Raw genomic sequence first — 144,179 nt, 5'->3', positions numbered from 1 at the left:
TGTTGATATTTAATTTGTTGAAATGAATTGTCAGAAATAATGATCTAGTAATCTATTAAAAACTTACCAAGCAGTCTAAATGGGTAGGAATTAAGCTTACTTATCAGGAGTTTCAGTGGCTTATATCTCAAGTGGAGTAGCCAGATATTATTGACGGGTAATTTATAAAGCATATCTCTTACATTTGTTCATGGTTCAAATAAATTTTGTTTATGTATACTATTGCATCTGTTATGTCGATTTACGCACAAAGAAATAATCATTTTACTAGTTGCTTGTTCTGTATTGTTTAGAGTACGAGTCGATAATTTTGTTTTAGTAAGTAATTAACATGCTACCATCGATTATCATGAATCCAAAAAAAGGTGGATAGAACACAAACATTAATTGTTCCCATATAGATATCCACATACTACATAAAAGACATTATAACCAAACACTTAACCTTATGCAAGACATTTACTATATTGTCACTCTTATTTCGATTATTCTTACAAGTGTGTGTATTGTTAATTCCTAGTACGAAACAGTTGCTTCCGTACTTTCACCATAGGGTTGTGAAAATTGTTGATTTTTTACTAAAGTCATGAATCGACCAATATTAGACCAACATCGGAAACTTGAAAATTATAGACAACCACCTCATTCTACTATGAGACTTATCAGCAATTCACATTCATAACATCGCATGTGCCACTCAAAATCGGCATATTCAGTCTCACACGAATCCTCAACCACAAAACCACTGAACTCGCATCCATTGGTGTTAATGTCTAACTTCAATCATTCCACGATATTGCACAACCATATTCCACTGCGTTTTTTTTGTGGATAACTGCCTCACACCTGTCACAGATTAACCAAACTGGTCACGGATTCACACTACAACTCCGAGAATTACTATTCCACACCAATCACTTGTGGGCTCATGATAACTATCCGTATAGGGTTGTGAAGATTGTCAAGTTTTTATCGAGATCAATGTTAGACGACTATTTCGCGCAATACAGTGGACTCATTGAAGTCAGACATTAACACCACTTGATGCCGTTTTTAGTGATTGACAGCTTAAGTGCTCGTGTGCGAGACTGAGTGTTTTGGTTTCGAGTCCCTCCAATTGTATATTGGATGCACACTTATGAGTGGTTCCATACTATGAGGAATCAGCTGTCCAATGCCTTCAGGTATTCGGTGGTTATCTGACTTACGTTATTTCGTGATCTCAATACAACCTCCTACACTACCCATACTTATCAGTATTTATTCAGAAGTAATAAGGATATGTATTTCTATTGTTATTGTTACTAGTATTATTATTAATTGTAATAAACTGAATAAAATTCTCAAATAATGAGATATGTATTCTAAACCTCATAAACAATAACATTGTTTAACCCTATGAAATTACTTTGATAATACGAATGAATTTCACTATTCAATTGGTTTTATAACAAATTTACAATTCAAATGTATGAAACTATGTTGAATAATATGAAACATAGTCAATACTGTATTAATCTTTATAATTATGAAATAAATCTTATTATATTCAATATTCATTTATATAATTAATGTAATAACATATCACAGTGTTGATCTTGTTTTTTTAAATTAAAGTAGCATTATGTATAGTACCGGAATTAAATTAATTTGTTCAAAGATTGATAAGATGAAATAACGATAATATTGTCAATTTAATTGTCTTACAAACAAATGAGTGAGGGCAAACAAACCAGATCCTAGCGGAGGAAGAAAGCAGGAAAAGGCGTTGGAAGTGGATAGGAAACGCATTGAGGAAAGCGACCAACTACGTCACAAGGCAATCTCTTACTTAGAATCTTCAAGGCCAAAGGAGAAAATGAGCAAAGAACACATTACGCCGAGAAATGAAGAGAAACATGAGAAAAATGAACAACAATTGTATAGAACTAGAAAGGAAATCGCAGGAAATAGTGGGTTGGAGAATGCTGGTTGGCGGCCTATACTCTATTGGGAGTAATAGGGATAAGTAAGTAAGTACAAACAAATTAATTGATAATATTCATACAGTTACTGCTTATATGTATTTAACCACTGTGATGTTTCTTTTTTTAATGGGATAGTGATGATGTTGATGATAAAATACATTCAATACTGAATGGTGAATCAGTAGATTTACTTAAATTTATGTTATTATTATTAGTAGTAGTATTAAAACAAATGTTTAAGGTTTTGTTTTGGGTTTTGTGGATTTTATTAACATTTTGCTGAAAAAGAGATTGTCTTGGAAAATTTGCACAGTGATCGGTAATCGAATTATCAGTTTGTAGTTGACTGTTCCGCAAGTTAACATCTTCTGTTGAATAGTTAGATTGTATGTTAGACCAAATTGAATGAGGATGTACAGGGATACTATTATTAGATCTTATATTGGACTGTCTGTAAAGGGGTTGAAATTCAGAAGATAAATTCAAGCAGTTTTCTGAAGTAGTGATGTTCGGAAATATTAGATTTTGCTTGAATTCTTCGATATGTTTTGCAGACGGTGTCAAATTCAATTGTAGCTTATTATTTGAGACGGGATTTTCGCAATCATTGTGTTGAAAATTTAAGGATTTGGGATTTTTCTGCGCTGTTCTAGATGAAACAAGTTTAGAGGTGTGATTTTGTCTAATTACTGTTTGCTTCCTTTTTAGAGATTGTATTCGTTTCTCCATCATTTTTCGTCTTCTTGTTTCCAGGCGACTTGCTTCCCGTTTAAGCAATTCATTTGGATCGATTGGTTCACCTGAACATGTAAGAAGTTGAGCATTATGAGCTGGCCTTCCAGGTCCTGTGTTAAATTTAGAAGGAAATTCTTAGCAAACATATAAATAAAATTTAATTGTAACATATTAAAAAACTAAATCATTTTCGATTAATTTTGTTAGATGATTGATCGTCGGTTTGCTAGACCGCATTATACTTTACCTGTGGTTTTATGTAGGATGAAAAATTTACAGTTATCTGTTTGTAGGGTAATAGTGGTTTGAGTCATTATGTCAGTAAGGGATAATTGATTCAGTTGTTTCCTTTATTCTGAAGTTTGTCGAATATGCATTTATGGGAAAGTTAAGATTGGTATATTCACAACTTCGATAAGATCTCACTAACCACCGTTTTCTACACTAAAAGATGACATGCCATTGATTTGGTTAGATCCGTTTTTGACTGACCACACCTAATACTCTCGCTTTGTTCACTTGTACTATTTAAACTTAGCTTGATTTGATTTGGTTATTTATTCTTTGAAGAAGTGGCCTACACTCATTGGGATATTAAAAATATATTATTTTTATTTATAACAATCTACCTAATGCTCAGTTTATTTGAAGTTACCAAGTCAAACCTCCGTAATGACACCTAAACCGTTTCCCGTTCCTATACTCTAAATGATAAACGATATATCCTTAGAGAATACTAAATCATATAAAAGATTCTTAGTTTTAGGGAAACGAGAAATCTATCTAGAACAAAACCTTTCTGGAATCCCAGTGATTTAAAAAGACTGTTTTATGACTGGAGGGAGTTGGCTTGCTTAACCTTGATTAGCATAAGTTTCGTGCTAGTTAGGGTTCATCAGTAAGGCATGCCTGGAATCTTGAGAAAACCGATGTTTTCTAATGGATTCGAACCCTCACCACCCAGTTTCATAGTTTGAGACATTCTTTGAGCTATTCAAGTCGTAACTGACCTACTGTGGAACTGAGATATTTACAAATGGTTAATCACTGACTAGTGACCAGTGTTGGTTAGGTTAGTGGCCATATAACCACTTAATCGATAGAAACTCATCAGCTCTAAAGGATAAGACAAATACGAAATTAGTCATAACTCAGTGATCAATCTACCATAGATTTTAGACAGTTTTATAATGGTTGAGTGAAATATGCTTCTATCAAAAATCTGATTATCATTTAATAAAATATTTATTACAGTTTTTAAGGAAATTAATCCCCATTAAAATAGTGCCATTCTTCGAATACTCTATAGATCATGAATTACTCACCAGTTCGTTAAACCAGTGGCAATTAGAATTAATATTAAAGAACTAATTATTGTACTACTATCAGTTTGTCAAAAGTAATAACACTCTGATATTTAACCTGTACATCATAACTGTATAATAACAAGTTTTCAAACATTATAGGTAGAATAAAGAATGAAAGGTTATTCAAAGATATATAGCTTTTAACTTGTAACATCTTATTAATTGTTTAAATGTATAATTCATATTTAGGTTCATTTAATTCATTAATTAAACACTTAATAAGGATAATATTTTATTCAAACTAGTAATCTACCTTTTCGTGTATGTTCTCTTTTGCGCCATTTAGCCCTTCTATTTTGAAACCAAACCTTTGAAAACAAAGAAAAAAGAAAGATATGGAAGACTATTTATGACATATAATGTATGGGTTTGGAATAAGAAGATATAATTAGTTGTTAGAAATGCATATATAAGTATCCTATAAGTCATTATTGAATTTGCGATAATGAGTCTAGTGTAAAACTAAGTACTTTTTGAATGTAAACTTAACTTGGATTATTTATCTTACATGAAATCCTTGATAATAGGTGAAAAAAAGTGAAAAAAAATACTGAAAATTATGTCAAATTAAATTAACCCTAATTAGTGATAAGCAAACTATCCATACATGTTAATAAATCAGTTCTTGTCATTAATCAAATGGATCTCCAAAGCTGTTTGGAGAATGAGGATAACTGATGTTTCCTTTTTATTGAGGGTTATTTCTTTTTGAGGGGTCTGAAGTGGAAGTTGAGTTAGAGGTGGTTATAGAAACCTGTAAGTGTGGCCGCAGGACCCAAGGGTAGCTGCATGAGGCTAGCCAGGCATGAAATTTTGAGAGAAGTTTTAAATACAGTTGTTCCATACTTTAAAGTCCTTAGTGACGGAGATGAAAATTTTTAGGGTAAGATGTGACCTTTTAGACCCGACCTTTTCTAACCTCTCTCTTCCTGTTGTGAGAAGGTAGAATCCTTGTAGACGATGGTTGTCCGATGGAACACCTTACATCCGTCACACTCTGGTAAAGACAGCAGTACAGCTTTTGTTTTATACCCTGAGTTGATGCCTTCAGTCTTGTCGCTTTTCAACGTATTTGCATAACAAAGTGAAACCTAAAGCAACGAATTTTCTAGACAACGTAGCTCGACAAAATCATCACCAAAGTCATGACTAGCTACCACATCAGATGTATATAAATATGTATAAATATACATAAAGTTTCTGATAAATAATAATCTCAAAGAGTTGTAAAGGCCTTTGATTTTAATGTTTATCGCTGTATAAAGTCATGGCAACATTAATTATAATATAAAATGTATCTTTCACGGAATAACATGTTGATTGAAGTTATTCTACTTTAAAGAAGGTGACCTGCATATTATATAACATAACTTGATAAAATAACGACAAAAGACAATCAATTTATAATTTATAGCGAAACAAATATCGTGTTAATTTTGGAAGAATATCAGGTGAATTGCATAAATTTCGATAATGTTTATTATGTTCAGTTACCTTAAACTGCAAGACAGTTCAGAGAAATAAATTTCAACATAATGTTGCTCACTATTCAAGGAAATGAAATGTCTATTTGTTAAACCGCAAAATATATAACGAATGGGGACATTAAAAAACTGTTCAAGATAAAGTTAGTTGGTTAATTCATAACTAAATATAATTCCTCTTTTTAAATCAATAACTTTCTTTGATCATAATGGCTAACCTTTACATGGGGATATGTGTGCTACTATCTGATGGTCGGGACGAACTGGTTGAGATTCACTCAATAACCGTGATCAGTGGTTGAAGTCATCGCATAACATTCTTTAGAATCGATATCAGTAGCCCAAATGCATTACTTCCTTATGTTCCGCTAGATCTTGAGTTCCAGTGTTTCTTCATAAATATTTTATTTTTATTTCGTTTACGTGAACCAAATTGTCACATTGTTAATGGTTCTGCAATTATTGTAACTGCTTTTTTACTAATTGTGATGATCTGATATAGGCCCTTAGACTAAAGCACATTTGTCCCTAGCATAATCATATAGCCTTTGAATAAATATGTCGATAAAACGCAAGAACCAAAACAATTCAACTGGATCAGCTTACTTGAATACGGGATTCTGGTAAACCTAAACGTTGTGCCAACTCTTCTCGCACAATCATACTTGGATAGTGACTAACACGGAAGACTAATTCTAATTCAGTCAACTGTTGTCCTGAAAAATTAGTTCGTGTTCGCCGTCGGCGTTTATTACCGTCATTTTCATTACTATCATTCCCATCCTCTTCTTCATCATCATCATCGTCATCGGTATCCTCAACTTCATCGTCATTATCATAGTGATTATCACTATCATCTATGTCATTTACATAAATGTTTGATTGAGTTCCAGATATGGAAACATTAATCTTTTCATTACACAATTTATCAGAAACAATCTTATTTCCTCCAACATATCCATCACTTTCAATATTATTATTAATATTATTCTTTACTTGATAATTATAATGTTCTGAATGTTGTAATTCATTATTTAATAAAGATGTTTGACAGGAGTGTTTTTCTACTTCTGCTACTACTTCTTCTTCTTCTTCCTCCTTCTGTTTCACTCTTTTATCCGCAGTCATTTCATTGAATTTGTATAAAATTTCTTTTGTTTTATGTTTATGCTTTATTGATTTAGGATTTAATTTTGTGCATGAACTTGTTACGAAATTTGTTGATAAGTCTTTAGTGTTATTACAACTATTTGTTAGATTCTTCTGTAAGTTTAATTTTAAATGATCTGATAAACAGATGTTTCCCTGTTCACCTATATTAGAGAAATAAAAAAAAAAGAAGGGAATTTAATGTAAAAATTAACTTTATTAGAAATCAATGTGTGGGGACAACATTTCGTTTACTGATATTATAAATGGTAAGACATTTAAAATTGATCGATCACTGGGTGGTGATCAACGTCATATATGTCAGGTCCTTCTTAGTGCCGATCGAATCCTATCAACCAAGTAAATACATTTCAGTCCTACAGGAGGTCAGTCAAGGCCCGGATAGCTCAGTAGTAACGTCTGTGAAGCTGGGTGACACGAAATTGAATCCGTTAGGGAGCATCGGTTTCCTCAAGATTACAGGTACACCTTGCTGACGAGTGCCAAGTAGCACGAAACTTAGGTCCAAGGTTTACTGTTGACTACCTCTAACCACCATCTTATGGCAACATTTCAAATCCAAAAATTTATAACACAATAACATGTGGCTGTCGTGAAATCTGAGCAAATTTTTTTAAATATATAACATCAACTAACCGGAAATGTAAAATGTCTGACCACACAAAGTTTATAAAGGTAGGAATAAGATAAATGATTGAATTTGAATATTAGGTGTTCAATAAGATAGTTGACTCATATAACAAGATAAAACTCGGTTAGGATTTTATGTCACTACAATCATTTTATTTTTACTCAAAATAGTGTAGAATAGCTTGAATATAACTATAATGAGGTATAAATCCTTTATTTCCGAGATAGTTTGTAGTATCTGGGGATGGTTTTCATTATAAGAAGAAAAAATTGAAGAATCATTAAAAACTAATAAGTACTAGGTAGCTGTATCGTTCTAATTTGAGAATCGTCAGAATTTGACCCACACTGGATTGTGTTCAGGACTTCTTGATTATCATTGGTTCAGTTTTCTGAAATTCGGGACTTGTGAGTTCGACTTTGAGACTGAACCGTCTTGGGAACAGAATAATTAACTACCATATTGGTTGGTAAGTGAAGAGAAATGATTATAACAGAAAGCCCTTTATATAATTCATTCGAACGAAACTCACAAAGAATGGGAAAAGTACAATCATACCAAACTAGAGCATTGAAGTAAAACAAATGAAAATCGAGGAACATGTTAAAATCACAATAATTTTTGAGTAGAAGAGATGACAGTAATCTATAGATTAATCAAAAGCTTATGATTCATAGGATAAAGCAGATATATAATTAAATGTTAGTAATTTACTGATTTCGAATTAAGTAAAATAATGTCTCAAAAAAATAGCTCTCATCTCTTCTTAATGAGTATAATATCTTCTGAGAGTAACTAGTTATATGTTTTTAAATTGAAATACGAGATTTCAAGATGGCTCTTGTCATTACTAGATATCGAATGAGAGATGTAAAGATTATTTTATTTCAAGTCAATAAATTTGTAATCACTTTAATGGATTGTATTGATGAGTTCCAGCATAAAACAGAAAACATAAAGTGTTTAAGTTTAATGTGAATTTTACCATAAAAAATTACAATTAAAATGAAAGTAAACCTATTGACACCAAAACTATTTGACAATTACATGGATACAATTTGGATTAATACATTGTAATATGATTCCATCATTTTATTTAATAAACATAACTCTTTTTGATTGAGATCATGTACCGATTGATGTTAAATCTGATCTTACATCAATTAATTCATGATTTCAATCAAAAACTAAACAATCTCCACAACCTCATACTGATAAACATAACTCTGTTATCTCTTTCTCAAACTTTATAAAACTATAGAATTCATACTTCTTTGAAGATCAGAACAAAGTTAACGCAGTCAATGATTGGAATTTATCATATCTGAGCTGTTTACATTGGTATTTTCTGCTTTATTTAAACTCAATTAGTAACTAGCTAGTACTAATCAGTTACGTTTTTTTAAATTTAAGTAGTAAATAAAATATGTTGGCATCTATATAGAAGCATAAGAATCACAAATACATTTTCTTAAAATGTATTAGAAAGCATAAAATACATTCGTAAACTTTTTGGTTGAGATCATGAATTAATTGATGTTAGACCACCGTTGGAAACCTGGAAGCACTGGACGGCCGTTTCGTCCTAGTATGGGACTCCCCAGCAGTGCGCATCCACGACCCCGCACCCCGCGGGACTCGAACCCAGGACCTACTGGCTTCGCGCCTGAGCACTTAACCATTAGACCACTGAGCCAGCACCCAATGGTGTTAGTGTCTAACATCAACCAATCCACGAAATTGCGCGACAACCTTCCATTGTACTGAGGTAGATACCTGTCTCTACCCGACATTCGTAAACGAATGATATTCATCTAGCTCAGTAATCCTATTGAATTTATTAATTGATAGATTATATATTCTGTGAGTCATTTCCACAAAAATGATTGAAATAATTCAAGTAGCAATTTTAGCAATACCATCTTTGTGTTTCACTTAAGAGGAATGAAATATGTACTGATATTCCGTTTGCATTTCAATTTGACTACCATAAATAAGAACTTGTCCAACGTTTTTCACCTGGTCATCAAAATTTCCTTAAACTAGGAATGAATCTCTCAGATATAGTGTCTTCAAAGAAGATTATTTCAAATTTGCTCACTCAATCTTACGCTGTACATATACAATCCTACTTACCTTCAATTAATCTCATTGTTATATGTGAGCATTATTTTCTACTCTTCTTTTATGGTATGTAATTATAAAAATCACACCTATTTACAAATGTGATAACCTAGTAACACAATCAATTGCCTTCATTTAGTCATACATTTCAATCTACTGCTTACATTTATAATATGAGTAGGTTCCGTTGACAGATTTAAGTTAGTAATTTCATTTAAATAAATAACGCCTGGGGGATATAGTATTGTATGTATGTGAAATAAATATGTATAAATTTATATTTCCGTCTGTCAGTTATTCGAAAATTACGCAATCACCGGCTTGGTAGCAAAATCTGATTGGAAAGTTGACAGGCAAATATCCCGTGAAGTCAAATAAATTAATATTTACACAGGAAATTATTTTATTTCTTAATTTTTAAAATTCTTCCTTTCTTTATCATGTTATACGTGAACATGGTATATAAGTGTGATAAGACATGTTCCTGTGTATGCTATACTCTAAACATAAACACACACATACATACTAATAAGCAAACAAATTCTTAATATTTCCATCTGTCATGATAGATTCATTTGTTCACCAAACTCCCTTCTCACATTGTTGTTGTGCATGCATGTCAAATCTTGATGAGTGATATGTGAAGAGTACAGAAAATTGAAGAAATATGGGTATGACAATTTAAATTATATGTTTGTTGATAAGTTCTTAACAATAAATTCTCTTTTTATCATCTAAGTATATCAACAGACTACTGAAATACTTAATATAGTGTTAAATAAATATGAAACAATATTTATGTTAATACGTTCAATAAAAGAATTACTTACCTGGAATTCAATGAGATATGTTTATTTTTATTAAATAAAATAAAAAACCTTATCAACAAAACGAAAACTTTCCTTCAAACAGGAAAACAAGACCCCTGGGGTATATACAACCAATTGTAAACTATTATTTGATTACATAATACAAAATCAGTTTGAAATACTACTGAAAAAACTTAAATAATTATATTTTAAGTCCATTAAAATTTTATAGCCATAGCATTCAAGTATAATAAAAAAAGATAATTATTCCATCATTTAAATATTAATCTCTTTAGTAAACTTGTATCACAGGAAATTTGAATGCAATACAAACAGAGTTTCTAGTAACCATTATGGTAACGAGAAATATATTGTTTCTTTTCTACCATAATCTTAAGTGAAAAAAAATAGTCACTGTTCTTATTCGAAATGAATCCTTATAATTGAACCGACTGGTAAACATAGATTGCGAATGAACTATGTAGCAAATCAAACTCTAATAAGAAAGTATACCAACTACGCAATTTTTTACTATTACAATTATATTACCCAAAACATGAAAATTCATTTTTGAAAAAGTGGTAAATAGGTTCAAGTCTCAGTGAGATCAACACTTTCTGAGTTGAAGGTAGTTGGTCATTTAAATTATTTTACCAAGTTTAAATTTCCTTATATGATCTAGAATATTTAACCTTATTGATAGATCAGAATTAAGTTTGAGTCTTCGGAGAGAAGGGAACAAATAAGTTAAGCAGGGTCACTCAAAGCTCAATAACTTTAGAATATTTAGTAGGGAATTTCGGGTTCAAACTTTTGTACGTTTACAACTGTAATCCAGTTATGCTTTTTTTACTGTCACTTGAGTAGTTAACAGAATTCCAAAGATAATTTATTCAATTATATCTGAATAGATCGTATAGTTTCGATTTACCAGTCGTTTGTTAATCAATGCGATAGCAATTATGATTTAGGTATATTCACTAAGTTTTTTTAATGATTAATGAATATATAATGTAAATACTTATTTATTCTTAACCCTTAACTAATTTGATTAAATTTTTAAGGAAAGTATGTATTTAAAGCCTAGCAACAGTTCATTATAATTTTGAAAAATTGATCTAGCGTAAATTTTCAAAAGCTGACATCTTTTTTCTGCTCAAAAATACTTTTATTTTCCAGTTGAATTGTTAGATCGGATAATTTTTTTTCAAATTATTATTCAAAAGAAGAAAAAAACCATAAAATAAAGGAAATCAGTCAGGAGAAACATTATTTTCTTTCCATTCTCTTCCCGTTTCAGCCTCCCCCGCTCCAAAGTAATTAGAGAAAAAAAAACAGAAAAGTGTATACAGTTTAGATCATTTTTAATTATTTCCATTTTTCAAAACAGAGGGGTGAGGGTTTATAGAACAGAAAACAGAAGAAATAACAGGATAGAAAACATTCTGATGACATTGTTGATAGTCAAACCAATTCGTATTCTCTTTAAATTTTGACGCGTCATGGTTACAATCCGTTTAGCCTACCAGTTTTTGTTATCAATTGAAGATATTTTCTTTGCGTCCTAGTAAAAAGGTACTAGATCCTAGTTTGTTCTGAGTTCAGATTACCACATATCATTTGATGTACTCACATTAATTGTATATACGATAGTAACAAAATATTATGCTTGATATGTGAATGAATACTTTAAGTTGTACAGTGTAACCGATTCATTAAAGGATTACACATTATATTCTATTAATATATGGTGAGGGCGGACCCTCAGGTAGAATATCATAGAGCAAGAGTCTATTTTATTAGCATTAACCTTTAAAATGTTTGTATATAAATGAAATGTAAATGGTTTTTTCATGGGATCTAGGCAATACAAGAAATATTTTGCTACGGAACCACTGCAATTAATACTGATTTACTGAAGTAATGAACTGTCATATCGTCGCCGTTACTGTCACCAGAAATTTACAAACCCAGAAATAAAGTTATAATTACTATCCTTTACTGAAGCGTTGGAAGTTTGAATTTCAATGAGTTTGAAATTTTTTAATGACACAAATACATCATATTCATTATTTGGAAAAGCTACTTGCTAAATAGCCATTGATTAAGATGGTTAGTATATGTAACACGCCTACCTCTATGTGCAATGATAAAAGATGTAGGAGATGTTGGGGAAAAACTAGTAATGGTTAACTCGAGACGTGGTATAAATCCACGAAAACAATAATTGTTGAACTGAACCATGAAAGTAGGTTCAAGCTATCTAGTTGGAGCCTCTGTGATAGTAGTAACCAAACCATTAAGATTTTAAATAACATGGCTCAGAATCAGTCTTTATGACGTAAGTACATTGACTTTTTTTCTCCCATTCGATCCAAAGTTTCTAAAGTCTTTTCATCCCATTAACCTATGCTTTTTTCTCTGATCTTGTCTCCTATGATTAATCTTTACTATTAGGGCTAATACTGTTACTGTCTCTAGCACTCCGTGATTTGTTGTTATAATTTCCTCTAGCTGTGCGAATGGGGTGTAGCAACTTTAACTAACATACACATGTTACAGATTCTACGTTAGGCACGACTGCACCAATAAATGTCACATATTTTCGCTGAATATATATATTGTTGTTGGTTTTGAGAAAATCATTAAATCATTTTATATCTTATTTAATTTAGATGATATGTACCTATATCTGCAGTGTGTTTGATTTACAATTTTGTAAATATTAAGCTGTAAAAGTTCATTCAGTTGTTGTAATTTTCCAATTTTATGTGTGTGGATATGTGTGTTTAAGAAAATGATCAGTATCTTCAAAATTTCCAATTATCAAGTTATTTCATGAAGTTCGAACGAATTCAAAACGAGAATTTATGACAATGCACTTCTCAAAATCATAAACACTTAGAGTTTAGTCTTAATACTTTAAATACAATATTGAGCCCGAAATTATCAGGTCTTATTAACGATCCAATAGACTTGTATTTGATGTTTACCATCCCAATGTTTATTTACTTGATACGATTTATTAATGGAATAAGTTTTTGAATTTCATTTGTCATTTTTTATACTATTCAGTAAAGTGTTTCAAGTGAGATTATTTCGAACTTATAGTTTCTGCTTTATAACCTCACAAACAATCTGAAATTTAACCGTAATTCAACAGAGGGAGTTTTATCTACTTCCATCACTGAATTTCTATTAGAAGTGCTATTGTGGTATGGCAACTCGAATTGATGCACGTACATACGAAGTTCTACGTTGTTACTGACTGACTGACTGAGAAGTACGAAAACTGCAAATAAAGGTGACATTTAAAGTGACTGTGAAAATTGTCCTCATGGTAATACACAGTTATGTAAACAATAAAATCAATTTTCATAGATTTTTAATTCATGAACTAAACTTAGATCACTATTTAAAAACCTGGAAGCATTAGACGGTTGTTTCATTCTAATATGAGAATCCTTTGCAGCACACATCCATCGAAAGTTCTGGTTTGAACTGCAGGATGCGAAGTCATGAGCGGACATTCCTGAGTAGTCACATACTAGGACGAAGTCACAGTTCAGTGTATCTAGGTTTTTAATTAGTGATCTAAGTAAGATGAGTTCGTTAATAAAAAAACCTATGAGAATTATAACCTCTACACCACCCTATATTGATAAAATAAATTGTAGAAAATTATCTTATCTATTTTAGATTATTAAATTTAATATTAATGTTCCAATCTGCCTGTTTACACATTAAAATGTAACAAAAATTACATGACTTTTCAACTTAATCATTTAGTATTATTATTGACCTTATCCATTTTTTTTAAAAGGTTAATTATATTGCAGTTAGAAGTCCAGATAATATACATGTGAGGAATTGATTTGAAGTCGAGCTATTTATACTTAGTATCATATCTGTTCATTATAGAGTCACACAGTTCACTATGATAGTAAATAAAAAAAAATTTCATACAATTAAAGGCTTGTACAGCCATAACATTTAAATGAAATAAATCCACTTATTAGACTGAGTGAAACTGGCTTGTAATTAAGGCTTATTTTATTTTAAACGGTACTCACTGATTATTTTATGAAATATAATCAAGTTAGTTTGTTTTTTTGTTACTGTGCTCTTTTCATATTATTTGTAATCAATATATCCTTATTGTTATGCTACAATATACAGAAGTACATTTAATATAATCACAATTACCTAGTAATATTAACCTGAACATTAGAATTTCGCCTATTGACCGTCATTTAATATTGTTATCCTTGTTGATTATAATAAGTAACAATCATAATAAACTAAATATCATATATCTTATATTATAGAATATAATAGTTAAAAATAATTATTACTTACCTGTTTGAGCTTGCTCTAAACTTATATGATTCAATATACTTTGACAGGTTTCTAATTGATGATTATTAACTGAATTATTTTTCATTTCATTTATTATTGATAATATCCAAGTATTGTTCTGTAAATATAATGTAATTGATAGGATTAAATATAAACTATTAATAATATAAAAGAAATAAACAAAATATTCTAATTTTTGTAAGCAATGATGGATAGTGGCTAGCAATGAAATGCAAGGCGCGCGTTTCATCCTACTTGGGACTCGTCAGCTGGATGTACCTGCATCTCAGAGTTGATATTCACTCTGGGATTCGAACCCAGTACCATTCGCTTCAAACGCCATCGCGTTATCCACCCAGCTACTGAGTCCTGATAGCCACTTGACTGTGCAATAGGGTGAATTAAAATTCACTTGGTATTGTTTTGGTTTGTATCTTCCCATTGAGGTTTAAGACTGCAATTGATCAGTCTGTTATTGGCATATGTGCATACTGTGAGTGTGCCTCGATATTGCCTTAATTCTTAAGCTTTTTATAAGCAATGATGGATAGTGGCTAGCAGTGGAATCCAGGGCGCGCGTTTCGTCCTATTTGGGACTCGTCAGCTGAATGTACCTTCATCTCAGAGTTGATGTTCAGTCTTAGACCTCAATGGGAAGATACAAGCCAAAACAATACCAAGCGAAAATATTCTAATTATTATTGACACTTACAAACCGAATAGACATATATACACTTACATTTAGATTTCAGAATAGAGTATGGTTGAAAAGATTGTTGGATTATACATATACTTTATTAATTGAATTCATGAGTCAATTGAAGCTAGATCATCACGGAAAACCCGTGGAGTGGGATCGTGGATGCTTACTGTTGAAGAGTCCCATAATAGGATGAAACGGACGTCCAGTGCTTCCATGTTTTCCATAGTGGTCTAGTTTCAACTGACTCATAAATTCTATTATTAAATGACTATAATATTCACAAAACCCCTCTCTGAATATGTATTTTAATTGCTCAATTATTAATTAATAGTATTTGTATACTCTATTAACGACTAATTTGGAAATGGACAGTTGAAATACATCATAGATACTATGATTATTGAAGTTCAATAATATCTGAAGTAAAATAATTGTCTTCGATTACACTAAATAATAATCATCATACGTATTATGAATTGACTGGGATTGGAAAAATTAACTCAATTGTATAAAGGTATTGTATTATAAAAGAAATCTAAAGAGAACGGGCTCAAACCTGTTTGACATTATGAGTGTACACTGAAGTGGAATGCTAAATGAGGATGGATGGATGTCCAACGCTTCTCTGTTTCCAGTGATACTGATGATTATCAGTTACAAATTATCTTCATAAATCGCCCAAATATCATAAATATACTAAGCAGAATTGGATAATAGTTGGCAGTGAAGTTCAGGATGTGCGTTTTGTTCAACTTGGGATTTGTTAGCTAGGTGTACTTGAACCTATCTGTTAATGTCCATGCTGAGACTCGAACCTAGTATTTTTCGCCTAGAATTATACACTTTGTACTGTTAATATAGAAACAATAGGAATACAAGTAGAATAGTTTCGTTGTAGGGATTAAAAACCATATTCCTGAGGATGGGTATAGTGGTCAAACTGCTGAAAATAAAATTTGTGAATTTACATTTTATACTTCTTCCTAGATAGTATTCTATTTCCGTTGATCTTAGGACTTTTAAATCGCACTATCTCCAAAAGACTAGAATGTCGAATGAAAGCCTGATTCGTCATCAGATTCAAAGCAGAGATTCTGGAAATCTTTAAATCGTCATCAAAAGTTATTATGAATCAACTTGGCTAAGAATAATGGTCCCCAAATAAGAAAAAGGAGCAATATAACGAATTGACTAAGGTTAGACATGTAAATAATTAGATTTTAATTCTGCAGTTTGAATGTATTACATCCACTATAAAGACTGAAGGTATCTGGACCAATCTTTGATCAGTTTGTGAGTGCTAACCGATGGGAAGATATACTAACAGTTCAGTGGTCACCTAATGTTTGGCTTAAGTTAGTCAACGGTGCAAAACAATCTTCATATTGCTAAATCTTCATAACTAATTAGAAATATTTGTGTTATTTGAAAAAAAGTATTATGATCAACATCAAACTTTAGTCCTGAAATCACTATGTAAGTAAGATATTACTATTTCGTGAATATAAAAAATGACTTTTCTAAACACTCCAAGATGAATGCAATTCATTTTCGGGTGCAACAATGTTTACAATTTCGTTATTTGAAGAGATCTGTCAAAAATAATTGATTATATTTAATAGTGACTTAACAGAATAATTTACTTAAAAACGTAGTGGAAGCCAAGATCTATTGTAATTCTTCTTCAAGTTTTAGTTGAATATTTACCTCTTGAATGAAAGTATACACAATGTAATGATTTACGTATGAGTTGGAGAACAATGAGTTAAGCAGTTCACAGGAAATAATGTTCAATATGTCTCTTCACATTAATTTCCAGATTATTTGTCCCCACTTATTGTTATTTACAGCAAAGAATATTAGATGACAACCTCTTATGTGAGTTTTCAGGTCAATACTTATATATAACAAGCAGTCGTGTGTGTTAGGATGGCAATTTTTACTAAAGGTAAATTTTAGATGATGCTCGGGCAGACAATTCAAATGTACCAACCTGTCAAAATAATATTTAAAATAACATTCTACCATCCCATATTCTAGAATAAACCTATTAGCAGAGTAAATGACAGTAAACTTAGGGGTTGATCATTTTAAATGCTTTTAGTTCCATAGCCTAGAGGTATATTTTATTGTAACCACTGAAAAATATGGTATAAAGAGAAATATGACAATTCTTCTCAAATCTTTCTGAAAATAGCTGTTGCCAAACTTTTAATTTCATTCATCATTCAGTGAAAATAAGGTTTCAGTAAATGATATGGGTTCTTCTGTTTACTTAACACTACTAACCAGTATTTTATTTCATCCATAATTTTGAAATCACATTGTCACCACGATTGTAGATCAGTGAATTTAAATGATATGCCTCTAAAAAGATGAGTATATTCGTTTTGTTTTCCTTCTGGTGTTTTTGCTCGTTTTCTATTATTTATTTTACTCTTGTATCACTTCTGAAATCATTAATTTTACCGTAATCTATAATCCATAGTTGAGTTACATTGGTCACCCTCAATAATGTAATTAAAACCGTCATACATTTATGCCCAATTCAACCTTCTTCCAATCTTTCCTTATATTCTTTGATGTATAATTAAATTGTACCATTTTTCTTGTTAAAATCCAATTCCTTAAGTCATAATTAAAATATGAATCTAGGAACTATATTTTCGAAATAAGTTTAATGATCAATACATAATTAACTAGCGTACATATTTTTTATTGTTCGGTTGAGATATTTTTAAAGTCTGATCATCGATAAAAGTATTTTATTCATTTTTTTTCCAGGTATGGTACAATAATGAAACCAACAAGGAGGCCCCACACAAATCATTCAATTTGTAGGATATTGAGGCTGGGATATTTCCCGGGTGCCCAAACCGAAGCAGGATGCCACACCCCGAGCCTTTGGTCTAAAGGTCTAATCCACGAGGCAGTGAAGCAACGTCAGGAGATGCAGTCCCATGGTAGCCGGTGATCAACAATAGGTTCATACGCCACTTGTTTCCTTAGGATCCAGGAGCCTATGTACACCATCGGTTTGGAATCAGGGTTTATCAACTACCCTAGGTGGATCTTTCATATTCACCAACCCGGTTAAAGCGCCGGACATTCGCTTTTCGTCCTCTCAGTTTCGTAAACAACAGTAATGCCACGAGAATGCAGTAAGTAGGACTTCCTTGGTAGTGGTTGTATGCACTTGGCCATGTGAGAGCAGTTCGAGAGGGAAAGCTGACTCTCCCCACTGTCGGCCGTACCAAAGCATATATATTATCTTAAGTCTCTAACCCATAATTTTAATTATGATATAAATCAGACTCAAAGTATCATATGAATTTTAAAAGTAAAAATGAAGTAAAACATTGACTAACAATTGTAGATTACTAAAAGGACTTTCATCCCTTACAGAAGATTTATTTTCATCAAATCAAAAGTTTAATAATAAAAATTTTCACAAAAAAGAAATTGAGTAGAATTAGATTCAAGCTTTTGTATTCAAAGAACAATCAGAAAATATTTTTTTATTTTTGAAAATCACTACTGATTTATTGAAGGATAAATATAAACGGAAATGAATCATTTATGAATGGTATTTCATTTCAGATTGATACAAGTTGAGTAATGTATGAAAATTCTGTGACCTCATTCAATGATCAGTGTAAGGATTTTTTTGGGTCATGTTAGTTAGCTCATTTACTTTATACTACTGTATTGTAATCGAGCGGTAAGCTATATTCAGCTTTTAATTAAATGAAAAACAATTGCATTGAATGTTCATTGAATGTCACAAATGAAAATTGTTTCATTTTATTTTTTTAGCTGATTGAATAGATTGGATATTTTATTCAATAGTCTAGTTTATTAAGAGACTAATATTTGGACATCCCCATCATATTAAAAGACTGGTGATGAGGATATTTAAACAATGTAGTTTGAAGTTGGACGCCGGCTCAGTGGTTTAGGGTTCGAATCGCACGGGTGAGGTCGTGGATATGCATTGCTGAGGAATCCCACACTAGAACGAAACAGCCGTCCAGTGCCTCCGGGCTTCCTATGGTGGTCTAGCTTCGATTGACTCATGAATTCAACTATTAAATCTAGTTTATGCTTATCTAATTGTGATTTTAGCAATAAAAAAACAATTTGGACCAAACTGATAGTTGAAAAGCTTTAATTATTTATTATTACAAATTTTCGTACGGAAATATTTATTTAAATTTAGATCAGATTTCCCATGTTTCATTTTTTAAAATTCTTATGAAAGTTTAGTATGTTTTAGTATCATCCTATCAATATATCAACTGATACTTCACTACAAATGAACTTAAACTATTAAAGGTCAGACCACTAACATTTGATATTTTGTTTATTAAATAAACTATAGATATACCACTTACTACTAATTATTAGAATAAACCCAAAAATAATCACTCTAGTAAGAGAAATAAGGTTGAATTCACGAGTCAATCTAAGGTAGACCAACATTGAAAACATGGGAGTAGTAGACGGTTGTTTCGTCCTAGCATGAAACTCCTCAGCAGTACGCGTCCACGATCCCAGTCGCGGGACTTGAACCTAGGACCTTCGGTCTCGCGAATAAACGCTTAAACTCTAGACCATTGAGCTGGGATCTCATACTAGAATGAAACGGCTGTCCAGTGCTTCCAAATTTTCAGTGATGATCTCCACAAATCTTCAAAATTCATAAGAAATAAGATTATTTCATGGCATTTTTGTGTAAACATTGACAAAATGTTGTTTAAAACACACCTTAACATAATGGTTATATGTAACTCATTATAAATAGATATCAGATAACATTAATAATAATTTTTATATAAACAAAGAAATTATCATCAATAATCAAAAGAAGAATTGAATAACTTACATTTGTAAATTGATTAAAGTATTGCTCTTGAAATATTTTCATGACATTATCCAAATCTATTGTACCATAAGTTTTATGTTCATAAGCTTTATCACATATGTATCTATTATTAGTAGAATGATTTTCTAACGGTGAATGATTGAATATTGTTGTCACTTTATTTAATTGTTCTGTTGTAATCAATTTCTTATAATTATTATCTAAATAAGTATTTAAACAAATAGCATCTGAACTAAGTATATTATTTTCATTAAATGTCTTATTCATTATTCTAATTAATGTTAAGATGTGTATACGTTACTTTTTAAATAATTTAAGAATTATTCACACAATAAATTTCCCTTTTATTTTACAACAACTTTCCAAATGTGATGATTTCACTAATCGTTCAAACTATCCATTCATCTATCCATTCTCATCCAACCAACCACCCCACCCCACCCACCAACTTAATTTATCTTAACACAATCCTTAACTTCAAAAGTTCCCATTCTACTTCATCCCTTAACATCCAACTTATTTGTTTACTATTAATAGATTGTTTTCACTTAATGTAAATCATTAAATGTGTTAGATTTAATTTCTATTTTCAATCAAATAATTTTAACAGGTTGAAATTATAAATAAACCAATCAAAAATATTCTAGAAGATGAAATTTATTTTCTTTCTTCTAACTACCTTATTGGTTGTCATACCGATGTATACAAATATTTCTTAAAATAATCATAGGGATAGACTCAATATAAATAATGCCTTACTTTCTTCTCCCTTTAACTTAATCTAAATGAATTTTTTTATCTCATTGATTAAATGTTTGAATATAATTTTATATAAAATAATTCTATCAAGCTTAGTAATCTACTTCAATAGTACATTTATTTTTGTACAGGTTGTTTGTATCCTTCCATTGATGGTTAAAGACTGTAACTGACCAGTCTCTTATTGGTGTATATATATATTGCCTTAAGTCAAAAACATCTTCTCTGATTATGATATCTCATTATCGTAGTTTGAATCTGTAGATATCAATATCGGATGCTCTGAGTTGCGTTTACTAGTTCAACTGGTTTTATATTTCAAATGCATTATGAATTAGTTGTTTAGCAAGTAATCAGTAATCAATTACTATGTATTTATCGGCACTTTTTTATTAAGGAATTCTGCACGAGGAAACCTTGTTTTTATTCTCTCTTTTTACATTTTTATATTATTCGTGAGAATAACTTATGACTTCGTGAAATATATTTTTCGGTAGAAGTAATTCAGATTCTGAACTACTTATCTGTGTAATGTAAAGTTGATTTAAAGCCCAGAACATTAAGGTATGGAAGATTTCTGAATCACTACAAATTCTGTTATTAAGAAGAACCTTGAAAACGCTTTCTGAGGAGAGGTGAGAATGGACGCAGCAAATAAAGGAAGGAATTGGTTTTGTTTTAGGGACAGATTGTTGTAAATTATTTCATAATCTGGAAAAGTTGCTGGTTAAATAATTCACGTTTGAGAAAATTTAGAATGAGATTGTTTCACTAGTGAATAAAAAATTACGGATGTTGCAACTAAGAGTTTCTACATAATGAATTGCTTCATTGAATGTAAAAGACAGTTTATTAAGTATTCTGAAGAAAAAGATTAGATCTGGTTTGAGTTTCCTCTTCCACAAAGGGTCGATTCCAAGTGTATTATATCTGGAATTATAATTTAAGGTACAATCAATCCCAAGAATGTGAAATGTAAGTCGTCTATGAACGGATACCAGTCTTAATTTATCCTTGATCCAAACACCTCTAAGTATAAACGTGCAGTGTTCTAGGAGTGGTCGAACACACTTTGTCAACGAAAATATGTGACTTGTTGTCATAGAAGTTATGAATTATGCAACCCATATGACGTTGGGACTTGGAGTTCCTTTTCGAGACCTGTTCTGTGAAGGATAAATTGTAGGAATACATGAGTCCTAAGTCTACTACTGTGTATAACTTGGATAACAGGTCATACAAGATTGATTCTTGAGGAAGCCATGTTGAGAATCAATGATACTTTTCTCAGTGAGCAAATAATTATAGCGTCTGTCGCCAAAAATTATTTTCCTAATCCTAGAGATAACTGGAGTAATATTTATGGGCTAACAATTGTTTATGTCAGTCTCATCTCCAGATTTGTAACGTGTTATGATATGTGGGGTTTTCCAACAGTAAGGGTATGCGCCTGTCTCCAGAGAGAGAGAGAGAGTAAAGAGCTTTAGAAGAGGTAGTGGAATATCAGATGCAATATATTTGTAGATAAGGGATAAAATATCGCCTACTCTATAGCTGTTTAAAATCTAAAGAGAGTTTGTAGCTTAACTAATTTTTAGGTAAGTGAAAGAAATAGATTTTATTGAGTTACTAGTCACATACATGACTTTTGAAATGTTGTCATTTAGGAATATATTATTATTCGCAAAACTGCCACTGAAAAGTTTTGCAATGGTTTCAGAGTCGTTTATAAATGTGCCACTGTGTAAGATGCATGGTATATCAACATTTTGAGTTGCTCTAACGTATTTGTCAAAAAGGAAAATTAAGTTTTGCACTTTCGAGTTATTATTAAGTGTTAACAACTCTTCATTAATGGCTTTTAACCTATCCTTTTCTTGAATTTGATTAAAAATTACAGTTACTTATGTAAATGCAGTGAAATCATCTGAATTAAAGTAACATTTCTGTAGGCGTCTTAATTTATTACGATATTCAATTAGTTTGAATAATTCGTTAGGCTTACTAAACCTTTTAAATGTTTTAAAATACACCAGTCAATTCTATCTGATAAATAATTGGTCTTTTTAATTTACGTTCATACAGAACTAGAATGATGTTTCCACAATAACTAGGGTAATGAATACTTTAACCAGTAGGTTGTGATTATAAATATGATAAGCACATAGTTAGAATTTTTCCAATTCAAATTTGTTGATGTTTGCCGGGAACTTCAACCAGGACCATCGGTCTCACGCGTGACCCCCGCCTACGATGACGTGGATGTGCGCTGTTGAAGAGTCCCAAACTAGGATGAGACGGCCTTACAGCGCTAACAGGTTTTCAGTGATGGTCTAACTAAGCTAGCTTCATGATTTCAATGAAACAAAAGTTACTATGATACGTTCGCCGTTATCTAAGAGCTCAGTCTTTTAACGTCCTACTTATTTGGATAGATATTATTAGATTAGTTTAATCGACAAGGGACAATGTTAGTTTAAAATATCTGTAGGAAGGAAAGTTTATTCTTCTTACATTTTCACTAGTAAAGTGGGATATAGCTACGTGTTTAAGCGCTTTCAAGACAGATGATGGGTAAACATCGATTTAACGAACAAATTGCGGGAAACCATTCCATAGTCTGGAAAATTTACCGGTAAAGTAATTCATACAGAGAGATGTGGAATGAGATTGTTTCACCAATGGAATAGAGTTATAAACGATAAAACTAGGTATTTCTGTACATTAGATTGCGTTAGTGAATGTAAAAGATAGTCAGTTTAGTACTTTGAAGAAAAATATTAGATTGGGTTACGGTCCCTGATACAATAAACGGTCGAGTCAAAGTTCAATGAACCTGGATTTGTTGTTACGGTAAGATTGAGAAGTGCCCATTGCTGCTGGAGATATTCCAACCTAATTTATTCTTTGTGCAAACATCAATCAGAATAAAAGTGAAGTATTCTGGGGTGATGGGATATTGAGGTACTTGAGTCATTCTAATAGAGGTAACTAGAAATTTGTTTTAAAACCCGTTCTGAGAATGGCAAATTGTGGGAATACCCGAGTCCCAAGTCTACTACTTCATGAAACCTAAATACCACCTTAACAGCTACAGCAAAGTCGAAATTGAGAAAGTGATCATGAAAGTAAATCCGTCCATATTTAACCGTGCTATGTTCGAAATTCTAGTTTGAACACCACTAGGTAACCTTATTGAACTCTATACAGATACAGTTTTCTGTATGGTTTGACTCATGTGGCAAAAGTTATTGTACTAATTCAAGATTGTTTGTATACAGAAAAGATTTACCCACGCAAAAATAATTGAAGAAATCGTTCATATAAGCTAAAGTAAGTTAAAATATCATTTCACAATGAAAATAACCTTCATGAAGAGTAAATGTAGTAATTATTTCTATATTCTTGAATCTAGTTTTTAATAATATTTTTTATGGTTCCACTAAATGATTTTAATCAGGACAAGAAGAATGTAAATAAATGGCTAATAACATCGAAAATTTAGTTACGTTATTTTCCCCTACTTTCAAACTATATATTTACTAAATTATTCATTCAGGAACAATATACTATTCATTAGAATTCAGTAGTAACTAAATGATTCCCTTTTGATAAAAAATAACACAAATAATATTATCAGAAGGAGTTTTGTGGAGATTTTAGAAATTTCACTGATTGAAATCATGAGTCAATTGAAGCTGAACCACCAACGGTGTTAATGTCCCATACTAGGATGAAACGGTCGTCCAATGCTTTCAGGTTTTCCATGATGGTCTAGCTTCAATTGACTCATGATTTCAATCAGTGAAATTTCTAAAATCTCCACAAAACCCCTTCTGATAATAATCATCTGCTCACTAGTGACTGACTTCAAGAGATACTCCTGAACTTCTAGTGAGAAGCCGTTACCAGTGCAGTTCAACCAGGTCTGTTGTGAGATATCAGCTCACTGAAGACAATGGTGTACGGTGGTGCAACTTCGTGGATTGGATGAAGTTAAACATTAACACCGTTGGATGCCGGCCAGCTCAGTGGTCTAGTTGGTTAAGCACCCGGCGCGAAACAAATGCGTCCTAGGTTTGAATCTCGTGGTGTGCGGGATCGTGGATGCGTACTGCTGAGGAGTCCCGTACTAGGACGAAAACGCCGTCCAGTGCTTCCAGGTTTTCCATGGTGGTCTAGCTTCAATTGACTCATGATTTCAATCAGACAAATAATATTAATAAATTACTCGTTAATTTAATAGATGAGATCACGAGTCAGTTAAAGCTAGACCACCATAGGAAACCTTGAAGCACTGGACGGCTGTTTCGTCTTATTGTGGGACTCCTTAGAATTACTCATTAGTTTGTATTAGAGAAAACTATCTATTTTCCATTTTCATACAATAATTAACAATAAGTTACAATTCTATAAAATCTTAAAACGAAATTCTCTCAAAGTATAATCCCCCCCCAAAAAAAATATAATGAAAAAAAAACATAAAATAAACACAATACGTTGGGATGAATTAAAAGGGATAAGAAGATCTAATTAAATTGCTTAAAATAATCTCTCCTTTTGAATATATCTTATTGAATCATTTTCAAAAGGAAAAAAATAGGAAACGAAAAAAAATAAGAAAAAAATTGAGGCATCTTTTTTTCTGTCCATCCAACTAAACTAATTTTTAATTAACTAGTCCAATTTTTCTGGAAAAAGAGGGAAAAAAATTGAACAAAATTCAATGTGAAATCAGTCAAAATGTCAATTGTAATGAATTCATTTTATAGAAAAAAATAACAATAATTTACATTGCTTCATTATTCTCATATTTGTCTTCTTAAATAACAATCACTCACCAATCTATCTATCTCTCTATCCATCTATATTTATTTAACTAAGATAATTTATGGCATTTACTTAACGATAAACTAATTTATTTTTTTTTATTTTTATTTTTTCAGAAGGAGAATATATTGTGTCATATTGACAACCAATTAATTTTTACGCTTCAATTATTTAAAATAGTGAAAAACAATTTGTCTTGTTAAATTTATCTTGTATATTATTCTATTTAATTTTTTTTAGTTAAACTATAAACATTCTATAGATTGTATTATTTTAAACGATTTGATTGAGGAAAGATTGAATATAAATTGTGTAAGTAACTATCTTAATGATTTGAGCAAGACTATTTGATGAATAAAGAACAGACTGAGTTGGGAATTTTCATATAGATGGGTATTTGTTTGTTTGTGTGTGTGTGTGTGTTACAAGATATTTCATTAGAGTGACATTAAAATGAATTCATTCAATTACAACTATACTGCTAGTTTGATTAGGTATGCATGCATAAGAACATACGTATAATCCAAATTACTCTTAAGATTAGTCAAACCAATCATAAAATTATCCTCACTTGCAAGGTAGAATTCTATTTGAAGTTATGAATAAGTCAAAATTGAAGTGAAATGGAATACATTTTACAATAATATCTCAGTGTATTTTACAAAATTACTGTAAATAAAACGATATCAACAAGATAAACATATGTGGCAAAAATATTGACTAACAAGTTGGGTGGTGTTTAATTCATTATATGATCTGGATTCAATGTCACTAGATGTCAACAATATATATATATATATATATATATATATATATATATATATATATGAGAGAGAGCTCTGGGATCAGACGTAGTGTTTGTTAACTGCAGCTTAGATCTCAACAGTTTGATTGCTTACGCTTGACCAAGTTTCTCAGTTTGTGATGTAAGAAATGTTCTTGTAATATAGTTGTTCTTTTTAAAATCTAGCCGTCACTAAAGTATATATTTCATCTCAGTTTTCATTGAGGAGTTAAATAATCGGCTTCAATTAATTTAGTAAACTAGTTCAGACTACTCAAAGTAGACAAATGTGTTAGACGAAATTTATTGCCGTTGGCACAACGATGTTTTGAAAAGAACAAGAACAAACATTCTTGCAGAATAGCATAAATTCATTTTTATTTCGTTGGTTCTCGTCAGCTGCTTACAACCTGTGATATTTAAACATCATAACTGCATAATGGGTTTAAAATACATGAGAGGGTTTAGTTGGAAGTTATTATTGAAGATATATTAGTATAGTATAGCAAGGGTATAAATAAATTTAAGACTGAATATTGTAAATATATACCTTATGTGAAAGAATATTCTACAACATTGATTGTGACAACAGTTCAAACGGCTAGAAACAAGTGATTGTATAATGAGTAAACATTGATAAGAATAAAATGAGTAGAGTTCAGTTGATAAAATAAGATTATTAATTATGTAATTATGGTGTTTAAATATCACAGGTTGTAAGCAGATGACGAGAACCAACGAAATAAAATGAATTCATGTTATTCTGCTAGAATGTTTGTTCTTGCTCTTTTCAAAATGATAAAGGGAACTATGTGTATGAAATTTCACGACAATATTTGATAGAGAAAACGATTTTACTCATTATTATGACAAACATATACAATGAAGTGTCTTTAATTAAATTCACTGCCTCCTTACAATCGGAGCGTGAATTTACATAAAATCGGTAAAAATATAAAGAAACTCAATGTAATTTATCTAATTGTCCATCAGTCATAACTAAAATTTATAATGAGGCAAATAAAAATCGGTATAAACCATTGGTGAGTGAATTTCATCATGTTCATCTTACTTTAAATTCTAGTGTATTTTAGAAACTTTATTGATCCACAATTTTCTGATTTTTAATGACATAGTTCTTCTAAGAGAAGTTTGATTTCATGCATTTCTACTAAACAGTCTTTTTTAAAGAAATTTCATGAGTAGTTAGGGGTTCATATTTATTAAGATGGTTTTAAATTGTTAAAATATGTATCTGTGAGTTTATTCCCCTTTATGGAGCAGGCTATATTGAGAACACAATGTCAGTGCTTTGTAAATACACCTCCATGCATCACTATGAATGGATATCAAAAGACTGTGAAACAAGCAACCGCTTAATACTCAGAACACATCACCAATTCTAGTCACAATGAAAGTCTTTCAAAATTATTGATACTGAAAAATAATATAGATCAAACAGGGTACAAATAAAAAAATCCAATATCCCATAAAGTGTTCATCAATCGAGTGGCACAAACCTAAACTCATTGTGCAAAGTAAGATCTAAGATTTCTCATACTACTATCGCCTTAACAATTTTAACTTTTCATACTCGATAATTGATTGTTAGTGGCATTTTATAGTTTCGCATTTATTGTTATCACATCAACATTTTCATTTTCTTGGTCGTTTTCTTCATATTCTTCAAGTGGTTAGGTATCTTGCGTACCGCTGTTTTCATTCTAATGTATGTTTTCGATATTTAAGTGAACGCTCAACCATATGTGACACTTGAAATTTCTTAACATTATGAGGAAATCACTTACTATTTTCAGCAGTCTACCATAATTGTTAAATTACTGTAAATACAGTTGTGTTATAAGCTTGGATGTCTGGTTTTTCTATCGCACGATTTATCTACCAATCCGAATACGACTTATACGAATCTTCACACTAGGCCAACCAATGACGTTCAACCGGTGTGGGCAGTTTAGCGTCCTTATTGGTCCTATGTCCTACGAGCCCTTCCACTTGAGTCCAGAACACAATACCAGCTTCCGAATCAGAGCAGATCGTTTATTTCAGGCATACTTGGTTTATATATCAACCAGACAGACCGCAACGTACCATAAAATAGGAAATAATATTTGTACACAAATAAGCCAAAAAGTGGCTGTGAATGTGGGAGGCATTAGTTAATAAACTGAACATAACTTAAGAACCGTAAATCGTACAATGATAAGTTATGGGTCAAAATAAAGCTTATCATAAAAGGAATATAAATATACATAATGTAATTGTTGAATAGTTATACAATAAGAATATTTATAGAATATTAGTCCATGAATAGCCCTCGGAAGTTACCTGTAACTTAATCTTCACCGGATATAACACCTCCCCTTTTTTTTTGAAGCATTAGAGATAATAATGATCTTTAGGATTTATTTTTATTCGATTGGGTTTTCGTCTGATGCGCTGCGACCTCCTTGGGAGTGTTTCACACGTCTTGTTATTATTCGGATCATTTTTAATTTCATTATTCGACTCAGTTAATATATTTATTGGTACATTCGACTTTGTAGCATTTTCTGTCTCTCTTTCTTGTCTGGTTGGCTGTATCTGGTTTGCATGTCTCACCCATATCTTTTGTCCAACTTTTACTTCGTAGATAACTTTCCCTTTTTTTGTATTATTATGCCAAACTTCCAAGTTGGCTTTACTCCCGTGAGATCTCTTGTTATTACCGCTTGTCCCACCTTAAACCTTCTGAGCAATGCACCGTGCCGCTTGTTGAATTGCTGTTCCATTCGTTTGTTCTTTCGGAGGTTGGCTCTAAGCTTTGGTTTCATTTGCTCCATAGGTATTCTAATCTTTCTCCCAAAAATTGCTTCTGCTGGGCTTTCTTGATTATTTGTTGCTGGGTTTGGTGTTGCTCTGTAGCTTTGTAGAAATCTTTGAATCATCTCGTCTATTTCACCTTCTCCCTCGGCTTTAAGTAGTGCTCTTTTAAATGTATCTACGAACCTCTCAACTAGACCGTTTGACTGTGGATGATATGGGGGTGTCTTTATATGCCTAACAGCGTTGGCGACGCAGAACTTCGAGAATTCAGCGGAGGTGAACTGTGGTCCATTATCGGATACTAATACATCTGGACACCCAAAGCAGCTAAATACTTGTCTCAGTTTTTCAATAGTAGCTTTTGTAGAAAGAGACTTAACGTAGTGGATTTCTGGCCATTTTGAGAAAGCATAAACCATCACTAAGTACTGTTTTCCGTTTATGGGACCGGCGAAATCTACGTGTACTCTTGACCATGGATTTGTTGGTGTCCCCCAACTCTGCATTTCTGTCTTGCGAGGGGCTTTGATAGCTTTTGCACACGCGGAACATCTCTCAACATATTCTTTGATCTGAGCGTCAATATTCGGCCAATATACATATCCACGTGCAAGTGCCTTCATCCTTGCTACCCCTGGGTGTGCGGCATGCAGTTATGACATCACCTTACGGCGTAAGTTTATGGGTACGATTACTCGATTCCCAAACATCAAGCACTCATCCACAAGTGATAGGGAATTCCGACGGTGGGAATACTGTTCAATATTTTTGTCGTCTATATGGGCAGGCCAACCATGTTCGAGGTAACTAATAATCTGCTTCAATTCATCATCTTCTTGAGTATAGCGTTTAATGTCTTCACAGGATAACGGTGTTGCTTTTATGGCAACTTGTAGTATATGGTGAACATCATTCTCCAACGATATCGTTGCGATAATAGAATCCTCACTTTTCTGCTTCTGATTAGCAATTAATCGAGATAAAGCATCAGCTTGTCCAAACTTTTCAGTTGATTTATATAGGATTTGGAAAGCATAAGCAAGCAACGTAATAGCCCAGCGTTGTAACCGATTCGCTGTATAAGCAGGAATACCTGACTTTGATCCAAATATAGATATAAGCGGCTTGTGGTCTGTTAAAAGCGTAAATCGACGACCATAAATCATTTTATGAAATTTCTTTACTGCAAAAACTAAAGCTAATCCTTCCTTCTCAATCTGACTATATTTTCGCTCGGCTGAGTTAAGAGTTCGGGATGCATGGGCAATTGGTTTTTCTTTACCATCAGGAAAACGATGGCTGATAACGGCTCCAATTCCATAGTTTGAAGCATCGGCGGCTACAATTATTTCAAGCTTTGGATTATAATGAGTCAGCAACAGTTTAGAAGATAAAATCCTTTTTATTTCATCGAAAGAATCTTGGCATTCTTTTGTCCAGTGCCATGTTGTATTAGCTATCAAGAGTTGATTTAATGGGTGTCGCAATTTATACATCTGGGGTACGAACATACTATAATAACCAATCATCCCCAAGAATGAACGAAGGGTTGTTACCTCAGTCGGTCTGGGCATATTTTTGATAGCATTTATATTGTCTGGATCCGGTCGACGACCATCTTTATCAAATATATATCCCAGGTATTTAACAGACTCGAGCAGAAATTCACACTTTTCTTTTTGTAACTGAAACCCAGCTTGTGATATTTTAGTGAGCACCACATCTAACCGACGCATTAATTCCTGCGCGGAAGAGCCAACAACTATAATATCATCCAAATAAACTGCTACACCTTCGATGTTAGACACCATAGTATCCATTATCTGCTGGAAAATTTCTGGAGCTGGCTTAACAACAAACGGTAATCGGTTAAATCGATAAAGTCCACGGTGGGTATTAATGGTTAATAACTCCTTTGAATCTTCGTCAACTTCCACCTGTAAGTAAGCTTCAGACAAATCAAGTTTAGAAAAATAACGTCCACCGTTCAGTTTAATAAATAAATCCTCTGACAAAGGTAATGGATATGAATGATTTTGTAAAACGTCATTTAATCCTGTTGAAAAGTCTGCACAAAGGCGAATAGCTCCGCTCGCTTTCTGAACTACTACAATTGGTGCTGCCCATGCCGAATAATTAACAGGTTGTATAACACCGAGTTTCTCTAGTCGGTCTAATTCTTTGTCGACTTTGTCAATAGCTGCATATGGAACTTGACGCTTTGGACGGAAAACAGGTTTTACATCCTGTCGTAGGTATAATTTTGCCTTCTCAATTGTGCAGCATCCCAATTTATTCTGGAACAAGTTTTTATGTTTCTGCAAAAGATCTTCTATCGTTACGACTTTCTTAGTTACATGAACTGTGGGTGGATCTCTAGGATTACTTGCGCTTTTCATTGTGCATATTTCATTTAATGGTACATCCCATAAATTTAGTTTATCTATCCAGTCTATACCAATAAGGTCTAACTCATGTCTGTTCGTTAAGTAACAATTTCCTGTAAAGTAATTACCTCGGAATTTAACAGAGCATTTTATCATTCCCACAAGTTTCAATATATCTCCGGACGCATTCCGTGCAGTGTGCTCTGTTGGTAATACTTTCGGACACCCAATTAAATACCACGTTCGTTTCGAGATTAGTGTGATATCTGACGCTGTGTCCAATTGCAATCGAATATAAACACCATTAACAATTAATTCCACATATCTTCTTTTATTCGCTACGCTTAGAGCCAGTGTAGAATATACGCTGTTTATATACTTATTTTCGTACTGGTGCGAACGTCTGGTTCGTTTTGATCTTAAACTTTCTCTAGTTCGGCAGACTAATTCTTTGTGGCCAACTTTATTGCATATAGTGCATCTATGATTTCTAAACCGGCAAAATCTTGAGAAATGCCATGCACCACAATACCAACACTTAGTTGCAGGTTTAGGAGTTTTCGAGTGATATTTACGACTTCTGGTACTATTTTGTTTTTGACCTGTCTTAACAGCATGAACCGAATTCGATGGCGCAGCACTTTTGGTTTCCAGCATAGCTGTATCTTGTTTTAGGTTTATTAATCGTTGACATTCAGTGGTGATAGTTTGTAACGTCATTTCATCATCATGTTCCATACGGGATAACAACTTCATGCGAAAGTCAGCATCAACAGGAGAGTTCAGACCAGAAATGAATAATAAGCATTTAAATTGATCACTGGTTAATACATTTAATTTAAATCGTTCTGCTTGTAAATTTACTCTTCCGGCGTACGTAGTATAATCTTCATCAGCCTTTTTAGTCAGCTGTAGACAGTTATACCGGATACGGAATAAAGACGACTGTTCACAGAACATTCTATTTAGGATGTTAACAGTTTCATCGAAATTAACTTCTCGCGGATGTTTAGGCAGAATATGGTTTTTATACTTTTGATGCTCATTAGGACCAAGTTTCTGTAATAGCAGCCGAACTTTCTTTGCATCATCTATAGCAGCAAATTCAACTCGGAAAATATCTTCAATTCTGCCAAACCATGCTTCAAAAGTGTGACCATTGTCTGCATCAAATATAAATTCTGAAACTGGATTAAGGTATGACTCAATACTTTTATGTTCTGGAATCTCTTGTTGGATAGATAGTTTCCCCAAAAGTGTTTCCAAGAGTTTCTGTTGAGAAGCTAACATCTGCTGCTGCTGTTGTTGAAGTTGTTGCTGCTGTTGTTGATATTGTTGCTGCTGTTGTTGTAATAATAACTGCAACTGTTCTAAGGAAATCGACATTTTTTTTTTCTGCCAATAATATTAGCTCCAAAAATCACCGGCAACTATAACAGCTAATTTATTTCCAAAATCTGAGTCACCACTTGTTGTATTATTATTATTATTATTATTATTTTGTTGCCAAAATCCCCGTCGCCAATTGTTATGACCTTGGATGTCTGGTTTTTCTATCGCACGATTTATCTACCAATCCGAATACGACTTATACGAATCTTCACACTAGGCCAACCAATGACGTTCAACCGGTGTGGGCAGTTTAGCGTCCTTATTGGTCCTATGTCCTACGAGCCCTTCCACTTGAGTCCAGAACACAATACCAGCTTCCGAATCAGAGCAGATCGTTTATTTCAGGCATACTTGGTTTATATATCAACCAGACAGACCGCAACGTACCATAAAATAGGAAATAATATTTGTACACAAATAAGCCAAAAAGTGGCTGTGAATGTGGGAGGCATTAGTTAATAAACTGAACATAACTTAAGAACCGTAAATCGTACAATGATAAGTTATGGGTCAAAATAAAGCTTATCATAAAAGGAATATAAATATACATAATGTAATTGTTGAATAGTTATACAATAAGAATATTTATAGAGTATTAGTCCATGAATAGCCCTCGGAAGTTACCTGTAACTTAATCTTCACCGGATATAACAAGTTGTACAGCTTTAAAAAACGATATTATCGAGAAGGAAATTTTATCATTTGAATTGTTATTATTTCTTCAATGATATATTGGGTCTCATTTGTTAATCTACTTGTCTCTTTCCATTAAAAATGTAATAAGAATAAAAAGTACACTTTCTCATACCCCACTAAAAAGGGGGGGATAAAGAATAATATATGAATTATGACAATCAGTATTAGTAGATATGTGTTCGTAAGAACTGTATTGTTAAGAAGGGATCATAAATCTGTAATGACTGGATACCAGAAAAGAAAACAAATAATCAGGAATTTATGTTATCTTTGATAAATAACACAAAATTATCAGGTGAAATACAGAATATTCATAAATCACCAATATTGAGATAAGAATGGGTGGCCACTGGTTATTTAATTGATTTCAGAGCAAAATTTCTAAATAATCTTACATGAAAGGTTTCAATATAAAATAAATTTGATGTTTCATTTACAAGCATTGAAATGTAATGTAATGATATTGGTTTATTCACCATAAAAATGTGAAATCAGATTTTTTAAGATAGCAACAGTTTGGAGGTTTGTGTTCATTTTATTTGTTAATTAAAACAAAATCTCATATGATTCTCGATGGATTCCTGGTAGTTTATTATATGAATTTTTACTTATTTCATCATTATACTTTCATGAATTCTACGCTCTACACGCTGTGTATCGGACTAACTTGTATCAACAGATACAACGGGAATTCACAAGATCAACGTCATATATTACTGACAAGAGAACATATATCATCAATAAAATCTAAGTTTACAATTTGAAGCAAAACTATACGTCTATTTCGAAGGAATGAATTTGTCAATTGAACACGAATCTGTTTCAGTACAAATATGATTTCCGTTATAAACCATAATTACATACTGTACACTCTTGGACATACTCACATGGTGTAAGGTCAACTCATTTCCTCTTCGTGACCGGAGTAGAGAAGTATCTCTCCCTAATCTGTCCTTTTCTGTCCAGCTTCAGTCTAATGTGTCTCACCGATTCCGAGCACCGTCAAGTTGTATTGTAGTGATCAGAACACGAGTGGGACGATCGAATGTATGTGAGTACAAAATTACAAAGCATCTCACTAAAATCTGAGAACCATATAGTAAGTCGTTAATTTGCAAAATATCAATCCATCATCTCAAACTTGACGTTTCCTGTTGCACACATCAATACATTGTCTCAGATTTCATTGTTCATGCGTTTTCATACCAATTGCATTCCGTTCCCGTCCTTTCCTCATCGACCTTCTACTGAAATACATTCTATGCCTGACTACTACTTGTGTGGATATAAGTAACCCACACCACAGTATCTTCTCATTTCCGTAGCTCGTTAATTGGTCCTCCTGGTCTCCCACATTGTTCGAACATTCCATGTACCTGTACTGATTATTGCTCTTGTTGTTAGAAGTGGTATGGGCTTAGTGACTCCTGGTGAATCTCGTGTTTCACCACGAATCGTCATAATTCTTTTAAATGACGATCCTTCAATTCGAAAAGCAGAGTTAAATGGTTTGAATTGTTCATTCTGGTTAGCGTTACTTTACCAAGGCTGTTTTCTATGAGAGTGGGTTGTTGACCATATACCCAACCAACCTCGTTTGTCCGGTCTCGGGAACGGCAGCAAACCTGTAATAAGTCCAGGAGGAGTTATACTGATGGTAAACGCGTTAAAATCTTTCTTTAAATCGAACATTATGCGAGAAACACATTTGACAGTTGTACAGATGACATATTGATTCATCTGCATATTTCCTCATCAAGAATGCATAGGGTTTTTTTATTTCGGTGATCTTTTAAGATATTTCATGTACATATGAATATTGTGTGAATATGTAGTAAGCCCATTGAACCGTTTTATTATGTTATAGCAACTATCCTACGACCAATTTCGATTATGATTAATTTTGGTTATGCCCTTTTATTAACCTACTTGACAGACAATGTTATTCGAACAGTAACAATTCACATTTCTTTGTACCCTTATGATCACCAGATCACATGACAAACTTTAACTTGAATATCACTCGATGATTCATCCTCCTCCCCATGTATGTATGTACTTAAATCGTATTATTAGTCTTTGCTTTACCTTGCTGCGTCCTTTTGCAATTTGACTATAAATTTGCCCATGTAATTGCTCACATATACTTATTCGCCTCTCCGCTTCAAATTCTCTCGACGTGCTTATAGCTTTGTGATCTGCGCTATCCGCTAATAAAATGTAGTAGTCACTTCTCATTACCTTCTGATTTTAAACACCATTGAGATTTATATTATAACGGTTATCGAGGTGATCGATTAACGAAGCAAAGCCACTACAATCACCTTTAATCATTGTAAGAAAATCATTTTAATCATTTAAATTGTCTTATCACATTCACTGCAATTTGTCTGCTCGTAATTTAGACATTTAATCCACTATGTAAAATTACGCGTGAGTTTGACTGGGCGCATGCCTGCACATCAATCTTTATCAACTCTCCCATTGGTTCCCGATCTCCCAATTTTGGGGAAAATTTGACCCATTTTGGGGAAATGGCACAAAAACCCCAAAATTTCCCCAGACCTGGGGAAATTCCCCTTTAACCTTGGTCAAGGTCATTTGACTTCGGGAGTTTCCCCAAAATCTCCCCAAACTTGAGAGCTCAGGTTGTAAACACAGAAAATTAACAACACCCAGGACCGATTAACGCTCATAAATATATATGGATTTTTATACACTCACACACACTCTCACTGCTTTGCCTGTGTGCTTGTTTTCTGCGCGCTTGTGGATTTTACTAATCATCAACAATAAACACTCTACAACTGGTGTTCAGGCTCTTGAATAATCTTGAGTAAATTTATGACACTTCTAGGAGATTTAGTCTGCGTAAATACCCAGTTAACGGTATACTACTTAATGGAGTCAGATACAGAGGAAACTAAACTCTACAGATACATAATAAGTAAGTGAATTTAGAAACTTACTAAACATTTTGTTATCAACCATCTACTAAAACTAGTCAATTGTTTCTCTAAAATAACTTGTGTACTTTTTCAGTGATGTAACCTTAATCTTTAGTCATGTTTAGGTGTAAAATGTCGACAGTGAATAGTTTGATAGAAAACAAAATGATTTGCTTAATTTACAGTGTTTATTCTCTACTGGTTTAAAAAAATTCTACGGATATAACATGTAGCAAATTAAGCACACATCAGTGAATAAATAAGACGTTTAAAGATTGCAAAGTGTATATTATTTCATCCGGAATGTATAACCCAGTCAAATTTTGAACTGTCCATTGAATAGTTTCTTAACCAGATAGCCAGATACATAATAGGATTCTTTGGTCTAATGATAAGTAATTCGGTTAGTGCTAGACACAATGGTTGAGCTAAAAACGATGAGAAAATATGAAGAATGAGTAATTTAGTTAAATTTAGTTGATCAATAATCAAATGAATCAATTTGAACCTTGACTCAGATAATTAAACTTCTTTCATTCTCGCGTGTCTGCCGTACTGTTACTTGGGTGGGTGAAATAGATAGCTACTGAAGATGTATGAATGACACCTCTAGTTTGGATGCTGGAACAATCTTGAATACGCTTCTTCCAATCACTGCTTCCTAGAAGATAATTCTAGGAAATGTTGAATTATCCGTTATATTCTGATTGGATACTTGCTGATTTGATTGATTTTAGCATGTTTTCGTAGGTTTCGGCAGTCTCAACGTCACACCTATAGGCCCCTTAGTTTCCTGTACCTCTTTCATATTTTCTAATTTATTGTGAGAAAGAAATGACAGTTGTTCTCCTGTATAGTGGTTCGAAATCATTTTAACGAATCACTTTGTTTCAAATAATGATCTACAAGGACATTCTAATATCAGGCTACAAGATAGTGAAACATTAACATATAACATAGTTGAAATGAATAATCACTGCAGATGTGTGAATGACACTTTTTTTACTGGGAACACTGGATTATTCCTAGAAGAGTCTTCAGAAGTTGGAGGATGCTGACTATATTTTGTTTATTCAGTATTCCCTAGAGCTATTAGAGAGTATTAAAAAAAAGCGTTGTGTCATCATTCTGATTGGATACTTACTGATTTTGTTACTAACGTTTCCGGAAACTTCCAGAACCGTAATGTCACATCTAAAAATACCCTAGTTTCCTGCATACTAACCCAACGTCGAAGTAGAGCTTCATTCACACTTTCTGCTAAGATTTCGATAGTTGAAGAGTGTTGTGGACTAGGATGTAGTTTAGATTGTTCGGATTAATTAATTCTTCAAATAAAGTACACATCAATGGTATTTTGTGGTATAAGAGAATCAGTAAGGAAAACCTAGTACTGACTAAGTCTGACGAAGTCTTCTATATTTCACACTGTTCATTTAACAACGTACAACCTTCACCTCATGTTCTATCATGCTGATATTTAACGGACAACTCAGATAAAGCGATCACCAGTGCGTTTTCGTTAACATAGTATGAATATGTACTTAACTGAATATCAAGTAGTTTCATTCCCTGAACTAAGCAACGTCTCTAGTCAGGGATACACGTCTTCCAAGATGTAAATATGGTCATCGGGCGATTTCCTAGAGAAGTGATACATTGTAAATCCATTTACTCAGTAACCAACAAATAAAGTACAATTTTTTCTGAGCAAATGGGATATTGATAAGTTTCATACGATATGCATTAAACATACAAATGAATGAGTCCCCCAAAGTAAATGACCAAGTTTCAAATATGAGCAACCGTTAGTCTCGAGGAGTTAAATAACCGTGCAAAATAAGGGGACAAACATTAGTTCTTTTTAATACGTTCTATGAAATTCAATTATCACTACAGTGAGTGGCACTATTCATCGAACTGATGTTGTTTTAAGAACCGATGAAGGAAAGTGAACATACTGAATTGTAAGCGGCTGCTTATTTATGTCCATTAGCTGACATTCATATGAAAATGTCTCGCGAAACTTACCACTACTTCATATCTTCAGTTGTCTCGCACTTTAGTCTCCCAACACGATCGGTTTTCAGGGTAACTGATTAGTTATCACTAGATCTGGCAGAAATATCTTACAGTAGTAACACTGGAAATGAACTTTAGTAACTTAAAAAATCGACTATGTGAGGTCAATATACACAAAAATTTCAAATTCGTTTACTCTGAACCAACTTACATTAGAAAGTGCACTGTCATTGGTATAACGTTGGAGTTAACACCCTAAATCTTTCAGTTTTCGCAGTTTTTCTTCCCAAAACTCTGTAAAGTTTTCATCGATTCTCCTCATAAAATTTGAAGCTGAAGATTAGAAACAGATTTCATTCAACCTACTTCGGATTGTTTACTTACAAAATGAAAACTACTACTACTAATACTGATAATAATACTACCACTACTAATACTACTACTACTACTAATACTGATACTAATACTACCACTACTACTACTACTACTACTACTACTACTACTACTACTACTACTACTACTACTACTACTACTACTACTACTACTACTACTACTACTACTACTACTACTACTACTACTACTACTACTACTACTACTACTACTACTACTTCTACTACTACTACTCATAATCATAATAATAACACTATTATTGTTACTTGGGGCTAGCGACCCCATCCCGTAGAAAACTAACTCGCTAAAAAAACGCTAACCAGAAAAAATTATTCAAACCTTTTAAACTCTGCCCTGAAAGTCAGAAGGTTTTTATTTAGAAGAGTTATGACGCCTCATGATGAAAGCCGAGTTCCTTCGGAAGTCACGAGGCCGATGCCCCTTCTGAAAACCAGAGCAACCATTTTTTTAGGTGCATGGAATGCTCATACAATGTGAGAGACCGGGCGAGTCTTTCAAATTGCTGCAGAAATGAGAAGATACAACCTAGAGGTACTTGGGATCAGTGAAACACATTGGACGCAAGTTGGACAACAACGACTAGCTTCAGGGGAGCTTCTGTTATACTCCGGTTATGAAGAAGAAAATGCCCCAGATGCACAAGGAGTCGCATTGATGCTGTCCAAACAAGCACAAAATGCACTCATAGGATGGGAATCTCATGGACTAAGGATCATCAAAGCCTCCTCCAAAACAAAGAAATAGGGCATTTCAATGAGCATCATCCAATGCCATGCGCCTACCAACGACTACAATGAGGACGTTAAAGATCAACTCTACAATAGGCTGCAGTCAATCGTCGGGAAGTGCCCAACAAGGGACCTGACCATTCTGATGGGAGATTTAAATGCTAAGGTTGGAATGGACAACACCGGATATGAAGACATCATGTGACGGCACGGACTGGGAGAAAGGAACGAAAATGGTGAGAGATTTGCAAACCTATGTGCCTCTAATAAACTGGTCTCAGGCTGTACTATATTCCCACACAAACGCATCCACAAAAACACATGGACTTCACCGGATCACACCACGCAAAACCAAATCGACCGTATCTGTATCAACAAAAAGTCCAGGAGGACGATGGAGGATGTGAGAACCAGGAGAGGAGCTGATATAGCATCAGATCATCACTTAGTGGTCGCCAAGATGAAATTGAAACTCAAGAAGCACTGCACAACGGGGCGGACAACATCACAAAAGTTCAATACGGCCTTTCTTCAGGATACTGACAAACCCAACAAATTCAAGATAGTCCTCAGCAATAGGTTCCAGGCCTTTCATGATCTACTCAATGGAGAAGGAACTACTATGGAGAGCAACTGGAAGGAGATCAAAGAAGCAATCACTTCAACATGTCATGAGGTTCTGGGCCACAAGAAGCATCATCACAAGGAATGGATCACTGTTGATACACTGGATAAGATTCAAGAAAGGAGGAGCAAGAAGGCAGCAATCAATACCAGCCGAACAAGAGCAGAGAAAGCCAAGGCACAAGCTGAATACACAGAAATAAACAAGCGCGTGAAGTGGAGCATCAGAATAGACAAACGTAAACATTTGGAGGATTTAGCATTGACTGTGGAAAAGGCTGCAAGTGAAGGAAACATGAGACAACTGTATGACACAACAAAGAAACTTGCTGGAAATTATCGTAAACCAGAACGACCAGTGAATAGCAAGGAAGGCAATGTGGTCACCAACACTGAAGAACAGCGAAACAGATGGGTGGAACACTTCAAAGAACTGTTGAATCGACCAGCTCCACTGAACCCACCCAACATCGAAGCAGCACCCACGGACCTCACAATCAATGTTGGCCCACCAACAATTGAAGTAATCAGCATGGCCATTAGACAAATCAAGAGTGGCAAAGCAGAAGGACCAGACAACATTCCAGAAGAGGCACTGAAAGCAGACGTGGCGGTAGCTGCAAAGATACTCAACATTCTCTTCGGCAAGATTTGGGATGAAGAACAAGTACCAACAGACTGGAAAGAACGACACCTGATCAATATACCATAGAAAGACGATCTCAGCAAGTGTAATAACTACTGAGGCATCACTATTCTCTCAATACCAGTAAAAGTCTTCAACAGGGTGTTGTTAAACAGGATGAAGGACTCCGCAGACGCTCAACTTCGAGATCAACAGGCTGGATTCCGTAAGGATAGGTCGTGAACAGACCAAATCGCAACACTACGGATCATTGTGGAACAATCAATTGAATGGAATTCATCACTCTACATCAACTTCATTGACTACGAAAAAGCATTTGATAGTGTGGACAGAACAACACTATACAGGCTTCTTTGACACCACGGAGTGCCTCAGGAGATAGTCAATATCATACAGAGTTCATATGATGGATTAAACTGCAAAATCGTCCATGGAGGACAGTTGAAAAACTAGTTCGAGGTAAAGACCGGTTTCAGACAAGGTTGCTTACTCTCACCCTTGCACCTTCTCCTGGTGATCGACTAGATCATGAAGAGGTCAACATCTGAAGGGAGACATAGGATACAGTAGACATCTAGGATGCAGCTGGACGGTTTAGACTTCACAGATGATCTGGCCCTTCCATCTCACACGCAACAACAAATGGAGGAGAAGACGACCAATGTAGCAGCAGCCTCAGCAGCAGTAGGTCTCAACATACACAAAGGGAAAAGCAGGATTCTTCGATACAACACAGAATGCACCAGTCCAATCACAATTGACAGATAAGATTTGGAAGATGTAAAAACCTTTACGTATTTGGGCAGCATCATTGATGAACAGGGTGGATCTGATTCAGATATGAAAGCGCGGATTGGTAAAGCAAGAGCAGCATATCTACAAATGAAGAACATCTGAAACTCAAAACAATTGGCAACCGACACCAAGGTCAGAATTTTCAATACAAATGTCAAGACAGTTCTACTGTATGGGGCGGAAACTTGGGGAACTACGAAAGCCATCATCCAGAAGATACAAGTGTTTAATTACAGTTGTCTACGCAAAATACTTCGGATCCGTTGGCCAGACATTGCTAACATCAACCTACTGTGGGAGAGAACAAAACAGATCCCAGCGGAGGAAGAAATTAGGAAGAAGCGCTGGAAGTGGATAGGACACACATTGAGGAAAGCACCCAACTGAGTCACAAGACAAGCCCTCACATAGAATCCTCAAGGTCAAAGGAGGAGAAGAGGAAGACCAAAGAACACATTAAGCCGGGAACTGGAGATAGACATGAGAAAAATGAACAGGAATAGGATGAAACTAGAAAAGAAGGCCGAGGACAGAGTGGGTTGGAGGATTCTGGTCGGCGCCTTATGCTCCATTAGGAATAACAGGCGTAATTAAGTAAGTGATTATTATTACTGTTTCTACTACTATTACTACTGATCTCTTCTGCATATTGAATTCTTTTCAACAGTAAATCATTCAAATTGTAGTGACGAGAAATACTAATCATGTAATAGTATAATGAAATCAATTCAGAATATTCATTTTGTAATATATGTTTGTATTTTCCTATTGATGTTTAGGACTGAAATTGGTCAGTTTCTTATTGACATATATGCATCCTGTGTGGATTACATCAATATTGCCTTAAGTCACAAGCATTATAAGCAAAGACGGATGGTGTCTATAAGGACTCATTAACTATGTAGATAATGCGATGGAGTTTGAAGCGAACGGTACAAGGTTCGAGTCCCAGAGCGAACATCAACTCTGTGGTGCAGGTGCATCCAACTGACAAGTCCCAAATAGGAAGAAACGTGCGTCCTGGATTCCGATGCTAGCCACCATTCATCTTTGCTTATAATTCAGAATATAGTTTTATTTCGACTAACTGACAAATTCTGCAATCATGGATATGACCGACTACGTTTATCAATAAATGAGAGCGATGTAACCAGACATTGTAATATCTACAGACTTTAACGAGCACGATGACTATCACTTGGAAATGAAATGGAAAACATAGTAGACTAATAAATAGAGTCACTTTGATTTCGATACTCAGTCACGTATAAGTGAAGTGTTTTGCCTAATTGAAAACATGAAGGACATGACTTCGCATGTATCATGTATTCAGTTTGTTACTGTTACATGTATAAGCATTCTGAAATAGATGACCTTTCTAAGAGATTCTGTTGGATTGCAATAGAACATATCACGTGATTGCATTAAGATATGAAGGAAACAGTCATTGATCACGTCTCAAACCATCTATCTAATTTTGTTGCAACTAAGTAGCTATGCCACAAGCCAATTTCACGTTCAGTGAAATTTTCACTGGAAATGACTAGACTGAATGTTTAAATCTGTGGAGTAAGGTGGCGAAATTTGTTACTGAAAAATAGAGAAAATGAAGATTTCAAAACTGGATTGAAAGTAACCAAGTCATCGAACGGTCATTTTGTCAGTGTTAACTGGGTACATGATCTGGAAAATTTAGTTGTAGTGATTATCACTGATCAACCAGAACGATGATTATGAGAAATCTAGTAGTCCTTAACCTGTTTATGGTTGTACAGACAACATTTACTGTTAATTGGGATAGTAATTACTTAAACATTGGATAAAATTTATAAGATGCAAACTAAGACTAAAGATCTTCAATCAGATTGCTGTGATAAACTTTCACAAATCATGGATAAGAGAGGCACTGAAGCACTAATAATGAGTGTATATGCAAATCGAAACCTTCAAAAGAAATATGATACCCTTCAAATGTGATAATGAATTGTATTAGCGAGTGTGGGCATTTACTAAATTGCGATTCAGAACTTCATAATAAATTTGTGCAGCAAACAATATCTCTGTTTTCGATGAATAGGATGTGAAAACAAGGAAACAGTATGTCGTATAATCTAGGTCAACGAATATTTACATAACTAATATAGTAGACATGTAAACGAAATGAGTGACTCACCTAAATCTTTGAATATAGCTGCCTGAGGTGAACAGAATGGCAAATCTTGTACTGGATCAAAACGGCCCTGTTTCACCATTTCACGGTATTGTTGGACGGCTTCAAATGAAAAGAAACATATTGATAAGAAATTAAGATGTGAATTTATAAAACTGTAAACATGTATATCGAGAAAATTATCACAGTAACTTTTGAGTAATAATAGAAATTAGTGAGAAATGATGAAACGCGTTGCAAAAAGTTACTTAGTTTGGGTGGTTTCAGGAGTTCACTGATCATGCAATTTCAAACAGTTGTTTGCAGTGTATGAAGCTAAACAGTCTCCTTAATAAAGAACTTTAAAGATGATCCAGTGAATGGTCGGCTTTATAACCAAAATCACATTATTCCGAGTTTCGTTCTAGTTAACTGATTATTATGGTTTTCTTATAGCGGCATTTGTAACCTGGTATTTTATGGTTTAGAGAAAAGTGAATGATAAAACAATGTATGTCTGACGAAATATAAATGCACATTGCTTGAAATCGTAATGTAATGTAATAACATAACCGTAATTCCCTGGAAACTGGAAATTCACTTACTGTCTTCCTGATTGCCAATCTCTTGAGTAACTTGATCGTTATCATCATTTGGTGCATTTTCAGTAGTATCCGTACTCACATTGTTCACAGCAACTTCATCAGGAGTAGGTTGGATGGGTTTGCTGGAAATAGAAACACTGGAGACTTTGTTTGCTGGATTGAGTTTAATCAATCTAGAGCGTTCAGGTGCCTTTGGTTTCGACTTGAACAAAGTCGCTTCGTCAGCATTGTTGTCTACTGCTTGCAAATCCGCTTCGCTGGGAGCCTCTTTCAAGATTTCTTTGGGATTATCAAGACTGAATGTAATATCCTGTTTCTTCTTCTGTTCATTCTTTACATCTTTTATTTTCGTTTCGACCAGACGCCGTGCAGCTTCATTTAGGACCTCAGTTGTGTTTTGGTTGTTCACAAAACCTGAGCTGCTCTGTTGGTTCTCGACATCAGGATTCTCGTTCATTGGTGAAGTTGTATTAGAGAGTGGCTGAGATTGACGGCGTTTCTGACCGCTTTTACTTGAGCGTCTACTCCCACCTCTACTGGATTTTCTGTCTTTTTTCTCAGATATCTTCTTATTCATTTCTAGTTCTCCATCATCCTTTGGAGATGCAGGAGCAGACTCTTCCTCGGTAGTCCCACTTGCGTCGGACAAATTGATGGAGAATTTCGCAGAGTCATCCGAATTCTCCGATGGTATATCATCGTCTTTGAGCATGTCTTCCTTGAGAACTTCAGCAAAATTGCGACTCACCCCATCAGTCGTGTCTTGTAAGACGAATTCTGGTTTCCGACCTGTGACGAAGTATGTCTTCATGTTCCCTTTACCCTACCAACGTAAAAAAATGTTTTGAGAGTGGTTCAGGATCTTCAAGCTGTGTATAAATTTATGAAACGTATGGTTAAGATACACGATACATGTATGGTGACAGTTAAAGAGAAATATTTCTGACTTGAAACTTTAGAACTTCACTTCCGAATACTTATTTTGACCGATTTCCCATAAAATTTCATCCATGAAATTGCTCTTCTGACTGGGTGAATATGGTGAGAACCTTTTCACATCTTAACACTCTATGTTATTAGTCAGAAATTAGTTAAACATTACCAAGTTTATATTACAATTGGTGAATTGATTCAATCTCTTGAGTGTTGAACCAAGGAAATTAGGCGAATAGTACTTATGGTGTGTTATTAAATTCCACATTCAGAAATAATTTTAAATTTCTATTCAAAACTGTTATTCACAATTGTAATTGTTTGTAATTTTCATTTTCTGTTGACTTACAAACTCCTCGAATGAATATACAGTTAGTAAATGTCTTATTTCCTGAAAAACCTAGTGACTATCATGACTCAGTTGCTGTACGGTTTAGAACCCTGTGTTCAAAGTATTAGGAGTTGGGTTTGAGTTTCGGCATGACATCACGAAGGATTCAGGTACATTGCAACAACTAGTCGCAACCGGGAGGGAACAATTATTTTCGATTACTCCGTTTACCATGATCCAAAATATGATTCACTCTTAGTCATATGAGGTCCGAAATAATATCAGAGAATAGAAGATCTCTGATGAAAATATTCTCACAAATGAACGTTCATAAATACATAGTTCGAAATATAAACACTTCATAATACTTTACAAGTAGATGTATATGTGAGTCATGCTACGAAGAAGAGCTCAGAAATGAGTTGATAAATTTTCAGATTACAGTGAATAGATGTTATAAGTGAACTTGCTAGAAAAATTTATTTAAATTTTAAAAAGTGAAAAGACTCAGAATAAACCTCGTCTATCTTAAACTTAGAAGTTGTTGAATAACAAGCATGATAAATGATTCATCATATTTATCGTTACCTTTCTCACTAAACTCTTAAACATGTTTATCAAATAAACCCTGAGTTTATCGTTGTAGTTATCTGTTGATTTATAGATTAGAACACTGAATACTTTGCTCAGTTATGTCAGAAGCCGTAAACAGATATCTGTTGTTTCATCACACTTGAATTCATAGTTTATTGGTAGGTCTAGTGGGGTTATATGAAGTTTGTGTCATTTATGCAGTAGTAGGTGATGGGTCACTGTTCATCAATAGGATCGCTCAGAGAGCTTCAACTTCTTATCCGATAGCATAATCCACTCCTATATTTATGGAACTTCAGAAGGATGAGTAAATGAGACAGTTACGCTAAGTAAACTTTTGTAAATTAACCAATTGTCTACACTAAGAGATCTCTTAATTAATGAATCCTTTAATAGAGTTGTCTCGAACATACTGGTAAATCTCACCTAAATAATTGACTTCATGAATCGGTTAGTCTCAAGCTATACAATAGTTTGTCGTATCTAAATCGGTATCAACCACCATGTTGCGACATAGATCCACGAAAAATCTGATTTCAGTCAACCATAATCGAATGTGAATTCATGATCGACTCACAACCCAACACTTGTACGATAACGCTCTTTTTTTAAAAATATGTACATATATAATTACTTCAATCAGAATATAGATTAATGATAAGCAAATTCGCAGCATAAAATACCTTGATTGGAATTTCTCCTCGACATTCTATTTCATATGGATAAGGTGATAAAGACTGAGCACAAGATTCGCTAATATGCACTTTGTCTGGCTGGTAATGTGAGAAATGTACATGAAAGTGAAGAATAAATGTTGAATAAAAAGCAATAGTGTAGCATATGATGATGATTTTATTTTCGGAATAAAAAGCTATGGAAAAATGACTTGAATAGAATTTACCGATTTACATAACACTGATTGAACCAGTGAGGAAATTTTGCATTTATCGTTTGATCACTCTAGATCTATTTGAGAAATGAAAGAATTTGTTTAACTTGATTTGAAACTAAATTCAAAGTTTAGGGTTTCAACATTCCGAATACAATATTTCCTAGACAGATTTGTCAGCATTTATGACTAGTTTTTTTCTAATAATGATTGAAATACTGTCTCACTATGAGAATTGCGTCTGTGGAAAGTCTAATCGATGAAACTGTTGGTTCATCAATTTTCGAAGATGATTAACCTTGAATCAGTGTTTCAGTGATTAGAACTGCATGTAAAATATATTGAGATAGATTGGTAAAACAAAGATCATTGGAAACTTTTCAATCTATGTTCTAACAATTGCTGTCTTACAGATCTTATGTATCTGTATGTGTATTGTTTCAAGTAACAATGAAAATATTCACAACACAGTCATAATTTCTTCACAAATGGAAGCTCAATTGTATGTACGTCAAAAACAATGAGCATTCATTGACGAGCAAATAATGACTTTCTCTCCTAATATGAGTTTTCACAACAAGTTACTTATCTGTTAGGTCGACTTCACTCACTCTGATCACAGAATTTCCAGACGAAAAACTAAAACAATCTGAAAATCTTGTCCACGTTTTAGTAGTGACGATAGTAATTATATTGTGGGATTCTCATTTTGATTCGGAAATGAACTTATCCAGTAAGTCAGTGCGAACCACCATTGAGAACCTGATTCATTCATGATATCATTCCAAACTCAACAATCTCAACAACCCTATTCTGATAAATTATTTGCCGGATACATGATAACCCTTATTAGGAGTTCTTCAGTCTCAACCAACATACACATACTCATCATTTGTGGCGGTGTGCTTGCCCTGTCTCCGTTTCATATTGTTCATAGAATGCCAACGGGTAATGACAAGTTAGGTTCTGGTGGTCAGACAATGTTACAGAATTCAGTTAGTCATGGATTATCCGGAGAGTGAACGGGCTGTTGAAACGCATAAAGGACTGTATACGTCCAATGTTTATGTCAACATTGGAAGTCGATTGTTGTCCTAGAAACAATCATCTTCGGAACATTCATAATCCTCATTAAACCACCGGAAACTTGTTGTCTTCTTCACTGTGTTATCAGTATAAGCAGCATCTCACACTTGAGGAACTACCTATGCATTTTCATATCTTTCACCAACAACATAAATATCTCAGTCCTCCGATATATTCCACAGATTATGTAGCTCAATAACAAATAACATGAACCGATCATTATGTCCAAACTTTAAAGATGCAAAAAGTGATTGTAATCATTATTTTATCGACTACATTGTCTCAACGTGAGTAGATAAGTTAACTTACTGAACCATGACTCATCATTCTACTTGAAGTATTCACTGTATCACCAAATAAACAATATCGTGGTGTTTTATAACCGACTACACCAGCAACAATTGGACCAGTATGACATCCAATGTAAAGATGTAAGTTTTCATTTGTATAAACAGTTTTATTCTTATTATTAGCTGGGATATTTCCAATTGACTCTGGCCAGTAGAGACTGAGTAGAGTTACTTCTATGATTTCTAATGCTGTGTCGACTATATGTGCAGCATGTAATGGGGTCCTGTGTGGTGCTCCAGAAACCAACATATAACTGTCATTGACTGTTTCAACCTTCCCAAATATAAATGAGTAAAGTGGAAATTATTTGTTAACAGAAATCAAACTTGTAGTCGGATTTTCATCGCAAAATATAATTCAAATCAAACAGAAACTACATGATTGTTTTTTCTTGTCTTTGGATACAACAACATGAAATTTTGGAGTGGGTTCTTGTTGATTCATCAATAAAAGTACTAATTTCGAATTACGAGACTAATAAGATGAAATGATTGTTAGTGTTTACAGGTCACTGTGATATAGAAATACAGAAGAACCGGACTATATGGTAGTTATTACTGATTCCTTAAGTGGTATATTCAGTAAACAAGTAGAAATATCAGTGTGCTTATTCGTCAGGTGATAAATTTTAAACTCAGGATGTGAAAGTGAGATAGTATTTATCATGTTAGAATGAGTGAAATTAGTTGGATGAAAACATTAGCCCAAGTGCGAGCTGTGCGAGTACATGTATCTTTCTCACCAAACCTCACTTATTATGAGAAGTAACAATCTGGCAATATTGGCCCCTTTACTGCATCTTATCAAAGATAAGATCAAGTGTTTTGAAAAGTACTGAGCTAAGCTCTACTTATAAATCTTGTCAGCGAACCCTCACCAATTAAATGTTGCTGTACATGTATTTGTTAGACGGTTGATTTGAAATCTACAGTTGTTTCAATAAAATAAAAATGACTAGATTTTATTGGAGAATCCCGCTGATAGTTTTCCTCATGATATTCAGTCTTTATGATGAGATAAAAATTCAGACATACATCTGTTATAGGTATACCGAGCTGACTTCGATGTTTAGTAAACTACACAGTGTTTTATTTTGTGAAAATAAACTATTTGGTTTGATGTTCAATTTCTAACTCACATACTGTCTTATGAACATGTTTTCAATGATCGGCTTGTCTACCAATCCATTTAGTTACCAGTAAGTACAGTAGTGTTGTTACCAGCTTATCACATTACTGTCTCTCAGGTTTGATCAGAAGTAAACATGAGATAGATGTTGGTTAAGCCATCTCCTAGGTAGGTAGGTAGGCATCAGAGTTATTTTGAAGTTACATTGACTGTGTCTTACATTTTAGAAGTACAGTAATATTACAGACCTGTTGTTGTTTGACTGTTTTATCTTCACAGTAGTAATCCACTCGGAGAGACTATCAGACTGACATTATCCACTCTAAAATGTTGATCTGAATAGAATGGTGGATCATATTCCCTACTGAAAACATATCATCGTCCGAAGTGGTTGGGTTTACTGGTTTTCTATACATGTCGGTCTTCCGGTTGAATTTGTGAATCTGATCAAAGCTCTTAAGTCCGTTAAATGTGTTGGTAAATTCTAGTCATATATGATGACCTGACTGGTGTTTTGAAGCAATGAATGAACGCATCTGGAGATAATCTCAAGTATTCTATTTGAACCAGCTTCATTTATAAAGAGAAAGTTTGTGCTTAAACGACTATTGTTTATTTGTTTCTGTCAGCTACACTGCATTTGTGGTTTCAATTTGGATACATGCTGAAGTTCTAGATCAACATACTCCTCAAAAGCCTTCTTATTTGACAGTAATGAGTTGAGTGCACCGAAAACACTCAGTGTATTCAAATACACTCACTAGATCTTGTTTTGCATTCTCTACCTAGTTTAACAAATTGTATAATACTAAATCCACACTATACGTCAACTCTGTTACAAATGTCCTTTCAATAGTTTACAACCTTCTTTCAAACTCTGTATAAGCTTCGGAACTAATATCAGTTTAAGTATTGAAAAGTTGGTTTTAACTGTGAAGTATTCGATTACAATGGAGAAACATGTACATCAGACATGTGATCTGTGATGAACCAATGTTGATTATTTTTGATGAATACGGTTTGAGTAATGCATGGATTATATTACTAAAAACATCTAGATACTTGAATAGTATGGTTGGATAAAAATATATTTACCTTGTAGACTTTATGATTTTCAGTCAAAGCGTCGTAGAGAGAATACATTCTGTTCAACAACTCTATCACTTGTTCAACACCTATGTGCATACATTTTGCAGCGAAGTTCACCACTTTCGTAAAACATATTGTCACTTCATCAAATGTCTAAGAGGGAATGAGAGATTGGTTGGATGACAAAAATTCGTTAGATTTTGTCAGTTTATGAACATAGATACTAGTCGATAAGCAAATGCGTTAGTTAGTACAAGCTGGGAAACGAACATGCCACCATTGTCGACGTTAGAATGGAATGTTCAGACGTGAGATGTTTGGATGTTTTGAAGAATAATTTTACTACATAGTTAGATGACATTTCTAATGGGAGAATGCTTCAATCTAGAACTGTTCTAGTGTGGACATTCTAGTCAAAATCCCGACTGGCACTTCTGAATTGGTGAAAATTATAGCTGTCGTCGATGTTATCATTATCGAGGTCAGGCTCGAACATTTTAGAGAAATTGAGCATTGGGTAGAATGTTATAAGTATTGTAGTGCTATAATTGTGATATATCCATCAGTAGAAAGTGAAATTTCTGACGTTTGGTGCAAGCAAATTTCTCAGAGTAAATTTACATATGACCGAATAAATGACCGGCCGTCGTTTAAGTGAGCTAATTTTTCACAACAGACACTGTTGGTAGTGTATAAACAAAGTATCAACTTGAAGAAGTGTTTCCATGAGTGTCCTAAAATTGATATAATTTACTGACATATATACATACATAATCGGTGTTAATCAGTCAGATAGTTACTTGACATGTTTTTACATTGGAAATATCAAATGCATACAGGAAATTCATTTCCAATACACACAACAGTATCTTGAGTTCGGTGTTGAGATTTCTATCAAATATCTGCACACTTATCAACCAGTGATTAGAAGTACAATAAGTCTAAGAAAGTACCTATCTAAAATCGAGAGAATAGGATCACATGTTGGAGGTTACACGTGCACTCATGAATTTGCAACGAGGAGGTTTCCTCGGCATATCGTTGAGTATCATCTATTTCCCAAAATCAATGAAATGTGACTAATGTTGTAAAAATAAGGTGATGTTTAGGCATAAATGTTGAATATCAGAAATAGACTGTTTAAGTATTTCGTTACATGAAGTATTTGATTCCAACCAAAGTGTTCATGTCTGAACATCATCAATATAACCGTTTCTATAGCATGGATAGCTTTGGAATAATATAATTACAAGCTAAAATGATGTTAACGAACCTGAATGGTATCGATTGCTGGAGTGCCGTTTCGAATTTTCCTGGCCACCGTACTAGGAATACATTGATACAACAATTCATCAGTAACTTTCCTAATCTTTTCTAATTGCATCATACTCTTCTCCATTTGCTTAGCCTTGTGACGTTGCTTTGAAAACAAACAGTAATGAAACGAAGTTAATGCATCAGTTCAGCTCAGTTAATACATGAATAATATTTATATCTGAAAAAAATGTTGTCGATATATTTACTCGTGGTGATTTGCTATTCATACGATTAAAAAAACGGGACATTTGTGATAGGAGATGTTAGCTAGTTCGTGCCGCAGTTTCAGTTACTAAATGTTTCATTGGTAACTGTTACATTGCTATTTGGAAGTAGACACTATGTGGTGGTTGGAGGTGGTCAACAGGAAACCCTTAACCCGGGTTTCGTGCTACTTGGCACTCGTCAGCAAGGTGTACCTGTAATCTTGAGAGGACTGGTGTTCCCTGACGGATTCGATCCCGTGTCACCCAGCCCCACAGTCAGAGACGTTACCACTGGGATATCCTGGCCGCGACGGCCTCTTGTAGGACTGAGATGTAATCACAATTGATTGATCACTGGGCGGTGATCAATGTCATGTGTGTCAAGTCCTTCTTAGTGCACATCGAATGCTATCGAACACGTTGCAATGTGGCCACTAGTCTAGGTGACTCGACATTGCGTGAGATACCTTGCTGACTAGTGCCAAGTAGCACGAAACTCGGGTCCAGGGTTTCCTGTTAACTACCTCCAACCACCATCTAATCTCAACATAGTGCACGCAATGTCGAGTCACCCAGACTGGTGTCTACATTGTGACGTAATCAACGGCATTCGATCTGCACTAAGAAGGACTTGATACACGTGATAGTGATCACCATCAAGTGATCAATCAATTGTGAAGTAGACACTGCAATCTACCTCTTGATAATCTGGGTATTTAAATGAACGAAATTTCTCAAAATGAACACTCTTTCAAGGAAACTGTTTTGTTTCGGCCTAGAATTGGTGACAAAGTGAACATTCGTTTAAATAATCAAAGTCACTATTTCTGATTGTAAGTAAGCTAATAATTTTAAGGAATTTAAATATATCCTACAATAATTCATTGATTGTTGATTGTATCGTTGACATTGTTATGCTTCATATTATCATTCTGTTATAGACAGATATAACTGTAATTCACTTGGTATTGTTTTACTTTAATCTTCCCATTGATGTTTTAGGACTGAAATTGAACATCAATGGGAAGATTCAAGTAAAACAATACTAAGTGAATTAAACTTCACCCCATTTCACAAGCAAGTGACTATCAGGACTCAGTAGCTAAGTGGATAACGCGATGGCGTTTGAAGCGAACGGTACTGAGTTTGAGTCTCAGAGTGAACATCAACTCTGAGATGCAGGTACACCCAGCTGACGAGTCCCAAACAGGACGAAACGCGCGTCCTGGATTCCACTGCTAGCCACTATCCATCTTTGCTTATCGACATAACTGTGTTTAAAGTCAGGTTACAAGTCCTCATTTTTTATTAATCATTATAACCTGTTTCAAAGAAATGAAATAAAACATTAAATTAGGAGTACAAATCTTTGGTTTATTGACACAGAATTACCTAATGGGTGGTAAAATATCCGAACATTACTCAAACTACTGACAAATATCAAGTAGTAAAGTGAATTAGAGAAGATAAGAAATGAGTGTGTTAGAAGGAAAATAGATCTAACACATGAAACTCAAATGCATGAACAGTTTTCTTTAATTACAACCATACATTTCTAACTTAATGAACCAGATATTTGAATTTCAAATCAAATGGGATTAGTTGTATATTTTATTCAGAATGAAATATTTGAAAGGTACATTTGTCGTCGAGATGACCTGATTAACATCGGCTAATGTCAACGTTGCTTTTTGACCAAATCCATCATGCGTTCGGGAGAATATAAGGATTTTGATGTTCATTAAAAACCTTTGTTCGTGATTATAGAATTTTAGTTATCCTGAAATGAATTAACAGTTAGAATATAAATCTTTTCTGAATAATGCAGGTAAATATTACTATTTTGAACGATGAAGAGTATAATTTGATTACTTTCAAGTATCACCATAAATTATTCATAGATCGCTTGTGTGTCTGTTACTGAGAAATATTTTCCATATTTATTTACGTTAACCGAAGTATTAGTAATTTACTACGTCATTTTTTGTCGTCAATACTGGAAAATCTGGCTTTGTTGTTGGCTGACAGTTGTTTTGATTTTTAGAATTGCCTCATTTGTGAGAATATTCTTTCTTGGCAATCCATGACTTCACATCTGCATCAGATCTCATTTATTTATCATTGATACTGCTCAAGTACTTAAAAGCTTACAGCTCTTACAGATATTCTCAATCAAGTTGAATTTGATTTGTGTGCTCATTGTTGTACTTTGGGATCTTGGTTTTTAACTTTTTGGATGTTGAAACCTACTTCTCCTGAGGTTCTGTTACAATGGCTGCCTTCGTCTATATTTGTTGTTTTGTATATGAGAATTTGGACTGGATCATCTGTGAAGTCTAAGTCATCTGACTGGATCCAGGCAGCAACCGTTGGAAAAAGAAAACTTAAGACTATGAAGCCTTGTCTGACACCAGTCTTCACTTGAAATCTGTCTATCAACTACCTTCCATGGATATGGTGGTGATGATGTTCTCACGTATCCCATATTGTCGAAGTAGGTTATACTCTGTCAGATGCCTTCCCAAAATCAGGGAAGTGCATCTGCAGTAACGAGTTCCATTCAAATGATTGTCCAACAGCTATCCATAGTGTCACGATTTGGTCGACACATGGTCTATCGTTACGAAATCCAGCTTGCTGATCTCGAAAATGTGTGTCCACTAAGCCTTTTGTTCGACTCAACAACACTGTGTTGAAAACTTTCCCTATCATTGATAGTAATGTGTTGTCTCCTCAGTTTTCCCACTAAGGTCTCCTCTCTTCAGAATCTTGATGTGGCATTCCTGATTCCAGCCTGTTAGTACGTGTTCTGTCCACCATGTGTTTGTGAAGAAAAAGTGAACCATCTTTACAGTTACCTTTATGTCGAACTTTAGTGCTTCGATGGTATACTTTCTGATTCAAATGTTTTGTCACTATTGATTTATCTGATGGCTACGCTGATTTTATCTATTATTGGAAGGTCTGTGTGTTCTGGTTCGATATCCACTGGACTCAGTGAAGTTTGCCTATTCGGGAGCATTTCAAAGTGTTCTGTCCACCCGTTCCACCGCCCTTGGATCCCGGTTATTGGTTAGCATCCGTTGTTATTGACTGATTGCTTTGGTCTAAAACAAGTGCCTAGAAGGTCCTTCTTTTTATCATATAGTTGTCTCATATTTCCTTGTATTACAGCTTTCTCCATTCCAGTTATCTACTTACTTTGTATATTCGGCCTCTTCTTTGACTTTCTTTGTTTTCCCCAGTTGTTGTTCACTGTTATCTCTTGTCTTTCCTTTTCTGGATCTTGTCCAGCGTATGAAAAAAGATCACCTGTTTATTCTGGTGTTTCTTGTAATCCAGCATCTCCTTGGATGTTAACGTTATAGCTTCTTTAATTACTTTCCAGCTCTTCTCAATAGTAGTTCCCACTTTGTTTAGATCTTATATGGTTTGGAACCTGTTGTTGAGAGCAAACTTGAATTTTCTGAACTCCCTAGCATATCAAAGGAAAACTACATCGAACTTTGTAATGCTGTTTTTTTCAGCTGTTCAGTGCTTCTTTAGCTTCGGTTTCACCCTAGCTACCCTCAAGTGGTGATCTGAGGCTAAATCAGCTCTTCTATTTGTTCTTACTTTTCAATGGGCCTTCTGAAGTTTTCATTGATGAAGTGTCAAAGATATGGTTTGATATAATGTTGTTCGGTAGGACCTATGTAGCTTTGTGTATGTATTGGTGATGAGAAATGGTGTTACATATAATCCTGTCCGTGAGAGTACTTAAATTTACCAGTCTTTCACCATTCTCATTCTTTTCTTCAAGACCATGTCGTCTCATGATGTCTTCACGCACGATATTTCCATATTGACCTTGGTATTCAGATCTATCATCACGACGGTCAAGTTTTTCCTTGGACAGGTCTCTACAATGAACTGTAGCCCGTCATAAAACTGGTTTTTATCGTCTTCATTGCTAGCATTTTTTGAGGGGGCGGATAGCACTAGGTGAAATTGATTGTAACCCTCTTCTTCTTTGTTTTAGAGGATACTTTGATGATGCTAGAGCGGTGAGATTCCCATCCTATAAGTGTTTTTTCGTGCTTCCTTGAGTAGAATTAGTGGAATTTCATGTGTCCGAGACATTTTCTTCTTGTTTGTGACCAGAATACAACGGAATCTGACCCGAAGCTAATCTTTTCCGTTCAGCTTGTGTCCAGTGGGTCTCACATATTCTAATCAAAGCAAGGTTGAATCTTCTCATATCCTCAGCTACTTGAACCGTCCTTCTGGTCACCAACATTGCGCGGATATTCCGTTTATTTATTTTAGTTGTTGATATGGTTGTCAGAAAGGGCAACAGCTTCGTGACTTTCCGAATAACCTGAGCTATCGTCATGAGCCGTCATAACTCTTCTGAATGAAGACCCTTCAACTCCTAGGAAAGACTTTAAATGACGAAAATTATTTATTCTGGTTAGTGTTTTTCAGAAAGATTATATTTTATTGAATATGGTGAATAAATCCATGCCTAACTCCACCCCATAACCTGAGCTTCGAATAGTCAGCAGCACTAGAAGGGCTCAGGTGAAATTACTTTCAGATATAAATATTCGTGTATCTGTCATATGTTTATTATTTCAACTTATTCACACTTATTTACGTCAATTATTGCTCTAATATATGTATTAACCGTCAACCAATATCATTTTACAGTTTAATGGATTATTTAATATATATTTATCGACAAGGCAGTCACTTATTCCGACAGATATATATATTCTAATATTTATTAATATGATGAGAAACTCACTTTTTCGTAAAGTTTCATAACTTCGTCCGACTGTTGATTTCCTTGAATTATTATATCACGACTACTATCGAATGTATTCAGATCAGAAATCCGTAGTTTTTTCTCGTATAATTGTTTCGTGTCTCTAATTCTGCAGTCAGAAGTAAATAATATGGAAATAGAATTAAGTATATTGAGGAGCTTACAAGCTTCTGGAATAAATTTGAAATAAACACAAATAAATTGAGTATACTCTAGAAGTTCGTGTCCAACTGTTTCTCAAACCTCCAGATATAAAATCAAATTAAATAAAACACTACAAATTATGACAACAATGTAATATTCCCAAGTTTTGAAAGTGAATAACATGGACATGGTATTGACAATTTGAGGTCTCTGAATATTATACAACAAAGTGAAGAATTATTGCATAACTTCATTTTGGACATCACCTGGAATTCTTTTGTTTGTATAGAGAAAATAATGATGGTACTGGGAATTCGAGTTAGAAACACAGAGTTTGGGAACAAGACCCCTTCACTTCGAGGTTCATTCTACTTATACATGATCATATAAAACACTAACTTAATTACAATGATTTATTTGACAATGACTACAAAAGTGTAGTTTAAGCAACAAACCGTAGCAGTTGTAGTGATGAAGCACTGAATATTTTAGGGATAGAAATCGAGATGATTCAGCATTCAGATTGGTTTAGAACTTGTAAGGGAAATCAAGAATTTTGTAATATTGATGTATTAGAGGTTGATGTACAGAAATGGTAGCAGGTAGTAACAGAAATAAACAATGATTGACTTCTCTTGTATAGGAAGGAATCAATAAGTCTTAATGTTAATTCTTGCATAATGCAAGTTGTGCTTCATATGGATTTAGTTGAAATGACACGTACCACTTTATACTATCTTTGAAGTCGACTTCAATGTTGAAAGCAAATGTGAATAATCAATAAAATCTTTCTGGTTGCTTGTAAACATAGATTATTTAAATTGTGCACTCACATCGACTTTAGAACCGTTACGATCTAAAAAGGAATTAAAATACTGTTTTGTCTCAAAATATGACCATTAAACGACTACCAACTTGTGGTTCCCAATATACCACTGGATGATTGGATTCAGTGATACAGTGTGCTAATAATAACTCAGATTCAAACAATTTGTCTACGGGTAACACTTCTTTTTGTGAATTCATGAGATATCTACGATAAATCGTATTGGCGAAGTTCCATATCAGGTAGTTATTGAATACTCCTGATTTGAGTAAAATACATGTATTTCCTCTTCTCAACTAATTGTGTTGCTTAAACCTTTACAGTTAGAGTCTGATGAATGATGAATGAAGATCACCCTGGGAACCATCAGAAACTCAACAGCTCTAGACAATTAATGTTTTTTCGTTTGAGATCAACGGCTGTGCACACTTACAGGTCCATAACAAATCGAACAAAAAGGTTTCAGGTTTTGTACCGAAATGAGTTCCCACATTTCTAGTGACAAGTTGAAACCTGTGGAGTGTACAAGTTCGAGTTATATATACCCGCTGATAACTCCAGATAATAATTGTGGTACTTTGCCAATTGGCTTAGGTTGAAAGTAATCAGCAGTAAAATTTCAAATGAGAAAGTGGATGGTGCAGTTTTATTTTGAGGTTTAGATTTGTTGGACTTCATCGCATTCCGTGTCGATGATGAACACAGCTAAGTAGTCAAGATAGAGGACAGAACAATTGTTCATTGTCGTCAGGTTTTCTATAGTCCTCCAGTTGTTGATTATCAACAATACGAACTATGGTGAACTTTATTTCATGGACTGTTATCATGATGTTACTTAAATATGAAGAACAAAATTCAGCAACTCGTTCGAATCACTTAGTCTGGTAACCACGAAGTGATCTACAGAGATCTTCTCCCAGTGCTTTAAAACAACTCACTGACTGTCACGTACAGAGAATAAACTACTTTAATGGAAGCCATCAGTGATTGGAAATGTCATGACACAAACAAATGGTGAGGTTTGTTTGGAAAAATGCAAAATAATATGGTGAGCAGTTGGAGCTGTCAAATCGTCATTACTCTAGTTAAGAAACTGAAAAACAATTTCTTGTCATCTTGAAACACAAAATAATCATCATAAAAGTGAAACAAATAAACAATGTGATTTATTTGTAATTATTTACACAGGTGTGCCTATGAATAACAGCATTAACCATTCTTCAACATAGATCATTGCTCCTTTGAAGCGGCAATTCTCATCAACCCTCGAAGCATTTTTAGAAGATCTACCTGAAACATATGAAATGAAAGTGATTGAATAATTTTAGCCAGTAGATAGATGAAGTGAGGTATCTATTGTTTGATCGTCATTTTTAATAGAAATAATCGAGAGAAGAGAATAGTTAGTTTTCCGTAATCGTTATGTGTGGTACAAATCTAGGGTGGATACAATGCCATGTAACATTTAAATTACAATAGTTGCACTATATCAGATCCTTTAATTTATCAAAAACAAAGTTAACTAACACATGAATCATCTCACTCATTACGGTAGGAAAGGAATATCAGTTTCTAACAGACTGAAGCTTTAACACTGTTGTCCTCTCAAGATCCTACGGTTTATATGTGTTAAGTGATAATATGAGTCGGTAAATTTTTCAAATAACACTGAGTAAATTCTTTGTTCAATATGTAGATTTGTGTCTAATTCATTCCTAATATTCTGAGAACAAAACTCCACTTGTATATATATCATATACGTTTATTTTCTTGATATATGAGTAACGTTTACTTCATAAATGTCGTGACTAAAACCACCCGACTTTACATCATGTACATTGAGTTACGTCGAGGGAAACAATATAAAATAGAATATCACTTGTTTTACCTAATATACAAATGAAACGTCATACTTAACTGTGTTTTGTATTTGACTGTTTGAATGCAGTGTAAGAGTGTAAGTTATTGATCTTGTATTTTATAATTTACAAGAGTTTTCAATAAATGAAACTCTTATGGAAGAATATCTGTAGACTGTACAGTGGTATTTATTGGATACATTATCAGTATATCTTCAAGTTGACAAAAAATTAAATGAAAATGGTAACTCACTTTTTGACGAAGGTTTGTTTAAGAGAATTAGTTCAAAAGTGCTGAACCTGTTTAAATATATCTAAAATAAATAATAGAAGTTTAGTCGGAAATGTGAACTTCAATAACAAATCAATACATCGTCACATTCCTATAGGTTTCCATTTTGATGATAGATCATGAACACGCGAATGTTACGTGATTGTTTTTCTATAAGATTTTAAACTTATTCTTTATGGTGATAAGAAGTTTTAAATGAAGTAATACATCATATTATCTACAAAATTGGACGATTGTAATTGTGAGGAGTGTTTTCAAATTACTTTAGGAATGTTGAATGCTCTCCATTTATCCCACTCCTAAGGTCAATAAGGAGTTTTCAACAAACAGAATGTGTTAGATTTGAGCAGGAATTTCCGGAGATTATTTTGTTTATATGAAGGCATGACTGGCTAGAACTACTAATATCTTATGAAACAACTGAAATCTTAGTAACTGAGACGATTATTTGACCGTATGCATTGAATACGACTCAATAGGCGAGTTAGGCAGATGACAGTGACATAAACCATAAAATTTGTTGTGAACACGGTTATAATGCAAATCCTATAAATGATAGTAAGTGAAGTAAAGATATATTGATAAAGGAATGGAGATCATTTTAAGTGGTTGTGAAAGTATGCAAGTAAATACTGGTACATAACTCTCAGAAATCTTACGTTTGCTTTTTCATGTATTTATCTTATATTATGAATTCATTTGGTTGGTAAATAACAAACAATTCGCAAAGTTTATTCAACAATCTAATCTGACGAGTTAGTGGTTAAAATTTTCATATGCCTTTTATTTCAGTCTTTCCATACAATAATAGGTTGATTCATTTTTTGACATCTGATCCTGTTTTTATTATATCAACATCACTACAGACTGAACGCTAACGATAGTAATTATGCAAATTCTCAGTAAAAGAAAGCGATTTTTACTGGAGTCAAATATTCAAATGAATTTAATCTCTCCTTAAACTGACATTTCCATTGAGAAAAGATCCAATCGGTCAGTTTTATGCACTGGTTTATGGATTACTGTAGGTACTTCGATTTCATCAAACACTAGTATTTTATAAAATTCAATGTTGAGAATGAGTATTTCAGTTTGATAAGTAGACGAAACGTCGTAACAGTTGGTATCTTGAGGGAAGCTGGAACTAAAATTTAATCAGAATAACTTGGGTGTATTTTATTCGATTGAGTGTTCGTCAACTGTTCACTACTTGTAATATTAAGATATCATAATTACAAAATTGGTCGAAATTACTGTTATAAATGGGTTTAGTTGGAAGCTGTTTTGAACGCATATGACCACAGTATAAGAAGATGTAGAAGATAAATTTGAGAGACTGAGTAAGATATTGTGAATGAATATCTTATATGGAAAAACATTTTACAACAGTGATAACAACAATTTGTCAGTATCCTGGTCTCCTATCTTGGCCAGTATCCGGATACAAATGACTGATACTTATGTTTATAAAAATGTTCAGTTTGAATTCTACTATACCGTAAACTGTCAAATCGGTAGTGAAGCTCATTAAATTGAATTACAACGATTATTTTTATGAATGATCTTGAAAACACAAAGCTTCAACAAAGAATTGACGAAATGATGTAATACTCCAGGTATGTTGACAACACTTTATTGTCTTCAACATTAACCAACATGCAATTTTCATATTAAAGCTCTCCAGCAAGGCTCATCATGATGTACAGTTTATTACGGGGTATGAAAAGACCGACATGTTCTACTTTCTTGAGATTGTTATACAACGGAGAGTAGACGGTGCAGTTCAACATTCGGCTAATAGAGAAAAGTTCTTAAGATGGTCTACACTCGAACTTCAATAGTTTTTCAACCGATTACAAAAAAGCATCGGTCGAAACACTATTTTGTAGATTAGCAAGGATATATACCATTGACTAGCTGTAAGATGAGCTAGCTAGTGTTGAAAAATGTCCAAGAGAAAACTACTATCCACAGAAATTTATTGAGAATTATACAAAAACTGAAGACACCAAGCTGGATGTGGCTACGGCAAACAAGTAACCAAAATTTATTTACCTCAATTCCAAAAGTGATGACGTTGCAAGGACAATCATCATCCAGCACCTGCTGTGAAACTGAATTACTATTCCTATGTAAAATATGTTCAACAACTCAAACAAAGGTTGACAAGTACCATTTTCATGTTGCCACTAAATATGTCCACAAACTTACATGTATCTGCAAAGCAACTTCGCTGATCGGACAGAAAGGAATATACATCTCAGACATTTTGAACATATTTCAAAAAGCCTTTAATGAAGAAGCGTTATAAAGAGGACAATTACTATACATCTCTTGAATACAGAACATCAGGTTTATACGTTGGATGGTTAGTAAACGGTAAAGCTCCAGTTTCCTGAAGTTTGTTAAGGCCGTCTCAATCAGGCGTCAGAAGCCGAATTTCTGCGCCCGAAAGGAAATTGTTGATAATCTTTCTCTGACTCGATAGAACAAACGTTCCCTTGTTATATCATAAAATTCTGTTCAACTATTTCTTTCACATGATTACATCCTCACGTGTTTTGGGAGTTTACTCATTAGGTAATTGCTTGTTTGTAGACACTTGGTCCTTTGTTACTATCACTGTTGTGAAATGTTCTTCCACATAAGATATTCATTCACAATATCTTACTCAGTCTCTCAGATTTATTTCCTGAATTCTCCTCATACTGTGGTCACATGTGATCAAAACAGCTTCCAACTAAACTCATTTATAACAGTAATTTCGACCAATTTTGTAATTATTATATCTAAACATTACGTTCAGTAAACAGTTGATGGGAACCCAGAAGAATAAAGTGAATCCGTAGAATAGATGAAATGTAGCCGGCGGCGGGATTCAGAATACACGGTTTACAATATCTGGGACTCGTTGTGTGGAAGTAGCTCCAACTAAGAGTTAGTATTTACCGTGAAACTCGAACCCAGTACATTTCGTTTTGAGTACTTTATGTGCTATCCACCTAGCTATTGAGTGCAGATAGCCATTTACTTACGTAATGCACACAGGATGTACGGATGTCTATCAAGACAGATCAAAGTTCAGTCAAAAATGATCAACAACGGAATCATTATAAACTAAATTTTAATAAATTCGCGTTCTCCTGCTTCAATATTTGTTCATGAGCTCTTCGAGATTATGACAGGAACCACGTGTATGCAATTAATATTTTTTGCTATTTGTGCGTGATAACATTGTGAACTTCCTTTGAATGGAGTAAATACTTGTAATGCACCGTTCGATTACTTTGATAAGTAAACATATACAAACAAATATAACACAAATTGTTAATAGAAATCTACAGAATAGATCACGTCACATTACTTACCTCATCGAAATTTGGATTTGTTTTCGGCTTTGAAATTAGAAAGCATGTTACAAACTCCTTTCCCGATATATCATTTCTTAAACATGAAAATCCCTTACCTACACGTTTGATTGTCATATCCTTGGTCAGTACCAAATGAAAAGGTAGTATGCCTAAAAATTCCTTCTCTGGTAATGAGACTGTTAAATCCAATAGAGATATATACTTATTGAGTTGATTATCTTTCTCTAATAATTCAATCCATGATAAACCTTTATTGTATAGCTTAAATGTGTATATGTGTGAAGCTACTTGCTTCCTTTTATCAACTAACTTTGCACTAACATCCAATTGAAAATATAATTTTGCAATATATATTAGTTGACTTCTCAGATAATGCGCAAATTCTTCACGTGCGGAAGAATAGACCAAAGTGATGACATTGTGATTGATTGAAGTGACTTGTATATTAGGCGGTTTAATTTTTGGATAAGAATAATGTAAATACTCGTGCATTTCATTGATATTATGTACGAAGTCAATGTAATTTTTACCCAGTACTTGTAATAAACTCTGGAAACCATTATTACTCAGATAATCGACAGATTTAATACCGAATTCGTAATAAATATCTTCTTCAGGTAGACCAATAAACTCACATAATGTACTGATTATTCGTGTTAGTAATCGTGTAGAATAGTTCCGATTAGTTTGTATTTCCAGTTGTTGTCCGTTGACTATTTGTACAGCAGCCTCCCATGTTGATGGACCGAATGTCTCATCAATATAATTTCGTAGAATTTCAAATAATATACCATACATTTATTTCTATGTCTTAATGAGTGAGCTAGGAGAGATTTATTCTCTCATTTGTATTTATATCATTTAAATACTCTTCGATGTACATATAGTGACCTCAAAACCAATCCGAATGAATAGAGAATTTTGGAAACAGATTTTGTTTACTCAAACAAAAAGTTTCAAATCATTATCACAATTAAAATTATTAATTGTTCTCCACTATGCTCCAACATATTTTGCCTCATTATACTTGTTAATTAAGGTCGAATTTCAAAATGAAACACTCACTTGAATGGTTGGAGATAGAGAATAATTAGACTTAGAATTCAATTTAAGCAAAGTACTTTCCTCAGATTTTACGAGCTAAATTTATTTTAATTGATGCATTGGGACTCCATCAAAATTATTGAACCTGTACTTTTCCTAAATATTATTCAACAGTGTTATGTGGTGGTTGAAAGTGGTCTATGGGAAACCTTAAACCTAACTTTCGTACTAATGGTCACATTTCATCAAGGTGTATTTGTAATCTTGACAGAACTGTGTTTAACTGGTGGATTGGAAGCGCGTCGCTTAGCTTCACAATTTGAGATGTCTTTAATGAAATATTCCTACCACGAATGATGTCCTGCAGGGATGAGATACTTATGAATAATCTACCACCGATTGATGCCCATGCAAGTGAACATATTCAACATATGCGAGTCAACAGCGACATGCAACTTGATCAAGCAGTTTATATTTTACAGACACATGAAACAATTGAGTAAATCATAGTTACAATTTATACATTATTCCAATTTAACTAATTCAACTAACTGAGTAGAAACAAAGTAAAACAAGTTAGTTATGAGGCATAATAAAAATTCAAGCTACCAATGGAGCAACAACTCGATTGTTTTGATAGAAGCTCATTCAGCAAATCACACCGACACTACATACTTTTACCCATTGATTACTATAAACGACTGAGTGACCGTTATCAATCAAATGCCATTCGATAACACCGTTTACAAATTTGAGATCATTCAGTAGCAAATCCAAAAGTAGTTGTTAATTTTGATTAATTAGGAAAGACTACGTGATTACATTGTTTCAACTAAACACACACGCCTATAACCATTGTGTTGTATGAAATGATATAGAGAAAAAAATTGAGAAATTATTCAGGGCGTTACTTTTTGTTTTTTATAAGGAAATGAAACAAAGAAAATAACGCCAATTAAGTTTACAATCAGAAGTTCCAATCGCTTATCCTTTTTGAAAATTTCAAGGAGCTCACACTCTGTCATTTCTACGACAAGATAAAATAAGTTTGTAATGTCTCCTGTCAAAATATATGAGAGACCCCCAATCAACAATTATCAAAATCGCTTACTAAACGAATTGCAGATTGCATAACTAGATAAGTGTAGATGAAAACTAAATGCATCTGATTGAGTGAACAACTATTCTGTAACAGATTGCATTTATTCTGCCATAATTCGTTATGTTTTTATGGTGTTCTATCCTTAACATTTTGAAGTTTTCTACAATCACCCATGAGAATCTGTGAGTATCTTGGATGGTCAGATCACTCCAGTCACACAAATTCTTGTGGATATAAAAGGATAAATGATGGTAAGATGGTGATTCTACATGAAATGAAAAATTCATTCATGTTACGAAATCTAGATTTCATGAAAGAAATAAAGAAATATTGATTAGTCGATGAGAGGGGTGTCACCACTCACACAAGTGTATAGTCTTCAAATCAGTTGAAACCACTCTCTTTATGTCTTTTAAGAGCTCCTCAACTCGGAAGACAAAAATACCAAGAAATTCAAAGGAACTCTAATAGGACACCACTAATCTCGAGAATTCCTTGAAGAGACCGAGACAAACGTTGAAATATGCGATCATGAATACTCAGGAAAACAGAACAAGTACAGTGAACATCAATCCACAACGTTAAATACAGATTCATATCATTGTATCATGTGTTCAGATGTTGTCGAATCAGACGGTCAAATTATAAAATGTGGATGCATTATTTCCATTGACGATATGACACAAAACGTCTGGCAAGCATTTCAATAAAAATCTCAAATCACTAACTCTATGATAAAGTGGGGCATCAATTGAAACAGTGATTCCCGTTGGGTTGTAAAGACCTGTTATTTCCTTGTTAAACCACAAAATGATGAAGATAATTATAATTCATCTACAAGCTAGTGTAGGAGTAGCGAGCTGGGGGTAAAGATGCTTGAGAATGAACGCAAAAATTAATCTTAGAGAGGAAGAAAACGTAATCATCTATCGAATAGTAGTGAAAGAAAATAATTTTAGGAGGCACCAGTTGATATTGTTTCTTAACATACTGTCGAATCAGTCAGAAAATCAAGACCAGGTTTAAACTGTCTTCCTTGCGCGTTTGCCGATTCCAATTACTTACTGTTTGAAGTGGTCATTTTCGAAGCACTAAACAAGTGTGTGTTAATAAAAAGGAGTTTTATGGAAATACAATTTTCGTGAGCCGACTGTGTGGATTATGTCCAAGACAGCTTTATCTTGAGGAGACCGAAGAGTTCATAATATTGTAACCAATGTGAATCGATGGTCACCGTTACTTTAAATGAATGATGTAAAATGGGTTAGGTACTTATCGCTGGTCTGAAGGAATTATTGTACCACCTTTTCTAGTAATGTAAAGTCGAATGTAAACCAAGTGTCGAGAAAAAAACGAATATATTCTGATTTTTGAGTGGAATATGTTAAAAATGTAGCCAAGTTTACCACAAGTTTTATGATGATTATTATTACAACGTATTTTCACCCGATCGAGTGGTTTAACTCTTGAGTGAGAAGTAACCGAGGTCTAAGAGTTGTCTAATGATCATTTATTAGTCTGTGAACAATAAATTCACAGAAATATCATCAAGCTCGATTAATGTGTCGAATTTGGAAGAATTTTAGAATATTTTCTAGTGAATACAATTCCATCCAACATCCTGACCGACATTTTATCATATGAAGTGGTTTCAATGACGTAGTCTTGAACAAGTATGATGTGTGTTAGTTAGCGAAAGTGAAATATGATTAGTTGTTAAGTGTGTGAAAACAGCCGCAGCCTACGGACTTTTAAATATTCGGTTTCCCTTTCTATCATTGATTTTACTGAGGACTGGCTGAATGGGACTGCTTGTAATTGTTTTGAATAAAGTATTCACCTGATTCTCCATTTTCAGTCGTGAATCCTAGTTCCAACATAGCATGATTAGTCTTACTGTCGTATTTACATGTTACAGTAATATATATGAGAGAGAGAAAATATTTTAAACATCCATTATATCGGAGTCAGTGTATTTGCAATGTATTGATCAGTCTGGTGATCCGTACCTATTAATTACATGATTAGGTCATTACCTTTATTATGTGGTTTGTAGTGTCGGTTGCTACATCAAGCCGATATAGCTTATCCTACATTCCAAACAGGAAAATCTATTCATTCTTCTTCAGTTACATGTTAAACTTGTTAATTATTCACTTATCAACCTTGACTGTTTTCATATGAGTGCATGTGCGTGCATTTCTTATCTCACTCATCACATGTATGTAACTTATTTTTAACTGACTACAATTGTCGATTAACGCTTGGTTAAATCGAATTGGCTCACACGCATTCTACACCGCGCGTCATTTTGCTTCGCTTGGTTTCTCCGATCGTTTATCTGGATTACTGATTGTATGAAACACACGAATTCGACGTCCATTCTCGTATTCGATTTATTTAATTCCGTAATTCACTAACACGATTTAAGTCGACAATTATATATGAGGATTGACGATATGTATATTTCAATAGCAATCATTTACAGGATCAATCTGGAGTCAGATATAGGACCACTAAAGTTTCGAATAAAATTTATTGACTTAAATCTGACACCGTTTTGAGCATAATTTTGAAAATTCAATCTACTACACCACACATTTAATGTAACTGTAAAATGAAACCATTTCATTGTGAATTGATAAATTGTTTAATAGTTGATTACTTAATATGACGATAATGACCAGACATTATGACTTTGAACTAGTTTGTCTGTAATAGTGGAGTTGTTAAACCTGATTGTATTGGAAATATAAACTCTTCGTAACTAGAATTAATCTAAATGTCATTTACGTTTGTAGGAAAGAGATCACCCGTAAGATGCGGCAACGTTAATCTACATTAATTCAGTGAACAATCTAACCGTATTCTCACTATTTCAGTTATACATGATATTCAGTTATGAATATATTTGTTTGAAAATCTGTTGTTGTGTTCTGAACAGTAAAATACATCATCATTTACCGCTAGTGTTAGTTTCTCTAATTTTGTCGAGTAATATTTCAATTTTCTCAGTCATTTGGAATATAACTTCAAGTATGATAGATATTTAATGAATAAGTATTATCTTGTAACTGTCTTCTGAGAAAGATAAAAATTAAGGTGAATTTATTTTGTTTTTCTGTTAGGAAGAAATGGTGAATGAGCACTGCTGAGGAGTCCCATACTAGGACAAAATGGTCGTCCACTGCTCCCTGGTTTTCATTTGTCTTCTGACATTTATCGGTTCATGATCTCGACTTAAACATAACAATCTCCACAATCCCATGCTGATGAGAATTGGAATAATTATACTTCATCATGTTTTTAGCACAATATCAGAGGGTTTTTTCATAAACAACTAAGTACGTGTAAATGAAACAAGTTAGGAACAAAAAATATCGAATCCAACCATTAATAAGTAGAAATAGGAACTAAAAGTGTGCAGTATCTTCCTTTTAGAGATATGTGGATAATATTAATTTGAGGACAGATAAATATACCAAGAATTCACTATGTTTAGTTGTGAAATACCAACCAAATTTAAGTTTGTCACAAAGAATGATATGAAATTTTACTTATGTCTATTTTCAAGTGACACAGAAATTCAATGTAAAAGTAAATATATTGTTATTATAACATTGATTACATAGACTAATACTCTACAACACATAAAAAATGTAACACTTCATTTTTTCAAAAATATTGTCCCACTTTTAGCACCTTCATGAGTCTTCACTCATAGACTTTTGTGAAAATTTGCACAACCAGTTGCCTAGATATTGAAGTGGATTTTCAGGTTGAACAATACCGATTTCTGTTAATCCTAACGTTAATGGGTTTACTATTAAGTAAAAAAAGAACACAATGAGAACTACCGTAACATTACATTGTTTGTTGTGGTCACCAACGACAAAAACAATAGTAATTTAATCAACAGCTGAGTTTTCTAACACCTAGTAAAATCTGTTCATATAACATTGATCTGATTGAAATTGCGAAATGATCGACGGTTGATTGAACAGTTTAAGAGTGTAGTTTAAAAACCTCAGAGACTTTAGCAAAAAATCATTTCAAGATGAAAATATATACTTAATCTCAACGTGGCCATTTCCACATTTCACTGACGTTCCATCTACCTAAGACCACGAAATAAAAATTCCACTTGAACATTTCTTCTTTTTCATATTTATGGGTTATATTCACCACAGATTTACTTCATCATGTGCACCTTTGAAAGTCAAAGAGCGCTAAATATCTGTTTTATTCTAGTATTCACCAATAACTTTGCTTGTGGTCGAACTAAGGGCCTTATGGTGTTACTGATTAGGTTAGAACTTCGGACCTTTGGATCGTCATCAAGTGATATATATACTGATTTCAATGAATTCATGATCATTAATTATCAGTAATGACTAGACTTGCTCTCTTTAAGTTTGAACTTCACTGACAATAAGTTCTTACTAAAACATCAGTAACTCAGCTTGAAATAATCGTTTGAGAATACGACATAGTGTTGATGAGATGTTTTCATCTTTGTCAAGTGTGGAGTTAACTTTCGTACCTCTTTTATTAACTTACTGTATCTTAATATCCTTTAGACTATTGAGTGATTTCAGTCAGATACTTGAATTTTTTGACCACTTTTTTAATGAAGTGACATTTATACATCGTGCTACACTGTTATAGAAATATGATTAAGATTGTACAGTTCTAGAAAATGGCACCAGTATAAACAGAAAAATTCCGCATCAAAATGATTTTATTTTTCCAAATGATAGAGACTAGTTATTTGATGAGGCACTTCGATCTAACAACTTCATTTAAATATGATTTATTCTTAACTAAAGTATATCTAGGTTTCAAAAAATTTAGCCAGTCTATAAATTAAAATGCATTTAGATTTGAAGGATTCATAAAATAAGACGTTTATACACATTTTTAAATAAACCGGAACAACAAATTCTGGAATATCATCATAATACCAATATGAAACTCTCAACTAACCAAATTTCGAACTAAGAATGACCATCTCAGTTACCTTGTTGATATTTGAAACAAGAAATTCAGTAATTCTGTCCCGAAGATGTAACTTTTTTATAAATTTTTAATTCAAAGATCCTCAAAAATTAATTATACTTAAGGATCAGTTGTTTGAAGCGATTTGGAGATCATTCATTTAGCTAATCCTTAACTAACTTATTTAATACACAAACTAATATTCATATGTTTGAAAGCCAAACTTTCTGATCTTTTTGCCTTTACTCTCATCTACCAGTCTACTTTTTCCTTCCTCCAACTAAATTGACCCCAATCGTCCAACATAACTACATGAAAGTTGTTTGAAATACTAGGTCAAAAATATCATAGATTATTTGTACCCCACTCTTTGATAAAGCAGAAGCTTTAGGTATTCCTGGGATGAAGCCTGAAAAATGAATATTTATTTTAACTATGATGTATACTTCGTCACATAATTGTTATTATGATTTTCATTTCACTTACTTCGTCACAGACAGATATACCTATTGCTATAATACAAATGAAGCACTAAATGTCTAAATTCAAGAGACTAAAATAATTTATTTATTCGTTTCACTTTCATGAATTTCCATGTAAGAGTATAAAAAATGAAGATATTTCTCATGGCGACATTATAATTTATGGGCGAACCAACCGGAATGAAGACAGCACGATCTTGGACTTGGGTGCGAACTCCATTTACTCATTTGGCTAGGTACCGTTTTGTTATTATAGCTGATGTCATTTCGTAATGCAGACATTAAATCTAACTCCTAACCCTAATGTTCAACTGTAGATCCTAAATCTAATTCACTACACTAATGAAAAACCCTCACTTGATTCTAGAGGGTTGGTGGACATTCCAAGGTCACTTTGGCGTTGCTAAAACGTCATCCATAAATTAGCCTCACTTTTCCCATTTATAATATCCTTAAACTAATCTCTTTCTCTTTATTTACATTTATATTACGTAATGATGTGTTGAAATATTCTTGCATGTTAAGAAAATAAAAACCAAAATTCAGTGGCCCGTTATTTTGATGCCAATTAGGTCGGAAGTTATTGTCGACTGGTTCACCACTTTAGTGGTCCTATATCTGACTCCAGATTGATCCTGTAAATGATTGCTATTGAAATATACATATCGTCAATCCTCATATATAATTGTCGACTTAAATCGTGTTAGTGAATTACGGAATTAAATAAATCGAATACGAGAATGGACGTCGAATTTGTGTGTTTCATACAATCAGTAATCCAGATAAACGATCGGAGAAACCAAGCGAAGCAAAATGACGCGCGGTGTAGAATGCGTGTGAGCCAATTCGATTTAACCAAGCGTTAATCGACAATTGTAGTCAGTTAAAAATAAGTTACATACATGTGATGAGTGAGATAAGAAATGCACGCACATGCACTCATATGAAAACAGTCAAGGTTGATAAGTGAATAATTAACAAGTTTAACATGTAACTGAAGAAGAATGAATAGATTTTCCTGTTTGGAATGTAGGATAAGCTATATCGGCTTGACGTAACAACTAACACCACGAAACATTATCTACAGTAATTTTATGAAGTTTTAACTTTTTCCTATTATGAATTTCCAACAATAGTTCAGAGAAATACAAATTTTTACAATTTTGTTGATTAAGCAATTAAAATAAGATAAAATAGTTTTTCTTACCAATATCTTCAAATATTACCGATTTAGACGATTTAAAAGACTTCATTAAATCTACATGTTCATCTTCATTCATTAGTTTGTTTGTATATTTCAAATCTAAAATTTTGAATGAAGTCAGGAATTTTGTTGATGATATAAAAACACTATAAACACTTTGATGGAGTTTTGTTCTCTGAACTGGATGGTTTGGTCGTGGAGCTGATGATGTCGTTCAGAAGAACGATGAAAGCTCCAAGACCAAACCATTCAGATCAGAGAACAAAACTTCATCAAAATCATACACCTGAGCTACAAATCTTCTTCACCATCTCACAGTATAAACATTTTATTTTAGATTATATTTAACTTGAAAAGTAATTAATCTAATCTAGTTTTGACGTGTGATGACTGGCGGTTTTCTGTTATGACTGCGTCATCAATTTATAAATATTGAATTATTTTATCAGTTTTTTTCATAGTGAATAGTAATTTAACATTATTCAATGATCATTTTATTGATAGTGATGTGAACAGAGAAACAAGAAGCCTTGACAAACTACGGAAGCTATTTCTCAGGACATTATTTCATTTAATTCAAAGCTTGTAAAACAGTTACATTTATTTGTGTCTTTAGTCTATTCTACAGATCATAAGCTTTCGTTTGATGTATGATTCAGTGCCATAGCCTTTTTTGTTCCAAAGCTGTTGTAATTTAAACGTATTATTTTGTACTCTACATTCTACGCTAATCTCCAGTTTTTGACATAATTTAATTTTTAACCAGCCTCCAGCTGAAGAGGAAATTAGGAAAAGACGATGGAGTTAATGGATAGGATATACATTACGCAGATCATCGAACTGCACCACGAGGCGAGCACTAACTTGGAATCCTGAAGGGAAGCGGGAAAGTTGAAGGCCAAAGAACACATTACGTCAGGAAATAGAATCAGATATGAAAAGGATGAATAACAACTGGAAGGATCTGGAAAGGATTGCCCAGGACAGGGTTGGATGGAGAGTGCTGGTGAGCGGCCTATGCTTCTTCACGAGGAGCATCAAGCTTAAGTAAGTAAGTATCATACGTTGTGGTCAGGTTAGTCATCTTTTCACACTGATCTGAAATCGGGAACCAGATCGGAATTTGGAATAAATCGTGTAGTGTTCCAGTTGACTTGTTTTCTCTCACTCGCGTGCTTTTCAGCCAATCAGTTGATAGAATAGTTTTCGTTTATCTACCCCACTTCGAACTCACGCGTGCTAGCCTCTAGGTTAAGCCGGTCAGCTTATCGCGTCAAGGTCTTAACCTAGATTAGACAAGTATCCTCTGCACAAGAGTGGGTAGACAGATCAAGGACGTAATAGATAGTTAAAAATTCTCTGATTTAACAAATGATAAAATAGTCATAGGTTTCTAGAATGTCACAGATATGTTTTGATGATGCGAACTGTACTGAATGTTTCAAGAGTAAAACTCCTACAGAAATCATATCAATTTATTCAGTTATGACGGTTTTCGACTAGATCAGTAAACTTGGGACAAACCATTAAGACTAGTTCACGGAAAGTAAAAAGTTTACTTACTTTTAGTCATATTTATCGACAAAATAAGTCTTTGGAAAGTCTCTATTCATATAAAAAGGTCACAGAAACAAAAAATTCGTGAAAAACAAACGATACAATAACCAAATGACGACTTACTGTTTTGTTCTACTGACTTGGATTTTGTTAAATTTTCTTTGGATTGCAAATAATCCATTTCTTCCGACTGTGATTTACGTTCGTTTTGATTATTGCTGAAACAAAGTTGAGTGGTGATATTATTTTGAATAAGTATAGTGTCAAGTATTTCTTCATTTTTATCAATATTTTGAATTTCTTCTGTATCTGTTTCATCCTCAGAAGGCGTAGTCGAACTCGATTCATCTCCATTATCATAACCATAAACTTCTGAATTAAAAGAGTTTAGTTCATCTATTTGTCTGCAATGATTGTCAATATCTTCTTTTAATAATTTTCGGAAGTTTAACTCTTCTCCAGTTGTTGTATCAGTCATGGTAAAGTTTTCTTTACGGTTTTTAACGAAATAAGTGGTCATTTTTCCTTTACCCTGTGTAACGTTATAAAAAAATGCATTAACTCAACAAAGCCTTCATTGAAAGTTGACAGTGTTGAATGAAAACTGATCAATATAGCTAGAAAGACAAGTAGAAATACTAATGATAAAGTAATCTTAATTCATTTTATTTATGTTTAATGGGTTGTGATAGTGAATTGCGTCCAAGTAAATGAATTATCTCTATTAAAGAGAGCAAGAACGAAGACTGGTATACAATAACATGAATTCATTTTATTTTATCAGGTTCTCATCAGCTGCTTACAACCTAAAATATTTGAAAACCAGCGTTATTACAGATATTGATATACTTATAAATACGAGTGTGATTAGCGATGAATATGTGTATCATGATGTAGCAAAGATTCTATTAGAGCTAACAAAGTCATAAAAATTTTGTCTAGAATATTAATAACTGTTAATGATTTTTAGGTTTACATTTATGTTATGTGATTTCATTGTGTTTTTATTTATTGTATAACTTGAGATACCCTTTCAAGTAAAGGGAACTTATGTTATGCTGTTTTATACTCAGTGTATACTAAGCTTTATTTGTTCAACTGTGTAGTGTATATTCTAAACAAATAGTTACCAAATTAATGTTATGATTACGTCGGTTGATAAAAATCATCAAGGAAATGTAAATCAATGTTTTTTTTTATTAGTAACACTGATTAGTGCAATATAATAATGCAGAGATAGGTTCACTTACTAAAACGTTTATTCATAATGATTCAATTATATAAGAGGACAAGATGTACATTGTAATTGTAGATTTACCTCAATAATAGTTATTAGCACGAATGATTCCTAGTTTAGTGGTATTTCACTTGACCACCTCTTAATAGTTAAATATAGATGTATCTGGTTCAGAACTATTAAAATAACAATCGAGTTTTCTTTCATTTTATTTACATTATCGTATGAGATAATACACGAATTTATTAATTTATATTGAAATAATTAGACTACTTATAATGATCACTGTAAATTAAAGATAAAACCATGATTAAGTGAATTCAATTCATTATAGAATGTTAGTTTTATTTCTTTACTAAAGTTCATAAATGAGATCGATTACATATATCCCTTTATATATTATTACTGCCTTGTAAAAGATATAAGTATTTTGTCGATAAATATGGCTAAAAGTAAGTAAACTTTTTACTTTCCGTGTACTAGTCTTAATGGTTTGTCCCAAGTTTACCGACCTAGTCGAAAACCGTCATAACTGAATAAATCGATATGATTTCTGTAAACTGAATTTTAAAATGTTAATTGAATCATTCCAATCCATTAAGTGATTGTGATCATTAACTAAAACTACAATAAAGCCCCTTTCTAAATCATATGGAACTATATTAACAATTTATTTTTTAAAATGTATTATTTCATTAAAAAACTTGAACATTTTTCTACATACTTTGATTGTTTGTTCACCTCGATATTCCAGAATATAAGGATATTCAAAAAGGTTCTTCGCCAAGTCCGAACTAATATGAACTGTATCTGGCTAATAAATAAATGAATAAGGAGTGCTATTTACCCATAGTAAATCCTTTAAATACAAGATTTTCATTTTTTCAAAAAAATAGTGTTTTATGAAGTTTCTGTGATTATCAAATTTTAATTATTTAAAACAAAAAAAAAATTAAAGATATATAAAGTTCAAAAGTTAGATAAAGCATTATTTAATATTTGTAGAAATCAGAGAGGGGTTTTGTGGAGAAGCCGTGACCAGTGGAGTTCAATAAGGTCTGTTGTGAAATAGTAACTCATTTAAGACAACGGTGAATAGTGGCTCAATTTCGTGGATTGGTTGAAGTTAGACATTAACACCGTTGAATGCCAACTGAGTGGTCGAAAGCTCCTGGGTTCGAATCTTGTGGGGCAAGATCGTGGGTGCGCATTGATGAGGAGTCCCACACTAAGATGAAACGACCGTTCAATGTTTCCAGGTTTTCCTTGGTGGTCTAGCTTCAACTAACTCATGAAATCACTTATAGAAATTTTGAGAAAATGATGTTTTCTTTTGTGACCTTTATTTTATTATAACATATTATTTGAATGTTCAGTATTTAAATATTATTTATAAAGGATATAGAAGATTTAATGAACTATTTTTTCAGATGGACTTTAATTATCATTTCTTCATAGTAAAGTTGGTTAATCAATTGATATTACAATTCGAGATGTGCGAATAGAAAATATGATTTTTCCTAATTGATTAGATTTTTATGCAACCTATAGAAAAGTAAAGAACACTATTTATAATTGTTTGAGAAGTTTATAAATCGATCTAAAAATCCTTATATCTCTTATAAGGCAGTAATAATATGTAAAGGTAATATGTAATCGATTTCATTTATGAACTTTGATAAAGAAAGAAAACTAATATTCTATTATGAATTGAATTCATTTAATTATGGTTTTGTCTTTAATTTACAGTGATCATTATAAGTAGTCTAATTATTTCAATATAAATTAATAAACGTTTGATCTTCTAATGATTTAACCATTCAAGTGACTAAATTGATTTTTTTACACGATCTTCATCTATTCTTATCAATATGTGATTTTAATCAGTGAAAAATTCCCATTATATTAAAACACAATTGTATGGATGAAGAATATTCTTTTCCAATAATTTCTCATCAGGTTCTACAATTCTAAATTCAAATTAATAATCCATAAAATTGACCAGATTTAAAGCAGAGTACATCATTTGGAAATTGTAATATATGTGAATTAAGAATTGTTGTTTGTTATCAAATCAGATAGTTAATGTTGGGGCTGACAAATATGAAGTTGTTAACTTGAATCAGTTTATAAGTGAAATGAAATTGTGCGATAAATGGTCAGAATAAATATGGTCAACATCGGGTAAGAGAGAGAGAATAATGGGATAAAAATCAGAAATTACGTATTATGTAAGATAATATGAATTAGGTCATATATAGTAGATTTAGGGTTGGATATTGAATAAATTCCCCAAAAGGGTTCTTGATTTACATATTACAATTTTAAATGATGTACTCTGCCTTGAATCTGGTCAATTTTATGGATTATTGGATTTATAATTGTAGAACCTGATGAGAAATCATTGAAAATAATATTCTTCGTTCATATAATTGTGCATCATTATGTGATTGTTACGATTGCTGAATTTCATTGAAATCATGAACCAATCTAAGTTAGACCACCATTGAAGACTTGGACGGTTGATTTACCCTAGTATGAGACTCTTCAGGAGTGTACAATCCACATTTAAGGTTCGTGGATTTTTGGTAATTCATTCATAAATCCTACCCTTTTATGCATTACAATCATAATGATTAGGGAATATTGATTGAGCTTGATTGGATCATAATTTGTTTCTCTTCTACATATTTCATCCTTCTATAAATTGGACTTTTATGGTAAAGTTTGCTATGTAAAATATGGCAAAAAAATTCTTACTTACGAGTCCAGTACTCATCATTCTATTTGCAGTATTTACTGTATCACCAAACAAACAATATCTTGGTGATTTAAATCCAACAATTCCAGCAACAATAGAACCAGTATGACAACCAATGTATAATTGTAGTGGTATATTTTGTTCATCTTGAGTTCTTGTCGAATTATCCAAAAAAGCTTCACTAGGCCAAAATAGATGTCGTTTTGTAACTTCCAGAATATCTAATGCCATTTCAATTATATGGGCTGAATGAAAGGATGATGGACTTGGAGCACCGGATACTAGCATATAACTATCATTAATTGTTTCAATCTTTATTATGTAATGGAAAATGGAATCAGTTTCAATTTAAGAAATATAAAATTTCCTACTAGAATTTATCATGGGCACATGAAAATCTTTCCGTAATGTGAATTATAAACATTCGAAATTGTTAATTATATTTCCTATTACAAATAACACTTTAAATGACCACAAAACTTTGTACCAAAATGTCATTTAATAATATAAGTAATTATAATAAATAATGAATAAAATGGCTATAATTTTCCATTTTAACCATAAGTAGGGTATTTTAGTCACAAAAAATGTCAGTGTAGTTGATTTTAGTAGTTAGTTTCAGCTCTCATTGAATGGGAATTGCTTTAAGAAAGAATTATCGATTAATTAACTGAAAGGTAAATATCATGTGTGTAGCTGTTAGTCATGCTCTGCAACTCAGGTATAAAATCAGTGGCCCGTATTAAAGAATGAGCCTAGTTAGGAATTAATTTTGAAATATCCTCTGTGGAAGAACAGGTTTATTTATTCGAAAAAAAAACGTTTTCTTTATATCCGATGAGTTTTCCGTTAAAAATATAACGAGGGAATTGTCTTTTAAAAAAGTTTATTTTTGTCGTTATATTTAGGGGAATGGTTCTGAGTCAGGATTAATTATTTAGACACAATCACATAATATTCGAAAGTACATCGGACAACTTTAATTGTATCAGATAGTAATCGTCTAGTGGGAACTGTTATATTCTAACGAAGATTAAATTATAAGTAATTTCTGAGAGCACCGATGGCGTGAAATATTGTTATCGGATGCAATTTTTCTAGGCCATCTCTGGCCCAACATACGAGGTAAAGACCGGTGTCAGGCAAGGTTGCTTACTCTCACACTTTCTCTTTCTCCTGGTGGTCGACTGGATCATGAAGACGTCAACATCTGAAGGGAAACACAGGATACAGTGGACAGATAGGATGCAGCTGGACGATTTAGACTTCGCAGATGACCTGGATCTTCTATCGCAAACGCAACAACAAATGCAGGAGAAAACGGACAGTATGGCAGCAGCCTCTGCAGCAGTAGGTCTCAATATACACAAAGGGGAAAGCAAGATTCTCCGATACAATACAGCATACATCAATTCAGTCACAGTTGACGGAGGAGATTTGGAAGATGTAAAATGCCTTTACATATTTGAGCAGCATCACTGATGAACACGGTTGGTCTGATGCAGATGTGAAAGCGCGGATCGGCAGAGCAAGAGCAGTATATTTACAACTGAGGAACATCTGGAACTCAAAGCAACTGTCAACCAACACCAAGGTCAGGATTTTCAATACAAATGTCAAGACAGTTCTACTGTATGGAGCGGAAACTTGGAGAACTACGAAACCGATCATCCAGAAAATAAAAGTGTTTATTTACTGTTGTCTGCGCAAAATACGTCTGATCCGTTGGCTCATTTCTCTTACTACTCATCATTATTTGTTACCCTACGTAAATTAGCAAAATTCAAAAGTAAGCTAAGATATAACTTTTCTCTGTTGATAAAAAGGCGATACTGGTGGTATTTAATATACCACATAACATACATAACAATAATTGAATTAACAACACAATGATTACACAAAAATTGGGTCAACATTTACGATTATTATAACATTTAGTCGAACCCAATTAATTGATACTTATGAATAAACAGCAAATCTATCTTTTTAATTATTAACAAAGTGGTAAGCTATTAGAAACGTGTTGAAAATTATTCGTTTTCCATCAGCTTCTAGAATTATTCAAATCTCAGTCATGAATCAAGTTTATATTCCCTAAATTTCTACATGTAGTTTAAAGTTCACATGATTAATTATATTCTAAAATAGTCGTTAGTAATCGGAGCCAAGATGGATATTTCGTCGTAGGAACTAGTCAATTATATTTATTTATATGCCAATGTTAATGTTCACAATAAAACTCGGATCCATTGATTGTCTTTTCAAAGTAATAAAGTATTTCACACAAATAAAATTTTGTTTTTATCCAATCGAGCTTGCTTATAAAAAAATTAAACGACACTTTAAAGAATTACCTTTATACGAACATTTCATCTTACATTAAATAATGAACAAAGAGATTTAAATGGACCAATATCCATTCAGTATCAATTTACCTTATAAACATTATGTGATTCAGTCATTGAATCATAAAGTGTGTACATTTGATTTAATATATCGACAATTTTATGTGGACACATTCGACTAGAATAATTAGAAAAATTAACCACTTTAGTGAAGCATATTGTCACTGAATTGTATGCCTGAAAATTTTAATAAAATAATTAAAAATATCAGATGGGTTTTGTGGATATTATAGTAATTTCAGTGGTTAAGACCATGAGTCCTGGAGTTCTAGTGAGAAGTAGTGGAGTTCAACCAGATCTGTTGTGAGACAGTAACTCACTGAAGACAATGGTGGATGTGTCGCTCAGTTTCGTGGGTTAGTTGAAGTTAGAAATTAACACCGCTGGATGCCGGCTCAGCGGTCTAGTGGTTAAGTGCTCGCGCGCAAAATCAGTAGATCCTATGTTCGAATCTCGCAGGGGGCGAGGTCGTAGATGCGCACTGCTAAAGGGTACCACACTAGGACTAAACGACCCTCCAGTGCTCCCAGGTTTCCCATGGTGGTCTAGCTTCAACTGGTTCATTATCTCAACCATTGAAATAATTAAAAATTGGAAGAAAAAATTATCTACAGTTGATTAGATATGAAAAATCAGCAAATTTAACCATTATAAGAATTCATTATCTCGATTTATAAACATAGATGATTAACTATGTAAACTATTGAATATTAAAAAAACTATTCAAATTTGGGTGATTCAAATCAGTTAAAAAAATTTAGTCATAATATACTGTGTGCTACTGATGTCGACAGATATAAGTAGTATGGTATCATCAATCGAAAATGAAATATTTGGGGGCAGAAGGTTAATAAAGATCAAAGAAAAAAGAATGAAAAAAGAGAATGATTGGTGTGAAAATGAAGGAACAATCAAGTCTGAGACAACTGATGAACATTTCTCAAATGAAGTATTCACTGTATAGTTCTCAGATTTTATTAATATGTTCTGTTATTTTGTATTCGCATATATTTAGTTGTCCCCGCTTGTGTTCTCGTTTACTACAAAATTACTTCATGACATTAAAATGGTGTTTATCCTTAAGACATTCGTTGATGATATATAAACGATAAAGTTCTTGTTTGGTTCATAAAATCATTAAAAGTAAACGTACATAGTTCACTTGGTATTGTTTACTTGAATCTTTCCATTGATGTTTAGGACTGCAGTTGATCAGTCTCTTATTGGCACATGTGCATACTGTGCATATTGCTTCGATATTGTCTTAATTCTCAAGCATTTAAAGCAAAGACGGATAGTAGCTAGCAGTAGGATCGCGATGGCGTTTGAAGCGAACGGTACTGAGTTCGAGCTCCAGAGTAAACATCAACTCTGAGGTGCAAGTACACCCAGTTGACGAATGCCAAACAGAATGGACCGCGCGTTCTGGATTCCACTGCTAGCCACTATCCGTCTTTGCATTGAACGTGTATAGATTTGTAAATACTAGACAATTTGAAACATTTCTCTATAGAAAATAATTTCATCGTTTTTATCCGAAAGTAACAAAATAAGAATGTAGATTATGTATGTGACAAACTGGAGCTATCAGGCAGTCATCAACTTGATTTCTTATCATTACTCCTAACTGTTAACGATATATTCTAGCCTCAAGTCCAATTTTTAAGTCTAAATCAAATTTATAACTCCACTGCGCGTCACTTCGTCTCGTTTCGCTTTGCTTTCTCCACTTCGTTTCTCTAATTATCTGTCTGGATCAATTAGTGTATGAAATATACGTATTCAAAATTCATTCTCGTATTTGACCTGTTCCGTTATTCTCTAACACGGACTGGATCAACGAAAATATACGAAGTTTGTTGCTATGTATATTTCGATAACAATCACAAAATAAAGGGCCACTTAAAGACAAAATAAACATAAGTAGTTATACATTTACTCCTGAATAAGTTAGCAGACAGTTGGACATTGTCTTATCTATGATGAAAATTTTTAAAATAAGAATTGTAGAACAAAATTTCACCTTCATTGTTTCTGAAGGATGTTTTCCTTGACTTATTTGTTGTGCGACTTCTTTAGGTAAGCATTGTTCCAGCAGTTGATAGGTTTTTCTTCGTTGTTCATCGAGTTTTCTGGCTATTTTTGATAACTCCTTACTTTTTCTTTTTTGCTATGAATACAAAACAGAATTGTAGTTAACCTGAGTAATAATCTAATAAACTCATTCTAGGTATCAGCTTCAGGTAGCCCAATGTCAGAAACCTGGTGAGTCTGAATTGGAGTTACAAAAAGCTAGAAGACACTCCGTTTAAAAGAATTTTCCTTAGTCTTCATACTAAACGACGACTTCATAGTCAAGCTACGCATCGGATTATTGAAAAAGATGTATAAATCTAAAAACGATCTCTCTATCTAAAACAAACCTGTTGTCAGAACGATTATTAAAAGAGATCACCTGAAGCTGTACAACAATTAACGAAGTAAAACTTTGCATAATATTGGACACCGTTATAATTTACAATTTAAATGAAACGCGGTTGCAACTGGTTTTCTGTAGATAAAGCGTCTTAAACTCTCACATTGACGGAATCAATTTCAACCTTACTTTCCTTGGGTATTCAAACAACATCACTTTAATTATGGTCGACACTAATTATATTTCCTAGCATCAGTGCTGTGGTCATGATTTCTTGTTAAGTGGCCAAGAAATTTGTTTAAACAATAATAACTGTTTAGCTGCTCATTAAACGCGTATTTTTCGTACATTAGAAATGAATAACCGTCTTGCTCTTCACTGTTTCTCTCAAAAGTGTACGGATCAAAAGCTGGACGCCCCATCTATTCTTTTGTAAATTGCTTTTATGATAACATCCTAGATACGTAAATGTAATCTGAAATTTGATTAATTACAATTTATTATTTTGTATTTTAAAAATCCATTAAGTTAGTGGTTTTTTATTAGCTAAAGGGAAAAGTTTAGAATTTTACTTCCTCATGTGGGGCAGGCCACATTGGCCGCACAAAGCAATCACTTGTTAAACACATCTCAAAACACTACTTGGCATGGCTTTTAAAAGGAGAATGTAAAACAATCACCAGTTCAATACAGGAGCATCTAATCAACTCTGGACACATCTCTCCGAAGGAGTCTTCTTTTTAAATAATCTACACAGTCAAAGGAACTAGATCGAAGGGAGGTCGAATCAAAAACTTGTGCACTGCTGAGGCATTGGCGATCCACCAAATCAAGCGCGAACTCTGCTTGCGAAAACGATACGTCCAACCTCTCATCCTTCCTTGGCCCTAATTCCCTTCTGTAGTATGTTTTGGTGTGTCCTTTTTTTAAATAAGTGCATTGTAATTTTAAACCGTAATGAGTTATTATTCTTTCACAATTTTTCATGATTATTATTCAGTTATTATTATGACCTTTATGTGTTTCGTTTTTCATCGTATCTGTAACTTGGACAATTACCTTTCATAATTCAGACCCGTAAATTGTTTCCATGTTTATATTCTTTTCTTACCCCTTGATTATTACGTAACGTCATCTGACAATAAGTCTCGAACCATCTTACGATGCAATCTTTTCTATCCTTCTATAGACATACAATTTCTAGGATTCTTTATTTATTATTATCAATATGAGGATTTATGGAGATTGTAGTATCTTCGCAGTTGAATTCACGAGTCGAGCTAAGTTAGACCGACATTAAAAACATGGGAGCACTGGACGGCCGTCTCGTCTCGTTATGGGACATCTCAGCAGTGAGTATTCACGATCCCACGCGTGGGACTCGAACCCGGGACCTTCTGCCTCGTGCGTGAACGCTTAACCTCTAGACCAATGAGCCAGCATCCAACAGTGGTAGCGTCTAACTTCAGTCGATCCATGATCTTTAGTTTGTTTCTTCTGTAATTTCATTTTACGAAGGCTCAGTGGAATAACTTCTAGCCATCTATCAAGCATTATTCTTTAGATTGTACATAAGTACTTCGATTATTCCTTTAATGTAAAGTGTTGAATAAATGTTGTTTATGATTTAGAAACGATCAAATTATCTTTATTAACTCAGCCTGTGGATTTTCTAGAATTACTACCGGTCCCAAAACTGGGTAAAGGAGGGGGGTTGGGCATGGGGTCAGCAACCCCACCCCGTAGAAAAAAATCTTTGTAAAAAAACTCCAACCAGTAAATTATCTTTATTACGAAACATTATTCTAAAATAATAATAATAATAATAATAATAATAAAACTCACTTTTTCTAATAAAAATAAAAGATTTTTAGATACTGTATCACCTAAGATCATTTTCTCAACTTTAATATCATATAAGTTAATGTCTTGTAAATCTAGTCCAAAGTCGATAAAAGATTTAATTTCTGAAAAACTAAAAACAAATAAAATAATTTGAAGGTATAATTATTTTAATTAACAGTATGGCGTTGTGGAGATTATTAGGTTTTTGATTGAGATCATGAAGCGATTGATGTTAGACCACCATTGAAAACCTAGAAGCACTGGACGGCTGTTTCGTCCTGTTTTGGGACTCCTCAGCAGTGAGTATCCACGATCCTGCTTGCGGGTTACGAACTTATCAAGCTAGTCATTAATTTGATTATTTAAAGAATAATCAAAATAATTACAATTTTAGTAGAATTTTTGATGAATAACTACGTTGGTTAGATAAAAAATTTGAAAAGTAGTATTTCTTAAAGATTTTCAAGCCTTTCAAATCATACTATTAGAACACATTTAAGAAAATAATAAGCAAACAAACAAAAGAATGAGATAAGACTTTCAAATTTTTTTTCAACACCATCAAATCATCCAACTTACTCTCAAAAAAAGAAATATCCCTTAAGTTTTTTTTACATTTTACTAAAATAACATCTGTTGCCTAGATACCATAATTGCAACATTAACTGTTCATATTATATTTTAATATCAAACAAAAAATAATATATGTTGACTAGTAGTCATTATTATATATCCAAGGCTAGTGATTCTACATTCTGTTTATGATTGGTAATAAGTATATGCTCAAACAAAATCTTAAATAATGAGATAACTAATTCACTTCATAATGTCTGAGTCTACATTAAAACACATTGAATAATAGTCAAAGCGTATGAACAGAAGGTGAAATTTTTTTATGTGTTATGAATAATATTACATTATAAATTATAGTAAAATTGAACCATTCACTTACTTTGGTTTCCCTATAAAAAGTAACATTGACCATTCTTTTACATAAATCATTTGACCCTTAATATATAACATTGATTTTTGACTCTCATCTATAAAAAAAAAGAAAAAATCCATCTTGATATTATTTGACTTTGAAACAGTTCAATGGTTTCAGTCACTGGTACTAAAGAATCAAAGTTAATATTTGTGTAAGTTGAAGTTAAATGCATATTTTGTTTCAAGAGATTACTTAGCTTTGATTCTTTAAATACTATCTGTTTAACGTATATATTCTCTCATTACTGAATGTACTTCATAGAAAATGATCGAAAGTAAGGTCTATTTTCACATGATTATTCATTCATCAGATTCAAGAGTATATCATAGAACTTATTCTCTTCATTATGAAAATTGTACTTATTTATAATTATAATACTAATAATAACAATGGTGAAAGTTTAATTCGGCACAAGCAATTTTTTATAGTAAAAAATGAAAATTTATCAATCACTACGGTGTTTGTGTTTGAGATTTCAAGTGTTTAAGATTACAACAGCCCATGAGCGCACATCATTGCAATTCATCATCACTTAGGTTAAGCAAATCTAAAATAGGAAGGTGAATTTCAACAATTATACAGTTAAAAAGTGCACTATTGAGTGACAAGATTATGTATATTTATATTCCTCTCTTTATAAGCTTCATTTTTACCTACTGATTATTATTGTCATATGATTTACTATCCTTAAGATATTCACAATTTATTAATTACAGTTTCTCACAATCACTGCCACTTCCTCACTTGATCTTGTACAAATGTTATTTTCTATCTTATGATATGAAGTGGTCTGGTTGGCTTGTACATATAAACTGTGTATGCTTGAAATAAATGATTCATATAGTGGGAGGTGATATTGGTGCTGTGGAGTGAACAGGTAGGGCTAATCATGAAAAGGACGAATAATGACTCTGAGCTGCTCATACCGGTCAATACGTGATTGTTGTGGCACAGTGTTAAGACAGTATAAGTCGTATTCTGATTGGTGAATAAATCACGTGATAAATTGACCGGACAAAAGTCACAATATGATCTTTGAAAACAATTCTTAGAATCAACCAAATCTTACCAGAATATGCCTGATGAGTTTTTTTCTTATTCTAGTTACGGATATTTACTTATCTCCCATTCATATTCACCTTATTACCGAATTTCCAAAGTTTATTCTTTGTAATGAATACTGAGTAAGAATTCAGTAGTCAGTATTTTCTTTATCTTTTAGCATTTCAAAAAGTTTGCTATTAAATACGACGATGTGATATCACTTCATATAATGGATATTATAATTATCTCCCATGCATTAAAATAATGTACCATATAGTCTATTAACGTAGGAGATCCCTATGTTTCCTCATGAAAATTAGTGTAGTTTAGTCAGAAAAAAGTACTTAAACTGATTTTACAAATTAGAAATCCTATAAAGGGCTGTTTACTTTTAAAAAATTACACAAAAAATTAGTACATGATTGCTAATGATGTTGCCTGGTGAATTTCAGTCGAAACCCAATATATAACAAGTTATCAATATAAATAAATAAATATATACATAAACATTATCACCCACTCGATTTTCTATTAATCTTTAGCCCAATTTTAAACGTGGAAGAGGAAAACATCATAATCTGTTTAAAACAAAAATAAAAGAAATGTTGAGAAGACAAATCAAGGAGCAAAATAACATTTTAGCAGGATATATTTTTTGAAGGCATTTCATGAGATAAAACTTTAAAACGAAATCAGACTGTTTCAAATGTTGTTGTTTTTCAAATGAATAATTCAGTGCATTATTTTACTGAACTATTTCTTCAATAATTTAACCATACATTGTTACAATGTTGTTTGCATCTAAAATAAATGTGCAATAACACTTATTTACAACAATTAAAGGCCAGCAGTGGAATCCAGGACACACGTTTCGTCCTATTTGGGACTCGTTTCAGAGTTGATGTTTGAAGCGAACTGTACTGGATTCGTGTCCCAGAATGAACACCAACTATGAGATTCAGGTACATCCAACTGGTGAGTCCCAAATAGAACGAATTGTGCGTCCTGGATTCCACTGCTAGCCATTATCCATCTTTGCTTGAAACGCTTGTGAATCAAGGCAATGCCAAGGCAATACGCATAGTATGCACATATGCCTATAAAAGACTGATCAATTGCAGTCCTAAACATCAATAGAAAGATTCAAGTAACCAATATCAAGTGAACTAATCGATTATTTTCTCCAACTTTTATTTAACTCATTGGTTTACATTTGTTTTTTCGTGACAAATGAATTTTTAATTTAAAGACTAATTCAACAACTTCGAAATAAACTTTAAATCAGAGCATGTAAATGGTCTCTCAGATGATAACTAAATGTTTAAAGAATCCATTACTCATTTAACAAGTAAAATATGTTTGTAATAATGACGTGAAAGTAGAGCAATGGCTAAGACGTATTTCGCATTACTGAGATTCACTATTTAAACATTTGATTGGGCAGGACAGTTTACGATTAAAATTCTCCTGATAGATATTTTATTCAAAATTGTATTCTTATGTTTGTTACTGGAAAGCTTTTATTTGTCTCATCTTACAAGCACTATCGAAATGACTAAAGATATATCTTCAAATCTTAGGTATTTATCTTCTGAAAAAAAATTTCGAGATCCTTTAAATGTCAATTATACAAACTGCTTAAACAACATATCTTACTGTAAGTCCAGACGAATCTTATTGTGATACACTTTTCAGGCGTATATTTACTAACTTTTGATGGATTAATTTAGAGACATGTTCTTTTGAAATAAAATGTTGTGAAAGAGATTGATTTAAAAATATGGTTAAATACGATCTTTTAAACCTGTATAAATTTATATCTTACTTAAGGATGTTAGTATTAGAATGTTTGTCATTAACACCACTGTCTTCAGTACAACTTAACAAATTTACTGTAAAGATTATTTTTTTCTTTAAAAATATATCATCGTATATCTTACCCGTTCAAATAATGGTTTCACAATTGGTAACATGATGATAAAATGTTCTTGAAACTTAGTATTGATTAAAGTTGGCTGAAATTCTAATAATCGTTGTCCAGCACTATGTATCATTAGATTTTTATCGATTAACAAATGGAATGGTAATAATCCAAAAAAAATTTTATTTGAAATTTTTGGTAACATATTCATTGTATCTAATCCAGTCTTTACCATACAAATCGCATATTCTTTAAAACTTTCACCAATAAATAATTCTAATGTAAATACAGTTCGATATAATGAACCTTCATTTGATTCTGAATTGATTTTAATAATTAAATGTAGTTGGTAAATGTATTTAGCTACTTCAAATAATAGTCCTTTTGTATAATGATTATAACCAGGTCGTGTTGTTGTATATTCTAACATTATACAACTTGACGTACTAGATAAGATAACAAATGTCGGTGGTTTAATACGATGATAACTATAACGTAAATATTTATGATGATCATTTAAATTTAATAATAAATCTTTGAATGTTTTACCAGATGCACGAAGTAGTTTTTCAAAACCATTTCTAATTAAATATTGTATGGTATAACGTCCAATCCCAAAAAGAATTGTATCTTTATCTGTGAATATTTTATCACCTAATATTGTGGCAATTCTTGCCATCAAGTTGTCATGGTATATTTTTTTAGTGTCAATATCAAATTCTTTACCAGTAGATTTTTTACATAACCATATCCATGTATTTTCACCATAATTGTCTATAATATAATGTTTAGCAGCTTCTAATAATATACCATACATAATTTCTAATAAATTACTGATACTGGATAAAAGAAATTAGAATAAAAAAATATTATTTATTTATGAGTGTAAAGTGTTTCCATTGGTTCATATAATATATACAAGTTTTTACTACTTAAATAGATAATTTATGAGATATATCAAGCTTAATAAATTCTTAGTCATATACCGTAGTTTATGATAAATGACAGAATTTAAATGAAATTAGCCAGTAAACAGGTACATAGGTAGTCTCATGTAGATTTTAATTATGATTGAAATATATTTTTGCTATTCCTTAACTTGTATAGTGTTCAATTCCAATACTGAGAAATGGAAGATATTTCCTGAAACTGATTATGCTTATCATAATTGATACTGACATTGATTTGTTTATACTGTCAACTAATTGAGGTGATTTGATAGTATTAATTATGAGGCTGAAAAATGAATCACGTTATAAAATTATTTCATCTCAAGTGACAGATTTAATAAATTTATTAAATTATCAATACTGGTATTTGACCACAGATGCCTCAGAAATATTGCTGGCGTCTGCTGGGATCACTGGGTAAGTAATAGTGAAGTTAGACGCAGGGTATTAGGTAATGATGGTAAATCAGTTGATGAGGTTGTGAATGTTCATCGACTGAGATGGTTGGGCCACGTGTTACGTATGCCTCAACACCGATTACCACGATGTGCAATGCTAACCGGTGTTGGAGATGGTTGGAAGAAAGTTAGGGGTGGCCAAACCAAAACGTGGCATCAGTGCTTGAAGTCACTAACTTCTGGTCTTAGCTATGTTGGGAGATGCAGACTACTTGGTTAGGGCTCACGTGACTATCGTAACCAATGGTTGGAGACTCTTGGTGACATGGCTCAGAACCGATCACAATAGCGTCGATGTATACACTATCTGTCTTCCTTTAAACTAACAGATTAAGACCGCTTCATTTTTTTTCTACGAACTAATTCTTTCTTCCAGTACTATATCCTTATTGCAATCTTTCTTTTATTTATTATCGTCATTGACTTAACTGCTCGCATGAACCCGATGTTCATCTTGCTGTGCTAAAGCGTTATGGCAACTTGGATCGATGCATATATGTGTCTGATCCTAAGTTGTAGCTGACTAACTGAAAGTTTGGAAATTATTAATAATTTAACTAAAAGTAACCAGAGAATGAAAATAGCTGTATTACAATGATTTCAAATGGTTATTTAACTTGTACCGACCCCTATGGAATTACACATCTTTTATATTATGTTTAATTTTAGGTTGAAACTCATGTTAAAAATAAGCTTATAAAAGAACACCGAAGTAGAACAATTCTGCTCCTGATGTTACCGTTATATTAGTCTTTTCTGTCATTTTTATGTAAACACCTTTATTTAACAATGTTTTGACTGACTGGATAAAATCACCACTTAGAATGAGTAAAAGAGAACCACAAAGCTCATTTTAAAGAAATACTCTAACCGAACCTGATAACAGTTCTTTAATTGGATGAGTGGGAACGTTACAGCGTCTTCATAGTTTTAATGGATTAGGGTTTTGCATGAGTAATATTTCTACATCAGTGTTATTAACTTCATTCAGTTATTAATTAGTACATAGTCATTAGTGACAAGTGATTTTATTCCCCGACTGCCCATATATATTTATATATAGAATATACAAAATCCTGATAAGATATTCCTGTAAATTATCTTACTGACCATTTTACAGCATATGGTTCTAAACAAATGAAAGGCAACTATGGTATAAAAGTACAGTAGTTCAATTAAATCACTAGGTTAATTATTCACCAACTGTTCAAATATCCAAATAATTTTCTCTCTTTTTCTTAACTAACCACATTATTTATTCTGGCTTTATATAAATGTTTACAACTAATCATTTTATTTACGTTGCAAAACTTAAGTGAAAATGTGGCAGTCATTAGTTATTTTCCCCATGTACATAAAGTCCTATAAAGGTACTCAACGATAAATTGTGTAGCATGAGGATTATGGTATGTATTACGTTATGAGGTTAGGACTAGTCTAAAATCATTACAGTTTACCAAGCATTCAAAATGCAATATTGTATAAAGCGATTTCTAACAACACAGATTGTACCTCCCAAAAACGTCTATGTAGAATAATTCACTAAATTTACTTGCTAATTGAAAGAAACACTTAGGAGACAATATAAAATTGCGTTTTGAGTAAAAGTAATAAACGATAAAATTCACTAATATTTCATCGGTTTTATGTCATAAAGACACAACATCTTCTCAATTAAAGTTTATCTAATAGTCTGTTTGAACCACTTAAAATATTTCTATCAACCCTCTAAATCAAAACTTTGCTTTCATCTGAAGAGACACTCTCTATGGTATTTAGAAATGATTGACGACTGGGTAGTGACCAACTTCATGTACGTCATTACTTACTTAGTGAAGATCGAATGTTATCGATCAGTTGTAAATACATCTCAGTCCTATAAGAGATCAGTCGCGGCCCGAATAGCTCAGTGGTAACGTCTATGACTGTGAAGCTGGGAGACATGGATTAAGTTCAACAGTGAGTATCAGTTCACACAAGGTTACTGGCATATCTCGCTGATGAGTACTAAATAACACGAAAGGTGCTTCAAACGTTTCCTGTTGATTACTTCCGACTACCAGGCTACATTAAGATATCAAAAAAGTACGCTGAAATGTTTCAGAACTCCCGGTTTGTCAGTTGAATAATAACCGAATTTCAAACAGTATAGACTGTAATTAAGTCGCTCATACAATGAAATCACCTTTCCAGAGAGTACCGACGCACTTCCAATCTACTTCGTAGGTTTTCTAACAGATTTTATGGTTAATTCTGTTAGTAATTACAATCCGATCCCAAGACTGGGAAAGTAACGAACCTTCCTTCCAGATACTGAAAAACTCAATGAATTAAACATAGTTCTCAACAACAGCTTCCAAGCCTTACAAGATCTACTCGAACAATAGAAAACTAATATGGAAAAGAACTGGAAATGGATTAAGGGAAAAGTAACTTTAACGTATCAGAAGGTTCTCGGTCTATGTGTCACAGATCGATCATACGCCATTCAGAACAGTTCACTTAATATCATATTCTATTTAAAATTTAGTTTACTTATTTCGCAAACAGTAGTATAGCAAGTTCTGCAAGAAATATATAAATTTAGTATTTCATAATCTTCTATAGTCTTCTTACAATAGTAGAAAAAATTTGTATCGTAAATTAATGCTTTCATTAATGTTCTGTCTATATGGAAATCTCCTATATAAAATAGACCATTTTCATGTTGTCCAGCACAACAATGATCATCTTTCAATAAGATCATCAACTTCAGAGAACTAAATCATCTTCACTAACTATCAGATCCAACAAAGTGAACTTTCTTTTCCAAAATTTATTTAAATACAATTTAATTTTGTTTTAAAAGAAAGATTCCTAGATCTACTAAGTAAACATTCATTTCAAAAAGGATTACTTACTGTTTACTTTACTTATGCCCTGTTACCCTCAATGGAGCATAGGCTGACAACCAGAGAATGAATCACTATTAGATATAAATCAATGTTTACATATTTAACTAAACTGAATACAATGTTTCATGAAAATCTAATTTAATGAGCAGATCTAAAAAAAACAGTAATTAGATCTTTGAAAAATTTCACACCCCAATTCCAATCAAGAAACTAATGATGATGATGATAATAATAATAATGGAAAAATAAGTGCAAAAATCCCTTTTTTAAAAAAAGAAAAACAAACTTTAATTCTATTTTAGTAATCTATTAATAACATACGTTTATTTTTCTTGTATATAAAACGGGAAAGATCTAGTTTAATGATTCTTCTTTTTTTAAAAAAAGACACTCTTAATTGCTAAATATACGATTGAATTCAATATAATTGAACAACTACTTAATTTGGATTATTTTAAAGCTTTTAATTGAAAAAAGAAAAAAAACTATTTTTCATGATAAATCATTTTGATAAAAACATCATTATTTATGAAGAAATCATTAAGAATTTGAATAGTTGAGATCATGAGTCAATTGAATCTAGAACACCATAGAAAACTTGGAAGCATTGGAAGGCCGTTTCGTCCTATTGTGAGGCTCTTCGTGGATGAACACTGCTGAGAAGTCCCACAATAGAACGCAACAGCCATTTAGTGCTTCCAAGTGTTCCATGGTGATCTAATTTCGAATGACTTATGATCTCAACTATTGAAAATACAGTAATATCCACAAAAACCTCTTCTAATAGAAATCATTCAAAGTTTAAAAAATCAAATGGTAGAGAAAAAACATTAAAAAGAAAGGGGAATAGTAATTTTTTTGGCAAAAACAAAAAAATAATTACCATCTAATCAAAATGTTTATATAAAAATAAATAAAATAGAGATTAGAGTAGATGATTGTGATGTTTTTATGAATACATTAGTGAAAAGAAAAAGTGTAATTCTATCAGTATCACTATTATCATGAATGTTTGTATTAGAGATGTACAATAAAAAAGATAAATACAATAAAATGTAAAAATGTATATTATATAGAATGTTAAAAAGAGTTTTATTTATCTCTTTTTTTAATGGATAGAACAAATAAAAATTATTGTTTAATCTAGAAGATATTACTTAAATAATAAGGGATAAAATTGTAATATTCCAATTAAATCTGATAATTATTCGTTAAATTATCAATTTATTCATAATATTTGATTGATATTAAAAAACGATTATTCATAAAATAGTGGATCTTGAGTGTTTTGAATGTGTCTTTTTTTACTTTCATTTTGAAGGATTCTTAAAAATTTAGGTGTGTTAGATTTCAAGTTGATGTAACCGAATACGGTTTAAGAGTTATTCTGTCAACTGAAAATTAATTTACTTGGGACAATTAACATACGATTGAGATTCCAGAAACCGCACGAAGATATATGTGAAGTCGATGAAAATGACGAACAGATATAATGATCATTTGGCTAGAGAAAATTCACAATTAGAATGTATAAATTAATTTTATTCATGCCTTGATCTAACTTATTCATTTTGAAATATATTTTTCATATTCTTCTGATCAGATTTATTTGAGCTTCAAGGGAATCAAAATCACCACTGTAGTAATATTAGTCGTCCAATATTGACATTTGTACCTGGGTGTTTTAAAATAGGCCAATGCTTTTGAAATTGCTGTGAATTAGCTTTAATTTTGTGGAGTATACTGACTTTCAGTATTTTGCTTGAAGCTTAGATTTTTATTAAATTTTGTAGTCAGATTTTACTTTTAGTTATTCTTAGGAACTGATAATGTTTTAGGTATATTTTTGTTTTCTATCTGGTGTTCTGCTAAATTTTGTACTTTTTGAAGTGGGATTTCCAAATTCGCGTAATGGTCAGGCATACTCAAGTGGGAGAAACTAAAAATAACTGTCATTGACTCGAAGAGTCATGATAACGAAGTGGCGATTGGAGAGAAATATATACTAGTTCCGAAACAGATGAAGGAATCTGCCACAGCCACCTCATCACTCCAGTTAAAAATAAGTCCTTCAGAGTTTTCCTCACGCAGTGACAAACTTATTCGATAGTCCCATAGTTGGATTATAAATTAACTTGGCCTAGATGACAGCAATCAAACTGCTTCCAATACTATTTTAGCGACTTGGAAGAATAGGAAGACGCCGATTCAAAAAAATCAAACATACCAGTGATATAAATCAGTAATTAGAAATGTTTTCAACTAGAACCTGTGACCTTGAATATACTTCCAAAGAATGTGTGCAACTAAGAGGAAATATAATGCTGTTTTATGCATGTAAAAATTAAGCTTTTGACAATTTGTCACTTTGTGTAAAGACAATATTGAGGCCAGCTTACCCTTTTTAATTTAAATGAAATAAAATACTATAAACTACTATCGAATGAATAAACAATACCTATATATTATTGCAGTTCAAAGCCTTATGATTAGGATTTTAGGTAATTTATTTTCACCTGCGATTATTTATGAGAGAATTGGTGGTTTCGGTGTAAATGTGATCTCCATCAATCATTTCAGGTGTCGTCGCTAAATGAACACGACTCTACAATTTTTTTTAGTGCATTTTGTTTGTACTTCCCATTTGATTTCAAATTTTATAACATTATTCGAAGTTATCTTTGTGCCAACTACTTATCCATATATATAGTAGTGTGAAAACTGGTTTAGAAAGAAACCATCCAAGGAATCATTAGCCCGATAAGTTTAAGTTGATAAATTGAGTTATTACCATAAATTCTTTTAAAGCGAAAAGTTTCGAATTTTTTAGTTCGCATATTAGAATCATTAATTAGGAAACATCCATCATTTTAATAAAATTGAATACTTTCTCTCATACATAATTCATAATTCCACTTCAAAACCAAAGAACCAGTGAAAAGATGTTCTTGTCACATCAATATACCATTCTGATAAATGATAAGTTCGTGACTAAAATCTAGTTTTATTCTCTAAACACTAGTCAATATGAACAAAGTACATTATGGCTTTATGAAATCAAATAATCCCAGTGAAATAGTTGAAGCAAATTTTGTTCAGAAAGAAATTTGAATACCATTTGAACTACTATATGCCAAACTAGCTAGATAAATATTTCAAACTTACAGAAAATTAATCATATTTTTAGCAGAGTTATTCATACCATTCTGAAACAACAAAGATTCAGTTAGCTGACAATCAAAAACCGACAACCATTGTTTTTGAAATCATTTCCGTCAACCATTTTGCTTGATATTTAAAATAACAAAACAGTACAGACAACCTTGGCCGAATTTGGCCTTGAAGGTCGAATGTGTGACATATTGATATTTTATTTCACCAAGAAATACAATTTTTCATAAGTAGTTAGATCGGACAACTCTACGGTATGGTTGAGACGGAGTACTAGTAAATCCATTATGGTTTTATTCTTGGTTATTTCTCAAACCATTAATTTTATTTTGGGATTATATTTCGGTATCACTGTATAAAAAAGTATGTAATGACAGCAAGAATATATTGACAATCGACTTAAATAGTATAATCTGACTCGAAAGTCATTAATGATAAAGACCTAGCAAAATCCAGTTAGCTATAAAGTCTCATCAATATAAATAAGTGGTAAGACATAGATATCAGGAAATTGAATTCCAAATATTCTATTTGGAACATTGTACACGAATGTTCGGGTCTCGAAGTAAAACAAATACTTATTAGAAAAGTATTTTGGAACTTGAGACAAGTTTTTTCGATATTCTGCATACTACATTCATCACAGCAAATTTCGAAAGAATAGATTATTTCGAGATTTATGCAGTGTATACTTCATGAACTGGTTTATCGATTCCATATATTCACCAACAATCTGTCAGGAATTTGACAATAGACTTAAGCAATGTCGATGCGTATCTTATAAGGGAGAATGGTAGAAAGAGGTACAATAAAACATGATTTTTATTTCTACTTATATTAAAATCATCCTTATTTTAGTGTTGCGGATTAGATACTTCGGATTAGAAAAACAAGTTGACTGAAAAAATTTCTTTTTAATTAGTTCCTTATTATATACACACAGCCATTTTTATGTGTTTCGGCTCGATTGTGCCCGTGGTATTACTATTTATACTTAGCAATCGGGAGGCGCTGTAATTCCTGTGGCGCAAAATGCAAACACAAAAACTTGTAAGATTAAGGTTTATAAACTCTTAGGAACACAATCACAGAACAAGTCGTCCAAAATCACTTCATCATTAAACCAAACGCACTAATTTATATACTGATCTTACACACTTGATGATTTATAAATAAAAATTTTATAAATGGGAAGATGAACAGCCGTACTGTTAAACATAAACGAAATCCGCATGGAATTGTCATATTGGACAAAAGTTCACACACTTAATAGGTACCTTAAATAAATGTTACACTGGCAAATATAAAACCAATGTCAAAATGTCACACTTAGGAATAATCCTGATGTCATAAAACGTTACATCTAGTTGAAAATAATGCGAACTCGCCATCTTATCAAAATGTAACGTTCCTAATCAAGGTTCTACAGTAATATACAAGATATTCAAACTAAATATAAAATCAACATTTAAATAAATGGTGGTAAATCAATGGGAATATTTATTAAATTTATTCCTTTTTTTAAACATGAACTGATTTATTTGGTTTTTAACCAAATTATTTGTATGATCAAGGTTTATGACAAATACTTATGTGACTTTCAAAGGATTGAAATTTATAACTAATCGGTTCAAATTCTTAAGATTTAACCACTAAGCTATCGATAATATTTTGTAATTTTGGCATAAATATACAATAATACTTTTACTAAAGTATTGATAGTAGTTTATTATATACACATTGTCGGTTGATAATTATCATTATTTGTTTATTTGAACACATAAATATTGGTACAGCAGGGCACCAAATATATATGCGTCACACAAAACGATGAGAATTCGAAGAGAAAAAAATGGGGGTAAGGAGCGTAAAAAAAAGAACAATAACGAACAGATTAGTGTAAGGTAGTGTGATGATAATAATAATGCGGAAATGGGAAGGCAAAACCAGAAGGATTCTTTCAGTTAAGGAAGTTACAACCACCTTTTATGAAAAAAGTAAAAGTAGGTTACAGCAGCATCGCCACTGGCTTCTATTCTGAGCCATATCTGATAACGTCTCTAGCCACTGTGTAGCACCATCTCTCGGACCCCAGCCAGGGAGTCGTGAAAGACCAACAGAAGCCAGCCCAATTTAATTATCGTCTGTGTCTGAACACACGATGCCGAACCTCTGCATTATTAACATGGTGTTGCAACTGGATATCAGCAATCCTTCGGAGAAAACGATGATCGAACACAGAATCGTCTAATATTCTCAACTCCAATAAGCCAGGTTTCACAAACAGAGCAAAAGTGCTCTCTTTGACGCGTTGTAGGTCAAACCTTTTACAACCAGACTAACATCACGAAGATGCCAAAGATGGCCCAAATTGGCATAAGTTGCTCTTGCTTTCACTATACGTGAATTGATTTCAAGACTTACGCCACCACCAGCACTTATGCAGCTACCTAGATACACGAACTTCTCGACTACTTCCATTTGCTCACCACCCAGGGTGAGTACAGGATTATAATCCTACCAGTCTTATAGAAGTACTTTGCACTTCGAAGGTGCAAAGCACATACGTACCTATGCACACTGATAATTATCATTAGTAAAAAGAAAAAAAGATGAAATTTAATAATTTAGGTGATTTTATTTATAATTTTATCATTATTATTATTTATAATGTTTTGTTCTAACCAATTAGCGTAATCAAATTCAATTCCAAGACGAGCTAAAGTATTAGAAAAATAATCAGGCAATTCATATGAATGACACGTTAGGAAGTAATAATTAATTGTACGATTATTATTACTATTATTACTGGTTGTTGTCTTTGTTGTCGGTATTGTATCACTGTCGACTTCCTGCTTAACACATGATAATGATAAGGGACTAGGTTTTGATGATATATTACAAGATTTTAAAGAAAAACTTTCAGATTTGATTTTAAAAAGATGTGAAGGCTTTTTAACATATGATTTTATACATAAATTTGAGGCATTCATATAAAATGGTATAGGTAGATATAAATGGGAACGATGAATATGAACTGGTATATCTTCGAAATTAATATTGGATTGACCAAGAATTCGACGTTGTTTTAGTGGTATAGAATAGTTTAAGCGAATTTTATTAGGCGGTAAGACAATAGGTGATATCCCAGTGTTCACAAGACGTGAAGCCTAAACAAAAGGTATAAATTGAAAGTAAATAGTTATTTTTATTAGCCATTTCATTTAAAAATAAATGGAAATTAAGTAAAGATTCATAATGAAGACAAATCAACTAATCGGGATAATAAATTCACTTGGTATTGTTTACTTGAATCTTCCCATTGATGGTTAGGATTGCAACTGATCAGTCTCTTATTGGCATATGTCCATACTGTGCGTATTGCGTCAGTGGCGTTTGAGGCGAACGGTACTGGGTTCGAGTCGCAGAGTGTACATTAACTCTGAGTTAGTTATTCAAAAAGATTTGTTTATAACTTGGTTGGCTACTAACTGGTGGCTAATGTCATGTTTGTCTAGTCCTTAGTGTTGATTGGATTCTATCGACCAAGTTGCAATGTGGTCACCAGTCTGAGTGATCCGATACTGATTGAATTATATTTTGATGTTAAGTGGTTGGAGGGAGGGAGTCAGCAACAAACTCTAGACTTGAGTTCTGTGTGAATTGCCACTAATCAGCGAGGCGTATCTAGAATATTTATGGAAATAATTATTTCGGTGGAATTTGAAAGTGAATCCGTAGACAACTTCTAAAGTAAATGACTTTATAAGGTAGTTATCTTCTTACTTTCGTTTTTTCTTAAAGTTTAGTCAAAAGGAAGCTGAATAAAAACTCTAAAAATTGACAAATAACGACAATCACTACGCTACTTTCATAAATAATCTTTTCAAAACACACATACATGCATTCAAACGTACTTGAAATGTTTCTCCGACAACAGTGCAACCTTCATATAATAAGTAGACTTCAGGTAAACCACGATATAGACTGTTTGTTTCAAGTTTGACAAGACTGGAATTCTCAGAACCTTCGGAAAGAATTGTATGGTGAACAGATTTTTCTAGAATAACACCTTTCAATTTTAAACTTTTCGAAATTTCATTTGGAGGTGGTCTAGAAACAGTGGAAACAAGTCAAAATAAACAACAAATATTAATATGGTTGAATATTGATGTACTTACTGCTTAATAGTTTTACTAATGAGAAGTTGAATATGTAAGAAAAAAAATGAAATTTGAGTATATATATGCCATTCTCGTTCCTTTCTTCAAGTCCATGTCGTCTCATGATGTCTTCATACTCGATATTTGCATATTGACCTTGGTACTCAGATCTCTTATTACGACGGTCAGGTTTTTCCTTGGACAGGTCTCTACAATGAACTGTAGCCCCTAAGAAAACTGGTCTTTATCGTCTTCGTTGCTACCACTTTTTTGGGGGGGGGATAGCACTGGGTGAAATTGATTGTAACCCTCTTCTTCTTTGTTTTAGAGGATACTTTGATGATGCTAGAGCGGTGAGATTCCCATCCTATAAGTGTTTTTTCGTGCTTCCTTGAGTAGAATCAGTGGAATCTCTTGTGTGTCCGAGACATTTTCTCCTTGTTTGTGACCAGAATACAACGGAATCTGTCCAGAAGCTATCTTTTCTGCTCAGCTTGTGTCTAATAAGTTCCTCATATTCTAAACAAAGCAAGGTTGAATTCTCTCATTTCTGTAGTTATTTGAATGATCCTTTTTGCATACTATAATGTCTGGCTATTCCACGTACCTGCATTATTTGTTACTCTGATTACCAAAAGGAGGACTGTCCTTGTGACCTCCGAAGAATCTCGACTTAAGGTATGAGGTATCATAACTCTTCTTCAACTTCTAGAGCAGAGTTAAGGTGACTTAAATTATTTTTACTGGTTACGTTTTTCTGCAAAATTATATTATATACATTAACTCAGGTTATTTCAAGTACATTTATTTATTAATTATAAAAGTGATCATGAAATCTTAACACATTTATCATATGAACTAACAATCAATTATCTACTGTATATCCAGCTGACGAGCCCCAAATAGGACGAAACGCGCATCCTGTATCCCACTGCTAACCACTATTCATCTTTGCTTATATTATATATTGTGTTGTCAAATACTTGTTCACTAATAAATGAAGCTTTCATAAGAGGTTGAACGGCAGCATGAGATACATTTGCTTTGTGAAGGTTTATGTCACGTGCTGTTAGGGGTATGAAACTGGTTTTCGTATCCCGGTTACACACACTATTGAATGGCAATCCTTCTCCGAGAAGAATCTGAGAAGAAAACTAGGTTAGTGTTGGTTTTGTAAACTTAAGAGCTTGACTATAAAACTCAAGGGATACTTGTTTGAGACAGGTAATACAAGAATGTTATGTGAAAGGTTTTAGATGAGCTAGATTTGCATATTTCAAAACTTAACACAAGTGATGAAAACCAGTGGGACAACATAGGGGCTGCTATTTTAGGGTCGACTTTTTCTAACTTCTACCTTTCACTGAGTAAGGGCAGAATTGCTGGAAAGGCTGGTAGTCTGAGAGAAGCACTTAACTATCATCATACCTCAGTACAACTTCACCCTTGGAACTTAAATTTACTGCTTCTAATAATGGAGCTCAAGTACTACGTTAAATTGAAGGTTTATGGGAATGACCAAACTAAACTGAGAGTAAAATATAAGACTTTATCCTGTCGGTTGAAATCTAACTGACTGGACCAGTTAACCATAGTTCTTATACAATGTATGTTGCTATTACATAGTGAGTCTAACCACAGAACTATAAGACTTCAAGTGTATTGGTCCAATCAACCAGAAACGCCGAACTTTCAAGTTTGATAATTTTATTCAAAAAACTAAGCTTTAATCAAACTTAAGAGATCGATAGATGGAGACAGGTAGAAGTTATACAGAAAAATACAAAGAAAAGTACAAAATATAAAAAAATGGTGTATTTGTCTAGAAGAATCGGTTATGTAGCCAAAAACACCCTTAAAGTCATATAAACATAGAGATTATAGACATAAAATAAAACGTGGAACAAAAACAACTTAGATATACAGACATATGTCTCATTGATTGATCGTTTTTTACGCGCTAGTCAATCTGCATAAATGAGCTAAAAAAACAAAGCAAGAAATGTATTGTAATTTTGAAGAAAAAAAAGCAGTCTGGTAAACAAAGAATCGTGCTAAAAGCGGATAGACCCATAAATTACAATACATCATGAAGTTATTGACTGTACATTTTAATCATTAAAGAAATGAAAGATTTACTGAATGGAGTGTATGAAATATGACTTTGAACCAGTTACTGAAGGCGGCCTGCTTGAATATCTGGGCTACCTGTTCCTCTGATCTAGATATTTCATCAAGTTATCTGTTTTGTTATTTGTTTTAGCACATCATTATGTCTATTGTGCACACAATCTATTCAGGCGCGTTTATGAAAAGTTTACAACCTTTCGCTATACGGGATACAAAAAGGTACAATCAGCGACATCATGGTGGCCGGCAATATGCATTGAAACGAATGAACATTAATCAAATGTGGATTACCGAACTCCTAACATCTAACTGGTCATCATTCAAATTTTATCATCACAATCGATCAAGGTATAAGAAAAGGAAACTTGTTGAAATATTTTATGCTGAGAATTCTATGTTGTACCAAAAATATAATGTTGAATAAAGCTTCTAATAATAATAATAATGGAGTGTATGAAATATGACTTTGAACCAGTTACAATTACATGAGTTCTTTTAAATGTAAATTAACTTCAAAATCGTAAATATGTCATGATTTATCATTTATTTCATCTGTTCTTATCCTAATCTTTTCAAATTTGTTGATTTCTTTTCTCAATGCTATTAAACAAATTGTTTCATCGTAAATAGATGAACCTGTAGTGTCTAATGCTATGTCAACAACAAATGAGTTATTCTAGCTTCTGGGCATATTAATATATATATTCTTCTTGAATCACATTTTGACCTTGTCAACTACTCAACTATAACCTTGACTTTTTCTATGAACGTATGTGTCAATCGGTTACCCTATTCATAATATCTCTTTAGCTTATTTTTGTCTGGCTATAAATATTAGGTCACGCTTTATCGATGGAAGTTGTCATGTTTGCCTTCTCCAGTCTGCTTCTCTGCTTTGTTTCTTTGATTGTCTGTCTGGATCAACGAGTTTATGAAATATAAGTATCCGAAATTCATTCTCGTATATGATATATTTTATTCCGTTATTCTCAAACACGAATTCAGTTGATAATTATATACGAGGGTTGGTGGCATTTATATTTCGTTAACATCATCATACGATCTAATCGGAGTAAGATCCACAAAGAACTAAAACCCTTGTGTTATATTTTTCATGGTTTTACCTGGTAGAATAATGCATTCAGTTGCTGACTTATATCTATGGATAAAATTGTCATCTAAAGCCAAGTTCAAAATGTAAATTTGTTTGGAATGTATTTTTAGCTTAAGAGTTCTGTGATAGAAGAAAGTGATCAGTTGATAAATATCAATACAATAATCATCGGTGTTAGAAGTAAAGTAATTGTTCACACCACAAGAATACAAAATGGTGAGTTATGAAGCATTTTGAAGGTAAGAAACAGTTTCGTACTTCAAAAGTATCTACACATTTTAGGCTGGTTGATTGGATACAGGAAAGATCAAAAGCAACAAGTCTAAGGTCCGAAGGTAAATTCGTACTGCCGATTGTACTGGGTTGTGATGGTAGTAAGATCTTTCCTATAGATAACGAGCAACTTTTATGATATTGCATTTCTGCAACGAAAGGTAGGGTTTAAAAAAGGTCAACCCCTAAAATAGCACTCTTCATGTTGTCCCACGGGTTTTGTGACAGAAGGCAAAGTTTAAAAAGTACAGATCTGATACATTCAAACTCTCACAAAAGTCATGTGTACACTTGACCTTAAACAAGTTTCTCATGAGCTCTTCGGTCACACTCTCAGATTATCAAAGCCACCACCAACTCTATTTTCTTTTCAGATACCTCGATTTCTTTTTACAGAAATATGAAGTTGAAATAATCCGTTTTTTAAATAAAAATAAAATAAGCAATGTGAAATCAGTGTTTCGTCACGAATCACTAAGGGCTAGGAAGTACTGGAAAGCTATTACATCCTAGTACGTAACTCCTCATCAGTATGTACTAACAATAACTCCTACAAACTAAACTAATCTTCACAAAACCTCTTTATTAAAACAATAATAAAAATTAACAATAATCTCACCTATAACCGACACGCAGATGATCATGTAATGCATAAGCAGCAATCGGAAATGATGTTGGTTTTGACTGAATTTGTTGTGGTTTACCCCAACAAACAATTAGGAGTTTTTGATATAGTTCCCAAGGACTCTATTTCATTAGAAATTAAAAAATGAAATTCGGAGTTTAAAAAGCATAAACTTTCGCTCGAAATAAGTCAGTCACAATGACAAACGTGGCGCATCTGTACATCAGTTGAAGTTCCATGGAAACTTGACCTATAGGCCTAATCCACAAGGCAGTGGAGCAACATGGGGAGATGTAGTCCCATGGTAGCCGGTGACCAACGATTGGTTTGTACTACATATGTTCCTTCAGGACCCTAGAGTCCATGTACACCTGGCACGCCTGTACATCACTTCAAGTTCTCATACCCTATTAGCACAAACAGATGAAATTATTAGGCTAAATCCCACAATAGTAGAGGTAGTAACAGTTTCAGTGGTAATAAGAAAGATTAGACATAGAAGCTCTAACTCGAAAATTGAATATAATTTACTAAAATAAAAACGAAAAAAGGTTATAAAGAATATAGAATCCCAAAGTTTTGGGGAAGACAAACAATGGATGCAACTGCGCCATTCCAAACGATTTCGAGCCAGGTCATTCAAAGTGTCTAACAATTGGTTGCGATGATCACTCGGATTCCAACCAAATAGTCAACATCTGTTGACACGGCTAAGTCCAATTGTCAGTAACTCCATGGATTGATGCTATGTTTTGATTTGGCCGCCCCTAGCTTTCGTCCAACCTACTCTTAAATCGCACAACATTCTCCGTCGAAGTAGGTTGGCAAAAACCAGTCGACTCTTATGAATCCAATTTGCTTTTGTTAATATGATGAATTGAAATTGGTAATCTGCTAATGCTTCTATTGAGTCAACAAAACTTAAATTTTCATAGTTTTTACAAGTCATGAATCTTAGTTAGACTGCCATTGAAGACCTAGAAGCACTGGATAGCTGTTTCGTTCTAATATGGGACTCCTCATGTCAGATGTGAGACAGTTACCCATGGCAGGTAACAAAAGATAGTTGCACAATACCACGAATTGATAGGAGTTGGATATCAACACAATTGGATCTCGGTTCAGTGGTCTAGAGGTCAGGAATTCGCGCGCGAGGTAATAGATCTGTACAGATTATTTTGAACTGAAGTTAGTTTTATGTCGCCGATTGATATCAGCTATGGAAACACTGAGATAAGGAGACGCTAGACAATCGTTTCGAGTTAAATGTCTGACACCCCAGTGAAAGGACGTGGCTTGTTAAGTTCGACCATCCTCATACTGAGGCAGTTACCGAACAATGGATACTGAAGGCTGTCTCGGTATGTAGTGAACTTATGCAAGTTGGAAATGTGAACCATAGGAGACTAACTCAATAGTCTAAAAGCAACACGCCCCCGGAGAGACCTGAGGGTCTTAGGTTTGGGCCTCGAAGTCATGAGTGTCCATTGCTGGAGAGTCCCATGTTGGGACGAATCAGATCTGTGGTGTTCTCTGGCCTTCCATAATACATTGACTAGTATCCATGTTTGTTTTTTATCACTTATTCCAAATAGTAAAACCGTACAGATTATTTATAAAATTGAAGTCATGGCATTGTCACTGTAAAAAGTTATGTGCATCCACATAAGACTCTCTTTTATAAGAAATTAAATAAATATTATGTAGTTTGAGGATTTTCACTACAAACAGATAAAGAATATCACTAAAATCACTGAGATTCCAGTAAACAAAAAAGACAAGTCGTGACTACAAAACACTTATAGTAAAAATTTCCACAAAATTTATCATAATTGATTTCACAGGACGAAGAAATGAGAGGAACAAAGACAGATCAGCACTTATCGATCGTGTATTATGACATAATGATGAAATTAACCAATCATATATTAATAATAACATTTTTGGTTAGTTTATATGTACCCAGTGTCTAGCATGAATGTTTATTTTCTATAACTAAAAGAGGCACTACACTTAATTATTATATCCAGACGAGAATAAATGAATGGTAACCGTTAGGAATTACTTGTGAACTAATATTATACGAATATTCGTATTGTATGGCTATTAAGTAACTATCTTATGTGTATTCATATTCCTTTCATTATAAGCTTTTATTTGACCTATTGATTACAGTTATATGATTTACTATTCTCAATCTATTGGTAACAGTTTCTCACAATCACAACCACTTTTGGCTTGATCCTGTACAAATTGGTATTTTCCATTTTATGGTGTGATGTGGTCTGATTTTTTTTGTACATAAACCCAGTATGTCTGAAATATATGATTCGTATAACGGAGGCTGAGATTGGAGTTTTGGACTTAACAGGCAGAGCCAAGCAGAAGAACCAATAAGAATTCTAGGCTGACAGCATGGATGCAAGTGTCATTAGTCTGATTGTATAAGTCAGCGTGTCTAAATTCGCAACCGTACTTTGCGATAATCGTATAGCTAAGGCCATAACATAAATATTATGAAGTAATTAATGTCCAAATAAAAGTGAAAAGTCAAGTTGTTTAAATGCGATGAATGGTGTGCTAGTATCATTAAACTTGAACCTATGATTGTTAATTGTATTAAAATCGCAAACAGAACAAAAAAACGGATGGACATGAGACCTATTCAGTTTCACGTGATATCAAAGGCATGAGAGCGGTTATCGCCTTCCGTTTCCCTACTCTATAGATAGTTTTACTTGGGAGATTTAAAAAAAACTGGATCGTTAGTGGCCTTGATGATCTTGAGAGGTAACCGCAATCCCAAAAAGAAAAATACTTAAGGCTGCTTACATACGACTTTTCTGCGAGTATCTTTAGACGAGTTAATTCTGCGCTATTGAAACCTTACCTAAAGTGACGGGAATTCGCAGGACAAGATGAGGTGTGATATTTTAAGGTCAACCTTCACTAGCACACTCCTTCCGTTGTGGGAAGGGAACATCTCTGTAGATGCTGATTGTCTGAGATAAACACGTTACTGACGGCATAATCCAATCGGTACTGTGACTTCATCCTCAGTTCACGATTTTGCTGCTTTTAGTCTTACTACTCTCCAACCAACCTTCTTAACAAGATAGGACCTAAATGAACGAATTTTCCAGCCAATATATCTCGATTGGATCATCATGATGTGTAAATCCGACCACCAGGTTAATGTAGCAGCTACAGTCGAGAAGTAGCTAAGTGGTTAAAGCATTTATTTTCGACTTGTGAATGATGTGTTCAAACTCCATTTCACTTAATGCAAAGTTCTGCACTTCATACATGAGTTACACCGAATTGTAATCAATAAAAAGGAGAAATATTATAATAACGAAACATTCATAGATCAAATTAAGAAAAACATTGCTTCCTTCAAAGTGGTACAAGTCACTTAAGTTTGTGAATAAGGGAATTGGCAGCAATATAATAATAATAATAATAATAATAATAATAATAATAATAATAATAATAATAATAATAATAATAATAATATTTTGAGAAAACGAACAAGGAAATTCAACCAGTTTAATATGTCAGGATAATAAGTTGGTATTTGTGAATTTGCGTTGCTGAGGTGCTCTGTATAAGGGCGAAACCTCCCTCTAGTGCTTTCAGGTTTTTAATATCAGTCTAGCTAAGACCAATTCGTGATTTCAACTGACGAATTCCACAAACCCCTCATACTAATTTCCATTTTGTCATAATTTTTTACATAGGATCTTAGTTTGTTGATTAGATCTTATCATATTAAGCTGTATAGTTTTCCCTAACTTTTATGTATGATCTTTACTCAGTATTACCGAAGACGGCATTTAAGACTGAGTCGACGAGAAATTTGCCATTTTCAATTGATGATATGGAGTACTTACTTTACTTACTCCTGTTACTCCTCATGGAAAAGAACAAACCGCCCACTATCATTCTCCACTCAACAACAGATAGGGTTGGCTATGTCTTTAGAAAGTTTCAATATCGATTTTTGTTGTTTATCCGAGTCCCGTATTTACGACTCCAGTGAGGCACTACAAATTCACGTGCGTTTATAACTCCGCATGTAGCTCTCCTAAGGTTACTGCCGGTTTCAAGCCCGGGTAAAGGAGGAGAGTTGGGCATATGGTCGGAAACCCCATCTCGCAGAAAATAACCTTGCAAAAGAACGGTAACCAGAATAAACGATGACGTGGATTAATTCAACTTTAATATTGTGTCTATTGCAACATACTGTTAGTTTAAGATTTACAACTGTAAAGCATGATGAAGATTTCATCGAAAACGTTTATTCGCACTAAGACTTATTGTTCTTGCAGAATATAATAAATGAAAAGTTTCAAATTAAAATTAAAAAAAGAAACAACCTACACCTCCAAGCATCGCAGTTTTATAAAATTTACGAGCAGCATTAGTATATTTTTCATTTCTACCCAATAAAATGAGACCGGAATAAGCAGCTGGCAAAGATTCAATGATATACAATTTAGGAATTTCAATAGATCCACATGAATTCGATGAATTATCATTATGAGTATCCTGTTGTTCCCGTTCCAACGATGTGATTATAGTGTTTAATTGTGGTAAACAATCATTTATACCAAGATCTGATGCATTGTATAACTAGTTCAATGATTAAAACATTAGTGAGAATGAATAAAGAAATAAGTAAAATTAAAATTGTTAGAAAACAAGGCGAATAGTAATGTATCAAATATTAAAATTGACTTGTAAACAAATGACAAATTGAGAGGAAAACTTGTAAAGCATCATTGAACAATTCTGTCAAAAATTAAAATCAGAAGTATGTTTATTTATTTAGTTTGATCATGGAGAGCAAACTAATTAAACATGATTGACCACTTCACTTTTCTTGGTGACCTAATTAACTCTGTTGCGTTGATGTTGGGCAAGATTTAAAGACATATACAAATAACAGTAAGTAATTATTTACCTACTTAAATAAAGGAAAGCACTTTTAAGGTAAATATTAAGAATTGAGACTGCAACAACGTGCATTAAAAGACGTTTTACTATTTTAGGTAGATAAAAGTCCCATTCCACTAGGCTTTGTAGTATATCATCATTACACAGAAATTAAATTACGGTAACTGATCTCAAACAAAACGACTTTGAAAGAATGGTCATCGAACGTTCAGAGTACTTTACATAAATCTGTAAATCTTTGGAAACTAATGTGATCCTTGGTTTGTTTTACGTATGTATCAATAATGTTGAAATCTCCTATACAACATACATTGTTCATGGACATTTCCACAAATAGTATATTACGTTTACTGGCCTAGAAATTGAAGCAACTTATACATGACATTCTATCAGGCCAACTCGAGGCTGTTTAGTATTAGGCCAAAGTACATCCCGAAATATAAGATTATATCTCATGTTATCTTCTACAAATGTTTAGCGGTAAAACATGAACGTCACACCACTAATCTACACTTGGTAAGTCTGTTGATGAATTTTAGTAAGTTAGCAAGGATATAAACGAAAGCTGATTCTTATAGTAGCAGAAGGCTAGTGAAGTACAATTAGAAAAATAAATGAGTCTTCATTTTACCACAAAAAGATAATAAAGTCTAGATATTTTTGACTGATACAAATCTCATAAAGACTACAATTTGATGTTAGTAGAAATCCTTTGTAATTCAAACCAGGAAATCCAACTTTACAATTCTCATTCATAACGCTTTGACATAATCAGTTTATTCATTGACACTATTCAAACAACAAATGTATCTGGAATGGTGAAATAATGATATGCTTAAGCTCAGGAAGTATAGAATACTATAAATTAACATAAAACTCCAGGGATAGTATATAGGTCTACTTCCCTGATTTATTTTATTACAATGTTAGTTTTCAAACAAATTGTTTGGCCATTTTTTACGAAGAAACATGGCTCCATTTTCTTACTTTAGGATTAATCATTGAAATAGCTTCACGGCTGGCTAGTGAGTGACCCCAAACAGAAAGATTAGGTGGTTTATCAATCACAACAAAATGTTTAGTTAAAGCTACAATACGCTGACTAAGATAGTGAGCCAATTCATGTGGATCTGTCCAAGACAGATATTTTGGATATGGAGATTTATCAGTTGTCAGTTCAGCAGAATTGTTTACAACATTCTGAACAGGTGTAGTTGAGTACTGGAGTTGATAACATTGGTTATTATTAAGTTTAGATCTGATTAGTAGTTGATCAATCACATTTGAAATGTAACAATTTGGAAATGTACACAAATTCAAACATTTTTTCAGCATGGTATTCTTTCTTGCTTGTATTAATCTAAAACTAATAAAGAGAATTGATTAACAAACTGAAGAACGAATAAAAAAGAATACAAATTTACATCATTAAAATAATAAAAACTTTTGAACAAAAGAGTGGTGATAATTATGTAGAACAAACCAATATTCCAAAAGTACATTCAGTGGTCAAAGGGTTTTTGCAGGTTTGGACTAAATAGAAAGATATATTCGTAGCATTTGAGGCTGCGATGTTCGCCGTCGAATGGGAATTCATGTCATAAGAATATGTTACTGGTGAGCTCTATCCAGATCATAACATAGAAACATAATATAAGAGCGAGAATTGAGTTGCTTTTTACTTTTTAATCGTTGTACGACATTAAAATATGACTTCACCTTCAATAAACTGCTAGGTAATTATTATATTTGTATACCCAACATAAGCAACTGGCTGTTAAGTAAACTGTAAGTCCGACCTTACTACAGATTACTACTGTATTTACGAGACAGTATATTATATTCTATCAACAATTTACACTTAGGTTACAAACACTAACATCATGAAAAGAATCAAGAACCATAAAAATAAGTAATATTTATTGGCTTTACTTCTGTGTTAAAAAATGATATTATATTAACTTTAAACTTATCAAGAATTATATCAAAACTATTATATTCTTGTCATTCAAGGTTCACACTAGCAAAAACCAAATTGTGTTCATACACTGGTTTATATAATGGTGTTCATTGAATCGTTGTTCGATAATTCAAAAATGTTTAAGTTCACCTTGTTCACCGATATCCTAGAGTATCAGTATTTAATATGTAAGATTTCGAATTAATCAGAGATGTAATAATCGACAATAATGTACAAACGAAATTAATTGGCTCTTCACTAACAAACAACTATCAACCTGAAAATTTAAAAAAGAACAGTAATTAAATTAACTATGCAGTACTCTGACCAGATATACCACTGATCTATATTATTGGATGTTTTGACAAAAGGAATTCTGTCTCTTAAAGTTTGTGGAGTTTATTTAAACAAAGTTTGTCAACAGAAGAACGTCATGAAAATTAATTAATATTGGATGAACCGATGGATATTCCCTAGTAAGAGTTATAGAAAACCGGATGAAGAAATTCGTTGAAGGCAAACAGAACAAGCGATTTTAGGCCTGAAAAAATCTCAAAGGTGATTTAGGTTTAGATTACTAAGATGTGAAACATTAACAGATATGTTTATACATGTTTAGTAATATTATTTGCAGGTGTAATGGAGCATTACTTAGTTGTTGTGATGCAGATGTTGGATAACACAAATAATTAACGAAACAAGATGTTGAGTATAATATTTTATAAATTTATGGATTTTCATTCATAAGAGTGATTAGTGTCCATCGAAGAATAACTTACAGAGTCATACAGGTAACCTGTAACAAACATACTAGTGAGTTTTACTAGTACAGAGATAACAAATAGCAAATAAACAGCATATTTCAATGCGAATAGTTTGAACAAAAAGCACCATAAATTTGAACCAAATAAGGAATGAAATTAGCATTATACCGAAGAAACAAACCTGTAATAACGGTATACTATTTCATGTTAAAGAAATATTATTAAATTTCAATACATTCCGTCTATAAATAGCACTAATAACATCTGCCCCCAAATGCCCTGGTATGGCCGAGAGTGGGGTGGGCCCGCCCTCCCTCTCGAAATGCTCTCACATGCCTCTGACAGAGGAGTCCAACTCACTGCCTTCTCGTGACGGGGGTGTTGTTTACGAAATCGAGAGGACGAAAAGCGGATGTCCAGCGCTTTAACCGGATCCCAAACCAAATCAATGGTGCAAATGGGCTCCAGTATCCTAAAGGAACAAATGGCGTATGAACCAATTTTTGGTCACCGGCTACCATGGGACTGCGTCTCCTTACAATGCTCCACTGCCTTGTGGGTCAGACCTTTAGGTCAAAGGCTCGGGGCGTGGCCCCTTAAGAAAACCACCTGTTTCGGTCTGGGCACCCGGGCAGTATCATAGCCTACACACAAATATAATGGTAATGAAAATGTGTGGCGCATACATATTTGGTGCCCTCTTGTACCAATGTTTATGTGTTCAAATAAAATAAAATAAACTAATAAAATCTAAACAACAAAAGTACTTCTAAATATCTTTTCATTTAATAATACTATAGTTAAGCTGTACTAACCGCGATAAAATTTGCATCGAGAACCACATAAATAGTAGTATTCAAGGATGGACAAGACCTTCTAAGTGAAACAAATTAAAATATTAATTTTTGTTTTAAAATGTAAAGCTCCTATATGTATTTCCAATCTGCATACACAGAGATTTATTTTAGAGTTATCTTATTGGTAATAGTGGTCACGTAAATATTTTTAAATGGTGCCTATCTTAGTAGTATGTTATTTTTATTATAAAGTAGCAATATCTTTATTAAATTTGTTAACCAGGAGTGAAACTGTACTAGTCGAACAGTAGTTTCATGGAATTTCTAATAAGACCCATCAATAATGAAAACATTAAATCAAAAAGACCTGAAAAACGCACGTTAACTTGCCGATTTTATCAACGCTAAACCATTTTAGGTATATCAATGGTACAACCTTTTGTTTAACCTATTCATGAGACTTAAGAAGCCAGTTTATAAAACAAAAGATGGAGATATATTTTATAAACGTATGGCATTACTTAATCTTGGGTGACATTTCATCAATATTCTCCTTATAGAGAATTTCTGCGCAAATACAAGGATAATAAATAACCTAAACATTAAAGTATCAAACTTTGAACTGAAGAAATTATTATTAATACACATCCCCCATATTTAAATGAATTTTGATTGATGTAACTCATTGGAAGAAACTGAATCTGTATACGATATTCACATGTATAAATAAACACGACTAAATAGCTTAGTGTGTTGCTTTAAGGATTAAAATATCATAAAATTTATGGATGTTTGTCAGGTAAATAATAAAAAGTAGGTTTGTGTGCAAATTTACGGAGAAATATATTTCATAAACATTCAATACCTGGTAACATCTACGTCTTGGGGGTTAGTGAATAGACGTGAGCGGTTAACTGAGTTGTAAGAATAGAAATCTATAAGAATGTTGATAAGGAATGACTAACAAAGAAAATACACTAATTGCAACCGACACGTCAACAAAAATGAATTCTTTTTTGCTATTATCTTTCAGCATTCGAAAAGTAGAGATTACTCTGATCAGATATACTTTTATTAAAAATAGTTGTATATTACGGTTAATAAATTTAAACTGAAATTTACAATTCTGCAACAAAAATCACATCAATTTTACACATACTTGCTTGAACTTCTAAAATATCACACTTGCTGATATAATTAAGATTATATCAACCTCAGTAAAACCGTTATTTATGGAAGTGATAGTAGATTGCATGTTTTTACACAGCCTATATAGCAAACTATCGCAAACGACCATTTCAATATGTTCATACCTGTCCATCTGTCTCCATGAAGACAATAATGTATTATTTACAGAGAATTTACAACGAAGAATGAAATTAATATCGGTTTTCCAATGAAAGATATATCGTCAACAACAGACTAGGTGTAGCAAATATTTTATCCAACTTAATGATCAGAAAGGTGCAAACAATAACACTAAGGTGTATTCCTTCCTAGTGCTAAATGTTCAATTTTCCAAATTACTTTCTGCTGAGATTCTGTCCACTGGTAGCTTACTACTCACTAACATCAAGTCTCGTTTTTCTCTTGATCACAGTTTCTCTCATAAAAAATTGTCTGATACTTTTAACAGAAAGTTGTTCAAATCTAATCGATTGTGATCAGTCATTTTTAGGCCAATACTTATGATTCATAGCGATTTCTGTTGTTTCATCCTAAAAGAATTAAATTAGGTTTTTAGTTTAAAGAGTTTGATAAATAATACACCATGGTTGACCATAGCGAAAAGAAATCAAGTATTACAAGAAATTTAAAGAATAATAGTTGCAACTAAGTGGATAAGGACTGTTTTCTACATTTGCTACTTAACATTAGTGTTAACCGATCTTTCATGATCCTAAAATCACATATGCGTAGGCGAAACAAACAATGAGGATTTTCGCCCTGCCATCGTCGACAATTTTCTACTCACTAACCAGTCTCCAACAATCGAGTTTTCGTGGTCGGTCGGTAAAAACAAATATAATGATTGTATCGCCCAATCGAAGCAAACGACTTTGTCCAAAATATCAATGAAAAATTGGAACAACAATCTTAAGAGATTAACAAGATGGAACCACAATATAAATATCAACTATGACTATTTATTTATTCTATGTAAGGTTTCGATGGAAATAAACGGTCAAACGTAAACCCGTTTTTTGATAACCGAATGAGTATTTTAACAGCACTATAGCTGCATATCATCCAATTACGTTCATAGTCAGTAAATAACTTTCTTCCTCACACCAAACAATAAGTGATAAGTGAAAAGGATATGATGATTAGAATAATTCACCAAAATTCGTTAGTTATATTTCGAATTTACGAAGGTTTGTTAAGTTCTCACGACTGTTAGTATGGAAATGGTCATTACTAATCCATTTTACAGCTAAACGCTTGAAAAAAAATACAAATACGTGGGTAATGATACATTTACTTAGTCGAATTTTTAGTACTTTATACTTATAATAAAGTGTTAATTTATCCTTTTTACTGGTACTCACATTAAGTATGAGTACAAATTTCTATTATCAAGTCTGTAATTTATGAAATATAACTAGTTACGAAAGACAAAGATGAATGAATTAATATCAAGTACAAACAACAAGTACACAAAGAAAGAAAACATGCTTGAAAGCATATATATAAACATATTTCATTTTATTTACTTGAGATATAATTTATTCACATACATTAAAATAAATAAAAACAATCTTCAAAATAAAATTTGTATGCTATACCAGTACTACAGGAAAAACGCATAGAATTAAGAGATTGAGGTAAACAGTATATATATATATATATATATATATATATATATATATATATATATATATATAATTAACTTCATCCATCGCTTGTATTTGTGCTGCATTTCTTATCTTACAATGTCCAATAACAATATAACATGACAAAATATACATATCAGAAAACCAAACAATTAGTAAATACAAAACCAACCATATTTCTCAGAATATAATAAATGATAAAGTATAGATGAAAATGCATATATTAAGTTAATGTTCGGAAAAAATTGATTTCAGTAAAAAAACGTTAACTAGATCAATAATCGATTAGGTGATTAGTTAATTGGTTAACAATAACATCAGTAAAGAAAACAAAATATCAAAATAATGATTTCGGAAAAGAGGATTCATTAACCAGTAATAAATGTTGATTAAAAGAAGACCCAAATTGATTACAAATTAATAGAAAATTTCAGGTAGTATTTCATATAAGAAAAATTATAAAGTATAATGAGATAATAATAATAATAATAATAATAATAATAATAATAATAATAATAATAATAATGGTATTCGATAAGGCATGAAGAAACTGACAATGTCAATTCTTTATGGATTGAATAGGGGAGAGGCAGAGGTAACATAATAATTAAGGGTGTTTTAGGTCACGATTTCTTGTTAAACAACAAACTTATGTATAGATTGACCCATAAGAAACGCACTAGCTAGAGAAAATGTTATTTTTCAGAATAGAAACTATAACCAACAAGTTGAAAATAAATGCTGTAGCAACTATAATAATAATAATGATAATAATAATAATAATAATAATAATAATAATAATAATGGTAAGAACAATAATATTCTTAACGTAAAAGTGTAAAGTGTGATCTATTCCTGTGACGCATTACCGAGAGGGACGTGTATATATAAACATATATTGAAAATACATTTTGCTGTAACGTTCGACAACACCGGGTAACCATATAAGTACCAAAAGAGAAAAAAAGGTAACAAAATTAAACCAAAATAAAAAATAGTGTATATGTGAAAAAAGACACAACTATCAATAAATTACTAAATAATCGTAAGTTATTTAAAACTCAATAGTGAATAAAAAAGTAGAGTTGAATGAGAGAGTAGTGTAAATATGAATAAAGTAAATCTTTGCATCAAAATAATAGAAATTTCATGATTAAACAATTAATAGATAAATGCTTTATATTTATTAACACCGATTATTTATCGGTACATTTAAACTTAACGGCGCCAGATGTCTGGGTATTGACCATGGTTGGATTGTGTCCAACTTCAAAGACACATCAGGACTAAATGATGTTGTGTGACAGAAATTCATTGGATTCCCATTATATGCTGTTATTGTGGTTGGAGGAAGACTGGATACATTTCTTACTTGATCATCAGTAGATGTAATAATTCCTGATGTGGAACTATACAACAAATGTTGTTGTTTGGCTTGCCATTCTAAGAAATTAAGTGTATTATGTAACTGTTGTACCGTGCCGACTAGTAGAACACCTCCAACAGTAGATCCATAAGACTCAGTTGGTAAGCAGGCAAATTCAGATGTTTGGAGTTGATTTGACAATGATTGATCAAAATTATCGTTTGATTCATTATTGACGAGGGAATTCTTAGTAAATAAAGAATGTAACCAAAAGAAATAGATAAATGCGTTGGTTGTAAACATAAGTAATCTAGAATCATTTCCGAAAGTAGAGAAAAAATCATTTGGAAAAGTCACAACAATAAATATGAACTGTTGGTAAAATAATTGTTTAAACCAGTTAGTCGTAAACGTAGAGACTACACACAATTACGAATCAGTCTAATTGTTTATACATTACCAAAATGAGAGAAAACTAACCAGAGTCGAAATAATAGTATTCATAATATTAAGAAAATAGGCATAAGAAATTTGGTTCAAACAGAGGAAATAAAGTAGAAGAACAATAAGTACGAAATAATATTGAAAACCAAAATCTAGAGGAGATAAGGGAATAATACATTTGAATCATGGCGAAGGATTTAGAACTAATGCACCGGATCACAATACACAGAACCAGATTGACTATATTTGCATCACTAAAACATTCAATGGAAGACGTGAGAACCAGGAGGGGAGCTGATATAGCTTCAGACCACCACTTAATGATTGCCAAGATGAAACTGAAGCTAAGAAAGCACTGGACAATTTGGGAGACAGCATTACAAAGGCTCGATACAGTCTTCCTTCTAGATACTGAAAAACTCAACTAATCCAAGATAGATCTCAACAACAGGTTCCAAGCCTTTTAAAGATCTACTCAGAGGAGACAAGTGGAAAGGTATCAAAGAAGCACTAACTTCAACGTGTCAGGAGGTACTAAGTCGCAACAAGCATCATCATAAAGAATGGATCTCTATCGAAACCCTGGATAGGATTCAAGAAAGGAAGAACAAGACGACAGGAATTAACAACAGCCGAACAAGAACGGAGAATGTCAAGACACAGACCGGATACACAGAAGCAAGCAAACAAGCTAAGAGGAGCATTGGAGCTGACAAGCAAAAATAAGTGGAAGACCTAGCAATGATAGCGGAAAAAACCAAAGAAGAAGGAAATATGAAACTACCATATGACACAACAAGGAAACTGGAAGGGAAATATAGTAAACCAGAGAGACCAGTCAAGGACAAAGAAGGTAAGCCAACCACTGAGATTCAGGAACAGAGGAACAGATAGATAGAGTACTTCGAGGAACTCTTTAGTGGATCGAGCCTACTGACCCCACCAGACACCGGAGCAGCACACACAGACCTTCCTACAACTGTCACTCCACCAACGATCAAACAAATCAGCATGGCTATCAGACAAATCAAGAGTGAGAAAGCAGCAGGACCTGACAACATACTAGCCAAAGCACTGAATTCACACATAGAAGTAACTGCAAACATGCCCCGTGTTCTATTCAGAAAGGTTTGGGAGGAGGAACAAGTATCAGTAGACTGTAAAGAAGGATTCATCATCAAGATATCAAAGAAAGGCAGTCTGAGCATGTGTCAGAACTACACACACATCACACTATCGGGAACGTTTTCAACAGTGTTGCTGAGCCGAATGAAACATTCAGTAGACGTCCAACTTCGAGATCAACAGTCCGGATTCCGTAAGGATCGGTCATGCACAGATCAAATAGGGACTTTAAGGATCATCGTTAAGCAATCAATTGAATGGAACTCGTCACTATATATAAAGTTTGTTGACTATGAGAAACAGTTTGACAGTGTGGATAGGAGAACCTTATGGAATCTCCCTCGACACTATGGAAAGAGTAGTTGAGAAGATTGTCCACATCATCAGGAATTCATAAGATGGACTACAATGCAAAGTCGTGTATAAAGGACAGTTGACAGATTCATTCCAAGTGAGGACCGGAGTCAGATAAGGCTGCTTACTCTCATTCTTTCTCTTCCTTCTTGTGGTTCACTATATTATGAAGACCTCCGCGCTTGAGGGAAAGCACGGAATACAATGGACGGCTCGGAATCAACTAGACTATTTGGACCTCGCAGATGACCTAGACAAGCGGTCCCATACATACGAACAAATGCAGATGAAGACAACTGGTGTAGCGGCAGCCTGTGCATCAGTAGGCCTCAACATACACAAAGGAAAAATCAACATCCTCAAATACAACACGGAGAACACCGACGCAATCACACTTTATGGAAAAGCTCTGGGACAGACGGAAACTATCACGTATCTGGACAGTATAATTGATTACTAAGGAGGATCTGAGGTATATATATATATATATATATATATATATATATATATATATATATATATATATATATATATATATATATATATATATATATATATATATTTTTATAAACAGTTAAGTAAATAACTAAGTGGGCATTATGTAAAAACTTTGAAGGATCGGTGGACGACATCATTACCACTCACAGTTTATGTTCCCACATACACGGTTCAGTATCTGTGATGTGTACTACTTATGTGCGTCGACATAAACAGCATGTAACACCAATCGGATGTGGGAAACCTGGCAGCAAAAGGCTTTGAGGGTCGAGTTGAAGAAAACAGAAACGGAAATAGAAAGGAATTGCGAATAGGGAAAATCATAAGGAATGTGAAGGACGAATGATGGAGATTTGCAAATGAGTTATTTAATGTATGGTTCTCATATTTTACCAAGACATTCTGTAATTTTATATTAAAATACACTGGTTGTCCCTACCTGAGTCTTCGCTTAATACATATACACTAGATTTTCCTTTGAATTGAAGAATATGTTGACGTAGTAGCTAGGGTTAGTGAATTGGAATTGTAATTAAATTGATAAGGGTGCATGTGATTTGGCTTTTTAACAAGTGGGTTTTAGATGTTCAGTGATTACTTACTTACTTACTTACGCCTGTTACTCCTCGTGAAGGAGCATAGGTCGCTCACCAGCATTCTCCATCCAACCCTGTCCTGGGCAATCCTTTCCAGCTCCTTCCAGTTGTAATTCATCCTTTTCATATCTGCTTCTATTATCCGACGTAATGTGTTCTTTGGCCTTCCTCTTTTCCGCTTCCCTTCAGGATTCCAAGTTAGGGCTTGCCTCGTGATGCAGTTTGACGATTTGCGTAATGTATGTCCTATCCATTTCCATCGTCTTTTCCTAATTTCTTCTTCAGCTGGAAGTTGGTTTGTTCTCTCCCACAGAAGGCTGTTGCTGATGGTATCCGGCCAATGGATGTTGAGTATCTTGCGTAGACAGCTATTTATAAATACTTGTACTTTCTTGATTGTGGTTGTTGTAGTTCTCCAAGTTTCAGCTCCATACAGTAGAACTGCCTTGACGTTCGTATTGAAGATTCTCACTTTGATATTGGTTGAAAGTTGTTTTGAGTTCCATATGTTCTTCAATTGTAGGAATGCGACCCTTGCTTTGCCGATCCTCGCCTTTACGTCTGCATCGGATCCTCCTTGTTCATCGATGATGCTTCCCAGGTATGTGAAGGACTCTACATCTTCCAGAGTTTCGCCATCAAGTGTGATTGGATTGCTGTTCTCCGCTTTGAATTTGAGGACCTTAGTTTTCCCTTTGTGTATGCTGAGGCCTACTGATGCAGAGACTGCTGCTACACTGGCTGTCTTCATCTGCATCTGTTCGTGTGTACGTGATAGGAGGGCTAGGTCATCTGCGAAGTCCAGATCGTCTAATTGGTTCTGAGCTGTCCATTGTATTCCGTGTTTTCCTTCAGATGTCGAGGTCTTCATAATCCAGTCGACCACCAGAAGAAAGAGGAAGGGAGAGAGTAAACAGCCTTGTCTGACTCCGGTCCTTACTTGGAATGCATCTGTCAGCTGTCCTCCATGCACTACTTTGCACTGTAGTCCGTCGTATGTTCAGTGATAACAATCGCTTATTACAGTTACTTATTAAAAGCTACTTATCTTGCCAATAATACAACCAAACTAAGACAGTCTGATTTGACGGTTTATAATAACATATAATGCAGTAATTAAACCTGTTCACCAGCTACTGGAGTATGAGGCAAACTCTAAATATGAGTTCTAATGATACTACCTGGTTTCTCGAACCGAAGTCGTTGGATCTCGATCCGAACCTAGTACTTCGCGGTTGAATGTTCAATGTTTTAACCACTAATATTAGCCCACCTATGTAAATATGATTTATTCTACCACTAGTCGTAATAAACCAGGGTAAATTGTAGATCTTCATCGAGCAAGACTGGATAAAAAAGAATAAATTTGTTCAGTGTAGGCAGCTTAAGTGTTTCTACTGTGAGGCTATTAGTGTATATCGATACATGATAATCACTACGCGAACAATAATCAATCATAAACAGTGCATGAGCTGATAACATGATAATGATTATGGTGACATTAATAAAATCTTGTAGCAGTGGAACAGACTATTGGTGGCCAACCGTAAAGTGTAAAAAAACAGAATTAGTTCGAGCTTTGATAATCAACTGTAAACAGTCCAACATACAAAACATTAACTTTATATACGTGAAACAAAAAGATAGGTACAGTGTGACTCATTTGGATTAATGATTGGATAGCACTTGTGTTAACTATAGGAGTCAAATAGGAACTAATTTTATTGTTGGAGCCCCACGACTGTTTCCTATATAATGCTTATTAATTACAGCACTTCATTTTTAACTACTGAGTTAACACTTACAACAGTGCAACATTTACTAATGTTCTGAGCACCTCAGTTATATCACCATAGTTGAAGGCAAAAAATTACGAACCCGTACTTGGTAAATGAATAGGATTGAGTACACAAACACAACTTTGCTTCGCGTTGTCTTTTTATTCCACAACTAAACACTGGTAAACAATTTTTGTGAAAACATTGGAGTAAATATTCTTCAAATAATTATACTAAAAATGGAATCTCAACTCATAACTAACCTGGAGATTTGATCTTTGAGAATTAACAAGTAATTGTTGATTGGGAGGAGAAGAATTTTTATAGCTTTCAGTACTTGAACAAACTGAATACGCTGAATTAGGCGATACCATCGTCTGAACTTGATATGTCTGCTTGTTTTGATGGTAACACGGTTTCTGCAGAAATAGGTCACTCATAAAATCCTCCGTAGATGATTGGAGCTTGACACTGAGTACACTTTCTGTGAAAGCTGAATCAACCGACTCTCCACTAAAATAACGAGAATGTGAGTGGTTATTATCTCTTGGATTTTCGAAAGGTGCACTACATTCAACTTTGTTTCCTAAAGTTGTTAGGTAACTATCACCCTGTTGACCACCTGATATAAAGTAATAAGGATCACTCAGTGTATTGATTTCAACAGCGGTTTGGGTTATAGGTGCTAATGTTGGCGCTACAGCGATCTAAAATGAATAATTATGTGAAAAGGAAATCCAGTTCAAAAAACCTTCCCAATTTTATTTTATTTCTAATAGCATTTAAAATACCGACGACATAAACCTTCTTATGTAATCTGTATGAGGTTGAAATTAACGACTTAACTAACCTTTTCATTTACTTTCATCAATGATTGTGGGATATAGTTCTGAATACCGTACGTTTGTGGCATAAAACTTGGACAGCAGGCAGAAGGATGTCCGAGATAAAAGACTTGGTTTAAACCCAAGTCAGAATGAACAGGTTCCGGCTGATCAGTTAGATTTGATTGGGCCACCAACGGCTGAGACACAGTGTCACATGAAGTTAAACTGACAACTGCATTAGTGCTTCTATATACAAAACTTTGATCGATCCAATGAATAACAGGAATTACTATATGGAAAATTCGCATCAAAAATCATGAAAATAATAAATCGGAAAATTAGTTTTGGATTTTCTAAATAGACTGAGACTAAATGAAAAAGCTCTTATTATATCACAAAACACTGCCAAACAACTAATGAATTAAAATTGTTCGGTTTAAAGCATATTTTTTCACATATACTTGGATTTAAAAATATCACGAACTCAACCTAAAATAGTTATTACAGAGTTCACTCTCCTTAATACATATTCTAAGTGCCACAAAATATATATTTACTTTATGATATACTCAGCCAGTCAGCTACAACGTAGGACCGGGCACATATGTGCGTTGATCCAAGTTGCCATACCTCATTAGCACAACAAGATAAACACTGGATCCATAGAAGTAGTGGTGGTAATATATAAAAGAATGATGGCATATAAGGACATAGTACAGGAAGAAAGAATTAGTTCGTAGGAAGAAAGATATGAATTATGACATACTAGAAACCAGAGAATTAATCCAAGGCATTTTTTGGGAATAAACAAAACTCATTCTAAGACTGGACTGAAATTAATGACGAGTCTTAGGAATCGAGGAAGTAGAATATCCATTGAAAAAAATAATAAAAATAACATCTAATATGTGTCGTTGAGACTTAACCTATCTAAATGGAATGCATATGTTTTTAGGTATCTTTGAGTCTATAATTAATGTCTGTGAAAAACGTTCAACAATTATTTAAACCATTCCATAAGGTAAGAATACTAAACGTTAAGGAACATGAACAGCTTTATAAATTAACATTGATAAACCAAACATTAATAATTTCTACTTGGTCAAATTGTAAAGGATTCAAAATGAGATAATTAAATAAAATTGACATAAATACAAAACGTTGTAAAAACATGTACAAGTCAAAGTTATTACATTTCATATCGGCACAATTTGTAAGAATCAATAAGAATTACAGAAGTGTAAAAAGAGGGAGATGAAATTAGCACAGAAAGTGTAGAATAATAAGACATGGAAAACTTAATGGGTATATCACAGCAATTGTAACCAATTTCGAGTTTTACCAAATAGTCTCTTTCCACTGACCATGGCGGTCATTTTACTAACAGAAATGTGAACTTCAAAAAAAGAATACAACTGAAAAAGTTGTATTTACATGTTATACAATGAGACCTACTCAAGCGGGGAACTTATATCTGTACTGTTCTAAAATTTAGATGCTACTGCTTTATGTTTACTTATCCTTTTGTTTTCATCTCATACTTATTGTATACTGTGTCTGCAAGATAATATTTTGAAATGATGAATGCGTTTGTTGAGATTTGATAGTTACTCATCAGATAGCTCATCATCAACAACATTATCTTAGTTTGATTGCTGTACATAAAAACTTGACTGAGAAACTGTTTCGCATTATCGTAAAGTAGTTTAGACGTACTTTTAGTTATCAAAATAAAAAGACTGAAATTAGATTAATTGATTTCACATAATTTTGTTATTAATTTGGAACTGTGAGTATATCTATAAACACTATTGAATACGTTTAAACTAACTGAAATAAAAACCATAATGTGATCCTAACTAATATAACGGCCTTTTAATTCATTTGACATCAGAATAAACTATTGACTGTGACAAGTTTTGTAATTATTTAGTGATATAACGGATACTTAAAGTATTTTGTCTCTCTCACGGATATTACGATAATACGTTAATAAAAGTAGTCACGTTATGTCAGAACTACGATTCACGACCCAAAATAGAGAACTAGATTAACACTAGATAACAATTTACTCAAAACAACTACAAGCAGTCACACTCAATGAGTTCGGAATAGGAATCAATGACAGGAAGGGAAATCACATATTTAATAGTCTGTAGGTTGTGACTGTTTGTCCACACTCAACGACCAATCATATTTCAATTTCACTGCCACATATATAGGAACAATTACAACGTGAATTATTTTCCCAAATTATTACCCAAGTAAGCGATGTCATGGTGTTTACAGGTTAAATGGTGACCGGAAAACCACGTACATTTTTATATGAACTCTAAATTACACTATCATGGAAAAAGTGAAATCAAAACCTTAAAATACTGTGCAGCTCCTCGGACGACATCACATATTACTGTTAACGATAAATGACTGAGAATAGAAGTACTTACTTGAATCAAGATTAGCATTTGCAGGTGATATTGATAAAGATTGATTACAGAGAAGGGGATCGATTTGATTGGTAGTAGACTCGTGTTCAAAAGTTACAGCTGACAGACTTGCATCAGGAAGACTTGAGGCTGAAATTTTTGACTTGCACTCCGAATCTATAATTGAGTAATTCATATCTACTGGAGGGCGGTACGTAATTGCAAATGGGGAACCTATTGAAAATGCACTAGCCACTGGTTCCCTAACTTGAGAATAAGAGCAATTTGAATAACAAGCTGAATCAGGATTCTCAAGGATTTTATACAGTATCATTTCTACTGCTTTTCGCCTTTCTTTTAACTCGCCTAAAATTGTAAACAAAACATGTAATGTGAGTAATATTTGACAGGAAACCACGGATTTTCAAAATCCATGGGCTAGTCGCTAGTTTGTCGTTTAAAACTGCAATTTAGCTACTACTGAACAACAGAAACAAATATTATAAGTAAAGACGGATGGTGGCTAGCAACGGAATCCAGGACACATGTTTCGTCCTATTCGGGACTCGCCAGATGGATGTACCTGCATCCCAGAGTTGATACTCACTCCAGGACTCAAATCCAGTACCGTTTGCTTCAAGCGCCATCGCGTTATCCACGTAGCTACCGAGTCCTGATAGCCACTAGCTCGTGCAATGAGATGAAGGAAAAAAACATTATTTGAAAAACAACTAAGGAACAACAAAGATCTTCTCTTAAGAGCAAAATAAAAGCCACTAGTTTGAACGAATCAAGAATCATGAATATAAATTAATCTTCCATTCAAACAACATGAAACTGAGCCTTTGAGGCACCTGAAATTAAACTTATGGAGATAAACAGTTAATTTTTTTCTAAAAGGTAAATATATTTGATTCAGGTAGCTACTGATAAACAATAAATACAGCAGATAAACTATAGGCATATACCTGATACCAAAGACATCTACATTGACTCGATACAAAGCAACACCGAAAGTTCAAGGAAACATCAATGCTAAACTCAATGGCTAACATACTCTAATTTAGTTCCACGGGTTTTTAAATAAGAAAATCTGAGACATTCAATTCATTAGTTGGCCTCATATGCTATCTCTTCTTAGCTGTAATATAAATACAACAACAAGAACCTGTGGCTATTAAGTGGGACAGGACCACATTTATAAAACAATGAGAGTGAAAATGAACCAAACAGTAATTAATAGGAAAGCTAAATATGATTGCAAAAGTTATTAACTTACCTGTTATTACAATGCAGCGTTCAAACAATCTAATATCTTTAGGCCTTTGAGAAACTTGAACGAAAGCATTGCTTTCTTCCTTGATTCTTTCAATAAAGTTCCCAAACTTTCCAATGATAATGCCAGCCGTACTGTCAGGGACTAAAATTTTAACCTTCAGTAACAAAAGCTAATTATTTAGAGCGACAACTTGCCTGCTTATGACGTTCCATGCAATTAACTCCCGTTGGAGTTATTATAGCTATATTCTGAGGTCGTTTGCTTATTTTGGCCATTACATAATCGTGTAACTGTATGCATGCTTCAAGTGTGCCAACAATGAGACACACTCTCTCAGTGGTTCCTTAACAAATAAACTACAAAACGAGTTGAATTACCCGGATAAAAGTCATCTGCTCGAGACATTTTGAGCCTTGCTCCAGTTTGACGTTTGATTGTTTCGATAGCTTCTCCTTTTTTTCCAATGATCGCCCCAGCAGCAACATTAGGGACAAGAATTTTAAAGTGAAGTTCTAAAAACCAATAGGATGAAGAAAAACAGTGAAAATGACTGAAGGTAATGTAGTAGTTAAATTAAGAAAAAAAGGAATGATTTAATAAAAACAAATAGAATTCAGTGGAGAAAATTTTTCTCTTTGATGTAATCATTTACCTACGCTGTACATTCGTATTTATAGTTGTAAGGTATATATATATAGAGAGAGAGGGATAGAAAAGATTGCATCATAAAGTGATGCGAGACTCTAATTATACTACAGAAGGGAATTAGGGCCAAGGAAGGATGAGAGGTTGGACGTATCGTTTTCGCAAGCAGAGTTCGCGCTTGATTTGGTGGATCGCCAATGCCTCAGCAGTGCACAAGTTTTTGATTCGACCTCCCTTCGATCTAGTTCCTTTGACTGTGTAGATTATTTAAAAAGAAGACTCCTTCGGAGAGATGTGTCCAGAGTTGATTAGATGCTCCTGTATTGAACTGGTGATTGTTTTACATTCTCCTTTTAAAAGCCATGCCAAGTAGTGTTTTGAGATGTGTTTAACAAGTGATTGCTTTGTGTGGCCAATGATGATAATTGGAGTCTCGAATCATTTTATGATGCAATCTTTTCCATTCTTATATAGACATATATTTACCTTACAACTATGTACAGCTTAAGTAAATGATTACGTCGAAAAGAAAAATTTTCTTCGCTGAATTCTTTGTTTTTATTCAATGACAGAATGGGTTACTTTGATTATCCGAATGGTTTAAGCTTTTTTATTTTAATTCCACCTAAATATATAAGCGCTTATTGTCAACCTCTGAGATTAAGTGGTTCAGACATCCTACTCATCAATATTTCAGGATGAGTATACGTATTGTTTCTTTAGGTGAGTATAGATAACTTAATCGGAATTTTCACAAAGCGTTGTGTTTAGTGAATCTACTTACTAACTTTTCATTTAAATCGGAAAACACTAGGTTTGACTATACCTCAGGTGGTGAGACCATAACTTATGGACGAACTTTGAATGATAATTAAGTGACTTACTTACTAGGATTAAACTAGAGTTAAAAATAAGAGTGAGGAACTAAGATTTGTATTCATGGTTGGACACTTTGGGCATCCAGGCAGTATCAATCACAGCCCTCACACAAACCAATGATAACTACTACTAGGAAAATTTCTCTCACACAAATCTTATCTACAATCATATGACAACATTCGTTTTTATTTCCTCTATACCACGTCACATATGTATTCCCTTTTGTTCTCACTTTGCGTATTTTATTTTCCAACTTATACAACAGCTCGCCTATGATGGAAACCTTGTCATATCTAAACGATCTTGAGTCACTAACTGGTCGAAAGTTGAGTGCTACCACCGAATACGAATACTGAAAAAGTTTTTCTGAAACCACGTATACCATTCAAACTGATACCCTTCAACGTTCGCACACTAATGTAGAACGGACAAAAATAGGATTGGCTATGTCTTTATAAAGTCTCAATATCGATGATTTTTGTCTATCCGAGACCCGTATTCAAGACTCTACTGAAGTACCACAAATTCGCTCTCCATCTGTCGCTTCGAAAAGCTTGTTTCACGTGCGTTATTCCGGGGACCCTGTGGCAAAGTCTGGTTTTACTGGCGTTGATGTCTCACTAAGCGCTAGATTTGAAACAGTCAGCAACAACGTGGAACTTCGTACGTACGTACATCAGTTCAAGCTGACATACCACAATAGCACAGCGATACAATTGCCGATTCAAATTCAGTAGTGGTAGAGTAATCGAAAATATTAGGGTTTGAAGATGTTATTCAAGGAGCATAATCCAGTGAAATAAATTTGGAGAGACAAAAAGGGACATGAAGAATTCGGAAGATTAGAATTTGAGAGAACAAAAAGCGTGGATGTACCTGCGCCATTTCAAACGACTTTAAGCCATGTTAGCAAAAGCTAGTCGAGCCTCCTATACCCGTGCTGAGATTTCGTCACACACCAGACTACAAGGGCTGATGAGACTTCCAAGATAAGTGAAGCGGTTGACACGCTCAACTACTTCACTGCCTATCATTAGTTCAGGTGTCCATGCAACCCAATTCTGAAGCAATATTTTGCATTTTCAGGGGAGAATCGCATCCCGAACATGCCTACATTTTTGCTTACAGTGGTCAAAAGACTCTGCATTTTGTCAGCGTCTTCACCAAATAGAACTATATCATCGGCATATTCTAAGTCAACAAATGAATCCCCTGGTAGAAGTTCAAACCTTGGAAAGTCAGATGAGGAAAGTGTTATCTCTAAAAGCACATCAACGACAAAGTTAAACAAGAATGGAGAGAGTGGACAGTTCGCCATAAACTCTCACTCGACCAGTTGTGTTCGAGTAGAAAGCCTTTATAAGGTTAATGTACTACTTTGGTACTCCTTTCAGTGAAAAACATTGCTATTGAACCTGTTATAATCTCTTTCTTACGGTTATGACCCAGCTATTCCTATCGCGTAGTATTCTCGGACACCGATTCACTCGACAAGTCCCCAAATCAGAACACAGTTGAACAGGAAAGAGATTATATTCCAAATAACAAGGTTAGATGGAAGTAAGAAGCAAGTAAGGAAGTACAATAGGGAAAACGTTAGTATATTTATAGTTTTCCACATGAGAAGATTTCTAGAGTGTTCACTAAGTATTGACTAACGCTGATTAGCTAATTCTTACACAATCAGCGTGCACCAAACCAATCGTGCATTGAGTATGCTTTAATCCAGTCTATGTCCCGCTAATAGAACCTCGCGATCAACAGAGTCATATGCCGCCTTAAGGTTGAGAAATACAACTATTGTGGGGCGTCTGAATGTGTGTCTATGTTCTAGGACCTGACGTAGTGTGAATATCTGGTCTATACAGCCACATCCAGGTCGGAAACTAGCCTGGTTTTCTCTAGTCTGCTCTTCACGAGCTCTAGTTAGGCGTCGAAGTATTATTGAAGCCAATATTTTAGACACAATATTAGTCAAATTGATTCCTCTGTGATTGTCACAAGAGGACTTTTGTCCTTTCTTATAGACTGGCACAACCAGTGATTGAAACCAGTCAGATGGGATTACGTCCAGTTCCCAGATTCTACTTAAGACCTCAGTCAATCTCACTGCTAATACTGGGCCGCCATCCTTAAAAATCTCAGGAGTAAACCTGTCCGGGCCTACTGCTCTCCCACGCTTCAGATTTCCTATAGCTTTTTCAACTTCGTAAAGAGTTTGAGGACTTACATCAACTTGCCGAAGTTAAAAGCTCCTGCATGTAGTTTAGAGTGTGGTTTCAAGAGACCAAGAATACCGTTCCGCATACTCGAATCGTTTGCATTAGCGGTGCGAAGTGATAAAGGGATGTGAGAAAGGTTTGGTCTTGGTGATAGGAGAGTTATTAGGAGATGTAGGGAGGATTTGATTGTGACCAACTTGGTCTGGTGTGTTGTTACGGGTATGACGGCTGATGTCACTTCCTGGCTGCCCACACCGTGGAAGGGTATTTCTTGAGGGACCTGAAAAGAACGTTGGATTGGTGTCCGTCTTAACGACCTGAGAGCATGACCGTAGAACCCAAGGGACAACTGTTTGAGGCCGGTCACGCACGGCCTTTTTGTGGAAGTTTTTAACGTGTTAGCTCTGTTCTTCAGAACGCCTTACCTCCGGGGACGAAAATCCGTGAGGTGAGGTGTGACATTTTTTGGGTAGCTCTTCTAGAGTTACTGCCGGTCCCAAGCCCGGGTAAAGGAGGAGGGTTGGGCATGGGGTTAGCGTCCCCATCCCGTAGAAAACTAACTCGCTAAAAAAACGCTTACCAGAAAAAATAATTCAAACCATTTTAACTCTGCCCTGAGAGTTAGAAGGTCTTCATTTAGAAGAATTATGACGCTTCATGGTGAAAGCCGAATTCCTTCGGAAGCCACGAGGCCGATGCCCCTTCTAACAACCAGAGCAAAAATTTTTATAGGTACATGGAACGTTAGAACAATGTGGGAAACCGGGAAGACCAGCCAAATAGCAACGGAAATGAGGAGATACAACTTGGCAGTACTGGGAATCAGCGAAACCCACTGGACTCAAGCTGGACAGAAAAGGCTAGCTACGGGAGAGATGCTGCTATACTCCGGTCACGAAGAGGAAAATGCTCCACACACACAGGGAGTTGCTCTAATGCTGTCCAAAGTAGCACGAAATGCACTTGTAGGATGGGAATCCCACGGATCCAGAATCATCAAAGCATCATTCAAAACAAAGAAGGAGGGGATCTTAATGAATATTATCCAATGTTATGCACCCACCAATGATAGCAACGACGACATTAAAGATCAATTCTACGAGCGGCTGCAGTCAATCATAGAGAAATGCTCAAGAAAGGACCTCACCATTCTGATGGGAGATCTAAATGCCAAGGTCGGAATAGACAACACTGGATATGAAGATATTATGGGACGACATGGACTGGGAGAGAGGAACGAAAATGGAGAAAGATTTGCAAATTTGTGTGCATTCAACAAATTAGTCATAGGAGGCACAATATTTCCACACAAACGTATACACAAGGCTACATGGATCTCACCGGACCACACTACAGAGAACCAAATAGACCATATTTGCATCAAAAAAATTCCGAAGGACAATGGAAGATGTGAGAACCAGGAGAGGAGCTGACGTAGCTTCAGATCACCACCTAGTTGTAGCCAATTTAAAACTGAAGCTAAAAAAGAACTGGACAAGTGGACAAACAGCAATACAAAGGTTCAATACAGCCTTCCTTCGAGATACTGACAAACTCAATGAATTCAAGATAGCTCTCAACAACAGATTCCAAGCCTTTCAAGATCTACTGAAGGAAGAAGAAACCACCATGGAGGACAACTGGAAAGGCATCAAAGAAACATTGACTTCAACGTGTCAAGAGGTTCTGGGCCTAAAGAAACACCATCATAAGGAATGGATCTCTATAGAAACACTGGACAAGATCAAAGAAAGGAAGAACAAGAAGACAGCAATTAACAACAGCCGAACACGAGCAGAGAAAGTCCAAGCACAAGCTGAATACATAGAAGCAAACAAGCAAGTGAAGAGGAGCATTAGAGCCGACAGGAAGAAATACGTGGAAGAATTAGCAACGACGGCAGAAAAAGCTGCTAGAGAAGGAAATATGAAACAGCTCTACGATACAACGAAGAAACTATCAGGGAAATACAGTAAACCAGAGAGGCCGGTCAAAGACAAAGAAGGCAAGCCAATCACTGAAATTCAACAACAGCGAAACAGATGGGTAGAATACTTCGAGGAACTCCTGAATAGGCCGGCTCCAATGAATCCACCGAACATCGAAGCAGCACACACAGATCTTCCTATAGATGTCAACCCACCAACGACGGAAGAAATTAGAATGGCCGTCAGACAAATCAAGAACAGGAAAGCAGCAGGACCCGACAACATACCAGCTGAAGCACTGAAATCAGACGTCGAAGTAACCACAAGCATGCTTTACCCTCTATTCAAAAAGATTTGGGAGGAGGAACAAGTGCCGATGGACTGGAAAGAAGGACACCTCATCAAGATTCCAAAGAAAGGAGATCTGAGCAAATGTGAAAACTACAGAGGCATTACACTACTGTCAATACCAGGGAAAGTCTTCAACAGGGTGTTGCTGAACCGGATGAAGGATGCAGTAGATGCCCAACTTCGAGATCAACAAGCTGGATTCCGAAAGGATCGGTCGTGCACAGACCAAATTGCAACACTACGGATCATCGTCGAACAATCAGTTGAGTGGAACTCGTCACTATACATCAACTTCATTGATTATGAAAAGGCATTCGACAGTGTAGATAGGAGGACATTATGGAAACTTCTTCGACACTACGGAGTTCCTGAGAAGATTGTCAATATTATCCGGAACTCATACGACGGACTACAGTGCAAAGTAGTGCATGGAGGACAGCTGACAGATGCATTCCAAGTAAGGACCGGAGTCAGACAAGGCTGTTTACTCTCTCCCTTCCTCTTTCTTCTGGTGGTCGACTGGATTATGAAGACCTCGACATCTGAAGGAAAACACGGAATACAATGGACAGCTCAGAACCAATTAGACGATCTGGACTTCGCAGATGACCTAGCCCTCATATCACGTACACGTGAACAGATTCAGATAAAGACAGCCAATGTAGCAGCAGTCTCTGCATCAGTAGGCCTCAGCATACACAAAGGGAAAACCAAGGTCCTCAAATTCAAAGCGGAGAACAGCAATCCAATCACACTTGATGGCGAAACTCTGGAAGATGTAGAATCCTTCACATATCTGGGAAGCATCGTCGATAGACATGGAGGTTCAGATGCAGACGTAAAGGCGAGGATTGGCAAAGCAAGGGCCGCATTCCTACAATTGAAGAACATATGGAACTCAAAACAACTTTCAACCAATATCAAAGTGAGAATCTTCAATACGAACGTCAAGGCAGTTCTACTGTATGGAGCTGAAACTTGGAGAACTACAACAACCACAATCAAGAAAGTACAAGTATTTATAAATAGCTGTCTACGCAAGATACTCAACATCCATTGGCCGGATACCATCAGCAATAGCCTTGTGTGGGAGAGAACAAACCAACTTCCAGCTGAAGAAGAAATTAGGAAAAGACGATGGAAATGGATAGGACATACATTACGCAAATCGTCAAACTGCATCACGAGGCAAGCCCTAACTTGGAATCCTGAAGGGAAGCGGAAAAGAGGAAGGCCAAAGAACACATTACGTCGGATAATAGAAGCAGATATGAAAAGGATGAATTACAACTGGAAGGAGCTGGAAAGGATTGCCCAGGACAGGGTTGGATGGAGAATGCTGGTGAGCGACCTATGCTCCTTCACGAGGAGTAACAGGTGTAAGTAAGTAAGTAAGTAAGTTTTCTAACCCCTTCCTTTCTTGTGAGAAGGCAGCATTGCTGCAGATGCTGGTTGCAGGAGGGAAACACCTTACTGCTGTCACACCTCTCTACAGTCAGCAGTATGATTTCGCCTGACCTTGAGTTGCTGCTTTTAGTGAGACCGTTCTCCAATCGACCTGCCTGGCATGGTATAACCTACAAGAACATATGTTCCAGCCAGTATAGCTCGATTGGGTCATCACAATAGGCAAGTCAGACCACCACGTCAGGGTATCAGCTACGGTCGGGTGATTTGAGGCAGCACTGACCGATTGGATCCCTATTAACAGTCGGTTATGTGCTGTTAGGTTAGAAAGTTAAATCAAAGTACGAAAGCAATCGATATGGGAAACGATATCTTCTCGTCATCTTCACCTAGGCTCAGCCCAGATTCGATCGAGAATGGGTTTGACCACCAAATAACTGTCCTACAGGAAATATGTTCGATAGGCATTGTGGTACTAGCGAGGAACTCCAACTCTTGAAGCGCTACAAATCACCTGGCCCACATGACTTGCCTCCGGCCCTTTTCAACGATGGTAGTGACTTTCTGGCTAAGGAACTGACGACGTTGTTTACAAAGGTCTGGGAACTGGAGAGTGTACCAACGTCATGAAATGAGTCGATAGTTGTCCCTATCTTTAAAAAGGGTTCACATAGTTTCTACAACAACTATCAGGGGATAAGTCTACTTCTGATTGCGTCCAAGCTATTGGCTTCCATCATATTTCATATATTGTTCAAAACTCGGGAAAGATCAACTCCCGAGGAGCAGGCTGGTTTTCGTTCTGGCCGAGGATGTACTGATCATGTTTTCACCCTCCACCAAATGTTAGAACACCGTCATACTTATAACAGGCCAACAATCGTAGTGTTTCTTGACATGAGGACCGCCTTCGATTAGTTGGACACGACAGTTCTCTAGGACCATCTATTGAAGAAGGGTGTGCCTAAGAAGTTTATTAGCATCTTGAAATTTGTATACACTAACACCACAGGCAGAGTGAGGGCATACAACCACCTCTCTCTACTGTTCCATCCAAGTAGTGGGGTTAGGCAGGGTTGCCCAATCTCATCATCCCTCTTCAACTTTTCCATCGATGACATTCTGAAAACAGCTCTGATGGATGTAAGTAATGGCGGTGTGGATCTGTTGCCTGGAGAAAGACTTCTCGACCTTGAGTATGCGGACGATATTGTATTACTGTGCGATAATGCCCGAGCCATGCAATCCACATTTAATCAGTTGGCAATCAGTGTCCGTAGGTATGGTATGTGCTTTACACCTTCGAAGTGCAAAGTACTTCTACAAGACTGGCAGGATTCTAATCCTGTACTCACTCTGGATGGTGAGCAGATAGAAGTAGTCGAGAAGTTCATGTATCTGGGTAGCTGCATAAGTGCTGGTGGGGGTGTGAGTGATGAGATCAATGCACGAATAGTGAAAGCCAGAGCGGCTCATGCCAATCTGGGCCACCTTTGGCGCCTTCGTGATGTTAGTCTGGCTGTAAAAGTTCGGATTTACAACGCGTCGGTGAGAGCAGTTCTGCTATATTCTTGTGGAACCTGGCCTCTCCGAGTTGAGGATGTTTGACGACTCTCTGTGTTTGATCATCGTTGTCTCTGGAGGATTGCTGACATCCAGTGGCAACACCATGTTAGTAATGCAGAGGTTCGGCATCGTGTGTTCGGGCACAGAGACGATAATTCAATCGATGTCACCATCTTAAAACACCGACTTCGGTGGCTTGGACATGTTATACGAATGTCGTCCCAGAGAATTCCACGTCGTGCATTATTTGCCGACTCTGAGACTGGTTGTAAAAAGTGGAGAGGTGGTCAGTGTATGACATGGTGTCGTGGTATGAAAGAAATCTGCAAAGAACTGGCTTCTGTCGGTCCTTCACGACTCCCTGGTTGGGGTCCGAGATGGTGCTACACAGTGGCTAGAGACATTATCAGATATAGCTCAGAATAGAAGCCAGTGGCGATACTGCTGTAACCTTCTTTTACTTTCTTCATAAAAAGTGGTTGCTTCTTCCTTAACTGGAAGATCTGATAACGTCTCTAGCCACTTTGTTGCACAATCTCTAGGATCCCAACCAGGGCATCGTGAAGGACAAACAGAAACTAGTCCTGTACAGCTATCTTTCGTACCACGACACCATGTCATACACTGACCACCTCTCCGCTTTTTCCAACCAGTCCCAGCGTGGCGGTCACTTCATTGGCAACTGAAATGTAAGGTAAGATTGACGCAGACCAGGGCATGATCAGATAGATACTCCAAAAGGAGTGCCAGTCTTGTACATAACCACGCCAGCGGTAGCTGATCGCGATGTGATCAGTCTGAGTCCAGGTTTGACATGCAGAGGGAGGACGCCAGGTGGCACGTCAGCGATGACTGTGCTGAAAGTTATTGCTAGCCAGAAACAGGTTGTGGTCTGTGCACAGTTGCAGTAGACGGTCCCCGTTATCTGTCATGCGACCAACAAGTCCCCATCGGCCACCTAAACGACTCTCTTCTGTGTCTATACGCCCGACCTGAGCATTCAAGTATCCGGCTAGTACTACAATATCTGTCGAACGCACTTTCTGGAGAAGAACAGTTAACTGGTGATAGAATTCATCCTTGATTGCATCCGGGCTGCAATCTGTCGGGGCATAGGCGGAGATGACGAAAAGACATCGTTTCTCACGCCGATCTCTTCTCACTTTGATGGAACTTTCTAACCTAACAGCACATAACCGACTATTAATAGGGATCCAATCGATTAGTGCTACCTCAGCTCTAGCGCTTAGCGCGACACCAACGCCAGCAAGACCAGACGAAGATGCCACAGGGTCCCCGGATAAACGCACGTAAAGCAAGCTTTTTGATGCGACAGATGGAGAGTGAATTTGTAGTACTTCACCACAGTCTTGAATACGGGTCTCGGATAGACAATAAACGTCGATATTAAGGCTTTCCAAAGTCAGCCCTATCTGTTGTCCGACCTGCATAAGTGTGCGAACGTTGAAGGTAATCAGTTTGAATGGTGCACGTGGTTTCAGAAAAACTGTTTCAGTATTCGTATTTGGTGGCAGCATACAATTTTTAACCAGGCAGTGACTCAAGAACGTTTAGATAGAACCGAGTTTCTACCATAGGCGAGCTGCTTTATAAGTCAAAAAATAAGGATACACAGAGTGGGAATAAAAGAGAGTGAATAAATGACGTAAATAATAATAATAACAATAATAGTAATATTAGTAATAATGTGAATCGTTTGATTGTTAATCGAAGCAAGACAAGTATTTTCCATAAATATCGACATTTCATCATATTTGTGTGTGGACTATGGTACTGCCCGGATGCCCAAACCGAAGCAGGTGGTTTTCTTAGGGGGCCACACCCCGAGCATTTGACATGAAGGTCTGACCCATAAGGTAGTGCAGCATCGTGAGGAGATGCAGTCCCATGGTAGCCGGTGACCAACGATTGGTTCATATGCCATTTGTTCCCGCAGGATACTGGAGCCCATGTGCGCTATTGGTTTGGAATCAGTGTTTTTCAACTCCCCTAGGTGGACTTTCCGTGTCCACCAACCCGGTTAAAGCGCCGGAGCCATATCTGATAACGTCTCTAGCCACTTTGTTGCACCATCTCTCATGAAGGACCGACAGAAGCCAGTTCTTTGCAGATTTCTTTCATACCACGACACCATGTCATACACTGACCACCTCTCCACTTTTTACAACCAGTCTCAGAGTCGGCAAATAATGCACGACGTGGAATTCTCTGGGACGACATTCGTAGAACATGTCCAAGCCACCGAAGTCAGTGTTTCAAGATGGTGACACCAATTGAATTATCGTCTCTGTGCCCGAACACACGATGCCGAACCTCTGCATTACTAACATGGTGTTGCCACTGGATGTCAGCAATACTTCGGAGACAGCGATGGTCAAACACACAGAGAGAGGGAAGTCCTACTCACTGCCTTCTCGTGACGGGGATGTTGTTTACGAAAATGAGAGAAGGAAAAGCGAATGTCCGGCGCTTTAACCGGATTCCAAACCAATGGTGCACATGGGCTCCAATATCCTGAGGGAACAAATGGCGTATGAACCAATTGTTGGTCACCGGCTACAATAGGACTGCATCTCCTTACGTTGTTCCACTGCCTTGTAGATCAGACCTTCATGTCGAAGGCTCCGGGTGTGGTCCCCTAAGAAAACCACTTGCCTCGATTCGGGCACCCGGGCAGTATCACAGCCCTCACACATATCGAATGAGATTTGTGTGGCGCATATGTATGTGGTGCCTCCTTGTACCAATATGTGTTAAAGTAAATAAATAACCAGGAGGTCCACTTATCGACTCAGAATACGCAGATGATATAATCCTGTTTGGTGAAGACACTGATAAAATGCAGTCTTTTTGTAACACTGAGTAGCAATGCCAGAATGTTTGGAATGCGCTTCTCTCCCCCTAAAAGCGAGTTGTTGCTTCAGGACTGGTCTGCGTCAACACCTGAACTAAGGATAGGGAGTGAAGTAGTCGAACGCGTTGACATTTTTACTTATCTTAAAAGTATGATCAGCCCTAATGGGTTGGTGTCTGACGAAATCTCAGCACGGATTCGAAAAGCTCGATTGGCTTTCGCCAACTTACGTCACCTATGGCGAAAATGAGATATCCGTCTATCAATAAAAGGACGAGTATACTGCGCGGCAGTCCGTTCTGTTTTAATTTACGGCAGCGAAACATGGCCATTAAGAGAAGATACTCGTAAGCTACTAATATTTGACCACAGATGCCTCAGAAATATTGCTGGCGTCTGCTGGGATCACCGGGTAAGTAATAGTGAAGTTAGACGCAGGGTATTAGGGAATGATGGTAAATCAGTTGATGAGGTTGTGAATCTTCATCGACTGAGATGGTTGGGCCACGTGTTACGTATACCTGAACACCGATTACCACGACATGCAATGCTAATCGGCGTTCGGGATGGTTGGAAGAAAGTTAGGGGTGGCCAAACCAAAACGTGGCATCAGTGCTTGAAGTCACTAACTTCTGGTCTGAGCCATGTTGGTAGATGCAGACTACTTGGTTAGGGCTCACGTGACTATCGTAACCAATGGTTGGAGACTCTTGGTGACATGGCTCAGAATCGATCACAATGGCGTCGGTGTACACACTCTCTGTCTTCCCTTAAACTAAGAGATTAAAATCGCTTCATATCTTTCTTTCTACGTACAAAATCTTTCTTTCTGTACTATATCCTCATTGAAATCTTTCTTTTATATATTACCACCTCTGAATTAACTACTTTATGAATCCGGTGTTCATCTTGTTGTGTTAATGAGGTATGGTAACTTGGACCGACGCCTGTATATACCTGGTCCTATGTTGAAGCTGACTGGATTGATTTATATCGGCTATAATGCTTGAATGTTATTTGCCGATGTGAATGAGTGAATTCCACGCCATTATGAAAGATCTGCTATCTTAAATACGACTGGTCCGTCCATAAATTGTAGTCACGCCGAGTAGACTGATAAATTAGTATGTTACGTTGCAACGGAACAAATATGCATATAGCACACTCCCTGAGTGTTTAAATAACAAGAACCACATTAGCACTTACGACCGGTTCAGAAACTGTCATTCAAAGTCGAAAACACATTTATGTTAATTGTGAGGGAGACCTTTCATAAACACGTGTGCCAAAGTTGACGTTGCCCACATCACGCAAACGTTTACGCTTGGTGGCTTTAGAAACCATAAAAGTACACCACTTACACAACCACTTTATGGACACACAGGGAACGAATGAAGGCCCCAATATTTAGTCTTTTGGAGAGAAATTCTGGGGGGTTTTCCTAATAGTCATATGAAAATTAGTATTCTTTTCTCAAAACCTTGGAGAATTCTGAGGAAAACTTTTAAAATCGGTGTTGCGCAGCTATGAAGACAAGTTTATTTTTAACATTACTGTCTAGCCCCTTGAAAACGTAACTGCAATTAACTGTACTTTTTATTACATGATTAACTATACTCTTTTGCTGTGCGCACAGTTAAAACGTATGATTATTAGACCCCGTAAGATTCTGAGTACAGCTGGGCAATTAACGTATTCAACCCCCTTGTCGTATTTTAATAACCTTAGAAGACTTATGAACATTTGATTGAACAACCATAAAAAACCAGGTAACACCTACCCGACATGCACAACTACCCAGAGAGCAACGCAAAACTGTTTGTAGCGCAAAAATGTACAAAATACAATTTCGTAAAAGTCATGGAGAAAGGAAGAACGCTTTAGGCCTATGAAAGTAGCGAAATAACGTTTTTGTTCCCCGCGGAATTCTACTGATTATTTTTTAAACTGAAATCGATGCAGTGAATAGCTTTTCTCTGTCTTCACAATATTATTTTGTTTCTGCGGTCCCGTAAGTGATATCTTGTGATTTATTTTCACTGATTTGAAGTAAGGGCTGATATAATCCGGATAAACCAATATCTCTCCCGAAATTAAATAATCAGACTGGGAGTGTCGAACATTTTCGTGTGCCAGTTACTTCCTTCACCCACTTACATCATTCCTACCGTCGCTTAGTTTTCGTCTTCTTAAACTCGTACGAATGTTTTACAAGCTTGTGAATTAGCCTGATACATGAAGTGGATGGCCCTTACTCTTCTTTTCCTTTGAAGATCTCAATTTTAGATGATCAGCACCCTGTGGACTTTAGCGACTTTCATCTGTTTGACGTTTTTATACTTATGTTAGCCTCAGTACCACACAAAAATGGAACGCTAAAAATCTCGTTTTTTCTATCCTGTGGCTTTATCGTGCATGTAGGGTGTGGTTGTCATGATATTCGTTCTGGAAATAAAGTGCAAAACATGTTAGTTACTAGGATTAGAAGTGATAGCTGGGTAAAATCTAGGATAATGAGCGTCAATGTCTACGGAACTACAATGAAATTTCAACTCTCTTTTGAGGGACAGATTAGCTCTTTCGCCTTTTTTCCTCGAAAGGGATACAAAAAAGTCAGCACCTTTTCGTTAGCAAGTACCATCTCCTACTAACCAGACTCAGATCCAAACGTACGAATAGTTCGCAGATTCTGTCAGGTAAAATTTGATATTCGAAATAATTCAACGTTCTTTAAAGTGTTTTGCATAGCATATTTTATTCCTACCTTAGTGTTCCTCATGGTCCCAAAGAGTCTGTTTCTTTATTAAGACATTAGTTTAGCAGTCAGTTATATATTCTGATTCGTTTTACTGCTGCTAAAACTTGAATTAAGTTCTCTGTTTATGAGCTAAATCCTACCAAGATTTGGTCGCTGTGAAATCTTACTTATTAGTTGCTTCGACTCTTGTGGGAGTACGTTGCATAAAAACGTGTTGATACTACTCTTTTGAAATTAGGATGACAGTGTGGAAGGTAGTTCATATCTTCGTGGTGGATAGTAAGGTCTTTAAATATTTCGATTAACGGTGATAAAAATCACGAACTACGGGTTGTTTTGAATTGTAATACTGAGAAGAGACCATTCAGAGTTCGTGAGCTAGAATACCTATTTATACGTTCGCTAAATAATGTGAGAACTTTCGGCTACACTAAATTATGCAAAATGCTATCGATAACGCCTTTTAAGTATGTTGAAAGTCTGTCTATAAATGCCTGATTGGATGCTCGACGTTAAAGTATGGATTTTCCGCAAACGAACTGACTCTATAAAAAGGCCAACGAGTGTTTTCTACATTCTGACCTGAAAGTAAGGGTGCGCTGTGTGACTTTAGCTACATCTTAGTACTAGCTAAAAATATCCTGACATCCTATTATGCACCGCAAAGTCATTGAGAATATGATGGACATCAGCGCCTTAAAACATAGCCATTTAATTCCTACTGATTGTATTGGTTGACTAATTGCCCATAATACAGAATGCTATTTCACGCTCTCTGTAGGTTGGTGCAACAAATATATAAATGAAGCGGGCACAGTATAGTGGTTTACCTAAGGACAACCACTGACAGCCAACTCTAAATAAATGTTGTAATAACCTGATCTATGAATAGGGTCGTTAGAAACTGAGCAATAAAAGTATTCGTATCATGAAATTGTTTGTTGACTATCTCCATAAATTTGTTTTGACTTGCCATGTTAAATTTATGGAAGTTAAATCCGCTGGTTTCTGAAAAAGTTGAAAACCTTGGGCAGTACCACTGTGAAATAACTTTTATAATTTTTATAGTCGTTAGATTGCTAGAATTTCTCAAGAACTGAGTAGTTGGTGCACCTCAGGCTCAGTGACAACAGAAGCTGGACATCATCTTAAAGGGTTATTTATTTTAGGTCGAAAAAATTGTCGTGAAGACCGAATCTTGAGGTCAGTGGTCTTCTAACGAAAACATGAAAAAACTACTATCATATGCTTTTTAAGCTCTACAACTGTTCAGTTTATAAAGCAAAGCCTAGGTATTACTTAATAACTATCAAATCAGAAAGTCCTACTCTGACTCATTCATGAAGGATGACTGATTATTAATTTCACAACCTTAAACCAAACAACGCGGTGACCTAAATTCTTAGATCCAAGTAGCCAGACTCGGAATGTAAAGCATAACATAGCAGTTCAAAGATGAAATCATCAGCAAAACAAGTTCAAAGCTCAGGTAAAACAAATATACCAAAACTACGTAAAAATATTTATATACGCATCACAGTTTGTATTAATTTAAGTACTTTGAATTTTTGGGATAAAAACTGCACCCACAAAATGTGACATCCGTCCTCTTCTCACAAAGTGTGGTGATATCTTCGTAAACGAGTGAACGGATGGCAAGTGGGAAGGTATCAAAGAAGCACTAACTTCAACGTGTCAGGAGGTACTAAGTCGCAACAAGCATCATCATAAAGAATGGATCTCTATCGAAACCCTGGATAGGATTCAAGAAAGGAAGAACAAGACGACAGGAATTAACAACAGCCGAACAAGAACGGAGAATGTCAAGACACAGACCGGATACACAGAAGCAAGCAAACAAGCTAAGAGGAGCATTGGAGCTGACAAGCAAAAATAAGTGGAAGACCTAGCAATGATAGCGGAAAAAACCAAAGAAGAAGGAAATATGAAACTACCATATGACACAACAAGGAAACTGGAAGGGAAATATAGTAAACCAGAGAGACCAGTCAAGGACAAAGAAGGTAAGCCAACCACTGAGATTCAGGAACAGAGGAACAGATAGATAGAGTACTTCGAGGAACTCTTTAGTGGATCGAGCCTACTGACCCCACCAGACACCGGAGCAGCACACACAGACCTTCCTACAACTGTCACTCCACCAACGATCAAACAAATCAGCATGGCTATCAGACAAATCAAGAGTGAGAAAGCAGCAGGACCTGACAACATACTAGCCAAAGCACTGAATTCACACATAGAAGTAACTGCAAACATGCCCCGTGTTCTATTCAGAAAGGTTTGGGAGGAGGAACAAGTATCAGTAGACTGTAAAGAAGGATTCATCATCAAGATATCAAAGAAAGGCGATCTGCATCATGGTGCAGGTAATTACTCAGAATCTTGAAGGGAAACAGAAAAGTGGAAGATCAAAGAACGCACTGCGTCGAGCATTGGAAGCAGACATGAAGAGGTCGAAGAGCAGTTGGAAGTGATTGCTCGGGTCAGGGGTGGATGGTGAGTGCTGTTGAGTGGCCTATGCTTTTTCACGAGGGGTAACAATTGTAAGTACATTAGCAATATTTTTATGGAGTGTACAAAACCTTTCTTGTCATAGTATGTCCTTCTTCGAGGTCTTAATATTCGTTACAACATGGCCCCTCATTTACAGTATGTAAATACAAAGTCTCCTCATCCACT

At 34.2% G+C, this 144,179-nt stretch overlaps 4 protein-coding genes across 4 annotated transcripts; all 4 read right to left on the bottom strand.

Moving 5' to 3' along the window:
* Positions 1 to 2,090: 2,090 nt before the first annotated feature.
* On the bottom strand, positions 2,091 to 20,501 carry MS3_00010159 (uncharacterized protein; the record flags this gene model as incomplete). Its single annotated transcript, XM_051218516.1, has 5 exons — positions 2,091 to 2,812; positions 4,323 to 4,377; positions 6,160 to 6,866; positions 14,647 to 14,764; positions 20,235 to 20,501. 5 exons carry the CDS (start codon positions 20,499 to 20,501, stop codon positions 2,091 to 2,093), a joined length of 1,869 nt encoding a protein of 622 aa, XP_051074427.1.
* Positions 20,502 to 37,035: 16,534 nt separating this feature from the next.
* Positions 37,036 to 64,857, bottom strand: GYC88E_1 (Soluble guanylate cyclase 88E; the record flags this gene model as incomplete). The annotated part of the gene is made up of 12 exons (XM_035734005.2): positions 37,036 to 37,281; positions 44,253 to 44,351; positions 44,834 to 45,656; positions 47,375 to 47,464; positions 48,976 to 49,290; positions 51,241 to 51,387; positions 52,508 to 52,654; positions 57,547 to 57,676; positions 59,722 to 59,827; positions 60,650 to 60,696; positions 62,744 to 62,802; positions 64,057 to 64,857. 12 exons carry the CDS (start codon positions 64,855 to 64,857, stop codon positions 37,148 to 37,150), a joined length of 2,898 nt encoding a protein of 965 aa, XP_035590213.1. The 3' UTR covers positions 37,036 to 37,147.
* Positions 64,858 to 69,909: 5,052 nt separating this feature from the next.
* Positions 69,910 to 111,135, bottom strand: NOVA1_4 (RNA-binding protein Nova-1; the record flags this gene model as incomplete). Its single annotated transcript, XM_035734006.2, has 15 exons — positions 69,910 to 70,028; positions 72,893 to 72,988; positions 74,570 to 74,978; positions 76,408 to 76,497; positions 78,448 to 78,756; positions 80,880 to 81,026; positions 85,111 to 85,240; positions 86,063 to 86,150; positions 87,663 to 87,720; positions 89,083 to 89,902; positions 99,222 to 99,706; positions 100,454 to 100,649; positions 104,836 to 104,963; positions 109,225 to 109,476; positions 110,788 to 111,135. The coding sequence occupies 15 exons, from the start codon at positions 111,133 to 111,135 to the stop codon at positions 69,910 to 69,912; spliced, it is 3,675 nt and encodes a 1,224-aa protein (XP_035590214.2).
* On the bottom strand, positions 98,258 to 140,527 carry NOVA1_1 (RNA-binding protein Nova-1). Its single transcript, XM_051209012.1, has 10 exons — positions 140,502 to 140,527; positions 126,849 to 127,360; positions 125,591 to 125,935; positions 123,167 to 123,432; positions 122,580 to 123,023; positions 110,788 to 117,767; positions 109,225 to 109,476; positions 104,836 to 104,963; positions 100,454 to 102,681; positions 98,258 to 99,706 (listed from the first exon to the last, which is right to left on the bottom strand). The coding sequence occupies exons 3-6, from the start codon at positions 125,901 to 125,903 to the stop codon at positions 117,342 to 117,344; spliced, it is 1,449 nt and encodes a 482-aa protein (XP_051074426.1). The 5' UTR covers positions 125,904 to 125,935; positions 126,849 to 127,360; positions 140,502 to 140,527; the 3' UTR covers positions 98,258 to 99,706; positions 100,454 to 102,681; positions 104,836 to 104,963; positions 109,225 to 109,476; positions 110,788 to 117,341.
* Positions 140,528 to 144,179: the final 3,652 nt, after the last annotated feature.

Source organism: Schistosoma haematobium, chromosome 1 (assembly GCF_000699445.3).
Source record: "Schistosoma haematobium chromosome 1, whole genome shotgun sequence".
Lineage (NCBI taxonomy): Eukaryota > Metazoa > Platyhelminthes > Trematoda > Strigeidida > Schistosomatidae > Schistosoma > Schistosoma haematobium.
The sequence above is the reverse complement of the archived record's forward strand: the minus strand, read 5'-3'. Positions and strand labels throughout refer to the sequence as shown.

What these genes read in the sequence shown, in the direction of transcription:
- NOVA1_1 (XM_051209012.1), bottom strand. Translation starts at nt 125,903, where the DNA reads ATGATACTGTATAAAATCCTTGAGAATCCTGATTCAGCTTGTTATTCA. An exon ending in TGATGAAAGTAAATGAAAAG is followed by an intron (nt 123,024 to 123,166) that starts GTTAGTTAAGTC and finishes TATTCATTTTAG; the next exon opens with ATCGCTGTAGCGCCAACATT. An exon ending in CTCAAAGATCAAATCTCCAG is followed by an intron (nt 117,768 to 122,579) that starts GTTAGTTATGAG and finishes TTATTTACTAAG; the next exon opens with AATTCCCTCGTCAATAATGA.